This window comes from Taudactylus pleione, unplaced genomic scaffold (assembly GCF_031769625.1).
Source record: "Taudactylus pleione unplaced genomic scaffold, aTauple2 ptg000116l, whole genome shotgun sequence".
In the NCBI taxonomy this organism is placed as follows: domain Eukaryota; kingdom Metazoa; phylum Chordata; class Amphibia; order Anura; family Myobatrachidae; genus Taudactylus; species Taudactylus pleione.
In genome coordinates this window covers 6,761,442-6,905,620 of record NW_028284518.1, presented here as the reverse complement: position 1 = coordinate 6,905,620, position 144,179 = coordinate 6,761,442, and the positions used below count along the sequence as shown (strand labels likewise).

General features: G+C 44.3%; 1 protein-coding gene across 1 annotated transcript; it reads left to right on the top strand.

Annotated features, from left to right (window-relative positions):
- Positions 1-53,298: 53,298 nt before the first annotated feature.
- LOC148524745 (N-acetyllactosaminide beta-1,6-N-acetylglucosaminyl-transferase-like) lies at positions 53,299-121,022 on the top strand. The gene is made up of 3 exons (XM_088471769.1): positions 53,299-54,217; positions 105,438-105,527; positions 120,832-121,022. The coding sequence occupies exons 1-3, from the start codon at positions 53,299-53,301 to the stop codon at positions 121,020-121,022; spliced, it is 1,200 nt and encodes a 399-aa protein (XP_088327895.1).
- Positions 121,023-144,179: the final 23,157 nt, after the last annotated feature.

The window sequence follows — 144,179 nt, the reverse complement described above, 5'->3', positions numbered from 1 at the left end:
AGGCATGCAAGGCCCCAGATATTTCGAACACGTGTCACCCTTTTTGGAATGCCCGATGATGAGGTTTTAAGACGCTACCGTCTACCTCCCAAAATCATCATAGACACTCTCTCATTAATAGAAAGTGATCTTGAGCGGCAAATTGACAGTCCAACAGCAATACCACCACTTACGCAATTTATGGCGGTGTTACATTTCTGTGCCTCAGGATCGTTTCAAACAACGGTGGGAATAGTGGCGGGCATCTCCCAATCCTCCTTTTCCCGGATCCTGAGGGCAGTGATGGAGGCACTTTTCAAGCACCTCCATCATTTTATTCAAATGCCTTTGGATATGGGTGCCCTTAGTGTGGCCAAGGCCAATTTTAACCAAATAGCTGGCTTCCCACACATCATAGGGGTTGTGGATGGTACTCACATACCACTTCAGCCTCCAGCACGGCTGGAGGCCATATTTCGAAACAGGAAACACTATCACTCCCTGAATGTAATGGTGGTATGTGATGCCTCCCTCCAGATCCTGTCCCTGAATGCTAAATTACCCGGAAGTGCACATGACTCCTTCGTCATCCGGCAATCAGGGATATGGCACAAATTAATCAACCTACAAGCTGGTGATGCGTGGCTTCTGGGTAAGTGGAGACCTTTAGTACATAACAATGTTAAGCTTGATACACAGTGTTCCTGATATTGTCTATTCTTTTTCACAGGAGACAGTGGATATCCTTGCATGTCCTGGCTGCTCACTCCTTATTTGGCTCCCACACCAGGCCCACAAAGTGCGTATAATTCCGCACTTACAGCCACCAGGCAAGTGGTGGAGCGCTGTATCGGCCTTTTAAAAGGCCGATTCCGATGCCTCCACCGCTCTGGTGGCGAGCTCATGTATTTGCCGGATATGGTGTCGAAAATTGTGGTCCTGTGTGGGATATTTCACAACATCGCCATAAGGAGTGGTGTCCCAATGCAGCCAGAGGATGCCTTACCTGAGGATGGCCCCCCTGAGGTTGGTCGGAGGTCAGTATGTGGGGGGGCCATACGCGATGATGTGGTGGCCAGATTTTTTAGGTAAGTTTTTACAAAACAACAGTGTTTATACCTAATGTGTTTGGGTTTGTTTGCGAACCTCTAATTTTTTGTTGTTTTTTTCACCATCTTCTGTTTGTTCACATAATCTTTGGCACTCCAACGCTCACTACTTCCTGCTACCCTTGCCAAACCTGGATCTGGACATTTTGGGAATATATTATGGAACCCATATCGCAACGCCATGTTTGTGGAATCATGTTGGCATGGTCCTTCGTCAACCAGTTCTTGATTTGTTGTTTTTGGTTTGTTTTTGTTTGGTATGTGTTGTATTTGAGATTATCACTGTGTGTTTTTTTTGTGAGTGACCACTTTGATTTATCAGTTATGTTGTGAATAAATGTTTGTAGAGTGAAATGTTCTTCCTTTTTTTGGACGTTACCAGCAAGTGTAACCAGGTTCACACACGGTACATTTGACTAAGTACTGTCGCCAGTTGAGCTAAAATGAAATATGTTTTCAGGTTCAAAACCCACACCAAAAGGAAGCCTGTACAATCATTTGGCTTTGTAAGATTGGCCTAAGCAGCTTGCACACCAACTAGGAACCTGTAAAATGTAGAAATATCTAATTGACACTACACCCAAAAAGGGAAATGACATTGTGACTGTTATGTGTTTCTTGTGGCTGTTTTACATACAAATACAAAACACAATCTTACTTTAAAAAAATGGAAATCCTTGCAGGAACAGTCTACTTATGTCAGGGTAAACAATCTTTGGGTTTGAAAAAACAAATTAGCCGGAACGTATGTTTGAAAAATACAATTTATTTTGAAAAAAAACAACCAAAAATAAAACTATTGGCGAAGGATGCCAGACAGACGGTCAAGGGCCACGAGCACCCCAATTATATGTTGGCGCATCTGGGCCACACAGTCTTGTACTTCTTGACGACGCCTCTGTTCCTCTGTGGGTGAGAAAAGTGTGTGGATTAATACAACAATAGGGAAACCACATTAAAATTTTAAAAAAACAACGAAATCACTCCAAAAAAAAAAAAACCACAAAAAAAAAAAAAAATGGGGGCTGCAAAAAATACAAGGCCTATGTACAAATTCCCCCAGGTGTGATATGTGTATGTTGAAATCAGCAGGAACAGGTAAAGGCAATCTGCTAAATCCACAAAAGTCGACCCAAAAACCCCGAATAAAGGAACGACACATGATTACATACAAACAGTTTGTGCTTAAAAAAAAGGCGAAAGAAAAACATACCGGTTGACAAAACGGCAGCTCCGGAAGTCCCACCATCGTCCTCCTCGGAGGACCCTCCATTCCCCAAAGATCGGGGCGGGGTTATTACGGACTCCGGGGAGGGGGTAATTGGAAGAGGGGTGGTTGGAGGAGAGGGGGAAGTGGGACGGAGGGGAAGGAGGCCCGACATTTCCGGGAGAGGGTCTTGGAAGGCTGGGGAGGAGTGGGGAATAGGGGAATTATTGGGGGTGGAGTGTTGGCTGGGGGTTGGGGAGAGTGGGCGTGACCACCGTCTGGCCGGACGGTGACGGCGTAGTCTTGGCTGTCCCCCTAAAAGATGTCAAACAAATTGTGGTTAGTTTCAGCACAAATCCTGGCCAAAAAACAATTTAAAATCACCCCCCACCAACAAAAAACATGCAAATATGAGTAGAATTAATAATTATGAAATAGAGGGAAAACATGGCCATGCAAATATGAGGAGAAGGAATAATTATGAAATATAGGGAAAACATGGCCATGCAAATATGAGGAGAAGGAATAATTATGAAATAGAGGGAAAACATGGCCAGGCAAATATGAGGAGAATGAATAAATAGGACAGACATGAAAACATGCACACGCAGTTTGGGCCACAAAGACAAACATGAAAAACAAAATACATAAAACTTACTTTCTGAAATCTGCATGCGAAAGCATGCCAGCAAGCGGGGCATTCGCCGTTGCAGGTCCGACCACCTGCGCTCCAGCTGGCCGATGTTGCGGCGTGAGCCGAAGGAGCGCAGGCGGGCCCGTGCCTCCGCATATGCGGAACGCTTCTGCCGGTTGGTGATGGATGGAGGCTGGCTGGTGATACGCCTATCTATCACCTCCGTTAGCACCAGCAGCTCGCGCTTGGTGAATGCGGAGGCTCTCATGATGGCAATGGTGTTTTTCCTAAAATTCATTTTTGATAAAGTGGCCAAAAAATTTCTGATTGGCTAATGTATTTGGGAAATTAACAGGAGCAATTCTATTGGTTAGTGTATGAGTCATGTGTTCGACAGGGCCAGAAATCTCTGGAGAGTTATGATAGGCTTGATGCAGTGACATGCGTAAGCAAATTTAAATAAAGAAATGAACCCCGGGAAATATGCGGGGATCCAAAGCAATAGAACAATTGTTTAATTGTGGGTAACATGTTTTTTGAGCAATAAAAGCGAATGTTTAAGCCGTACGTATTCTGCGGGAAAACACAAACACGGACAAGAGTAAAGTTTCTTGCATTGTGTTGAAAAAAAAAAAACAATTAAGCTAATTGATACATTGATTGGCATGATACGATTGATGGAGGTAGGCAGAATAAAGGAGCAGGTAATCGACATCTGACAAGGCCACTTCCGGTTTATACTTATGCGTGCGTTCCCTTCAAGCCATTTTAGGGATGTACCCTCGCTATTTCGCACGCTCGTTAGTTAGAGGAGGGGTCGTCTGAGTTTGGGGAGGATTTTTAGATGCGTTCGAAAATACGAGCGAGCCCTTGAATTTAAATATTTTTGTACGTGCGCCTAACGTACGTTCGCCCGCTTGCGAGTGGGTCTGAATCAGGCCCAATGTTGCTTAAACCAGAAAATTTTATATCTGAGGCTCAAATACCTGTGTATGGGATACGTTTAGGAAGCCGCCGGCCGCAATCCCGACCGCCGGCTTCCCGACTGTCATATCCCGGCGAGGGTGAAATGCCGGGCGTCTAGATGTAGACGCCTGACATTTCCCCGGCGCCCGGCATCCCGATCAAAGGGATGCCGGGCGCGGCGAGCGGACAGCCACGGGGGGGAGGGGTAGGTTTAGGGCACCCGGGGGGGACTTAGGGTTAGGCACCCCCCCGGGAAGGTTAGGATTAGGCTAGGGGGAGGGAGGGTTAGGGTTAGGCACCCCCGGGGGGGGACTTAGGGTTAGGCACCCTCCCAGGGGACTTAAGTTTAGGCAGCATGGAAGGGGGGGTTAGGGTTAGGCACTTAGAGGGGGAGGTTAGGGTTAGGCACTTGGGGGGGGAGGTTAGGGTTAGGCACCCCTAAGGAGGGTTAGGGGGGTTGGTTAGGTTAGTTTTTACTTACCTTAGGAACGATCGGGATTTCCAGCGCTGTCGGGCTTCCGCTGCCGGGCTCTGCTGTTTTGTCGGGCTGCCGCTGCTGGGAATTGAACTGCCGGTCATGCGGCAGCCGGGATTCCATACCAAATGCCTGTGTATTCAGAACTATGCTTTACCAAGTATCCATCTAGGGAAGTTAACTGCTAAACTGTTCTCAATCCTTTTCTTTTAAATGTGTATTTTTATGCTGTATGTGCTTAATTATGTTTCTATTAATTTTTATGTGTATTTTTATTTTATATTTCAGAATATTGAGTTGCATATCAAACCAATTAACTGCTTTAGCGCCTGATAGTGCTTGTTTCTGGTAAGATAATTATTGGAGGGTCCAGTTTCCTCCATATTGATGGCTGCCGGCAGTATCCCAATGCGTTTCGTCAAGGGGAGACGAAACGCTGGAGACGAAACGCGTTGGAGGCCTGTACCCTGCTTGACTATATCTTCCTATATACCTGAACTAAGATAAGATATCCATTCATATGCACTTTTATCGAATCTCCATTGTACTTATTTCATCAACTATCCATTTTTATTTGTTCATTGTCATTATTACTGTATTTTTATCTATGTTTTTATGCTTGTTCATATTAAATATCTATTTTTTTATCATATATATTTCTGGTTATATTCTACTTTGCACTTTAAACCATAGTTTTATGTTTCTTAACTGGTAAACATCAGTCACTTATATTTATTTGATGCACTTTTAGCACTTTAAGACGCTCTGACCTGATCACCTTGTTTCCATATTGTTGTAGAAGTCTTTGACCTAGACTTATTCACGGATTAGGTTGAGCTGACACCCCGTTGCTGTGGGGGGGGGGGAGGCTACTTGATATTTGTGTGCTATACATATTTGATTTAAATTATTATCGCTAGGCACATCACTAATTACTGGCACTCTACAAACCTTATAAACGTATATATACATATATATATATATATATATATATATACAGTGTATATATATATATATATATATATATATAAAACATACAAAGGTGCAGCACTCAGGTGCAGCACTCAAGGCATAATAATAAAGAGACGACTCTTGGCTTGTATGATCATACAAGCCGAGAGTCATCTCTTTATTATTATGCCTTGAGTGCTGCACCTTTGTATGTTGTATTACTCACCTCTGTGAGGGCACTGGCAGCAGTTACATACAGTGTGCCATTTGGAGTGCCAGGCCTATCGTGATTGTGTATATATATATATATATATATATATATTCTGTACATTTGTATTTTTATACATTGGTTTCTTAGTTACCGCTACCAAGCTAAGAGAAGTCCAGCACCTATTTTGTGTCGTTTGTTAGGAGTGTTTATGCAATGTGTGTGATGGGTCATGAAGGCAGTGGGAAGGCAACTTTATATATACAATATATATATACAAATGCAGTGGCGTAACTAGGGTGGGTCGAGCAGGGCACGTCATGATGTCTCTTCCATAGCCGAGCGGGAGGATAGAGGAGCAGATGGCAGCGGGCGCAGAAGAGGGAATTCAGGTAAGGGTTGTTGTTTTTTTGTGTGTGTCTTTGTTCTATATATGTAAGGGGCACTGCATAGTGGGGACTACTACTGCGGGCGCTGCATAGGGGGATTACTACTGGGGCACTGTATAGGGGGGACTACTACTGTGGGCACTCCATAAGGGGATTACTACTGGGGCACTGTATAGGGGGGACTACTACTGTGGGAACTGCATAGGGGGGACTACTATTGTGGGCATTGCATAGGGGGGACTACTACTGGGGGCACAGCAAAGGGGGACTGCTACTGGGGGCACTGCATATGGGGGACTACTACAAGGGGCACTGCATAGGGGGGACTACTACTGGGGGTACTGTATAAGGGGCACTGCATGAGGGGACCACTATTAGGGGCACTGCATAGGGGGAGCACTACTGGGGGGCACTGTATAAGGGGCACTTCATAGGAGGGACCACTACTGGGGGCACTGTATAAGGTGTACTGCTGAGAGCATGAGAGCACTGCATAGAGGGTGCCACTACCAGGGGCACTACTGGGGGTACTGTATACGGGGCACTGTGTAAGTGACACTACTGGGGCACTGCATAAGAGGCACTGCTGGGGGCACTGTATAAGGGGCACTACTAGGGGCAATGCATAAGTGCCACTACTGGGGGCACTGCATAAGGGGCACTACTGGGGTACTGTATAAGGGTGCACTACTGGGGGCACTGTATAAGGGTCACTACTCGGGGCACTTCTGGAGCACTGTATAAGGGGTACTTCTAATGGGGGCACTGCATAAGGGGCACTGCTACTGAGGACATTGTATAAGGGGCACTACTACAATGGGCATTGCAAGAGGGACACTACTACTAGTGGCATTAAAGTGCACATGGAATGGAAAGGAATGTTCCCAGAGTGATGAGAAACAGTGGTGTGTCATGTTGACCCCATTTTTCAGTGGACACTCCCTTGTGGCATGTGACCATGCCCATTTTTTTGGGCAATCAGGTTAATGTCAGTTCTCCTACTGCAAGTCCTGCACATACACACACATATATATCGTACTTGTCTACTCTCCCGGTTAAATGAGAGAGACTCACGATTTTTCGGGTAGTCCTCCGAACCCCAGGAGGATTGGCCAGATCTCCCGCACCCCACCTACTTCCTAGTGAAGTGAGCAGGATGAAAGGATTATATTGTGAATCGCTGGTCTGTAGGGGGAAGCAGAGTTAAAATGACGTGAATCTCCTAATGACATGAAAGGCCAGCTCTGCACCCTAAATTGGTATGATGCATCTCCTCTCTGGGCTTCACCCGGAGCAGAGACTTTAAAAGTAGGCAAGTATGATAAATATTTATATCTATATCTAGACATATATACTGCAGTGCCAAAAGTCATGGGATAGCAGTATGTAAAGGTAATGTTAGGTAGAGTCACCATGCTGTGACAACTTGGAAATGCCCAGACCTGCATCAGTTGTAATCTGACATCTCATGAGTCAGTTTGAACATTGGCTAGGCTGCTCATGGCAAGGTGACATGAATTATCAAAGTTCAAATGGGGCATGATAGTGCGGGCCCGACAGATGGAACATTCCTTTTCCGAAGTTGTGCGGACATTCAACATTTGACAGCACAGTGGCCAACCATGAGTGCTTAATGATTGTGACCAGTTCCATCTGGCCAGAATTGTCTGTGGTAACAGACAAGCGGCACTCGATCAAATCAAATCCACATTCAATGCAGTAGGTACTAAAGCATGTCCAGCAGGTCAGTGGAGTGTTCTTTAGCTTCCATGGGAAATGGGAGCAGAAGACCCACCAGAGTGCACCTGTTAACACTACAACCCCCGGACACAGAACCTCACCGGACACTGGACACAGTGTGCCGTCACTAATTGGACGCTGGAGGATTGGCAACATATGTTGTGGTCCGATGAGTCATGCTTCCAGTTGTTTCAGGCTGATGGTAGGGTTCAAGCGTGGAGCAGACCCCATGAGGCCATGGATCCCATTTGTCAACAAGGCACGGTGCAGGCTGGTGGTGGTTTCATAATGGTGTGGGCTGCATGTTCACGTGGAATGGGTTAGGTCTGCTGGCCTGCCTGAACACGTCATTGACCAGTAACTGCTATGTTGCATTGCTTAATGATCATTTGCAGCCCTTCATGGACTTCATGTACCCCCACAACGATGGAATATTCCAGCAGGATAATGCCTTGTATCATTGGTCTCAAATTGTCCAGAATTGGTTTGAAGAGTATTCTGGAGAGTTCAGATTAATAATGTGGCCACCACATTTGCCTGACATGAACCCAATTGAGCATATTTATGGGACTTGGTGGAGAGGTCCATTTGCAGCCAACATTCTGAACCTACAAATATCAGGGAGCTGTGGGAAGCGGTCCAGACAACTTGGGAGAGAGAGAGAGAGAGAGAGGATAAAATATTAGAGATTGGACAGTGTTAATGGACATCACAAAACATTTAGCTGCCAGCGACTGGATACAGAGAAAACCAGGTGGATGTTATAAATAGGTTGGCTACAGTATGTCAGCGTTTGGGATCCCGAGGGTCAGACTCTCGATGCCGGCATCCCAACAGGGTTAGGATACCAACACCTGTCGGTAAGTATCCTAAGAATAACCATAACCCTCCCTCCCTGCACCCTAAACCTAACCTCTCCCTGGTGCCTAAACCTAACCCTCCACCACTAGCTGCAAAACACAAGAAGTAACCACTAGCTACTGAAGTCCTAATCAAAAATCATTGGACTTACCTGTGGATATTCATTTCCTGCCTAACTTTGTGCAATTGGTCCCTGAAGTGCTTGTAGGAACAGACTCTTAACAGGACTCAATATCAACCATCCATATATATGGACAGTTCCAAGGGTGAGGTTTTTACTCATATCATTAATATATGATCTTTCAAATATACATTGTATGTTATATCTCAATTACATTTTAACAATGTTTCTTATATAATGAATGTAGTATTAATGCATACAAATAACGAGATTAACTATTCTATGTTGTATATAGTGCTACTTCTTGTTCTTGTGTTTTGCAAATTGCATCTATCTCCAGGGGTCTGATTAACCCCTATTTAAGTAGATGCTTGGTTAAACATACCATATCAGCGCCTGCAAAGGAACCTTGCTTGGTATCTTTTATTTCCCTCCCCCCCTAGTGCCTAACCCTAATCCTCCCTCCCCCCTAGTGCCTAATCCTAACCCTCCCCCTAACCCCACTACTCACCGTCTGGATGCCGGTGCCAGGATTCTGACTGGTGTCAGGATACCAACGCCGGGACTCTGAGCACCAGCATCCCGCCAGCCGGGATTTAACGACCTCCCGTTATAAATGTGCAGGATGCCAATATACAGTCAGGTGCATAAATATTGAGACATTGACAGAATTTTCATATTTTGGCCTCAAAAGCTATTTCATGGACAGGTGTGGGCTATTCCCTCGCTATTTCATTGTCAATTAAGCAGGTAAAAGGCTATCTCTCTGATGGGTTTGTTTTGATTTTTCAGCCTAATGATGGCTTGCTTCACTGATAGTGACAGCTCTTTGGATCTCATATTGAGAGTCGACAGCAACTGATTCCAAATGCAAATGTCACACCTAGAATCAACTCCAGACCTTTTACCTGCTTTATTGATAATGAAATAGCGAGGGAATAGCCCACACCTGTCCATGAAATAGCTTTTGAGTTGATAGTCCCATTACTTTTGGCCCCTTAAAAAATGGGAGGCACATATAGAAACCGTTGTAATTCCTACACCGTTCACTTGATTTGGATGTAATTCCCCTCAAATTAAATCTGAAAGTCTGCAGTTAAAGCACATCTTGTTTGTTTCATTTCAAAGCCATTGTGGTGGTGAATAGAGGCCAAAATACGAAAATTCTGTCAATGTCCCAATATTTATGCACCTAGCTGTATGATTAACATTACCACACTGGCTGCAAACATGACATTAGACACGTACTGACATGTCCAACTACTATATATATGATCAAGTGCCCATGTGGCCTTTGTTACATCGGAAATATCATACGTTTATTTAAAGAGAGTATGCTCTCCATAGCTTGGCCATCGGGGCTGCCCTTATTGGTGAAGTGTCAGAGCAAGCAGTGGCTAGGTATTTTGCCGAGTTCAGGCACAGTCTATCTACCTTTAAGCATGTAATAACTGACCATGCCCCCCAGAGTATGAGAGGGGGTGACAGACATAAAAAATTGTTACAGTTGGAAACAAAATGGATTATTTTGGGCAGAATTAGACCCCATGGACTAAATGATAATTTGACTTTTAATGCTTATACAGTATGTGAAGTTTTTTCTGACCCCTTGCTATAATAACCATTAATGGTTTACTGTGTTATGGAGAATCATGCATTTTTTGTTTCCTTAGATGATTAATGCGGTGCTCTGGGTTTAGGGCAATTTATTACACTTAGGGGTAAATTTACTAAACTGAGAGTTTGGGAGAGTTTGCAAACTCTGGCGAGTTTGGGCATTTTTTCCCACTCTCAAATTTACTAATGTCAAACTCAGGAGAGAGATCTCCTTTGCTACGGGAAAATACTGGAGAGTTAGCAAACTCTCTTCAATTCACCATCAGCAAAACTTGAGAACCTTTTCACTGGTGAAGATAGGATTCTGGAATTTACCAAGAAGAGAGTTTCTAAACTCTCATGAGATGGGCAAACTCTCCTGTAAAAACTTGTGAAAAAAATACACCTGCCTGTGATCTGAGAGTTTGGTAGAAACATACACAGATTGTTGTGATCCATGTATGTTTCTGCCTGTAAATATAGAAAGTTAATTTAAATATCAGAAAAAAAATTACATAGGGCCCCCCCCTAAAGCTTAACCAGCCTCAGGCTTGCCAGCTTGTCCCGGTTTTCTAAGATTACGTGGAACAAAATGTGTAGGGTTTCCCCGTAATTTAGAAACCAACACCAGGCTGCAGGGCCAGTCCTGATTTTAAATATAGGGGGGAAAAAATTGCGCATGGTCCCCCATATATTTAAAACCAGCACCAGACCCAAAACGGCCCTTTCACCTGGGCTCCAGGTCCAAAACATTAGCAGGCAAAGCCGGCGTTGGGTACAGGGATAGTGAAGTGGGGAAATATAATTAAACTATTGTATTTTACAGTGGAACTACAGGCGCCAGCATGCTGTCCTTTGGCACTTGTGGAACTACAAGTGCCAGCAGACGGGCGGCACCTGTACCCCCACTGTATAAATAGTTAAATAAAGACAAAACACACACACCGTGCCAAGTATAACTTTATATAACTTTATTGCACACGCCTACCCATTCACACATACTTACCTATACCAGATGTTTCAGTCGCCTTCTCCAGTAGAATCCGTATTGACTGGCCCTGCAAAAAAAGATTTCATACTCACCTATATCCTGGCACTGGTCTCCCTGCAGTAATCCATGGACTTTTGAAAACAAAAAAACGTTCTTACCGAACCACGCACCGGGTATCAGTATGTGTGTTGCCACACATACTGATGCCAGCTGACGGGACTGCACGGGCTTTCCATGTCTCGTCAGCCAATCAGCGGCCACGCTGACTGTAGAGCAGCCGCTGATTGACTCCGGCTACTGACAGTTCCCACGTGCCTTGGCAACATATGCTGAAGGAGGACAACCAGGGACCAGAGGTAAGTCGAGGAGGGGGAGGGGTGGAGCCGCAGTGGGGGCGGGGGACCTATGGGACCCGTAGAAATTTTGCTGTGGTCTTGTTATGTCCAGTGGCGTCACAAGGGGGGTGTGAGGGGTGCGGGCCGCACCCAGGTGTCACCCGCCGAGAGTTGACACCAAGGTGCAGGCTTCCCCTCAGTGACAAGAGCTAGGTGCTGCACTGTAGAATTAAGTGCAGCACTCGGCTCCTGTCACAGTAAGAGAGCTTGCGGTGCCCGCACCTCCGGCACCCCCCACCACTCCATAGAGATACATGGGCCGGGGACCAGATTCGGTCGGCAAAGCCATGCCCCTTTCTGAAGCCACGCCCCCTTTCTGAAGCCATGCCCCTTCGCTGCGCACAAGGCATCCCTCCCTGCACCAGGTGTCATTGCGGGGAGGGATGCCACTGGTTACGCACCTGGTGCAAGGGGTGCAGCTGCTATGGGGCCCAAAGCTGAGAGTTGCCCATCTACCTTGTCAAAGTTACATGTGTTATATAAATTTTTCACCATTGGCTGGTACATAGGGGCCCTTTTGGTATGGTGCCTTCAAATACCTAGTTACGTCCCTGTTTGTATATCTATGGATTAGAATAGTGGTGAAGGTGTCTCACTGTCTGCTGGGAGTGTCCGGATGCCGAAACAATGGGGGCGTGGTCTGCTGACATTGACCCGGGTCCTAATAGGAAGAATTACGCAGGCTCTTTGGCTGATTGAAATCAGGTGAAATCCAGACTTGAAGGTAGCCAGCCACAGAACCTGTGTAATTCATATATCCCTGATTAAAAAGACATCAAGGCAAGCCTGTGTATATATATATATATATATATATATATATATATATATATATAATGTCAACTCTCCCTAAGATGGCCAAGGAAAGTCCTACTGCAGCTGAAAAATATCTTGATACTGAACTTAACCTCATCTTTCTCTTTAATAGAGTACAATTAAGGTCAGGTAACTATCAGGGTGCTTTCCTTTTCTATATTGTGTGGTACAGGGACGGACTGGGGCTGTATTTCAGCCCTGGCAGTCCTCCTTGTGAACGCAATCGCAATATGGGCGTGGTTAAGTTTCACGGGGTGTGGCACGAGTCACGGGGGGCCTGGCCTCGCAGCACTCCCCAATCTCTTAGTATTCCGGCCGAGCAGAGCATCAGGAGGCGGTGGTGCTCGACAAAGATTACCGGCTCATCATGTGCGCCGGGCGCTGCACTGCTGCCACCCCTTTCCTCCCCCTGAGCTCATACCATGAACTCCAGTGAGGGGATGGAGAGCGGGCACACCTCCTAAGTCCGGAAGGTGACTACCACCCTGTGCAGCGGCAGTCATACTCCTCGAGCCAGCCCTGAGGCCATCGCCCTTCTGGCATTTGCCAGAAGTGCCAGATAAACTGTGGATAAATGTGGACAAGATGATGTCAAATGTCATATTTCATTCTGACATCAAGTTGTCGATCGGCATGTCAACAGCATGCTTTAGCATTAATTTTGCATTTATCCTTAACCAGAACTGCAGCCTAACCCTGATGCTATAATCTGCAGTCGATATTCACAATGTCAACATTATGATAATGTCGACATTCTGTCACTGTCAACATTGTGAATGTCAAATGTTGACTTTCTGTCCATGTCAACAGTCTGGCCAGAACCTGTATTTCTCATCCACACTAAGGCCCTCATTCAGAGGCGCTCGCAAGAAGCGAGCGCTCATTCTGAATGAGGGCTGCCGCTTCTATTTTTTAGTGCGGCCTCCTGGTCGCTAGCTAAGCTGTGGGACCATCGGGGCTTGCGATGAGCCCCTAAGGTTGGGTCTCGGCAGCCGCAAGCCCCAGGGAGCTTCCTGCTCTGATCGAGCAGGAAGCTCCCCACTGACATCATTGCTGATGTCAGTGCAGCCACCCACAGAATGGCAAGTGTTCCGTCAGGAACGTCTCCATTTGTGTAGCCACCCCCATGCCCCGCCTACAAAACGGGGCGAGCTGTCGATCAACATCGACAGCCACCCCTTTTGTAGTGAGCTCCGGAGCGAGAGAGTTTCTCTCTTGCCGTTGGGTTTTCTAGACATTTTGTAGAATCTCATGGGAATAACTCACATGGACTATCTTTGGTAGGAATAGAATGGATCAAACATACTCCTCGGGGAGGTGATAGATTCAAACGATTGTGTACCAGGGAAAACTTCTGGATACATAAACTTAGGACCCTCGTTCCCGAGGGACTAAATGAATGTATAGAATTTGATCCCTAATATGCATTGTGGATTCGTCTTGATGTTTCCCTATATGGGATACCCTTTGGAATACAATGGATCTATGAGATAGATCATGTTTTACCATTATCATTCCATCTTCTTTTTTTCTTTCCTCCTTTTGGAGGTTAAGTTTCGACTCCTTTATATATAATTCTGGTTTAATGACAGGTCTTTTTAGATTTGCCTTCCTTTAAGTATATAGAGTTTTTGACTTACAAACATCTGATTAATTCTCTTTTTTTCTTCTTTCTTTTTTAAATACGTGTATTAAATTACATACCTCTACCTTACTAGATGAATATGAATATAGAATACTAAAAGTCAAGTATAATTGGGTTATGTGTACCAATTATTCTAATTACTGCTGGATATGTGAGATGTATATCATTGAATATCAATTGTATATATTTCTTCATTAATAAATTTTATCCGATTTAAATAGAAGCTTATGGCTATGACTACACTATGAATCTTTGACCATTTAAATAGATATGAAAAATTTATTTTTCCTTCCTCTCTTGAATGATATTATTATTATTTTTAATGATTTTATGCATCTATATTTATTTATATGTTTTTATATTTATTATTATTATTATTATTATTATTATTTATATTTAATTTTATTGATATTATTTCCATATTTTATTGTTTCTGCCACAATCAGTTAATCAATTTCTTTGACTGTAATACCAGGTTGTGAACTCTAATTGTGGAATCATTGGCATAGTTAGAGATAATCTATTTTGTCTTATGTCCCTTTACGAAGAAACTATACCATCTGCCTGATTAATTTTACACCTGTGAATATTGATTGGGATTACATATAAGGCACATCTGAAGCCACACGTTTTGAGAAAGTCACATGAGCGTGACGAAACGTGTTAAGGGCTTCTTCATTATTTGACTTCTATTCACACTGGAGCACCTGATTGTTAGTGCCACTTCTTGAACTCCGCCTGAGCCGTGGTGACGAGCGGAACATCTGGATCTCGCTTTGAGAGACTGCATCTCTCCGTTGCTGTTATCAGGCTACACACTCATCCAGTCTGGACTATTACTGCACTCCCATCCAGCCGCTCGTGCAGTCCAATCCCCGCTCAGCTTCGAGGATGCTTCACCTGAGCTGTGGAAGTGAGCGGAGCTCCTGGATCCCTGCTTTGAGAGACTGCATCTCTCCGTTGCTGTGTCAGGCTGCACACTTGTCCAGTCGGACCATTGCTACACTTCCTCACAGCCGGTCATACAGTCTGATTCCCGCTCAGCTCCGAGGACGCTCGGACGGATCAGGTACCTATCTGTGCACAGACATTTGATCTCCTATATGCTACCTATACAGCGCAGGTCGTATCAGTTCTCATTGAACACCAGGGATTAACGGACACACCGTGACCACCTACTGTGACTGCAAAGCATATAAATAGCGGGACTATCCAGTGTGTCAACTGAGCTATTTGCCCTATATAGGGATTACATTTTAAACCTTTCATAGACTCCGCCGTAAAAGGAGGCACACTATCTGTTTAACAGAACTACTGTAATTTTTAGCTATCAGCTGATCTTTTTCAGATAATGATACACTGTTATTTAACCAAGGTTAAATTTTGAAACATATTATCTCTTTATTTGTGTTATGTCAATTTGTTTAAATTTTTTTGCTCGTAATCTACACGTGTAGACTTCTATATTTCTATTATTTTTTATTTATTTTTTTGTTTTCTATATATGTGTTTTTATTGAGAATACTATACCTTGATATTCCATGTGGAATTTATTATTAAACGGTGATTAAGTCGCCAGCAGCGCAAGTCTTATACGTCTTTTTTTCTGGTTTTTCTGGAACCCCTGCAGTAGGTTCTCTTGGGCTTGCAGCACTGAGGTTATATATATCATGTGTGTATATTTACCATATATTTGGAACTTTTTAAAAAAGTGCCCTGTGTCCTATTTTTTCTGTTGTAATCTGCCCTGTTTCCCTGCAGGTTGAACGGCTATTGTTGTACCTCCATGTCAGAGAATTACTACTCTCAGGCAGAGGCGATGGTAGCAGACAGGCTGACAGCTATGGAGGGAGAGACATCTCCAGCGGCATTTCGAATTGTCACCGGACGCAAGCCAATAGGAGCCTGCGGACCGGCAGCCAATCGTGAGCTGTCGCTGTGGCCACGCCTGATTGGCTGCCAGTCTGCGAGCTCAGATTGTCTCGCATCCGCGCTGTCTCTCCATGGGTGACTGCTGATGCGGTAGCTTCAACCAGCTGCCAACCTGGTGCTAATCCACACCACAGCCAATCGGACCCCCTTCTCTCTCTGGGCCCGGGACTCCAGTCACGACAGTCCCCCCTGATGGCGGCCCTGCTCAGTACTCATTTCCATTCCTGGTTACAGGGCTTTCTATTTTGGCTGCACCTACACTGCAGAATGCCTCCAAACCTTTAAGCATGCACTGAAAACTCTGCTCTTCAGGCAAGCTTATAACATGCCTAAACACGGATATAGGCAGCATCCCAGCATGCGGGATGCTGACGGTCAAAGCACCAGCACTGGAATCCCAACAGCGTCAGGATCCCAGCTCCAGAATCCCGACCGCCAGCATCCCAAAGGTAAGTATCAGGGGTTAGGGGAAGGGTTAGGTTTAGGCACTAGGGGGGGAGGAGTTAGGCACTCTGGGGGGAGGGTTAGGTTTAGGGTGCGGGCTGGGGGATATTAGGTTTAGGCACTAGGGGGGGAGGTTAGGTTCAGGCACTGGGGAGGGAGGGTTATGGGTAACGGTTATGGAGCATACACATGGTCAGATTTTTTATCAGATTTGAACGATAACGATTTTAAAATCATTCAATCGTTCAAATCTGATGGAAAAATCGTTCATGAGTGCAACCATGAACGATGGACGATGAACGATGCGCGTACAGTACAATTACAATTACATACAGTACAATTGTATGCCTATCCAATTACCCCAGGGACATTACTTTGTTTTTTGTTTTAGGTTTTACAGCAATGTGATAGTTTTCTATCAGGAGATAGTGTATATACCTGTCAAAGGGTGTATGATTAGTGACATCAGCGACAACTATTAGCCTAGACTAAATTGTACTGTATGTGCTCTAATTTAATCATCAGTGGTATTATGATTATATGATATGTAAGCACTAATATCTAATCAGAAATTACAGCTGCTCAGACCTTTGATGTACTTGAATCAGTCTCATGAATATTTCTGTATCATACAAAGGTGATGTATCCACTCGGGTTCTCTGACAAATATTTGTTTATATGATTACATTACGGAACTTTGAGAGAATAATATTTTCGCCATAACTTCATAATATTGTATTATTTATGGAACTACATTTTTAATGATTGGTTACTGTTGGTGATCCCGGACAGTAAGGAGTGTATTTATTTCACACTTTAAGGATATATATTTTTATGATATCAAATTAAAGGTTAAGTATTATTATATGTAAAATTAAAAAATTTATTATTCAAGAGTGCACCAGAAAGACTCAATTTGTTCTTCTGCTTCTTCGCAAAACAGTTCAAATTTCTGGAACTGTACCAAGCCAATGAGTGTCTGTGGAATCTGAAATTGAACGAATACTTAGATCGGTGCTTGAAAAACAAGGCATACGCCAAGCTGCTGGAGTATTGCAGGCGCCTGAAGCAAGATGCTACCATTGACTGGGTAAAGCAGAAGATAAATAATTTCCGAACAACATTCATGCGGGAGCACACAAAATATGAGAGTGCCAAACGTTCGGGAGCAGGGGCAGATAATGTGAAGAAACCAACATTATGGTATTATGACATCCTGTCCTTCGGTCCGTTAGCTCACTGGATAAGGACGTGGAGGTGAATCCTCCTGTTGAAGTACCGGAGACTCAGGATTCCATAAGTAGATACACTATTATATGGTATTTTAATCATTTTTAGGACCAGTTAAATATAGTTTACAGATAGTATGTAGTGATGTAGGTACCACTTGAATTTTTTTTTACCGCAAACAACATTTTATCCTGCAAGTTTTTTTTTTTTTTTTTTTTAATTAGATAATAATTATTATTTTCTCTCCTAGCTTCATCCAACGGAGGAAGTGGATCCTGGACCTCCAACCAGTGAGCTAGCGGAACTTGAGGCGAGCATTGTTAAGGCGCCACCACCAACACCATACTCCCAGCCACCGGCCAAGAAACGGAGGTCGGCAGGCAAGGCGGCGCAAGCCTCAATTCCGGACCGGGTCGGGCTGAAAATGTTTTAACCCGTGCTGAGGAGGTTCTTCAGACAAGTTCGGATGATTTAACAGTTTTTGGTCTCAACGTGGGCAATGAGTTGAGGAAAATGAAGCCCCGAACCCAACATCTTTGTAGGCGGCTTATATATGGGGTTATCTAACGTGGTATGGCAGATGAGGTGGATGAAACCACAATGATAAGCCCATACATACCCCTGCAAAATGCACCCACGGAAACCAGTACAAGTCACCGACCAGTACAAGTCATGCGCTGATTCCCCTAAATCCTCCTCCGCAAATGTCTCCCTGTTCTGCGTCGGGATCCCCTACATCACCATCCAACCTTCCTGGGCCTTCCTCAATTGGCCTTCACTCTGCTGTTGGGAGTGCATTGGCCACCCTATCTCGATTTTTTGGAGACCTAATTTTTTTAGACACGTTTTTTGATGGCATGTCTGTTAAATATTTTTTAGCCCGATTTCTCCTTCTCTTTCGCCAGGATGTTGGACACTTGCTTCAGAATGTTTGGCATTTCATATTTTGTGTTGACTTCCGCTGACATTGGCCCTCATTCAGAGCCGCTCGTTAGCGGCAGTACGCTCGTTCCAAGCGATGTTCGCACATCTGCGCATGCGTATGGTTTTTAGTACGCATGCGCAAACCAGTTAGTGCGGCCGAAAATCGTTTGTACGCTATATAGCGAGTGCCTGCTATTTTGAGTGACAGAATGAGGCGTATGTGGGTGGTAACAGGGGAAGGTGCTTGAAAACGGGGGAGTTTAATTCGAACGCAGGCGTGCTTAAAGGTCAAAACGGGCGTTTTAAGGGTGTGCATAATTAATCCAGCAGCGTCATTGACCACGTCACTTGGTTTTTTTAAACTCAGAACTGCTCGCAAAATAGCGGTTGAAAAAACCAACCACAAGAATAGCGAGCAGTTCATACGCTGTACGATGTACTCGATTAATCAAATAAATAGCGGACATGACGTATGGTGCGAGCGGCCAGGGGGCGTTTTTATCAAATAAACGAGCGTATGTTTTGCTCGCTCGTTCAGACTTAGAGGTGTGAACAGACTGCATTTGCGAACGGATCATTTGAATAGCCACCCCTTGTTTTTGAACGAACGACCGCAAATAGCGAACGGCTCTGAATGAGGGCCATTGTTCGGAATATTATTGTATCTTCTGCTTTACCCAGTTATGGGTGCATTTGTTTATTGGCCCCTGCAATACTTCAGCAGCAGCTGATGAAGCCTTGTTGCCCCGATCTGAGTATTCTTTTTTTTCAAGGCACTCATTGGCTTGGCAAACCCAGAAGATCCTGTCCAGTATTCCAGGGCTATTTTATTTATAAGAAAAATTATAAAGTTTTTCATTTGAAATAAAAAAAAATTGTCTTTATTTTTTAACATATTTTACATAAATGTTTTTATGCAAACTATTAATGTATTTGGATTTGAAAAAATAAAACATGTTTGAAATCATTGACCAGACAGTGGGCCTGATTCAGACCCGCTCATGAGCGCACACCGCTTGCAAGTAGGTTGATGTTCCCCCACTGCGCATGTGCATGCCGGTGACGGGCACTCCGTTGCTCTGGGTCTCGCACCAAAACGGGGCGGCTGTCGTTGTTGATCGACAGTTTGCACCATTTTGGAGGTGTGCAGGGGGGTGGCTGTCCAAACGGAGGCATTCCTGAAGGAACGCTGGACATTTGGGGGTGGCTACACTGACATCACGAGTGATGTCAGTGGCGAACTTCTGGCTCTATTTGAGCCGAAAGCTCACTGCGTCTTGCGGGAACGAGACCCTACCACAAAAGTTTTGTTGCAAGCCCCGATGGTCGCAATGGTCTCCACCATTATCCTGGCCGCTCGCTAAAGCTGCTGGGTGGTCACCCAGAGGTTAACGAGCGGCCAGGAGGCCGGTTTAAAAAAAAATATGCCGTCCTGATTCAGAGCGAGCGCTCTGAAAGAGCATCCATCTCTAAATCAAGGCCAGTGTCTCTGCATGTTCAGGATAGTATATCAAGGAGTTAATGTTGCATTTTGCAATGCAATCAGGGGCTTTACTGGCATGCCCTGATTGCATTTCCCAAACAATTATTTTGAAAAAATGGAGCTCCAAAGTAACATATTGGGTGGTAATGGACTGTGCTCCTGTATCTCTCCCCCTCAGTACAGAGGACATTGGGTCACAGGAACACACCTCTCTCGGGACCTATCCAAATTCATAAATCTCCATGGTGCGTATATGCATTGTACAGAATTGATGTTGAACCCACAGACAGCGGTATTTTGTACTTCCCCCGAGACATTTTCTTGCTAGCAGAGTTCACGCTGCAGTAGTTTTTTTTTTTCCAAGTCAGTATCATCCAGTGGCGTAAGTTCATCCCAGACGCCCAGAGGCAAGTTATAATTTGGTGCCCCCCCTAACAAAAAAGGGAAAATAAATATGGTGCATATCTATCTATCTGTCTATCACATATGCACAAACACTAATATAAAATAGCGCTAAGTGGGGTGAATATATTGTGGGCAATGGAGTAGGTGCCCCTTCAGTGCTGGTGTCTGGCGACAGGCGCCTCCATTGTCTCGCATAGTTCTGCCCCTGGTATCATCTCTGTTTCCAATCCCTCACTATTTTATAAAGAATTATATAGAACACAATGCCTCCTCGGGGACACAGACCTTTTTATTGAATTGTCCATTTGATATCTGTGTGTATTTTTCATTAGCATACTTCAAATAGTAGGCCGCAAACACAAATTGGGATATTTACAGTTTTAAAAGCATTCACAAAGCAAATTGGTATACCCCAAAATAAAAAATTTGAATTTGTGGGTGATAAAAAAACAATGTTGGTGGACAAAGTTAAAAACTAGCCAACTTGACTCTGGGGGGTTGCCGAAATATGGCCCTGGTTTTTTTTATAATTGCATCTGTTTGCGGCAGGGGGGTTTTCCACACTTTTTTCTAATGACTTTAGCAACTTAAAAATATACTGATCCCTAATTTCAAGTTCCCCAAATATGATGGGCATAGTTATTTTTCCCTTAATAAAATTAAAAATGTTTTTCTGCTTCACCTACTTCAAAGCTACATTTATGCACCTGGCGCGGCTATTAGAAACCCCGTCTTCCTTCAAGAGATAAACACGGGGGTACCCTTAGTAATCCTCTATGTCTACACATCTTTAGGGGGTCCCTGCAATATCTCACCAAAATTCCTGATTAACCAGCAACAAAATCAGAATAAAACGTTATAAATATTTAAACAACATAGGGTCCACCCCCCCCCAAAAAAAAAAAATAATAGCGTATTTTGTCCTTATTTAACTATTTATTTTACAGTGAAGTTACAGGTGCTGCATGTCTGCTGACACTTGTAGTTCCACAAGTGCAAAATGGCAGGCATGCTGGCACTTGCAGTTCCACTGTAATATACAATAGATTTAGATTATTTTCCCACCCCATTACCCCCATACACACCGCTCTAAGGGATAAGGGGAAGAGTCCTAGGCTTCAGCGTAATCCAGGGGTGTACGGGGGGGACCCTTCTTTGGGGGGTTCCCCACTCCCCCGGGATACCCGGCTTACGCTAACTGATTTAGGGTGGTAATGCTTTGGACCTAGAGCCCAGGAGTTTGGGTCTCTAAAGCTTTGGCATTACACCCTGGTCTATTGAATTTGGTAATGTACAAGAACTAAATAGAGACATGAATTCAAAGCCAACACAGGAAAACATATAACAAAGCAGTGTTTAATTTACTGTTCCTTGTAATTTCAAATTAATGACAGTTTTACTGATAATAGTTTACAAACTTTTAGGCACGGTCTGCCTGCCAAGGAACGGCACCTTCAGCATTAAAATAAGACAGGTATCGGGGGCGTGGCCTGACTAGCAAGTGGAGAGGCTGTGTTTCTCCGGAGCACCCCAGAAAGCTGCCTCAAATCACCCCAATACTGCTGCCCCGGCTGTCCCAGTGGTTCTCCTCACACCTCCTGACCTCCTACTACCTCATACTACCCCTCTGAACTCTTACCTGCGCTCCGGGAGTGTTATCCGGCTCCAGCAGCATCGCGGCCTACTCCTCCTCCAGAAGCCGGGGGCTCAATTTTGGAGCTCCGCAGGTCGGCGGCACCGCGACTAGCTCCAACCACCAGCGCTACCTTCCGGCCGTCTCCCTGGACTCCCCTGGCGGTGCGGGGATATGTGGAGGGGTGATATATAGCCCGGAGGTCCCCTATCAGTAACCCCGGCCGCATCTCAGACCACACCAGTCTGCTCCCAACCTCTCCTGATCACTTTTTCCCTGCTGTGCTGCCTCCCTCCTGTCGGATCAGCCTCTCTGCCCTGCCCTGCAGCGTGTGGGCCCCCAGGTGACTCACCTTCCTTGCTGGACCCTTCCTCCACTGTAATCCTCTCCCCTTCTGTGTTAATCACCTTGGATTGACAATCCTTACAACACTGGCAGACCCTTTTACAACCTGCGGTTCACCAACTACATCAACGTGCACAGTGTTCTAACATCACGGGTCTCCCCCACCCCGGTTACATTGCTTGGTTACCTGCTACTAATCAGAAGGGTGAGTGTATTCACGATAAACTGAACATTTGATTATATAAAAAGGGATTTTGTGGGGGAGGTGGCTTGGCAGGCAAGCTAAGCAGACATGGATAAGTGCAGATTCTGATTTGTCCACACTTTATATCACACAGACTGCACCTCTTCTTATAAAATCCGCACCTGCTAGATGTCCCTAAACTTTTTCATTCTCCATCACCATTGGCTGGGCTGAAAAGTAGCTCTGACGCGAACATGCACATCCGACTCCAGTAGAGCTTCACTGCCGCCTATAAACCGCTTTATGATACTGAAATAACTGTGTTTACAACTTGAAGCAATGACCCCCTGAGAGTGTTGGAGCAGTGCCCTCCTGTGGTTCTTTTCTAGACAAAGGCCGCACAATTACACTTTGTGCATATCTGCAGATGTCCACTATCTCGGGTCCTCTGTCGCTGATAAACCAGGCCCACAGAGTCCTTTCAGTCACCATACCTACCCCTAACTACCTCCCTCCTCACCGCCATTATGAACAGGTCAAATACTAATACCAGAAAACGAGTGGGGGGTGATATCTCCCAACATTTCTCTAAAGGTGACAAGTCATCGGCGGCTGTCGACCCTCCTTCCCCCAGTCCTCCCCATATAGAGGATACACCTTCTTCAGCTCTATCCACAAAAGAGGACATTATGGCACTGCGATCCCTTATTACAGATTTTAAAGAATCTCTAGAGTCCAAGTTGGATAAAGCAGTTTCCTCGATCAAATCAGACCTATCCTCACTTTCTACAAGAACCTCTAAATTAGAATCACGCCAAGACACCCTTCAAAATTCCAGAATGAGACTCATAGGGACATTGATCACATTGTCCAGGATCTCGCTGATCTCCGTACCAAGAATGAGGATCTGGAGAATCGAGAAAGACGAAACCATCTCCGCATACGAAACATTCCAGAATCGGTGTCTCCGGATAACTTAGAGACTTATCTCCATAACATGTTCTCCTCCATTCTCCCTGACTTAACCCCCCATCAGCTACCCCTTGAAAGAGCCCATCGAGCCCTGAGACCTAAACCAAGAGAAGGTGAACCCCCAAGAGATGTAGTCATACACTTCCTAAGCTTTAAGGACAAAGAAAAAGTCTTGGCCCCGACACATGGAAAACCCCATATTCTCTATGACAACATCAAATTACAATTCTTCCAAGATCTAGCCCCCATTACAATTTTGAAACGCAGAGAACTTCAAGATTTAACGAGAGCACTAATAGCACGGGGGATCTCCCAACATTTCCCTAAAGGTGACAAGTCATCGGCGGCTGTCGACCCTCCTTCCCCCAGTCCTCCCCATATAGAGGGAGAGGATACACCTTCTTCAGCTCTATCCACAAAAGAGGACATTATGGCACTGCGATCCCTTATTACAGATTTTAAAGAATCTCTAGAGTCCAAGTTGGATAAAGCAGTTTCCTCGATCAAATCAGACCTATCCTCACTTTCTACAAGAACCTCTAAATTAGAATCACGCCAAGACACCCTTCAAAATTCCAGAATGAGACTCATAGGGACATTGATCACATTGTCCAGGATCTCGCTGATCTCCGTACCAAGAATGAGGATCTGGAGAATCGAGAAAGACGAAACCATCTCCGCATACGAAACATTCCAGAATCGGTGTCTCCGGATAACTTAGAGACTTATCTCCATAACATGTTCTCCTCCATTCTCCCTGACTTAACCCCCCATCAGCTACCCCTTGAAAGAGCCCATCGAGCCCTGAGACCTAAACCAAGAGAAGGTGAACCCCCAAGAGATGTAGTCATACACTTCCTAAGCTTTAAGGACAAAGAAAAAGTCTTGGCCCCGACACATGGAAAACCCCATATTCTCTATGACAACATCAAATTACAATTCTTCCAAGATCTAGCCCCCATTACAATTTTGAAACGCAGAGAACTTCAAGATTTAACGAGAGCACTAATAGCACGGGGGATCCGTTATCGATGGGGTTTCCCCTTCAAACTAATAGTTGACTTCAACGGTAAAATAATTATCATCAGAAACCCTACAGAAGGCAAAGACTTTCTTTTCCATCTGGAAGACTCCGGCCCCTCTCCAATCGCTTCAGAGGACATATAATATGACTAAAGTTACATGTTGTTTCTTTTTCCCATTTGGGTTCACTCATGATACCTGGACACTTCTGAGAAACATACTACTACTGGGCGGAGACTACCCTCCTCCGCCATGGGATCCTAATCTTGGTCCTAAATCTCTACACAGACGGCCATCTCATATCCTTTTTCTTAAGTCATATTACTATGTGTTAAGATATTTGTAGTTGTTTTACCTGTTCTATTGATTCATAGTAGAATGTTTTGGCTATATGTCAACTTTATTTCTTGTAGTTGTATCTTTAGTAGTTTACCACTTCATCAGAGCTACTGGAACGCTCTGCTCATCAGGACTTCGCATGCAGGTCCCACGCGAGTAATATTATCCTATTCTTTCTTTGTTTCTAGGAATATCTGACTAACATATTTGAAATGTTTATGTATGTTTTATATGCAGTTATAATTGACTTTGTAATTGATAAGTATACCCTTATCTGGGCTTTTCTACTGTATGCTTTCTCTCCCCCCCCTCTGACAACTCACATTGACTTCTCTTCAATCGTCACAAGGTCTTCATTTACCTTTACTACACAACCACAAATGGAGGGCCAAGGCTCTCTGTCACCCTCATTTCTCTCCTCTATACATACTCAGCATTCTTCAGTACATATAATTATTTGTTTTCTAACCTATCTTAATTAGTTACCTAAAGGTAGTTCGGATTCCCCTCCCTACTACCTTCCTGGACTACTTAGTCCTACTCTCCGAGTGTGTTTTCCCCTGCTGGACACAGGGAATTCCCATCCGGTTCTCTCCCCTTTGTCTTCCGCACTTTTAACCCCTCTCCATTTCTCATTTCTTTATTTTTCTTTTTCTATTCCCCCTCTGTCTTTATTTTCTTTTTCCTTCAACCTCTCAACGAATCAGGAATATTCCACATACATTATCCATATTGAGTATTACACTCCAGCCAAATGCCGCTAACTCAGAAGCGCTCATCGGTCTTTCGAACTAACCGAGATCTCAAGGCTGGGGTTAATCTGATCCAGGAAACCCACTTTAAAGCACAGTCACATCCCTCACTACACACTAAAAGTTTCCCCACCGCATACTATTCTTCTAGTCGATCTAAACACAATGGAGTAGCGATATTGATTAATAGCAAAATCCCCTTCTCTTTACACACAGTATATACAGACTCAGACGGGAGGTATATTATTTTGACAGGCAAATTAGGCAGTTTAGAATGCACAATTGCTAATATATATGCTCCCAACTCAGATCAATCATCATTCTTCAAGTCTGTTTTCTCTAAAATAAACAAAATAGGATAGGTAGCCTCATTGTCGTAAGAGACTTCAACGCAGTTCTTAGCCACGAGCTTGATAAAGGTACTACCCCTACCAGAACATGACCCTGCCCAGCAACTCGCTCTCTAAACAACCACCTCCGTGAATCGGGTCTATTTGATACATGGCGGGCCCTCAATCCCTCATCCAAGGATTTTACTTTCTTCTCGATACCCCACCAGTCCTACTCGAGAATAGATCTTATTTTATGTAGTACATCAGCCAGTGAACACCTTGTTGACTCCTCTATTTTGTCTAACGCTTGGTCAGACCACTCCATCGTCACCGCGTCCTTCGATTTTTATGATGTTCCACCCTCACGACCCCCGTGGCGTTTAAATGAAACTCTGCTTACCATTCCAAAATTTCAGGAAAAGGTGAAGTCCGCTCTTGAGGACTATTGTTCTTTAAACAATGATCCTACTTGCACCCCTTTGGTATAAAGAACATAGGTCCAAAATAAAATCCCTGACCACAGAGGTTCAACGTCTTGAAACCCCTCATAAATGTACTCCCTCTAATTCACTATACGCCCAATTGACCTCCTCCAGGACTGCCCTTAATGCTGAAAAGACTGAACAGGCCCTACGCTGGCTCAACCAAAAATTTTATGAAAAGAGCAACAAAGCTGATTCCCTATTGGCCAATAGATTGAAGGCTTGGAAGGCCAGGACTGCTATCCCAGCATTAAATGACGACCGCAGCACCAGCCACTATAGTCCATCCACCATCAATTCCTTATTTAAAAATTATTACGAACGCCTTTACAATCTCCCCCCAACAAATGACACTAACGCTGACACCTCAACCGCGGACTATTTGGCCTCTTGTAATCTCCCTTGAATCGATACCGCCACCTCTTCTGCGCTAAACGACCCTATCTCTGCAGAAGAAATTGTTTCAGCTCTCAAAACACAAAAATCTTCGAAGGCGCCCGGTCCCGATGGACTTCCAATGTCCTATTATAAAACTTTTCAAACTTCCTTGATACCTCACCTTACTGTGGCTTTCAACTGTATTTTAGAAGGTTCCTCATTCCACCCGCACACGACTAGAGCTACTATAACCGTCATCCCGAAGCCTAATAAGGACCCCCTTTTAGTGATTAATTACCGTCCCATCTCACTACTTAATACTGATCTAAAGCTCGTTGCCAAGGTAATTGCAAATAGACTCAACCCCCTCCTTCCCTCATTAATCCATCCCGATCAGGTGGGCTTTGTCCCATCCAGACAAGCATTGGACAATACTAGACGCACAATCGATCTAGTTCACTATATTAATACTCACAAACTCCCCTCTCTGGTGCTTGCTCTGGACGCGGAGAAAGCCTTCGACAGGGTCTCCTGGCCTTTTCTTTTCCAAACATTGCGCCAATTCGGATTCTGAGGACAGTTTTTACAAGCCATTCAAGCCCTCTACTCCAATCCCTCTGCTACGGTCTCAGCAGGAGGCCTGCTCTCCGACTCCTTCTCAATAACAAATGGGACCAGACAGGGATGCCCTTTATCGCCACTCATATTTGCCCTTATTATTGAACCACTCGCCTCTCGTGTACGGGCCAATCCCAATATTACTGGAGTCAAGGTTAAACATTCTCAATATACCCTATCTCTATTCGCAGACGATATACTTTTTACGCTAACAAAACCACTCACCTCTCTTCCCAATCTGTTTCGAGAACTCTCTATGTATGGCTCCCTGTCTGGTTACAAAGTTAACCATACCAAATCCGAAGCCCTCCCTATACATCTACCCGGCAATATGAAGTCATTATTGCAATCAAATTTTAATTTCATATGGAAAAAAGATTCCCTCAAATATCTAGGAGTATTCATTACTAAATCCTATGAATCTCTATGTAAAGCCAACTACCCCCCCCCCCCCCTCATCAGCTCAATCCAGAGAGACCTACAACAATGGCACACACACTTTCTCTCCTGGGTAGGTCGTATCAACGCCGTGAAAATGAACATTCTCCCCAAACTATTATACCTATTCCAAACTCTCCCTATTCCTATTCCCTCCCACACCCTCAACACACTTCAAACTGCACTCTGTAAATTCATCTGGAACTACCGCAAACCCCGAATTCATCGAGATATACTCACTAAGCGTTCCTGGGATGGAGGCTTGGGGTTACCCTCACAACACCGCTACTATAATGCAACCCGATTAAGTCAGTTGGCGGCCTGGCACTCAACCCGCCATGTTAAGAGATGGGTTGATCTGGAGAGCGACTTAGTGGATGTACACTCAGTCTCTTATCTACCCTGGATGCCCCGTAAACATAGACCTAGATCCGCTCTTCTATTCCCCACTATAGCACTGACACTTAATAACTGGGACTCCCTTAATAAAAAACTGGATCTTTCTCCACACCCTTCCCCTCTAATCCCCATTTGGAACAACCCTGCATTCCCCCCTGGTCAATCTCAAACAGTGGCTTCCCCCTGGATTTCAGCAGGCATTACTAGGCTTCACCATATAGTTGAAGTATCCTCACCTAGATCTTTCCCGGACATTCAAGACAAACATAAAATTCCCAATAAACTTCACTATCAATATTTACAAATCCGCCACTTTGCTAGCTCAAATCCCTCCACTCGCTCCCCTCCTAACCCCACACCTATAGAGAGACTATGCATGTATAGACCTAATGACAAAGGAGCTATTTCGCACCTATACCACTTCATACTGGCGTTGAAGCCTCCCCCGCTCGAACCACACAAGCAGGCTTGGGAATCGGATCTGGGCCTTTCTCTTGGGGAAGAAGCATGCGACACTATACGCTTGACTATTTCTAAATGCTCCATCAGTGTGGCCATCCGCGAGAACTCATACAAGGTATATACCAGATGGAACTTAGGACCTCATTCAGAGCTGGTCGCACAGAGCGTGCGGTCGGTTTGAATGAGGGGAGGACCTCTTGAATTTTCAAGACGTTCTCCTTTGCGGTCGTAAGACTGTGGGTTAACACCCACAGCCTTACGACCGCAAAAGGTGATGGTCGCGATGGTCAAGACCATCGCGACCATCGGGGCTTACGACGAGACCCTAGGGTAGGGTCTCCCTTGTCGTAAGCCCCGGAGAGCTTCTGGCTCTGTCTGAGCCGGAAGCTCTCCACTGACATCACTAGTGATATCAGTGGGGCCGCCCCCAAATGGTAGGCGTTCCTATGGGAACGCCCCCGTTGGGGCTGCCACCCCCCCGGCCCGCCTTCCAAATGGGGCGAGCTGTCAATCAACATCGACAGCTCGCCCCCTTTGGATCAAGACCCACTACGACCGGCGCTGTCGGTCGTAGCAGGTCTCACGCATGTGCACAACGGCGCAGGCACCATCGTGCGCATGCTCTGTGGGGGGGCCATCGACCCGGTCCGAGCACATCAGCGCTAACAACCGGGTCTGAATGACCCCCTTAGTGCCAGAACATCTACATCAGATCTATCCCAGCACCTCTAATCTCTGCTGGAGAGGGTGCGGTCAACTCGGAACTTATTTTCATACGTGGTGGTCATGCCCCCTGATTGTCCCATTCTGGAACATGGTTCGTACCCTACTTTCCCAAATTGTTACCATTCCGATCTCTCTTACCCCAGCTACTCTTCTACTCTGCACTCCAATCGATTCCATCCCCAACACTACAAATAAACTAATCCTTCATATTTCCTGCGCAGCCAAATTTCAAATCGCTCGTAATTGGAAAGTTCAACACACTCCCAGCCGCCAGGAGTTAATGAACAGAATTTGGTTTATAGCAAATATGGAATATATCACCAGTCTACAAAACAATGCTGTTCGGAAATTTCATACCGTATGGAATCCCTGGTATACCTCTCAAAATTCACCTCTCCCAGGCCTTGGTTAGTTTTGTCCCAACGCTTCTCATATAACTATACGTGAATACACTATTTACTTGTGGCTTATTCTCTTACACCTCTCCCCCCATTTTTTTTTTTTTTGTTCCCTCCCTCCCCCTCATATAAATTCATCCTCATCCTACCCTCTATCCTACCCTCTACTAATTCCTTTTCTACTCCACCATACTCACATTATAAATGGTTTTTGATTGTTAATTACTCATATATTCTGTGGCAAATGTCGTTACCTGTCTATTGTTGATATACTATTGAATAATTTTGTTCAACACGTCATTTGTACAAATTACTGTGCCACCATTTATATTCAATAAATGAATAAAAAAAAAAAAATAAGACAGGTATCGCTCCCTTATTTGCTTTGCCCCTGCTGTGCCACCTTGGGTAAGCAAAGGAGGATTGACAGAGGGCCAGTTTTGAAGTGCAGGTTCACTGGAAACTCCAGTTGTCAAACTGAGTTGTCCTCGGGTTTTACGCAGCAATAGATTATGTAATACACAAGCTGCCAGAACCACCCAATTTATCTTGTCAACATGGAGATTTATAGGCGTGTGGCAGGGGCGGAACTAGCGGCGGTGCACCCGGTGCCTTTGCACCGGGGCCCGCTGTGGTGCAGGGGCCCATGGCCGCCTACATCCGACAGCGCCGCTGCCCGCCGACCTGGTCCCCATTAACAAAAATTGCCTGTCAATTGTCTGTCATATTGGAGCAGGAGCGGCCGAAGCGGGCACGTTCCGGCCGCTCCGTCTCCAATATGACAGATACCTGCAACGGCTCGGCCCCTTGTTAAAACACGGTGCATGTGACGTCATGATGTCACGGGCGCCATGTCATAACAAGGGGCCGGGCTGCTGGAGAGGATCGAGAGGAGCCGCAGATCGAGAAGAGCAGAAGAGGAAGGATATCAGGTAAGTAAGTTTCGGTAGTATGGAGGAGAAAGCACACGCTGGGGCTGGGGAAGAAAAGAGGCTTGTAAATTAGGGGTGTGCACCGGCCACTTTTCGTGTTTTGTGTTTTGGTTTTGGATCTGGATATTTCTTCGTGTTTTGGATCTGGATTGGTTTTGCCAAAACCACCCTTCCGTGTTTTGGGTTCTGGGTTTTGTGTTTTGGATCTGTATTTTTTTGAAAAAAAGCATAAAAACAGCTAAAATCACAGAATTTGTAGGTTTTTCTGCTCCTATGCTATTATTAACCTCAATAACCTTAATTTCCACTCATTTCCAGTCTATTCTGAACACCTCACACCTCACAATAGTGTTTTTATGTCCAAAAGGTTGCACCGAGGTAGCTGGATGACTATGCTAAGTGACACGAGTGGGAGGCACAAACACGTGACCCATCTAGGCGTGATACTGCAGTGGCAGACAGGATGGCAGTTTGAAAAACTAGGCCCCAAACTGTACATAATGCAAATAAAAAAAAGAGGTGCAAGATGGAATTGTCCTTGGGCCCTCCCACCCACCCTTATGTTGTATAAACAGGACATGCACACTTTAACAAACCAATCATTTCAGCGCCAGGGTCTGCCACACAACTGTGGCTGAAATGATTGGTTCGTTTGGGCCCCCACAAAACAAGCTGGCAATTAATCTGTCCCTGCACAAACTGGCTCTACGGAGGCAAGATGTCATCCTCATCCACCGATTCCTCACCCTCTTCAGTGTGTACATCCTCATCCTCACAAAGTATTAACTCGTCCCCACTTGAATCCACCACCACAGGTCCCTCTGTATGTTCTGGAGGCTGGTCTCCCTGGAAGAGCTGATAATTCATTTTGATGAACATCATCTTCTCCACATTCTGTGGAAGCAACCTCCTACGCCTTTTGCTGACAAGGTTCCCGGCTGCACTAAACACTCTTTCGGAGTACACACTGGAGTGGGGGCAACTCAGGTAAAATAGAGCCAGTTTGTACAGGGGCCTCCAAATTGCCTCTTTTTCCTGCCAGTACAGGTATGGACAGTCTGACATGCCTACTTGGATGCTGTCACCGATGTAATCCTCCATGATTCTGTCAATGGTGACAGTATCATATGCAGTGACAGTAGACATGTCAGAAATTGTTGCCAGGTCCTTCAGTCCGGACCAGATGTCCAAACTTGGTCCTGCCTGCCCTGCATCACCGCCAGCGGGTTGCTTAGGATACCTAAGTTTTTTCCTGGCAGCCCCAGTTGCGGGAGAAAATGAAGAAGGAGCTGTTGACGTGTCACGTTCCGCTTCAGCTGACAGTGTGTTCACCAGCAGGTCTTTGCACCTCTGCAGGCTTGTGTCAGCCGGAAAGAGAGACACCACATAGGCTTTAAACCTAGGATCGAGCACAGTGGCCAAAATGTAGTGGTCTGATTTCAACAGATTGACCACCCTGGAATCCTGGCAAAGCGAATGAAGGGCTTCATCCACAAGTCCCACATGCCGAGCGGAATCGCTCCGTCTTAGCTCCTCCTTCACTTTCTCCAGCTGCTTCTGCAAAAGCCTGATGAGGGGAATGACCTGACTCAAGCTGGCAGTGTCTGAACTGACTTCACGTGTGGCAAGTTTGAAGGGCTGGAGAACCTTGCACAACACGGAAATCATTCTCCACTGCGCTTGAGTCAGGTGCATACCCCCTCCTTTGCCTATGTCATAGGTGGATGTATAGGCTTGTATGGCCTTTTGCTGCTCCTCCATCCTCTGAAGCATATAGAGGGTTGAGTTCCACCGCGTCACAACCTCTTGCTTCTGGTGATGGCGGGGCAGGTTCAAGAGTGTTTGCTGGCGCTCCAGTCTTCGGCATGCAGTCGCTGAATGGCGAAAGTGGCCAGAAATTTTTCGGGCCACCCAAAGCGTTTCCTGCACGCCCCTGTCGCTTTTCAGAAAATTCTGCACTACCAAGTTTATTGTGTGAGCAAAACATGGGACGTGCTGGAATTTGCCCAGATGTAATGCCCGCACAATATTGGTGACGTTGTCAGATATCACAAATCCCCAGGAGAGTCTAAGTGGGGTAAGCCACTGGGCGATGATTTCCCTCAGTTTCTCTAAGAGGTTGTCGGCGGTGTGCCTCTTACTGAAACCGGTGATACACAGCGTAGCCTGCCTTGGAACGAGCTGGCGTTTCTGAGATGCTGCTACTTGTGACGCTGCTGCTGTTGCTGCGTAAGGTGATACATCTACCCAGTGGGCTGTCACAGTCATATAGTCCTTAGTCTGCCCTGTTCCACTTGTCCACATGTCCGTGGTTAAGTGGACATTGTGTACAACGGCATTTTTCAGGACACTGAGGACACTTTTTCTGACGTTTCTGTACAGTCTCGGTATCGCCTGCCTAGTGAAGTGGAATCTAGACGGGATTTGGAACCGGGGGCACACCACCTCCATCAGTTGTCTAAATCCCACTGCACTAATGGCGGATACCGGACGCACATTGTACTTCATCCTCCTCGCTAAGGACTGTTGGAGGGTCAATTGTTTAGTAAAAGTAGTGGTGTTCCTACTTCCTCTCTGGGATGATGAACGACTCCCAGCAGCAGCAACAGCAGCAGCGGCAGCGACAGCAGTAGGCGTAGCAATGCAGGATCCTCCGGAGGAATCCTGGATAGGAGAGTCAGTCATGCCAGTGACATGGCCTGCAGGACTACTTCCGATCCTGACTAAGGAGGAAATTGACGAGGAGGGAGTTGACGGTGTGGTTTGCAGGTGCTTGGATACAACAGGACAACGGGATTTAGGTGTCCCTGGACTGCTTACGGTCTTAGCCAAAGTTTCTGAACTTGACAGTAACTTTTTATGAACGCGCTGCAGGTGCCGTATAAGGGAGGATGTTCCTAGGTGGTTGACGTCCCTTCCCCTACTTATTTCACCTTTACATATGGTACATATGGCAAGACAGTTGTTGTCCGGATTTGGATAGAAATATTGCCAGACCAAAGAGGTGGAATGTTTGGTCTTCTGCCCAGGCATGACCGTGATGGGCTTTTTCATCCCACAGACAACAACTGTCTCCCCCGGAGCCTGATTTAAGCAAACCACATCACCATCAGAATCCTCCTCGCCAACTTCCTCCTCAGCGCCATCTACACCAGTATCCTCATCCTGTTGTACTTCAACAGTGACATCTTCAATTTGCATATCAGCAAGTGGACTGTGGGTGCTCCTTTCAGCACTTGCAGGGGGCGTGCAAATGGTGGAAAGAGCCACCTCTTCCCGTCCAGTGCTGGGAAGGTCAGGCATCGCAACCACCACCACACCTGGACTCTCCTTGGGGATTTGTGATATCTTCTTAGAAAGCACAGTTCTTCGCTGTGCTTTTGCCAGCTTAACTCTTTTGATTTTTTAGTGGGAGGAGGGCTTCCATCGTCATGTGAAGCTGAACCACTAGTCATGAACATAGTAGGGATCGACCTTAGCCGATCCTTGCCACTCCGTGTCGTAAATGGCATATTGGCAAGTTTACGTTTCTCTTCAGCTGATTTAAATGTTTTTTTCAAGGTCATTTTCCTGAACTTTGTCATTTGGGATTGTATGTGCCCTCTATTATGACATTGGGCATCGGCCTTGGCAGACGACGTTGATGGCATGTTATCGTCTATGTCATGACTAGTGGCAGCAGCTTCAGCACTAGGAGGAAGTGGTTCTTGATCTTTCTCTATTTTATTTTTATCGGAGAAAGTTTGGTCCTCCATTTATGTTATATCGATTTGATATATACATGCGGCTAAACACAGAAAATATTTTTTTATTTTTGCTGGAGAGTAGTGCACTTTGTGGGTTACACCAGCCTTTAAGAAATGAGCCAGCCGGCTCTTTACTTATGGGACACAGGCGCACGCTTGGCGCTGCTCCTTTGTTGATGCACGTGCGGCTACTGCGCACACAATTCACAAACACAGAAATTAATTTTTTTTTTGGTTTGGACTGGAGTGTACTTTGGGGGTTACAGCACCCTTTAACGGTCAAGCCAGCCGGCCCTTTACTTATGACACAGGCGCACGCTTGGCACTACTTTGTTGATGCACGTGCGGCTACTGCGCACACAATTCACAAACACAGAAAATTATTTTTTTTTTGGTTTGGACTGGAGTGTACTTTGGGGGTTACAGCACCCTTTAACGGTCAAGCCAGCCGGCCCTTTACTTATGACACAGGCGCACACTTGGCACTACTTTGTTGATGCACGTGCGGCTACTGCGCACACAATTCACAAACACAGAAAATTATTTTTTTTTTGGTTTGGACTGGAGTGTACTTTGGGGGTTACAGCACCCTTTAACGGTCAAGCCAGCCGGCCCTTTACTTATGACACAGGCGCACGCTTGGCACTACTTTGTTGATGCACGTGCGGCTACTGCGCACACAATTCACAAACACAGAAAATTATTTTTTTTTTGGTTTGGACTGGAGTGTACTTTGGGGGTTACAGCACCCTTTAACGGTCAAGCCAGCCGGCCCTTTACTTATGACACAGGTGCACGCTTGGCACTACTTTGTTGATGCACGTGCGGCTACTGCGCACACAATTCACAAACACAGAAAATTATTTTTTTTTTTGGTTTAGACTGGAGTGTACTTTGGGGGTTACAGCACCCTTTAACGGTCAAGCCAGCCGGCCCTTTACTTATGACACAGGCGCACGCTTGGCACTACTTTGTTGATGCACGTGCGGCTACTGCGCACACAATTCTCAAACACAGAAAATAATTTTTTTTTTGGTTTGGACTGGAGTGTACTTTGGGGGTTACAGCACCCTTTAACGGTCAAGCCAGCCGGCCCATTACTTATGACACAGGCGCACGCTTGGTACTACTTTGTTGATGCACGTGCGGCTACTGCGCACACAATTCACAAACACAGAAAATATTTTTTTTGTTGGTTTGGACTGGAGTGTACTTTGGGGGTTACAGCACCCTTTAACGGTCAAGCCAGCCGGCCCTTTACTTATGACACAGGCGCACGCTTGGCGCTGCTCCTTTGTTGATGCACGTGCGGCTACTGCGCACACAATTCACAAACACAGAAAATATATTATTTTTTTAGCACTTGGGGGGAGCACCCCTGATGGACAGAGCACCCCCTGGACAACACTACAGCACCCCTTTAGGACTGGGACTCTGCACAGGACTTTGGAGTGGACACAGCCCCTATGGACAACTGACTGCACAACACAGTCCAGCCAGCCCCTATGGACTTTGAAGTAGTGGACACAGCCCCTATTAACAACAGCAGCACAGCACAACACAGCCAGCCCCTATGGACTTTGAAGTAGTGGACAACAGCAGCACTACACTACACTACACTACACAGCCCAGCCAGCCCTAACTCCCACCCTCGCTCTTCACTGTCCACAGCCGAGTGAGAAAATGGCGCCGACGCGGGTACCTTATATAGGATCCAAAACCCGCGAGACTCGGAAGGCGGGATGATGACGTTTTGCCTCGATTTCAGATCCGAGTCAGGCGGGAAAAGTCGAGCCTGACTCGGATCGGACTCGGATCGGGGGGGCTTGGGGGGGTTCGGATTTCAGAAATCCGAACCCGCTCACCCCTACTTGTAATAGAAAAATACGGTGGAGAGATATTGCGCACTGGACTCAAACTAACTGATGAGGGTGAGCTGCACTTATAGAAGGGTGTCTGCCCTCCTAGAATGAGACCAATTAGCTAATCTATAAACACAGATTAAATGCGCTCTAAACCCTTATCACAATGGTATATAGCAAATGCCAATGTATGGCTAATGGCAAATATATGCGTGTATATAAGTGATGAGATCAAGCTAAATGTAATAAAGAAATGTAATGAATAAAGCAGAGTTATACAAAGACTTGGAGTAGTGACCATCCACTGAATAGACTAATGGCAGTCAAGTTCATATACTATACAGTACTGACTGTTAAACAGTGTTCAATGGCTATTCATATATAATGCTGAAAAAAAAGAAACTGTAGAAAAAATCCACAAATAGAAAAACGAAATATTAAAAATCAATAAGGGGAATTCAAGGTCTGAATTTGTATGTGGGAGCAAGGACCGGAGACCCTGGAGCTCCTGATCGGAGGTGGCAAGTATCGTGGAAGTGTCAATGTTGGTGCGGCGTCCCGCACTTTAGCTTTAGTTAATTGTTGCTGGATTGCAACGGGTGCTGATGATGACAGTGGTGTTCTCGGGGTAAGTAGTACGGAGAGCTGCCTGAGTGTATGGAGGTGTGGTGCCAAGCCCGTGTGTAACCGTGGGAGCGCGTGACGGAGCTTAGCCCGGGGTCACCAGGCAACCTCCGGCGCGTCTCGTCGGCCCACAACTGGGTGTGCAGAAGTAGGGGGAGAAACGGTTGTGGTGCTGTGCACCAGATGCTGTACTCCTTTCCTCGACTGTGGACTCACCTCCCAGGGACTCGGCAGAGTCCGCTCTTCCTCTAGCCGGCTTGTTGCAGTCGCTCCCTTCCTCTCGTCGTCACTTTCTTCCGGAACCGGATAGTTCACCCTGCGACCATCTGACTCACAGCACCTAACGAGCACCTGACGAGCCGCTTCATCTGCCGAAGGACCCGGAAGAAAGTGACGACGAGAGGAAGGGAGCGACTGCAACAAGCCGGCTAGGGGAAGAGCGGACTCTGCCTAGTCCCTGGGAGGTGAGTCCACAGTCGGGGAAGGGAGTACGGCGTCTGGTGCACAGCACCACAACCGTTCCTCCCCCTCCTTCTGTACACCCAGCTGTGGGCCGACGAGACGCGCCGGAGGTTGCCTGGTGACCCCAGCTTAAGCTCCATCAAGCGCTCCCACGGTTACACACGGGCTTGGCACCACACCTCCATACACTCAGGCCGCTCTCCGTACTACTTACCCCGAGAACACCACTGTCATCATCGGCACCCGTTGCAATCCAGCAGCAATTACCTAAAGCTAAAGTGCGGGACGCCGCACCAACATTGACACTTCCACAATACTTGCCACCTCCTATCAGGAGCTCCAGAGTCTCCGGTCCTTGCTCCCACATACAAATTCAGACCTTGATTTCCCCTTATTGATTTTTAATTTTTTGTTTTTCTATTTGTGGATTTTTTCTACAGTCTCTTTTTTTCAGCATTCTATATGAATAGCCATTGAACACTGTTTAACAGTCAGTACTGTATAGTATATGAACTTTGACTGCCATTAGTCTATTCAGTGGACGGTCACTACTCCAAGTCTTTGTATAACTCTGCTTTATTCATTAAATTTCTTTATTACATTTAGCTTGATCTCATCACTTATATACACGCATATATTTGCCATTAGCCATATATTGGCATTTGCTCTATACCATTGTTATAAAGGTTTAGAGTGCATTTAATCTGTGTTTATAGATTAGCTAATTGAAGAAAAGAGGCTGACACAAACGCTGGGGCGGGGGAAGAAAAGAGGCTGACACACACGCTGGGGCTGGGGAAGAAAAGAGGCTGACACACACACTGGGGCTGGGGGGGGATTGGCTGACACACACTGGGGCTGGGGGGGGGAGAGGCTGACATGCTGGGGCTAGGGGAAGAGGCTGACTCACGCTGGGGCTGGGGGGGAGAGGCTGACACTCACTGGGGCTGGGGGTAAGAGGCTGACACACACTGGGGCTGGGCGGGGGAAGAGGCTGACACACGCTGGGGCTGGGGGGGAGAGGCTGACACACTCTGAGGCTGGGGGTAAGAGGCTGACACACGCTGGGGCTGGGGGGAGGGAAGAGGCTGACACACACTGGGGCTGGGGGGGGGCTGACACACACACTGAGGTGGGTGGGGGAAGATGCTGACACACATGCTGGGGGGGAGAGGCTGACACACATGCTGTTGCTGGGGGGGGGAAGAGGCTGACACACTGGGGCTGGGGGGGAAGAGGCTGACACACTCTGGGGGAATGAGGCTGACACACGCTGGGGCTTGGACCGGGGGAGAGAATGAGGCTGATACCCTGGGGCTGGGTCACACGCTGGGGCTGGGGGGGAGAATGAGGCTGACACACTGGGCTGGGGGAGGAATGAGACTGACACGCTGGGGGGTAGAATGAGGCTGACACGCTGGGGCTGGGGGGGTAATGAGGTTGACACACTGGGGCTGGGGGGGGGAATGAGGCTGAGATGCTGGGGCTGGGGGGGAGAATGAGGATGACATGCTGGGGCTTAGGGGGAAGAATGAGGCTGACACCCTAGGGCTGGGGGGAATGAGTCGCTGGAGCTGGGGGAGAGAATGTGGCTGACACAGTGGGGCTGGACAGACTGGATTTACAGACTAGCTGGGCAGTGAGGGGTGGTGAAAAAACAGGGCTGGACAGCAGGGCAGACACTGGATCTAATTACGGGATGGGGGGTGGTGAAAAAATGTTGGGGTGCGGGGTGCCAGGAATGGACAGGGGGGGCCCAAAGCATATTCTTGCACCTGGGCCCACCACTCTCTAGTTCCGCCACTGGCGTGTGGAAAACTCTAAATCTATTACTCAGAATCCCAAAGGCGTTCTCCACTATTCTTCGGGCTCGGGATAGCCGATAGTTAAAAATACACCTTTCTGGCGTCAGTGTCCATTGGGCAAATGGTTTAAGGACATGTTCGTGCAAGGCAAATGCCTTGTCCACAACAAAAACAAATGATAAACTATGGGAACAATCATTAGCAGTAAGAAGATTTAAAGTCTTGTCCATCCTGTCATAAAATGTAGTTTTATAGTACTTTAGTAATGTAGTAATTTTTAAATGATCCACCATCGGAGGCTCGACCATTCTTTCCAACATCAATGAAGAGAAATTCATACTTGGCTGAAACTATCGCCATTAGCACAATACTGAAATAGCCCTTGTAATTAAAGTACAAGGTGCCACTGTTGCTGGGTTGGGTAATCCTGATGTGTTTGCCATCAATGGCACAACCGCAGTTTGGAAAGTCCCATCTCCTCTCAAAATCCGCAGCAATGCTCTGCCAATCAGCAACACTAGCAGGGAACTGAAATTAAAAACAGAAAATATGTGTCAGCAAATTAATTATTAATTTTATGACAAAAAAATGACTATTTAAAAGGGTCTATTTACTACGCAGTGTTTTCAGAGACAGAATGAAAAAACAATAAGGTGCCAGCCAATTGGTGTGTTTGTAAAATGACTGTGGGAAACTGTTTGAATGCCATTCTTACATATGATAAAACTTTGTGGCCAAAATAGTGCATCGTAAAAAAAACACTTAGCAAGGCCGGATTAATGGGGGGGGGTAAGAGGAGTGGTTATACATGGGCCCACAAACACAGAGGTTCCCCAAAATAGCGGCCCATGTCTGCACCTGCCGCTAGTGTCCCCTCCGCTTGTGTAGTGTAGACCGCGGGGAGCGCAGGCCCCACAAAAAAAAATGACATACACCCAGCCACCAGCTGCCTCACAATCCAGCTTCTCCAGGAAACGGCTAATGGGAAAGACGTCATGACATTTCACCCGTACTGTAGTGCAAGAGTTGAGTCTCAGAGTGGTCATTTATGTTTGTGTCAGGTGCGGGAATTGAGGTAAGTTTTTGTTAAGTTTTTTTGATGCGTGTGATAGAGGTCACTGTCACTACATTAGGGGGGGGGTGCAAAAACACACATCACAGTACAGGGTGGCCACTATAGGGCTGACTGTATAGGAGTTCCACTTAATGGGGGCACAGTATAGGAGGGGGGAAAAACTACTGTGGGCACTGCATAGGGGGGACTACTACTGGGGGCACTGCATAGAGGGGACCACTACTGGGGGCACTGCATAAGGATCACTACTACTGGGGGCAATGCATACGGTGGATTACTACTGGGGGTACTATATAGGGGTGGAATACTACTGTGGGCACTGCATAAGGGGTACTAATAAAAAAGGCACTACTTATTAGGGTGAACCATGACTAGGGAAATTGCAAAAAAAGGGCCACATGTACTGTTGTCTTTACTACTGGAGTTATTCAGGTGATTTGAAATACAACATATTTCGTTTGCGGGTCTGGGCTGCATGGGGTTCCCTAACATTTCTAACCCCCAAACACAAATACAGCACTTTTTGCATAACTCCATTGATACGCAAAGGAATTAATGCAATTTCTTTGCAAAGATTTACCTCACCACATAATTATCTAAAGAAATTAATATGTGGATACATTTTGGCAGTGAAAAATAAGATCACCGATTATAGTTTACCACACAAAAAAAATAAAAAAAACAATAGTTTGTAAAAAATCATCCACAGTGTGTCATTACATGCAATTAACTCAGTACAAAAAGTACTAATTTAAATTACCTTTAAGTACTGGGACTTGAGGGCCTGGTATATGGCCTTGCACATCTCCGGTATGATGACGCCCAAAGCCTGTGGTGAAATGAGGGAACCAAATTTCAGGTCAGCCAAGGATCTGCCAAATATCGTAAGGTAACCACCAGCCTCTCCTCAGCCGATATGGCCCTCCTCATATTCGTATCCTGTCACTGGATAACAGGAGTCACAAGCTGCAGCAACTCCTGAAAGACCACGTCGTCTATCGCCAAGAAATTCCGGTAGTCATCCAGATTATTCTCACGGATTTCCATCAACAAAGGCATATGGGACATGGTATCCCTCCGCAGTAGCCACTCCTTTGTCTAGCAAGAGCGAGGCCTCCTCCTCCTGCTCCTCTCAGCCCTCTCCCTCTCAGACAAAATTGCGACTCCTGCGTAGGCGACCATCATTCACTGACGAATGGGTTCCATGTCACAATAGCAAAATAAACACACTTTGTAAAAGGCAAGCCAAAAACAAAGCGGAGCAAATTAGCAATGCAACGACGTTTAGCTGGTATAAACTAGCCAAACTAGCCACAGAGCAAGAAATGCAAAGTTTTAAAATGGCCCCCACCTTTTTATTCCCTCAGGATAGCCACACCCACCATATCACACACACATACACCTGTCAATCATTGTTTGGACCAATCATTCTCATTTTGATTTTAAATACTGTCAGATTTGTCCAATATCGTTCAAATCGTTCATCGTTCATAAAAGTCGTTCAAATCGTTGACAAAATCATTGACAAAATCGTTCATCGTTGAACGATATCGTTCATCTGACAAATCTGACCGTGTGTATGCTCCATTAGTGTTAGGATACTTACCTATTGGTGTCAGGATTCTAACTGTCAGGATGCCGCTATCAGTATTCTGACCGGCAGCATCCCAACCACCAGGATCCCATAGCCAACCCTGAACCATCTCCTTACCCATCAGAGGCTAATCTACTAGATTATACCACCCCAATCTGGACCTCATTCAGACCCGCTCGCAAGCGGGTCGATGGTGGGGTACTGCGCATGCACCGCTCGTGCGCAAGCCCCGTAGCGAGTGAGAAATTCACTCGCTCCAGGGCTCGCTACAAACGGGGCGGCTGTCGATGTTGATCACCAGCTCGCCCCGTTTTGTAGGTGGGGAGGAGGGTGGCTGGACAAACGGAGGCATTCCTGAAGGAACGCCTGCCATTTGTGGGCGGCTCTACTGACAATCACTCGTGATGTCAGTAGTGAGCTTCCTGCTCTATTTGAGCAGGAAGCTCACTGGGGCTTGCGGAAGACGAGACCCTACCACAAGGGTCTCGTCGCAAACCCGATGGTCGCAATAATCGCGACTATCACCTGGCCGCTCGCAAAAGCTGTGGGTGGTCACCCACAGCTTAGTGAGAGGCCAGGAGGCCGGTTTAAAAAAAAAAAGCGGCTGCCCTCATTCAGAGCGAGCGCTCGCTTTTTGCGAGCGTCTCTGAATGAGGTCCTCTGTCCTCAGTGGACAAGTCTTTCCCAATCAACAGTTAGCTGGTGTCATGTGGACCTGTTAATGGTGTACACTCCACCTGGAAGAAGAGGACTTGCCGAAGGGGCAGCTTGCGAGTGCTAGGCATTTGCCTTGGGGGTGCTCAAATCCTCATTTTGATGCAGCTATACCTTATTCCTATTTCTGGTTCAGAAATAATACAGTTATGCAAAATGCACTCATGTATGAAACTCAAATTTACCTTTAAGTTTGTACTTTGTAAACATGAAAATGGCACTCTTATTTCTTTGTGTGTCTGGTAACACCGGTGTTGTAATACTACTGTGTTTGTCCTCAATTGTACAGCACTGAGGTATATGTTGGAGCTATATAAAAAAGGTAAATAAATAAAATCTGCAGTCTATTGTAACCATTTTTCTAATATACAGATTGGTTGTTAATGTTAATGCTACTCTTAAACTGAAAGAATGAATTAAGTGCCTGATTCACTACCGCATGCAACTGCGAATACGTACACAATCGGCCAATTGTTTTGCACTGCGTATGCATACACATCTCAGTGCGCATGTGCAAACCGGCCGCTGCGATGGAGAGTAAGGTCAGAGCTTGTGCAAGTGTGAGTGAGGCTGCGATGGTACTTAAGTGTACCGATGGTTTTGCCATTCTGCTAAGTATTACAGATTTGTGCAATGTAAAGTGGGCGTCCTTATGTAGTGCTGAGTTTGCATTGCGATCGCAATGGATTAGCAAGCTATTACAGTTGAACTGTGTGCCTAATTGCAATTGCATACGCAGTAGCGATCCGTAGTGAATCAGGCCCAGGGTCCTCTAACAGTACAGAGAAGAGGTTTGAGGCCTGTGTGAAACTGATGCGGGAAGATTGTGTCATCATACGTACATCTGTTTGCAATCCAAATTGTATTATTTTTGGACAAATATTTTTAACCATGTCATGTATATACACTGACTTATTCTATTAATATTTTGAGTTAACCATCTAATAGAATTTTTTTAACACATTAGTTGCTACTACTGATCTCCTGAGACAGTACCAGTATACAAAATAGTATATGGAAATGGGTGTGGTATATGAGGTTGAGAATGTTGATATGCAGCATGCCGACATGCTTAGCCTAATACTAATGTCGACATTCTGAGAATGACAGTATTTGACATGTTGACATTATGAGGGTGCCGATATGTTGCCTGTTGACATTTCAACAATGTTGACATCATATCAGTCGACATTGTCATGTCAACATTATGAATGTCAACCTTGTAAACGTCGATTTTATAGTCGACCTAGTGCCTAGCCCTAACCCTCCATTTCCGCAGTCTAACTCTAACCCTCCCACCACACAGCGTAATCCTAATGTCGACATTCTGAGAATGTACATGTCACATGTTGATAGTTTGCAGATGTCGACGTGTGAAATGTCAACAACATGCCTGTCGACATTGGGCTGTGAACATTATGAATGTCAAAATTGTGAACGTTGGCCTTATGACTGCATCCCTATGGAAATATACCTTTAAACGAGATACGTTCAGTATCCCGGCACAGGGGATGCCGGTGCTTAGAATAGGATTATGCATTAGGGGGGAGGGTTAGGTTTAGGGTGTGGGGAGGGGGAGGGGGAGGTTAGATTTAGGCACTAGGGAGGGAGGCTAGGTTTAGGCACCAGAGAGAGAGGGGTAGGGGTAAGGAGAGGGGGAGGGTCAGGATACCTACCGACAGGTGTCGGTATACTAACCCTGTTGGGATGCTGGCTTTGGGAATTTTACCGCCGGGAACCCGAGTGCCGGCATCATGTACCCATCCCCCTTTAAACTGTATGGCACAAAGCAACATCAGTCATGCTTTAAAAATGAACAATACATTGTACTCATTGTAATAGGCTATGCCTTCAATTCTTTTTACATACAGTATTAACATTTATTACAAGTGTAATTAACCACCTCTTGGTTCTTCATGGAACACAGAAGAAATGTACAAAGAGGATTAAAAACTCCTCCATTATCTAAACACATTGGGCCTAAATCATTATAGATGGCTATTGTGATTATGCAGGCAGACGGACAATTGTTGCGTATTGCGCATGTGTAAGCAGCGCAGTGAGCGTGCTCGAATGCTCCACTATGATCGTACTGCGATCACAGAGACTATGCAGACCCATCACAGAGTGATTGACAGAAAGTGAGCGTTTGGGGGTGATGACAGGGGTCAGCGAAACGTAGGCGTGTCAGTACGTTTGAACACCCTTACAAAGGCGTGCATAAATTAGTCAATGCGACGCCATACGCAGCTTGAGTACTCACTGCATGCGACGAGGTAATCAATTTCTGAGTAAGGTCAAACTTGTTGTAATCGTGTGTGAGGGGCCGATGTTACTTGATGTTCCCGATGTATACGCAGGATTGCAAAGTATTATGGATGTGCGAAAGCGGTAGTGGGCGTTTCGGTGCTGGCTGTGTGACGGCTTTGTGATTGCAGGCGTTATTTTCGCAGCAGACCTGCGTGCGTAATCGCAGCTGCGATTGCAATAGCGACACATAATGAATCAGGCCCCCAAGATGGTTCTATGAAAAATGAAGTAATAAAAGCCATTGAACAAATAAAAGTGACTAACGTTTTTATATTCTGTTTACCAGGAAGCCTGTAGAATTTACTGCTGTAGGACACTTATGCCCTATGGGTTGAATGATATGGTAGCATTGAATAATATATAATTATCCTTTACAGATTATTATGTTTATTATTTATTTATTTAAAATATATATATTTATAGTATGTATTATTTGTAGGGGTGAGCGGGTTCGGATTTCTGAAATCCGAACCCCCCCGAGCCCCCCCCCAATCCGAGGCAGATCCAAGACAGGCTCGACTTTTCCCGCCTGACTCGGATCTGAAATCGAGGCAAAACGTCATCATCCCGCCTTCCGGGTCTCGCGGGATTTGGATCCTATATAAGGTACCCGCATCGGCGCCATTTTCTCACTTGGCTGTGGACAGGGAAGAGGGATGGTGGGAGTTAGGGCTGGCTGGGCTGTGTAGTGTAGTGTAGTGCAGTGTAGTGTTGTGCTGTGCTGTGCTGCGCTGTGCTGCTGTTGTCCATAAGGGCTGTGTCCACTCCTCCAAAGTCCATAGGGGCTGGCTGGACTGTGTTGTGCAGTCAGTTGTCCATAGGGGCTGTGTCCACTCCAAAGTCCTGTGCAGAGTCCCAGTCCTAAAGGGGTGCTGTAGTGTTGTCCAGGGGGTGCTCTGTCCATCAGGGGTGCTCCCTCCAAGTGCAAAAAAAAATAAAATATTTTCTGTGTTTGTGAATTGTGTGCGCAGTAGCCGCACGTGCATCAACAAAGTAGTTCCAAGCGTGCGCCTGTGTCATAAGTAAAGGGCCGGCTGGCTTGACCGTTAAAGGGTGCTGTGACCCCCAAAGTACACTCCTAACAAAATAAAAAAATATTTTCTGTGTTTGTGAATTGTGTGCGCAGTAGCAGTACGTGCATCAACAAAGTAGTGCCAAGCGTGCGCCTGTGTCCCATAAATAAAGGGCCAGCTGGATTGACCGCTAAAGGGTGCTGTAACCCCCAAAGGGCACTCCAAACAAAATAAAAAAAAATATTTTTTTGTGTTTGTGAATTGTGTGCGCAGTAGCCGCACGTGCATCAACAAAGTAGTGCCAAGCGTGCGCCTGTGTCCCATAAATAAAGGGCCGGCTGGATTGACCGCTAAAGGGTGTTGTAACCCCCAAAGGGAACTCCAAACAAAATGTAAAAAAAAATTCTGTGTTTGTGAATTGTGTGCACTGTGGCTGCACGTGCATCAACGAAGGAGCAGCGCCAAGCATGCGCCTGTGTCCCATAAGTAAAAGGCCGGCTAGCTTGTCCGTTAAAGGGTGCTGTAACCCCCAAAGGGCACTCCAAACAAAATAAAAATATATATTTTTTTGTGTTTGTGAATTGTGTGCGCAGTAGCCGCACGTGCATCAACAAAGTAGTGCCAAGCGTGCGCCTGTGTCCCATAAATAAAGGGCTGGCTTGATTGACCGCTAAAGGGTGCTGTAACCCCCAAAGGGCACTCCAAACAAAATTAAAAAAAAATTTCTGTGTTTGTGAATTGTGTGCACTGTGGCTGTACGTGCATCAACAAGGGAGCAGCGCCAAGCGTGCGCCTGTGTCCCATAAGTAAAAGTCCGGCTGGCTTGTCCATTAAAGGGTGCTGTAACCCCCAAAGGGCACTCCCAACAAAATAAAAAAATATATTTTTTTGTGTTTGTGAATTGTGTGCGCAGTAGCCGCACGTGCATCAACAAAGGAGCAGAGCCAAGCGTGCGCCTGTGTCCCATAAGTAAAGGGCCGGCTGGCTCATTTCTTAAAGGGTGGTGTAACCCACAAAGTGCACTAGTCTCCAACAAAAATAAAAAAATATTTTCTGTGTTTGTGTGCGCCTTAGCCGCACGTATATATCAATATAACATAAATGGAGGACCAAACTTTCTCCGATAAAAATAAAATAGGGAAAGATCAAGAACCACTTCCTCCTAGTGCTGAAGCTGCTGCCACTAGTCATGACATAGACGATAACATGCCATCAACGTCGTCTGCCAAGGCCGATGCCCAATGTCATAGTAGAGGGCACATACATTCCAAAATGACAAAGTTCAGGAAAATTACCTTGAAAAAAACATTTAAATCATCTGAAGAGAAACGTAAACTTGCCACTATGCCATTTACGACACGGAGTGGAAAGGAACGGCTAAGGTCTTTCCCTATGTTCATAACTAGTGGTTCAGCTTCACATGACGATGGAAGCCCTCCTCCCGCTAAAAAAAACAAACGAGTTAAGCTGGCAAAAGCACAGCAAAGAACTGTGCGTTCTAAGAAGATATCACAAATCCCCAAGGAGAGTCCAAGTGTGGTGGCGGTTGCGATGCCTGACCTTCCCAGCACTGGATGGGAAGAGGTGGCTCTTTCCACCATTTGCACGCCCCCTGCAAGTGCTGAAAGGAGCACCCACAGTCCACTTGCTGATATGCAAATTGAAGATGTCACTGTTGAAGTACAACAGGATGAGGATACTGGTGTAGCTGGCACTGAGGAGGAAGTTGGCGAGGAGGATTCTGATGGTGATGTGGTTTGTTTAAATCAGTCTCCGGGGGAGACAGTTGTTGTCCGTGGGATGAAAAAGCCCATCACGGTCATGCCTGGGCAGAAGACCAAACATTCCACCTCTTTGGTCTGGCAATATTTCTATCCAAATCCGGACAACAACTGTCTTGCCATATGTACCATATGTAAAGGTGAAATAAGTAGGGGTAGGGACGTTAACCACCTAGGAACATCCTCCCTTATACGGCACCTGCAGCGCGTTCATAAAAAGTTACTGTCAAGTTCAGAAACTTTGGCTAAGACCGTAAGCAGTCCAGGGACACCTAAATCCCTTTTTCCTGTTTTATCCAAGGAATCAGTGGATGAGGAGGATGAGGACGACATCTTGCCTCCGTAGAGCCAGTTTGTGCAGGGGCACATTAATTGCCAGCTTGTTTTGTGGGGGCCCAAACGAACCAATCATTTCAGCCACAGTCATGTGGCAGACCCTGGCGCTGAAATGATTGGTTTGTTAAAGTGTGCATGTCCTATTTATACAACATAAGGGTGGGTGGGAGGGCCCAAGGATAATTCCATCTTGCACCTCTTTTTTTTCTTTGCAGTATGTACTGTTTGAGGCCTAGTTTTTCAAACTGCCATCCTGTCTGCCACTGCAGTGTCACTCCTAGATGGGCCACGTGTTTGTGCCGCCCACTCGTGTCGCTTAGCATAGTCATCCAGCTACCTCGGTGCAATCTTTTGGCCATAAAAACAATATTGTGAGGTGTGAGGTGTTCAGAATAGACTGGAAATGAGTGGAAATGAAGGTTATTGAGGTTAATAATAGCATAGGAGCAGAAAAAACCACAAATTCTGTGATTTAAGCTGTTTTTATGCTTTTTTTAAAAAAAATACAGATCCAAAACACAAAACCCAGAACCCAAAACACGGAAGGGTGGTTTTGGCAAAACCAATCCAGATCCAAAACACGAAGAAAGATCCAGATCCAAAACCAAAACACAAAACACGAAAAGTGGCCGGTGCACACCCCTAATTATTTGTATGTTATCTTGGGTGATAAGATTTAATTTAGAATTAAACAGTATTATGCTATGTAAATTAAAACATATTATGCTTTAGGATATTAATGATAATATAATTTCATAAGATAGGTGGTAGTATTTCAATTAATGATGACATCATATAATATAGGTTTATGTTTGTATGGACAAACCCTCTAACTGAACTTCTATGTACAGTATGTTCCCTTTTATAAAGAAAAAGGAAAAGATGTGTACCTCAAACTGAAATGTTTTCACTGTTGATTATTGAAATTTGAATTACCCATTGCTTATTTGTAAGTATTATTATATTGTTGGAATTAGTCAGTTATTTTATTGAGTTAACGCTTTCTCTTCTCTGTTGGGGGGGGGGGGGGGGAGTACTAAGCCTTGAAGAGAGATAAAGTGGAGTGAGATAAAGTACCAACCACTCAGCTTGTGACTGTCATATTATAGGCTGTGTTTGAAAAATGACAGGAGCTGGTTGGTTGGCACTTTATCTCTCTCCACATTATTTCTCTCCAAGGCTTAGTACACCTACCTTTTATTGTATTTGCAATACTTTATTGTCTTGTACTTTATTTTTGTGTGTACTGTAATGCCTCAATAAAATTTTAATAAAATATATATATATATATAGGTCTGTTATTATTCATAGGGGTGAATATGTAATAATTTTTAAGTATAATTTTATAAATGTATTTAGATGTAGGCTATGAGAAAGAGCCTGGACGACGAATTGATATCTTCTGAGGAAGCCGCTGACAGTTGGAAGGTGGAGAAACACGTAAAGCACCCCAGACCTCACAACGTCAGTCCAGTGTCTGAAATATAGGTTCTCCGCAGGTATTGTATAATATTCCACTATGTGAGACACTATAAAACAAATCCTCCTACAGGCTGCATTATTGGAAGTCTCAGCAGGTGGGAGGTAAGAAACTTCCATTATTTACACAGTACAAGAACCTTATGGCTACATATGTGAGTTTAACTAATAGAAACCAATTTTTATATATATTTTTGGATGGCCATGAATATGTGTTACTAACTGTATTCCTGGACTATTGGAGCTTCTTTCTTGGATAGACATTACTTTTGACTTATGTGCAATAATGTGCAGCACTCAGCAGTGGCAAAAATACGAACAGCCTGCATACTAACTGTCACACATCAGGGTTTGGGACCCCGTTACTGGTGGTGTCATTGTACTGCCATCTTTGTCCCTGCTGGACGCCTGCGGCATCTCTGAGACATGTGGTCATTCATCTGTAAACATGCAGTTCCTGGTGTTCTGCTTCATGGGCGCCACCATCTTGTACAGTATCACATGATCTGTCCTGACAAACCAGTCTCCAGCAACTCTAGTCACATGACTTATCCAGCCAGTCAGTAGGGATGGCCATCGGTGGTGTTACCATCGATGGTTAACATTGATAGCAAAATAGAAATAGCAAGTAGCTATCGATGGCTACAAACTATTCAGTGGATGACCATTGATGGTTTTACAAACTGATGGTCATCCCTGTTTTGTGACTGACTGGCCCGTGGGCCAATCAGAACCTGGGGACAGGGCTTTGCGGGTGCCTGGGGCGGAGCTATGCTCTTCCTGGTCCCGGCACCTTGTAAAAAATATTTTTAAAAAAGACCATTCGGTTATGCTTAGACATCTATGGAAGGAAACCATCTGGTTCTCCCTCATCAATGGCAAAAGCATTAGACATCGGCCATAAACCATCGATGATCATGAATCATCGATGGTCAAATGCCATCCCTACCCAGTTTTAAGGGTGTCCTATTTAGACTAGGAACTGCTGACTGCTCATTGCCAGAACTTCTTTCCCTACAGATCAGTACTTTTGCTCCTGGTCACATCCAGCGGTGGCTCCTACCCTCTTAGATAACGGGGGTTGAAGAAACACACACCGCCTCCCAATCAGGTCCTGGCACCTGCGCAATGGATCTGACAGGTGCCTGGACCAACACATGCGCAGTAGCGGCGGGGCACCACACATGCACATGTCACCGGAAGCATGCTCTCTGCAAATAGCAACCCAGACTGGCAGTCCGAGGGGGAGGAGACACCTCCCCCTGAGGCTACCTGTTGTGTATGTGACTGGCAGGTAGCGCTTCAAATAGGAAGCCACTGCCAGTCACAGTGTAGCCAGTGCAGTCACGGACTGCACTGACTCACTGAGGTAGCAGATTTTACTGAGGGTTCTGCAGCCCCTAGGTAAAATCCACCACTGGTCACATCACACAATTTACCATGATCCCTCACTGGTAATGGCCTCTCGCACATGGGTAGTCTGATGACCGTGCATTTGAAGTAGCATCCCGGAGGTCCTGCAGCACAAAGTAAAGTGATGGCATCAGTGATTACTTCAGTTTATATTTCGCTGTGACGGTCTCTGATATCAGAGCCCCTGTCCCTGGATCATACTTACCTACTTTTGAAAAAGCATTTCAGGAAGATTGTGAAAGCTACATGAGCACAGCAGTAAAGTGGCATGTATTGCTACGTCTGAGAGGCGTGCCATAAAATTTACTTACATCCAAATGTAAATGAACCCAATAGCAGTTAGTGAGTTCTATTTGTTCATGAAAACACACTGATACTTTTCAGAAAATGCATAGGGATCATAGGCCCTCATTCAGAGCCGCTCGTTAGCGGCAGTACGCTCGTTCCGAGCGATGTTTGCACATCTGCGCATGCGTACGCTTTTTAGTACGCATGCGCGAACCAGTCAGTGCGGCCGAAAATCGTTTGTACGCTATATAGCGAGTGCCTGCTATTTTGAGTGACAGAATGAGGTGTATGTGGGTGGTAACAGGGGAAGGTGCTTGAAAATGGGGAGTGGAGATCCGAACGCAGGCGTGCTTAAAGGTCAAAACGGGCGTTTTATGGGTGTGTATATTTAAAACAGCAGCGTCAATGACCACGTCACTGGGTTATTTTATAGCCAGAACTGCTCGCAAATTTGTGGTAGCAAACACCAACCACAAGAATAGCGAGCAGTTCATACGCTGGTCGATGTACTCGATTAATCTAATAAATAGCGGACCTGACGTATGGTGCGAGCGGCCAGGGGTTTTTTTTTTTAACAAATAAACGAGCGTATGTTTTGCTCGTTCGTTCAGGCTTAGAGGTGTGAACAGACTGCAATGTGCGTACGGATCATTTGAATAGCCACCCCTTGTTTTTAAACGAACGACCGCAAATAGCGAACGGCTCTGAATGAGGGCCATTGTGCCTTATAACCAATGCAGGGAATTGATACTAATATTTCAGGGAGTCTCCCTGATAATAAGGGAGAGTTGGCAAGTATGCCCTGGATGTGTTTCTTGATACACCCAGGCAGAACATAATTTCTTATTGTTGCAAATAAAGGTGATTAGAAATTATAATTATCAAGTCTAAAACCCATCCACCTTGTTCCTTTCAGTGACTTTGTCTCTGGGTCTTTTCTCTTTGATGGGAACAGGTTCACTGAGTGACTTCCCTTTCCAATGACTCACCTCCACTTGCCTGTCAAGAAACAGTGGGGTCGATCATATTAGCCGCTATGATCTCGCCAGGCGTGAGTCATCGCGGCAATGGCCGCACTTTACGGGAGCCTGGATTCGTTGAATTTTATTTGCAGTCCCATAAGGGCTCAGAGCGGGGCGTGAAGGGTGCGAGGTTGTGGTCTGGTGCCGACGTTTTAACGCAGTTGCAACGGCAACTTGCACCCCTCGCGGCTAATTGGATTGACCCCAGTGAGTCCCCATCCCTCATTCTCTAGTCCACAGCCCACCAAGTTTGCTTTATTGCCCGGTATTGTCCAACAATATGTCATTGTACATTTACTGTACATTGATCTGCCATGTTTTACTCTTACTGTGTATATACCCTGTACGACGCATCATAAATATGACTTATTATCATTATTATTAATAATATCATTATTATTATTATTACTATTATTATTATTATTATTACTATTATTATTATTATTTGCTGCTAATCTATTGCTACTATTATATTTCCTAATAAAGTTGAGTCAGTAGGGTTGTGTAAGGAAGCACAGAGTAGAAGCAGTTAGTGACATGCTGGTGGTTGTTGAAGCATTAACCAATCACTGTACTCAATGGTTCATATGCAAATTATAAAGTGAAGAGAAGGTCGTCACAGCCTCATGTAACAGCAGCTCTCAGATTCATATGAAGAAGAAAGGGAGAGATCACACAAGCTGTGGCTGCCTGGTGCTGCTGCAGAACACGGAGATGACAAAACACACATTACCAGAAAGGCTACAAACAGGGTTTTATCAGCACAAAGAAAACACCATGCACTTTTCAGGTACCTGGGAGTGTGCAGTGGGCGAAACAAGCATCTGATTGGAAGTATATTTGTAAATATTTTGATTTATTTAATGATGAATACTTGGATGCGTTGTTTGTTTCATATCCCTATACTGAGTGTAACGCTTTTGCTGCTATACTACAACAGCAGCCTGATAAAGTGGAAAGCTTTCCATAGGTATAACGCAACGGAAGAGAGAATTCTGCTGCTGGAAGCATGTGATGCGTTTCTACATGGGAGAAAACCTTCCTATGAAGCTACACTGCCCAGTTCCTTTCACAGATCTAACTGTCCAGAGAATGTAAAGCAGAACCACTACATCACCGCTCCCCTCTCGGAGGAAGAAGCTGATTTTCCTATAGCTTACATGATGGCAGTGCACAAGGAATTTGACACATTTGAGAGGTTGTTTAGAGCGATCTACATGCCTCAGAATATATACTGTATCCATGTGGATGAGAAGGCGAGCGCTGGTTACTTGCAGGCAGTAGATGATTTAATAAGCTGTTTCCCTAATGCTTTTCTCGCCTCAAAAATGGAGCCTGTGGTGTATGCTGGAATATCCAGACTCCTGGCTGATCTGAACTGCATGAGAGACCTGCTGGAATCAGAGGTACAGTGGAAATATGTGATCAATACTTGTGGGCAGGATTTTCCCTTAAAGACAAACAAGGAGATTATACAGCATTTGAAAAACTTTAAAGGGAAAAACATCACCCCTGGAGTGCTACCTCCAGACCATGCCATTCCCCGGACCAAATATGTTCATCGTGAGGATATAGTCAATTCCAATGTGCTAAGGACCAATGTATTAAAGCCTCCCCCTCCGCATAATATCACCATCTACTTTGGGTCAGCATACGTTGCACTCACAAGGGATTTTACTGCATTTGTTCTGAAAGACCAGAGAGCAGTGGATCTACTGAAATGGTCTAAGGATACTTATAGTCCAGATGAACATTACTGGGTGACACTGAACAGAATAGCAGGTATGTAATATTCCTTAGGAGAACAGATGCCGGTGTTCAGCTCTCTGTGGGTTACAATGTTAGGGAAAAATACAAAAACAAAAATTAAAACAAAAAGTAAGAAAAATTATCTGTTTCTGTAGTATGTATCATGTGCTTGCTGTTTAGTGGATATTATGTAATGTTTAAGTGTATGATAAATATATATCTGAAGTAAAAACTATCATTTGTAAGTTTATGTTCTTTGTATGAGGAGGAAAGCTATCTATCTTTCTAGGGGGGGGGCGCGGGTACTAATTGACCGGCCTCCTGGAGGGGTCCAGCGGGGGCCCAGGTCTGGCGCCGCACCCCCCTTCCTCTTCATTCACAGCAACCCAGCACATGCTGCTTTGTGCTGGGCTGCAGTGGGAGACACAGCAGTCTCTATGCTTGTGAGGGGGGGTGTTCACACTGATCGCGCCGTCCCCTGGCTTTGAGCCGGGATGAGGGGGTCACAGCGCACCCCTCTCTGGCGGCGCTGCAAAAATGAAGGGGGCGTGGCCACATCTCCCGCAATAAGGCCACGTCCCTTCCACCTGGGCCCGACGATTCTGTCAGCGCCTCTGCAAATCCCTACACTGGCTCCTTGACATTCATAATGTCGTCATGAGAATGTCAACATGGTCGTAATATCAACAGCATGGTAACATTGACCATTTCAATATTCCATCTTGTTGACACATATGAAATGTTGACATGATTAGAATTACGACAAAACAGTACTGACTGACCTACTATCCGTCCTCCTGGGCTCCGGCAGTGTCTTATGGGTCCAGCGATGTGATGGTGAGCTCCAACTATCATCCGGCGGTGAATAATGCCTCTAACCCTCCCAGTACTTGCCCTAATCCTCTTCTCCCTCAGCCTAACTCTAACCCTCCCTCTTGTTCCTAATCCTAACCCTCCCATCCCACAGCCTAATTCTTCCCTCCACAGTCTAACCCTCCTATCCCGTAGTCTAACCCTAACCCTCCTATCCCGTAGTCTAACCCTAACCCTCCTATCCCGCAGCCTAAACCTAACCCTCCCCTTCCACAACCTTATCCTAACCCTTCCCTTGTGCCTAATCCTAACCCACCCCTCCCCCTTGTGCCTAACCCTCCCCTCCCCCTTGTGCCTAATCCTAACCCTCCCCTCCCACAGCCTAATCCTAACCCTCCTATCGCAGCCTAATCCTAACACTCCTATCCCACTACCTAACCCCCCCCACCCCACAGCCTAACCCTAACCTCCCTCTACTGCCTAACCCTCCCATACCACAACCTAATTCTTCCCTCCCACAGCCTAATCCTAACCCTCCCATCCCACAACCTAATCCTAACCCTCCCATCCCACAGCCTAATCCTAACCCTCCCATCCCACAGCCTAATCCTAACCCTCCCATCCCACAGCCTAATCCTAACCCTCCCATCCCACAGCCTAATCCTAACCCTCCCATCCCACAGCCTAATCCTAATGTCAACATTCTGAGAATTTCGGGATTTCACATGTTGATGTTTTGCAGATGTCGATATGTGAAATGTCGACATATCAACAATGTTGGCATCATAACTGTCAACATTGTGGTGTCGACATTATGACTGTCTAAATGGTGACTGCATCCCTGCTAGATCTGGTTGCATCAAGTGGGGCTAATCTAAAAGTGGACAATCTCTTTAATTTTGTAGTCGAGTACTCTGCACCGTAATGATAGTGAGATATATGTGCTGTATTCAAGTACTGTTAGATTCCTGCATGTGAGCAAGAATAAGTTTTGTTTGTACCTGCCCCATCAGACAGGTCGGGATCCCGGCACTAGTATCTCGATCGCCGGCATCCCGAAGTTAAGTATCAGGGTGTTAGGGGGAGAATAGGGTTAGGTAGTGGGGTTAGGCATTAGGGGGAGAGTTAGGGTTAGGCATCGGGGAGGGAGTGTTAGGATTAGGGTGCGGGGAGGGGGAGGTTAGGTTTAGGCTCCGGGGGGGGGCGGGACATAGGTTTACGGTACAGGAAGGGGGAGGTTAGGCTTAGGCACTAGGGGGGGGGGGGGTAGGGTTAGGCACCAGGGAGGGAGGGTGAGGGTAGGGATTAGGAAAATACTTACATGCATTCCTAAGGGTGTCGGGATTCTGGCTGTCGGGATTCTGATCAGCGGCATCCCGACAGCTGGGATTTCATACCCAACCCCCATGAAACAGGAAACAGATCACAATCAGGGCATCAGTATTTTTTCTCATGGTTCTGACAAACATACAGAATAGAAATACAGTGTTAGTACCATGTGTATCGTGACTACATAGTGTTGTAGAGCTCAGATACCTGACATTGCAAGATTCACTTTTCATCTAAGTATTCTCCCAGGTCCACTTCTTGTGTATGGTGTCATACAGTTACCATATATTAACGTCCTAAGAAGGAAAAATACACCTAGAAATGGAAGCCAAGCATGTGTGAGTTGAAATTGCAGCTAGTGTACAGGAATGTATTAGCAAGATTTTGTGGGGAATTTACATTTTCACACTGCTTCAACCTGTTGCAGTAGCTTCTGTTGTACTTAAATGTTTTACTTTAGTCGCTCACAGTAAAACTGCTTGGAATGTGATATCTGTGAAGAGAATATTCTCCAGAGTGAAGCTTGTTTGGAAACTGCATTTAACTGTTGCTGTACTACAACTGAAAATAGTGCATTGTTAATCAGTAAAAACTAGATATTAGTAAAGTGTTTATTAAAAAGGGTTTATTTATATTTTCAAAGAGTTAACAAATGGTCAAATTTGTAATACCTTATGTGTGTAATCACTGTCTATTAACATGAAAAGGATATTTTCCTATTTTAAGCACTCCTCCCTTCCTCTAACTTACAGAACAGTAGAGGACCCCTATTGTGACTGTAACAAAACTATATTTTAGGTTGCACATTCTAAAACGCTGGCTTCCTGTTCTCTTCGCCTCTTGTGTGTGAAAATAGCTGTATAGGTGTGCTGAATAGGAGCTAGTTTTATTGATGCTCCTGATCAGGTGCTCTTTGTGGTATGTTTTCATGTTGTCTCTATTTATACCTGCTCAGACACTAACTGGTGCCTGAGCACTTTGTACTTTCCATGTTATTCTGTTTGTTCACTGTGTACGAACCTGGCTTGCTTGCATTTGACCTTGACCTTTGTTTTGTTACTTCTTTATGGACCTGTGCGGCCTGCCTGGACCCTAGCGTTGTATAATATATTTTATTTGAAACAGCAAATGACCCTGACCTCTATACGCTCATTGATTTGTTTAGTCAGCATTTGCTTAGTAAGAATAAACTGGGAGCTATGGCCTGTTGTTACTCAGTATATCACACTTGTAGAGGATCCGTCCATGGGGTCTCCATAAGACTTTGTGCCTTAGTTTAGCCTGATTTTAATGATAGCATCATACTGTATGTGGTGCTTTTTGTTACTAGAGCTTCCAGCCTACAGCACATAATAATCAGAAAGCTGCCTTGTTGGTTAAAGCCATGTAGCTAGGCAGCTTTCCAATAACTGAACCTTTTCCTGACATTCTTCTGAAGAATTCAACATCCAGGAATGTACATCATTGGCGCAATAGGGGTCCCCAGAATGTCCAAGAAATCTTTTGTCCAAAACTTACTGTGAATAAACAAAAAAGCACTGTATAATGTTTCATAATAACTAGGTCACTGTTCACCTGGAGCCTGGGAATTATTGTTCATTACATTTAGTAAAGCAAAAAGTAATTGAACTTTCACAAGAAATAATAATTAAAAAAAATCAGTTCACCTTTAAATATTATTTTTTTTCCATTTAGGGGTTGAAAAATAACATTTAAATTTATTATAATCATCCATTAGAGATTAAACAGGGGGTTGGTTAAAACGCTTTGGGTTTACTCTTTGTGGGTCTAGACCAAAGGGGATATGTAAAGTTATTATACAGTAGTTATATACACAAAAATGTGTTGATCACTTGACAAATATTGTAAAAACTATTACAAAAAAATAGTGATGAGCAAAAACAGAGGAGGGCTAGATATTGATACACCTCAAATGACAATTAAAAGAGGTAAATGAAATTACAGAAATTGTATAAAAATCTTGGGAAATATATTGCATTCAAAATTCCTGATTCATTTAATCACAATCCAGCATCTAAGTTTACAGGTTTTTGCTGTTTTTAATACTGAATTGTGCTCGTTTGTGAGCACCATAATATTACCTTTGCCAGCTGTTGTGGAGAGCTGCAAGTCCCAACGTGTCAACAGCAAGGCATGCTGGGAAGTAGTGGCAGGTTTATAACAGGTTTTGGTACTCTTGATAGCTAAAATGACAGGTTACAGATGTGTCCTTATCAATGGCAGATTTTACCTAGGGGCTGCAACGCTGCAGCCCCCCCCCCACCCCCATAAAATCAGCCACTTAAGTGAGTGCACTGGCTACACTGTGACTGGAGGTTGCTTCCCATTGGAAGCACCACCTGCCAGTCACACACAGGACAGGCAGCCCCACAGGGAGGTGTCTCCTCCCCCTGGGGCTGCCTTGTCCGGGCTGCGATTAGCAGAGAGCGGCTTCCATTGGAAGCCGCTGCTCTGCCTTTCCGGCAGCCCTACAGGGCCTCTCGGGGCTGAAAACAATGCAGTCCACAGTAGCCAGTGGTATGTGCATGCGCTGGTCCCGACGCCTGCCAGATTCATTGTGCAGGCGCTGGGACCTAGCCGGTCACAGACAGACTAGCAGCAGCAGCCCTCAGGTAAGAGGGCAGGAGCCACTGCTGGTCCTTATACAACAAGGTATATCTGTGTGCGATCTGTATAATTAGCACAACAGAACTTTGGTGCGAAAATGCTGTGGCAGCTGCACACAGATATATAAGTGTTGCATAAGAAAATTAATCAGTTCAGTCTCGTGAAGCAGTTTGGCGCATCCAATTGCGACGAAGATGCATTTTTGGTGCACGGAGAGGAGCTGTTTTGCTTGACTGCAGCAATAGTGCATGAGAACACATCTGTATATGTTCTTCCTGTCTCTGTGGGTTTCCTCTAAGTGCTCTTGTTTCATCATATTGATGTGTAACTAAATTGGCCCTCGTGTGTTCTTTTATGTTCCTGTGGTAGGGAAGTTAGATTGTAAGCTCCATTGGGACAGTGTGTGATGTGAAAGAGTACACAGTGCAGCATAATGCAGTATGTTGTCATTATATAAACAAAGAGTATTCATAATAACTTACTGCTTACTATATTCCCTCTGCTCTGTAACGAGTTTGGGCTAAAAATAACTGTTCTTTCTCTTGTGTAAGCGATCTTTGATTGATGAAATGTTGCAGACAAAACTGCAATCTGGAACATTTCATCAGGTAACACATACAGAGTCTCAAATGGCCTATTTATTACCACTCTGCAGAACTCTCACAACATATTAAGCAAAGTGGGCATTAGAGTATCACTCATTCAATAGGTTTCAGGATATTGGCAAAAGCTGCTACGATATGGTGACAGAGCAATAACTAGGGGTGTGGGATTGGTGTACTGCCCAGGGCACAAGACACCTGTCTCCGGCTTGTGGATGACTGAAAAGGGCACACCCTGGTCTACTCTTCTGTGACTTCACATGTGCTGGTGGTGGCGGGGGCCCCTGGCCAGGGTGCGGAAGTGCCCTGATATGTAGCTGTGTGGTGCAATATTGCTAACCCAGGCAAAAAGGATATGCAGCTTCATATCAGCCTGATCCTGTTCATAATTTCTGCCACATCTTCATCACAAGTATGGCAACATCATGGTCTGTCTTACCAAAAGAAAATGTGCTAGTATATATTGTGTAGTTGATATAAAAAAAACAGTATTTTGTGAGAGATTGCTTCAGCTGCAGCTATATTTCCCTTACAAATTAAACAATCATTGTTACATTTTATAAACACTTTCAAAATATGCAAACACATACAAATGACATAAGCAGGCCCTTATTTCCACGCTAATTAAAAGACCATTGCCGAGTGAGTGACCCCATACATTATCCTGTCTAACCATTTCATATTATAAGTTAATGTGACAAACTTAACTCATCATTACCATACACACTGTCCTTTATTAACATCAGTTGTGTCCTATAGTTCGAGCCAGAGAGCATATAAACGAAGGGGGGAATTCAATTGCCCACGATAATTTTTTGTACGGTAAAAACGGGACTTTACTGCAATTTTGTTTTTCGGGCAATTCAAATACCCTCCGTTTTTATGCACGAAAAATGACCCGTTTTCGGGCGAAAACACACACGATCCGGAATAAGTTCCAAGAACCATGTGTGTTCGCGATTGCGGTCGAAAAAATGGCAGTTATCAGGGTTTTTGTTTCACCTGCCTACGGGGAGATGAGAAAGAATCCCAATGGTGCCGGCTTCTCATCAGCAGCCTAACACACGAACTCTCCTCTGCGGGGGCGGGGGGTGCAAACATACTGATTGTGCCCTCCCCCCAGATCTACCACTGGCTGTGGGGCTCACAATTACAATTTGGCCATCACCCCTGGCCGCTAAGCCTATATCTAGTAATCATGTGTTATTTTTTAAATAAAAGAACACTCTCTGAACTTGTGGCTAAAGCAGCTGAGAAGGTTAGGACAGGTTATATATTCCAAGTACTAGAATACTGTGAATTAATAGCGCTGGAAAGGAAAGAATTCTGATTAAGCGATGGTAAAATATGTCTTCAGTTAGCCCTGATGATAAAAAGGAAAGAACTGAAGCTAATGGCAGATGGTGGCTGATGCAAGGCCTTCTTCATACGAGGGCTGATTGAAAAGTAATGAGACTGATTTTTTTATTCAGAATCAGATAAAAGCACAGGATCAGAACATTTTTTTTTTTCAAAGTAGCGTTCTTCACATTCAAAAAATTTTTTGCAGCATTTCAACGATTCAAAGAAGTGCAGTAGACTGTTTTGTGACATCACTTTTAGGGGCCCATTTATCAATGATCGCTTTTGCAATGCGATCAGCAGGGGTGTTTCTAGAGAGGATATATAAGTCTCCAACACGGGCCCCCTCCTCTCCACCCGGCGGCCGGCAGTGCACTGAGCTGTGCGCGGCCAGCGCCGAGTTATAGACTCTGGGCACTAGAATGTGCCCAAAGTCTATAGTGTATGCACAGGTAACCGGAAAAATGGCCGCGGTGGCCATTTTCCCTGTACTGCGCATGCGCAAACGACAGGAAAATGGCCGCCGCGGCCAGTCGTTTACAGCGCCGGACGCCCCCAGGCCGACGTGGGACTCCGGAGAGGTAAGTATTATTATGGGTGCAGGGTGTGTGGTGTGGGGCCCCCCTGGACCCAGGGGCCCGTGTTCCCCACACACCCTGCACCCATGGGAAGCTAAGCAGTGTGATACATGTCAGTGCTCTGGATGGGTGGCTCCTAAAAATAATTTCAAATAGTCTTGAATATCTCCATTACCTCTCCTTTCTAAAATATGCAGCCCCTTGCTAGCTAAGTCCCCATATTCAATGCCCACTGTAGTAGTGCCCCTTATCAGGGCCGTAGCTAGGGTAGTGCGGCCGGTGCCATCGCACAGGGCACCACAGGTCAGGGGGTGCTGTTTGGGCCTGTCAAATTTCTGTTTATTTTCATTCTCACTTATAACTTCCTCTTATTTCATCCCCAGCATCTCCTGGCCTCCCCTATCTCTTCCCTGGCCCTTCCCCATGAGGTCATTCCCCTTTTTTGGGTGCATCATGTCATTTTGAAAAATAAGGGGGGCGCCAATGCTCTTTCTTGTACAGGGCACCAAAAAGTCTTGCTACGGCACTGCTCTACAGTACTATCAAAAGCAGCTATTGTGTCAATTTATCCTGATCCTTTTTCCTGCCTTCCTTAGAGAACGAATGATATAACTCACATGCCCCTATATTCAGGCTAGGTGATGCTGGCAGTCTGCATGTGATGCTTCTTTTTGCACCCCGCAACTATGCTGTCAGTCCACTGGTGCTCAACTGATCACTGGAGCAATGCTGAAGATTTTATTCCTTGTCGCCAGTGTTAAGTCTGTAACTTATACTTCAATAAGGTTTTCTTATTAACCTGGGCACAGTGAGTGTTGCATGCTTCTTTTTGACATTTCTGTTCGGAAATGTATGATTTAGACCCTGAAATACCCTGAACAACAAATAAAGGACCAGCAGCATCAGCTATTTTAAAACTGAATTTGCCTTACCATTGAGTCCATGAGGTTACTTTGAGACCTGTTATTCTCATGTGAACATAAAGAAGAGTCAACTTCAGGGCAAATAGTGCGGGTGCAACTGGGAGCCATGTATAACTTTTTAAAACCCATTTGTCATCTTTGATTAGAGATGCTCTACAGTAGGGGTGGGCAATAAGCGGCTCCCCAGCTGCTGCTGAACCACACAACCCACAAGCCCCACCACACCCTTAGCATGCCCTGATAGCAAAACTGAGGCAGGGCATGCTGGGTTACGCAATCCTACAGGAACCAGAGGGCCACCCACTGCTGCTCTACAGACTAGCTGCTCAAACTTGTATACCTCATATATCTCACTGTGCTTACAATGTGAGGTATATCATTTGGTGGAAGGTCTTACCTGCTAGTGCCACGCTGGCCATCTGTATGTCGCTATACTTGCCTCTGAGGACCTAGTCATCTCTTCTGACTCACAATCCACTGAAGAGGTACTTGTTGGACATGGTGGACATACATAATCAGGAGAGTTTAATAGTGGAGCATTGTGTTAGGACCCTTCTGTCTTAAATGAGTGTCCTAATGGTGCCAGCATCAGGCAGAGGTACTGTGCAAGCTATGGGCAGGAGAAATGTGTCTGGTGTGGACACTGGTGCTTTGCCACTTTCAGGCAATTTCAGGGAAGAATCCATATGTGCCTGAACATGCATCCTGTGTGAATTTTCCTCCACATTCACTTTTGCACCTCATGCTTTGCTGCCTTGGGGCAATTTCAGTGAAGGATCCATTGTTGTCAGGGAAGAGTCTATTTTTGCCTGAACAGGCATGTGAATAAAAAATGCATTTCACTTAATTGACAGAATAATATATATTTTTTTAATCATAATTAACAGCTTAAATCACTGCTAGCAGGTAGAGACAACTTTATTTCTATATCTTGAACAGAGGAGAGAGGTTACTTTTGGCAGTGACTTTCATCTCAGACTCTGAGGTAGAAAGAAAAAAAAATATTACACTCTCCTGACTTTTTAAATAACAGTTTATTTGATAAAGAATCACTGCCAGCACTGCTTGCTGGCTCTCCTGTTACATTATGGCAAGGGAATGGGGAACAGCTGTAAGTATTCTGTCAGAGAAACAGACCCAGCTTCCTCCCATGTCTGCGCTGTAGAAAAATGCACCTGAGAGCAGGTGCTAGCGTTCACATGACCATTAGTTCAGAGAGCAGATGCTTTGGCCCCGCCCTCCTGTGTAGGGACAAGGTGGTGTATAGATTTCCTTCTGTATTTGTACCTGGAAGTGACATGGAGAGAAGGCGGAAGTGCTGTTCCATGCCCATAAAGGCCACCAAAAGAAGAAACGTGCCACGTTTCGGGCACAGTGGCTCACTTTGCCAGCCACAGGATTATATTCCCCCTATATGTCCACGTGGATAGTAGGTAATGACGTTGGACAGTAACTGTTGACGTCAGGGTACATCTACGGAAGGGGATCTATCCACTACCGTAGGGACAAGCTACAGAAGTAAAAAAAAATCACTTTACCTTGTTCCAGTGGCGTCAGAAGGGGGGTGCGGGGGGTGCGGCCCACATCGGGTGTCACCCTTCAAGGGGGTGACACCAAAAACAGCAGCATACAGACCCGCGGGCCGCACCTGCTGCCAGCACACCCCCTTTCTCTCCACCGAGGTCCTGCACTCCGCCGCCGCCGGGAGTGACTTAGTTCTCTCTCCGCGGCCGGCGTCCAGAGCCACACACAGGCACAGAGCATTTCTATGTGCCTGTGTGTGGCTCTGGACGCCGGCCGCGGTGACGTCATCACTCGCGCGGCATGAGGAAGAAGGAGGTGCGCGCCCGGAACCCTCCTGGTGGAAGCCAGCCTGGAGTGGACATCCTGAAGATAGGTAAGTAGTATTGCACAGGGGAGGGGGCACAGCATAAGGGGCATTACTGGGGGTGTTCTGGGGGCACTACTGGGGGTACTGTATAGGGGGCACAGTATAAGGGCATTATAGAAGGCACAGCATATGGGGCACTACTGTCTGGGGGCACTGCATAAGGGGAGCTCCTGCGGGGTACTGTATAAGGGCACTACTGGGGTACTGTATAAGGGTACTATAGGGGGCACTGTATAAGGGCACTATAGGGGGCACTGTATAAGGGGTGCTACTGGGGTACTGTATAAGGGCACTCTAGGGGGCACTGTATAAGGGGTGCTACTGGGGGTACTGTGTAAGGGCACTACTGGGGTACTGTATAAGGGCACTATAGGGGGCACTGTATAAGGGGTGCTACTGGGGGTACTGTATAAGGGCACTACTGGGGTACTGTATAAGGGCACTATAGGGGGCACTGCATAAGGGGAGCTACTGGGGGCACAGCATCAGGGGCTCTAATACAGGAAGCATTGCATAATGGGCTTTAATATAGGAGGCATTGCATAATGGGTTCTAATACAGGAAGCACTGCATATTGGGCACAACTACAGGGGGCATTGCATAAAGGGGTATTACTAAAGGGGAAATTGCATAATGGACACTATTACTGGGGGCATTGAATAAGGGGCACTACTACTGTGGGCATTGTGTATAAGTGTCAATAACGTGGTCATTGTGTGAAATGGGCACTACTGTGAGTCAGAACATAAATAAGGGACACTACTTTATGGTGTAATGTGAATCTCTAGAACTATGTGCGGTGTAATGTGGATAAGATTGTGCTACTGTGTGGCGTAATTTGAATTAGGGATAGTATTGTATGGCCATGTCCCTTTCTTTCAAGATCACGCCCTTTTTTTTGCACTACACGCCTTAGGCGCACGCTGTCCTTTTATTGATAAATCGCCGGGGGAGGGGGGGGTCGTTCCACCACATCTCTAGGACCACTTTAAGCATTGCTACCCAGAATATCGGGCGTGGCATCGACACGCCTGCCGGGTGCGCCTGGCATTCTGTGAGGAGTACAGTGTGACTGCTGGACTGGTAAGGGGGAAGAGTTCGCGGAGCTGCGCTTCATGGTCCCGATTTTGTTTTGTGGGGGGGGGGGGTGTCACCGTGCATTACAGTACCGGGTGACACCAACCCTAGTGACGCCTCTGCCTTGTTCCAACGGTATTTGGGAGACTTGCTCATCCACCCACCAGCTGTTGCTAGTCACTGATCACTATGCACATCTATCACTGATATCACACCCCAATCATAAAGTTCACACTAATATCACACCTGATACTCCTTGATACCTATGGACAGTTTAAATCGACAAAAGTCCAGGAATGATGATGTTCGTCCATGTAAGATGACGTTTTGCCTCTTTCTGAGTTCCGTTTTTTTGGAGGGAAAAATCCGAACTCTACGTGTAAACTCGAACCTATCCGAGCCTGCACATCCCTATATTGAAGTATAACTTACAGACTTAACACTGACGAGAAGGTTTCAAATCTTCTTCAGCATTGCTCCAGTGATCAGTGGAGCGCCAGTGGACTGACAGCATAGTTGTGAGGTGCAAAAAGGAGCAGCACATGTAGACTACCAGCATCACCCAGCCTGAATAAAGGGGCACATGAGTTGTATCATTCTTTCTCTAAGGAAGAGAGGAAAAAGGACATAAAGGCAAAATGTCAAGATATATTGGCACAATAGCTGCTTTTGATAGTACTATAGAGGACTGGGCTACATATATTGAGAGAGTGGAACTTTACTGTAATGCTAACAGTGTATAGGAAACCAAGAAGTTAGCTGTGTTGCTCAGTGTAATGGGTGCCAAAACATACAGTTTGCTGAGGAGTTAATCAACACCTGAGCAGCCAGCCAGCAAGTCATACACTGACATTGTGGACATTTTACAAAAGCATTTAAATCCTAAAGCATTAGTGTTTGCTGAAAGATTTAGGTTTTTTAGAAATAAAAGTGAAAGTGTGTCTGCTGAAGTGAGAAAGTTATCTGAACACTGAGTTTGGAGCAGGGTTACCAGATGCCCTAAGAGACCGTTTAGATTGTGGGATGACAAGTGCAAGTATACAAAAGAAATTGCTGGCTGAGCCTGAACTGACCTTAGAGTGAGCACTATACATATTTATTTAAATGGAGACTGCAACCAGGGATGCAGCAGAATTACAACAAAAGAGACAAAAATGTACTACTAATCCAATTCATTGGAGTCAGAGTCAGTCCTGTGTCTGCTGTGGGAAGTCCTCACATGATGCTAGTCAGGGCTGGTTTAAAGACAAAGGGCGGTATCCAATTAGCCCCGAACATTGTTCGGGCGCTAATTGATGCCCACGGTCGGTGAAAAACTTGGATTTTTTGCCGATTATCCCTACTTTTCGCAGATGTGTTTTTCACTCTATCCTATTATTTCGAACGAAATAATAGGATATATCTCACGAAAACACATAGGGTCCACAATAAGCTCGCAGACCTATGTGTTTTCACCTTTTTTGGGGTGAAAAAACAGCACTTATCGTGGATTATTTTTCGGGACACATCAGGTATTCTCCCCTGATTTGATTCTGTCTTGGGTAAAGGCTCCTATATCTAAGATACAACGGAGAAGGGATCACAGAGACTGGCTTGCTCGTGACGTTTTGTTGAGACAAAAAGTTATTTTCCCTTAATACTACTGCTCACAATGTGCCTGTAAATGCTGATGTTCCTGCTCATGTCAATGTATCTGATACTTCTGATAACCTGTCATTACTAATGTGCCTATGCATGCTGATGTCCATGGTAATGCTGAGAGTTCTAGGAACATTGATGTGTCTAGCAGCCCGCCTAATCCTCCTGGTGCGGGGAATAAAACTAAGGTTCAATTAAGTAGTATTAATTAAGAGGTCTTAACACTTCCCCTTGTGCCTCAGACAGATTTAAGAAAGGCCCAACGGGAAGATCCTGCTTTAAAAAGGGCCTTTGAATAGGTTCTTTCAGTAGATGGTGTCCTGTTGTCACATGTAAGTAACAGAAGTAAAATATCCCCATTTTGTATTGCTTAGAGGTTTTATATCGACTACACAAGCACAAACAAACGGGGGAGGTGATACTTCAGTTAGTGGTTCCGGCGCCCTTTCTGAAAGCAGGTTCTGGTTTTGGCCCATGCAGTTCCTTGGGGTGGTCATTTGGGACGGGATAAGACGGCAGAGAGGATAGCCTTCCGTTTTTTTGGCCAGGTGTTTATGCTGAAGTCTCATGGTTCTGTTCCTTTTGTTCAGAGCGTCAAAAGACAACAGTAAACCGACCGACTCCTGCCCCGCTGATCCCTCTCCCAATTGTAGGGGTCCTCTTTGAAAAAATAGGGGTTAATTTAGTGGGTCAGATTGAACCACCGTCTAAGGGCTATAAATTCATTTTAGTTGTGGTATGACTATGACTTTATGTCTAAGTTAATGCAGGGGGCATTAAAGTTGTTATGCCCAAACGGATGGCTTAGTCAAAAAATTCAACTGTACACTAAAGTCTATGTGAAAGAAGTTTATAGACACAGAAAAAAGATGAGATGAGCTTCTACCCTACTTGTTATTTGCAGAGAAGTGCCCCAGGCTTCTACTGGCTTTGCCCCTTTTGAGCTTCTGTATGGGAGGAAGCCACGGGGTGTTCTCGACCTTCTGCCGGAAGCATGGGAAGAACAATCAATAGAGGGTGAAAGCATCCTTCAATTGGCCTGGTAAAATTTGGTAAATGCACAGGAGGCTCAAAGATTTCTTTATAACCGTAATGCTCGAACTTGAGTTTTTTCACCTGGAGATAAAGGGCCTGATTCTGCAAGGATCATAATTGCAAAGCTGCATGCAGGTTATAGATATATGATGTCAGCTTTGCAATTGCGACCCTTGCAGATATGGTAATGCAGCAGTAGGCATCATACCTCCTGTGTATTACTTATGTGAGCTGCATTGTTCAACGCACCATCAGATAAGCTGCGTACCATTGGTCACCGCAGTTTACAGGAAGAGGCCAGGAAATCTCCGTCAATCGACGGAGATCCTGGCTTCTTCCCTCCCCCGCAACGGCGGCGTCACGCCTCAGTTTCGGGAAACGTAGGGCATTGCAGCCCCCTCCCCCACCCACAAACGGCAACAGACTGTCAATCACTGACAGTCTGCGTGTGTGTTAGCAGGCTCCATTCTGCACACTCACAGAATGGGTCCTGCACTTGCGCAGATTCCCAAACACTGGCGTGCCCTGCTGCATCAGGCTCACAGTCCTTTTCAGGGAAGCAAATTACTAGCAAAGTTCCAAGGGCCATTTGAAGTAATTAGAAAGGTTGGCGAAGTAAATTATGAAGACTCTCAACCTGACTCCCTTAGAGGTAGGCAGATTATTACACAAAAAAGAGAAAAAAGAAATGTCGCTGGTCGATCCACAATATTTAAAACATAACCTTTATTATTTCAATCCTAACAAATATTGAGGTCAAAACAGTGAAGTATTAGAATTATAGTATGTGTTGATAAAGAAAGAAAATTATGTATATTAAAAATAATCCCGCCCGCTCGGGGCTCCTCTCTAGACCTAAATTACTGCGTATTTTCAGTGATAAGAGTATTATCAATGTCCCACAAATAATGAATAATCATAAGAATGTCACCCAGTTGTGTTTGGATATTTCTCTCTCCAGATACTGTATATGCACTACAATTGTGCAATTGGTGTATATAATATTATCTAAAGATACATCATCTTATTAAGGAGATTTTGTTGTTTTTTCAAAATCATGAAAAGTGTCTATTATCTAGCCCAGTGGTTCCCAAACTTTTTTGAATCACGACACCCTAGTGCATCAGAATTGTTTTCATGGCACCCCTAGGCCTAAAGTTTGTTATTGAGAAATTCAGAAAAAAATGCAGTGACGTAGTAAAGTGAATTAAATTATGCTTATCTGCCATCCTTACCCTATTTGGTTATATAGTGGTGGACAGGTTTGTGCTTCTGTTTGTGCACATATTTACATTACATTGACCATAAAGAATTTGATTTGGTGCTGGACCACCAACCTGAGGCACCCATGCAAGTGTCCCAATGCACCCCAGGGTGCTGCGGCGCACAGTTTGAGAACCACTGATCTAGAGGGTTTATACATAGTATCTCTTGTTAGAAAGTTTAAAAAAATAAAAAGAAACATTCAGTGACTTATTATTGAATTGAGTCGTCTGCTTAGTTTGCTATTGAATTGGCCTCTGTTCACCACCACAATGGCTTTGAAATGAAACAAACAAGATGTGTTTTAACTGCAGACTTTCAGATGCAGATGGACAATGACCCGAAGCATACTGCAAAAGCAACCAAAGAGTTTTATAAGGCTAAAAAGTGGAATGTTATGCAATGGCCAAGTCAATCCCCTGACCTGAATCCGATTGAGCATGCATTTCACTTGATGAAGACAAAACTGAAGGGAAAATGCCCCAAGAACAAGCAGGAACTGAAGACATTTGCAGTAGAGGCCTGGCAGAGCATCACCAGGGATGAAACCCAGCGTCTGGTGATGTCTATGCGTTCCAGACTTCAGGCTGTAATTGCCTGCAAAGTATTTGCAACAAAGTATTAAAAAGTAAAAGTTAGATTTAGGATTGTTTAGTTTGTCCCATTACTTTTGGCCCCTTAATAAGTGGGAGGCACATATAGAAACCGTCGTAATTCCTACACCGTTCACCTGATTTGGATGTAATTATACTCAAATTAAATCTGAAAGTCTGCAGTTAAAGCACATCTCCTTTGTCTCATTTCAAAGCCATTGTGGTGGTGAATAGAGGCCAAAATATGAAAATTCTGTCAATGTCCCAATATTTATGCACCTGACTGTATTTCTACCCTTGATCTTACGAATTGATTTTGGCAAATTGAGCTGACAGAGGAAACTAGGCAGAAAACTGCTTTTTCTACTCCGTCGAGCCTCTTTCAGTGGAAAACCATGCCATTTGGCTTGCATGGTGCCCCGGCCTATTTTCAGAGGGTAATGGACCGGGTGCTTCATCCTCATCAGATATATGCTGCAGCATACTTAGACGATATTGTCATATATAGTCAGCATTGGAATGTTATTTTAATAGGCTTAGTGCTGTTCTTAAATCTTTGAGAGAGGCAGGTTTAACTGCTAACTTTGAGAAATGTGTTCTAGGTAAAAATGAAACCAAGTACTTAGGGTATGTGGTGGGCAGTGGGTGTCTTGTGAGTAAGGTACAGGCACTAGTCGATGCCCCAGTTCCGACTACCAAGAAACAGTTAAGGTCCTTCTTGGGTTTAGCAGGCTATTACAGGAAGTTTTTGCCTCAATTTTCTACCTTGGTGGCTCCCTTAACAGATCGTTTGAAAAGTTCTGCTCCAAATAAACGAGTAGTCTAGGGACTGTCAGTCTGCGTTCACCAAAATTAAACATCTCTTGTGTAAAGGCCCGGTTTTAAAGTCTCCAGATTTTACCAAGCCTTTTGTTGGACAAACAGACACCTCAGATGTGGGCTTTGGTGCAGTTTTGTGTCAGGAGTTTGATGGTATTGAACACCCTATTCTATATCTTAGTAGAAAGTTGTTCCCACGTGAGACTAGGTGTTCTGTGATAGAAAAAGAATGCCTCACTATAAAATGGGCTCTTTAGTCATTGAGATATTATCTTTGTGGGGCCTTGTTTACTGTGGTTACTGATCATGCACCATTAAAATGGTTACAGTCTATGAAAAATTCTAACGCAAGACTGACAAAGTGGTACCGGGCTCTCCAGCCTTTTTCTTTTGAAGTCCGGCACAGACCGGGACATCTACATATGAATGCAGATTTTTTTTTTGTCCTGAAATTGGCTGGAGAGTCGGGCTTCCACTGCGGGCGATTTAGGTTCGCCCTTTAACAGGGGAGGTATGTGACAGAGTGGGTCTCTCCCACATTCTGAGGAAAGAGTTAACCTCCCTGTTTGCCAAGGAGGAATCACAACCTTACCTCAAGACCAGCTAAGGTATAAAAACCTGGTAAGTTTAGTTAGTCAGTGGAAATGTGAGGGAGAGGTTGCACCTTTAGCAGCTCTCTCTATGCTGGACAATCCGAACCATGACTGGCTGGGAATACTCTGCTCGTTTGAACTGCTGTCTCATGTAAGCTGAATTATTATTCCTGAACTGTGTTTGCCTTACGTAAGAAGTCATTACACTTACTGCCTTTACAAGCCTGGAATAAAAAGCTTATCTGTTTGCATCATCTCAGTCTCCCATTGGTCGTCTGAACTTACCTGCAACAATAGTATATTTTAGCTTGTTTATATCTAAACATGTCTTAATTAGAAATGTATTGATCATTCATTTAGACCTACATACTCACCCTGTAATAAGGCAGGTATCTTAGTATTACAATATGTATGCTCACACATATGTATGCATCTTTAAATTCCTTATATGCAGTGACGTGCAGTGAGGTCAATGACTGGGGAGGCACACATGGGGATGGGTCTCAGTGCAGTGCAGGGAGCCTGTCTCACCCCCTACTTACTGTAACTCTCCCCTCACCGCACTAAGCTTCAGTGTCCACTGATTGTCCTACCTGCATTACTGTGTCTTCTCTTGCTTCTGCTGACTGAGCTCCGACCTCTAAACACTGCAGTGCACTTCCTGGTCACGTGACACATCCAAGGTGTCCATCAGTTCTCAAGGCACACCCCACCATACTCAGAGGCAAGCCTCTATTAGCTCTCTTTCTGTGCAGCTTACTGCCTGTGGTGTGGTCCCACCCCCAGCTCTGCAAGAAGTGTTTGACTATACAGAAGCGAGGCTGTGCTGTAGCTGCCTCATCTCTTGTCTCCCTACAGTCCCAGGGACCTCGACAAAGCTGGTGAGTGTTAACTATAAAAATGATTACAGTAAACAAAGAAGATATTTATAAAGGTGGGTACACACTGCACAGAAATATCTGCAGATCGATTTATCTGCAGATGATGATTGTTCATACCCACCTTGAACGACCATCATCTGCTTCTGGCCACGGGTCCCGCTGCCTCTGCTGCATGTGTACACACTTCCCGATAGACTTCAAATGAACTAAAAAAAAGTATGTCAATAATATCTGAGAACCCCAATAATATATATCTGAAAGCCACAAATAGCTGGCAGGGTGCTCCCAATGAGTTATTGAAGCAGTTCAGTCAGAGGAAAAAAGAAAACTGGGTACACCTAGCTAAAAAAAATATTAAAAAATAACTTTTATTACTGTTTATTAAAAATTACTGGGGTAAAGTAACCAAATGAAAATATAAATAATAAAGTAATAGCATAATGGTCCTTGAAAAAAAGATTGTGTGACACAATAAGCAAAATATAATAATTACCCTAGAACCGCTGTTAGTGATTCTAGTTCAAAGGTCCAAGTCTATATCCATATCATCATGCAGCCTTATTCTATGAACACAATGGTATATGCTAAAGGGTTGCAAATTAGCTAATCTAAACCCAAAGTTAACAGCAGTAAGTATAAAGTGCTGATGCTAATAAATAAAGAGATAATTAGTAGTTGATACAATGTAAAACAGCAATCCACTCTGCAGGAAACATACAATTCATTGAAAATACATAAATAAACAGTAGCTCCATATAATAACAATATAAAGTGACAAGTGCAAAAATGAATCCATAAGAATATAAGAATAATAAAAAAAAACAATATTTGTGCATTATTCATTGAAAACTCATGAACAGTAGGTCACTATATTATCAATATAAAGTGACAAGTGCAAAAAATGAAGCTATGAATAAAAATAAATAAATATAAAGACAAATGCAAAAAATCAATAATTGTGCTTAATGGGTGTCCATAAAGTTAAATCCAAAGAGGCTGCATAAATAAGTCCCTACCCGACCTGATTTCCCTCAGGGGAAAATCTCCAATAAAGGAGATTGAAACGTCAGCTTATATTTGGACTTAGTTTTCCCTTTTTTTTCTTGTGAACCTGAAAGTCCTGTGAGTGCCACCGCAAAACCTATATCTATATATATATAAATATATATATATATATATATATACATTAATGTAATCATCTGATAAATATGTATAAATGATTCAAATATAATAGATAAATCAATATAATGAAAAAACACCAAGAACTCCACAGTCCTATATGTAAAGAAAAGGTCCCTCAATGTTCAGGAATAATAGTAAATAAACCCCTAGTGAAATAGAGACAGATTGCAGTAGAGCCTGTCTACTTAGCAGTGGCAAACGCAGGATTTTGAAAGGGGGGTTTTCTAATCTTTGGTACCGAAGCAATGAAAAACATCTAGCCACAAATATATGGGAAGCAATCGGGAAGCCGACTGCCTAAATACCGGCAGCCGGCTTCCCGACTGTCATATCCCAGGAAGGGTGAAATGCCGGGCGTCTAGATGTAGACGCCCGCGTTTCCCCGACGCCAGGAGACCGGCGCCCGGCATCCCGATCGTAGTGATGTTGGGCACCGCGAGCGGACAGCCGCGGGGGGGGAGGGTTAGGTTTAGGGCTCCCGGGGGGGACTTAGGGTTAGGCACCCCCCCGGAAGGGTTAGGGTCAGGCTATGGGGAGGGAGAGTTACGGTTAGGCACCCCCGGGGGGGACTTAGGGTTAGGCACCCCCCCCGGGGGACTTAGGTTTCGGCAGCGGGGAAGGGGGTGGTTAGGGTTAGGCACTTAGAGGGGGGAATAGTGTTAGGCACTTGGGGGGGAAGTTAGGGTTAGGCACACCTAAGGAGGGTTAGGGGGGTTAGGTTAGTAGATACCTATCCACGATCGGGATTTCCAGCGCTGTCGGGCTTCCACTGCTCGGAACTCTGCTGATGTCGGCCTGCCGCTGACGTGAATCCAACCGCCGGCCATGCGGCCGGCGGTATTTCATACCCATTCCCAAATATATATATATATATATATATATACATAGAAACAGCTTACACAGGATGTAGGACCACTACAGTAAAATATACCACTCAGCCTATGATGGGATACACACACACACTGACTGACACACACCTCTATCACTAAAAAATATGAATGCAGCAGGCAAGTAAATACAGCCAGCATGATTTATTAAAGACTCCCCTTCCCCCAGTAGTACCCCTTATACAGTACCCCCAGTAGTTGTCCCCCTATGCAGTGCCCCCACTAGTACACCCCCTATGCAGTGCCTCTTATACAGTGCCCCCAGTAGTGGTCCCTCTATGCAGTGCCCCCAGTAGTGGTCCCCCTATGCAGTGCATCTTATACAGTGGCCCCTCTATGCAGTGTTCCCAGTAGTGCCCATTATACAGTGCCCCCAGTAGTGGTCCCTCTATGCAGTACCCACAATAGTGCCCCTTATACAGTGCCCCCAGTAGTGGTTCCCCTATGCAGTGCCTCTTATACAGTGCCCCCAGTAGTGCCCCTTATGTAGTGCCCCCAGTAGTGGTCCCCTATGCAGTGCCCCCTGTAGTGATCCCCCTATGTAGTGCCTCTTATACAGTGCCCCCAGTAGGGTCCCCCTCTGCAGTACCCCCATACATACACACACACACTGACAGACACACTCATACACACAGACACATACACAGACACACACGCCGCATAGCAGCCAGCGCTTACCTAAAAACATGAATGCAGATTTAGCCAAATGAATGCTTCAGTCTGGCACCACCCCCTCCCGCCCATCCATTCGCTCCCCCGGCCCTTCCACCTACAGAATGCGGCTCCAGGACTCGAGAGCGCTGGCAGTAGTGGAATACAGTGTCACCCGGCTGCAGGCGTGCTAATCCTCTCACATGCCGGTCATGATGGTGCCCCTATGCGAACGAACTGACTGGGAGGTGCTTGCACGCTGAGGTCCTCGTACAGCCAGCCCAGGCAGTATAACAGGGACTCTTGAAAAAAAAAAAGAAAGTTTAATTGTTCAGCTGCTCGGGCCAGCGCCGATGGAGCAACTGGCTGGGGGGTTTCTAGGTACTCGGAACCCCCCCCCTGCGTGCGCGTGTGCTTAGTAGTACAGAGATCTGCTTTTACCGGTCATACAATTGTATAGGACTGGTAATGAGAGTCCCTGCACCACGGCACAGTAAAAGAACTAAAAGTACTTTCTCTGCTAATTATCTCCCCTGTGTCAGGGGTTGGTTTTTTTGTGGACCCGGAGTGGATACAGGAGGGGACACAGAATCAGAACTGTAGAAAAACTTGGGTTGTTTAATGAATGGAATGGTAGACATGAAAGAACCAAGTTCAGGGCAAAAGTGGAGATGGGACAGGGTCACATAATAAGTCCAGCAGCAAATAATGAAATCCGGAATGAAGGTAACAGGAGTGGATTGATAATGGTTAGGTATGTCCAGAAGGAAACAAACTGTAGACTGGTCGATGCGGTAAGCAGGTAGTCTGGCTGGTGAGTGGGAATACAACAGTAGCGGGAGGAGGAGTTGCTGGTAGGTGCTGGCAATCCTGAGGCTACCTGAAATCGGCAGGGAGCTAGGCAGAACCGAAGTCAGCTGCGTAGAGGAACTCAGATAAATGTGAACAGACTCGGCTGATACACGTTGCACTGGCAAAGTAAGGGAGATCTGAACTCCCCTAAATCCCCAACAGCAGAGCACGATTGGCCGGACAGAACAGCTGACCTTTAGGGGATTGGTCCCCTTGATCACATGGCCCAATGCAAGATGGCGGCACCCATAGAACCGCAGTGTGGAAACGTTGCACAACACTCCCATGCTGGCACGGCCTACCAACAAGGAACCACCTGATGCACCCTTTGCCAGTCTCCATACTCCAGCACCACCACCGGAAGGCCCACGCCAGAGCGTCCTAATGGGCAAAGACCACGAACTTACCGGTAAGGAACCCCTGGTCGTGACACCCTGATATCTCAGCATTGCATGGTGAGTATGTAGAAGCGACGGCTGATGAGAGGATAGTGAGGGAGATGAAACAAAGATACCTGTCAGCACAATGGAGTATTCCTGACTAGACCGGAGGTCTGTGGTGTGGGTAGTCTCTGTGCGCACAGAGACTCCCATTGAGATGGATGTGCATTTTGCCCTGAGGCATCCTTAAAAAAGCCCCAGGGCGAAACGCGCATCCATCTCCACGGGAGTCTCTGTGCGCACAGGGACTACCCACACCATGGAATAGGTAATGAATTTGTCTCTTCTCTCTTTGTGTCTCGTTTAACGTTGCACACATAGAACATCAATGTGGAGAAGTGCACAGCACATAAATTTATAAATGTATGAAGAAACAAAATGAGAGAGCCAGCACATCCAATATAATGCAAATATATTTACCTATTATAAATATTAAAAAATAGCAACAAATGATAAAGTGCATGTCTAATCCAAAGCAGCAGTTGGAGGTCTGGCAGCATAAATGCAGTAAGCAGTACTTATCAGCATAGTGTCAGGGTAGAGCTTAGCCAGTCATCCTTCTGTTATCAACAGCCCAACAGCCATTTCGGTGCTAAGCTTATAGACTTTTTTGCTAGACCTAAACAAACTTCTGTAAAAAAGTGAGTATTAAACCTAAAAGCACTTTTGCTCAACCAGGAGTTAATCCCTTTTAATAGACTTCTCAAACGAGATACATTATCTTTTATTGACAAACAGAAAATATCTTATTCTAATCTAACTTATGCTGGGTAAATCACTGACAGATACATTGGCCAATCCATTGATCGGCCACTATATCTGCTGCCCGTCGACCAGTGTGTATCCTCAATTTGTCGGTTCACCAACATATTGCATTGGCTGTGCTGCACAGCCGAAGGACAGATATGTCTGCAGACATATCTGTCCATTGGCAGGTCCGCCCGTACACACACAGCAGCAGTCACGAGGAGGGGGTTGCCCCTCAGCCACCAGGACCCGTGGGCACAACAGATGATGGCTGTTCAGTGTGTATGAACGACCATCATCTGCAGATACAGCTGTCAGGTGTGTACACACCTTAAGGAAGAAAATCAGGCCCTAGATGCCTTGAAGAATAACACTCATATACCCATCCATCCTTTGGACCAGGGGGTGGTATTGTTCTCTATATACAAGAAATTAAGAGACAACTATTGGATGATAACTGCTATAAGATGCTCACACATGACTCCACAGACGTCTATAAGAAAGAAATAGATGCTGTCATCAATTTAGGCATTATAAATGGCAGGATTGACAAACCCACCTCACAATTCCTTACCCAAAAGCATCCCAGGGTTCCCTTGATATATGTATTGGCCAAGATACATACGATGTTAGTTAAGCCAGATGGGAGACCCATAATTTCCTCTTGTGGCACCCTTTATCAACCTGTGTTGCAATACATACACTTTTGGTTACAACCAGAGATTCAAAACACTTGTTACCTAAAGGACACTTCTGATTTTATTAATAAATTAAATGCCTTTGTACTCAAACTGAAAGCCAGTTTGCTTGTAACACTTGACGTCACGAACTTATAGTGTATACCAATATTAATCATGTTGATGGGCTTGATTTGGACAGGAGTCTTATTGCCAACAGTCCACACTATAATGGTCCAAGAGTAGAGTTTTTGTTATTACTTATTCAGATTGTTTTACGTAAAAATTGTTCTTTTTTGAGAATGCTTTCTGTTTGCAGCTTAGAGGGACATAACGATGGGGTCAAATATAGCCCCATCATATGCAAACCTCTTTATGAATATGCATGAAAAACATAACATCATAGCTCATCCTTTGTTTTCTCAGTTTATACATTTTTACGTTCAGTACAAAGATTACCTATTGTGTGGACTGGGAGCGTTGGACTCCTTACTGAATTCATAGATGTTCTCAATTCTTTGGACACCACTATAATGTTTACTTTATCATATAGTAGACTGTAATTAACTATTTAGTTGTCTGTGGTCAATAATGCAAAAGGACTCTCCACTAAAATATATAGAAAGGTGACTGACAAAAATACTCTACTTAAGGCAGATAGTTTCCATCCTTCACCTTTGAAGTGGGGTTTGCCTTTCTCACAACTGCTAAGGAAAGTGCGGATAACCTCTGATCATGCTGAATTGCCAAAAGCTTTGCAAGAAATGGAGGCCAGATTTGTTTGCAGAGGATACCAAGAACTAGAGATAAAGAAATCCATTTCCAAATGTCTCTACTTGACATATCTCAACGACAATCTATAGGTGGCCACTGTATAGTTGGGCTGATTCCAACTGTACAAGCTTTCTGATGTTAAGTACCTATAAATATGCCCATGATGAGACCAGTCCCAGTGGCATACACATATAAAAAAGGAAATACATGAAGTGGTCGCGTAGTCTTTTATGCATAATACGCGTTTCACCAAGGCTATTTGGTAAAGCCTCTACGAAATGCATGTCAGACTCTAAACTACAGTACAGAACAGAGACACTGTGGAGGAGAGGGAGTTTCTTTAAACTATAGATAGTTTATTTTTTTTATCTTGGTACAATATCCATTATTTCAGTCCTTATAAATATTGTTTCACATAAGCATGATTAAAGGTGTCACAGCATGACACTAAATACAGATGATTTTGCAGACTTATTGAAAATTCAGTCTTAGAAAGACCTTTACTCTCTTTATTCTTTTAGTTGTACATTAACCAGCTGAGGCCAGTAGTGAAAATAGTAACATGTATGACTTACTCTGGGGTTAGTAAAAAATGTATCCAAGTGTTCATTTCTCACCCTATCTAGCCATGGACATATCCTTAAACTACACAATCTGAGCTAAGATTTTCACATTTGTGAAAACCACATAATGTTCTGTGCAATTGATGTTATGCATTGACTTCTTATTTCAGTGTGCGAAATGTTTGGCAGTATGTATATTTTGTACATTATATTATCATTCACAAGTCATGTTAATTACTTTATGAATTATTTGTACATTTGCTGCATGAAGAAGCAGGGGAAGCCTCCCTGAAATGATGTGCACCATGTATTAAAACTCCAAATCATTAAATGAACAATTGAAATGCCCCCTAATTGCCGAAATATGGTAACAAACCCACAATTCACATTTGGTCTTTCCTTTGCTAGGTTTACCATAAGGGTAAATAAGTCCCTAAATAATCATTGTGCTTCAATTGATGAATGATTTAAACATAAATTGTGTTTGCACATTCACTGCAACATCAATATACATACAGGGATGCCGACACTTACAATACCAGTGCAGGAATACCGGCGCTGGTCAGAATCCCGGCGCCAGCCAGAGTCCTGGCACCAACATCCTGGCCGCCGTGATGCCGAAGGTAAGTAGTGGAGTTGGCGGGAGGGTTAGGCACTAAGGGGGGAGGGTTAGGTTTAGGGTGCGGGGAGGGGGAGGTTAGGTTCAGGCACTAGGGGGGAGGTTAGGGTTAGGCACCAAAGAGATAGGGTCAGGGTAGGGAGAGGGGGAGGGTTAGCATACCGACCAACAAGTGTTGGTATGTTAACCCTGTCGGGATCCCAGCATCAGGATTCTGACCGCCAGAATCTCGACTGTCAGTATTTCATACTGAAACCTTCATACCATGCTAAGGACCCTTTAACCAACAATGGATATTTAAACTGATTAGTTATCATTATCCACCCAGATTTGGAGCCCTGTGGCTGACCAGACTGAGTGAGTCACCCACATATTAGTGCATATTACAAACAATTGGAAGTAATCCCAATATTTTTCAAGCTGACATATCAAGATCTCGCAATGCAAACCTTGCAGGTTCCATATAGAGATGTGTACAATTTTCAAAACTGTTTTGCTAAATATTTGTCACATTCCATATTTTTTGGCAATTATTTTGCCTGTTTCTTCAGCATACTTTGGCCCTAAATACTCCCAGGCCTCAATTCATAAATAATCAAGTCTCTGAAATGCAAATTTATAAATACATTGCAGCAAGGGATTTTACATAATGCCAAAGCAAGAACTGCTTGTTCCACTATGAAACCCTGATTCTCACACAGTGTTGCCTCAGCTTCTTTTTACTCCCAAATTCTGTTGACTCATTGTCCTGCACTATCTAACCTACCATGCAGACACGTGTAGAATTTTGCATGTTCAGACCCATAACCATGCTACACAATTGTCATCAAAAGAAAAACAATTGAGAATAAGGAGAAAATATGTCATGTCTACAATTAACTAACTACCATCTTTAGTCCATGTTTTTCCAGACAAAATTAAATTACTTTAATGCCAACATCCTGAGAAAAGACTCCATGTCCAAGTCAACTAAACATCCCCAACAAACCATCTAATTAGACCACGTTGGCCCAAGATATCAATATAAAGTCGGATGATCCAGGCTTCTGTTATCTATAGATGCTGTAAAATTTCACCTACATACTGTAATCATTCACATTTCTAACAATGCCCTTTGATCTAATGACTCACCAAAGGGAACATAGCTTTTTTAATATAGCACAGACAAACCCTTGCGCTGTCCTTGACACTACCACTGTATAGAGGTAATAAATCCAAACTAAATATGAAACATTCCTGTTATTCACTAATATAACGTGAGCCAATAGCCCTTAAAAAATGATCACTAGTGTTTAATTAGTTTGAAAAATGTTTATTTTCTACTTTACAACTTTAGTATAAATCTAAAAACACAGTCCTATGTCCTGAAGGGAATCGGTATGAAAGACCGCCGGATCTAAGCCTGTTGAATGAAATCCCGACGCCGGAAGGCCGGCAGATGAAGATACCAACTAGGGTAAGTACCCTAACCCTCCACTCTCCCTCCCCCCTCTAACTGTAACCCTCCCTTAGTAGTACCTAACCCTAACCTCCCCCCTAGTGCCTAACCTACCCCCCCCTTCCCACAGCCTAAACCTAACCCTCCCGGGGGGGTGCCTAACCCTAACCTTTCCCCCCCGGTGGTGTCTAGCCCCTCTTTCCCCTACCCTAACCCTCCAGGGGGAGCACGTAACCCTGACTTCCCCCGGGAGTCCATAAACCTCCCCCCCACCCTCCCGTGGCTAAGAGCTCCCGACACCCGGATTGCCTATGTTTGGTAAGCTGGACGTCAGGATTTCAGTATGGGGCGAATTCTACGAGTCGTTATTTAGACGTCTTATCTTTAGTCCCATGCCTGGCTTTCACTGTCGGGATTTCGGCAGTTGGCATTTCGACCGCTGGCTTCTTGACTACATCCCGTCCTGGAGTGAAGACCCCTATTTCATAGGCAAAGGCAAATTTACAGCATGTGTTACAGAATCAGTGTTATGTCCTTGAGAAATAGCTTCTAATATTAGCAAACAAACTAAGTAATACATTTTATGTTCTGACAATGTAACAAATAAAATTCAGTATCAAAATAATTCCAATATCACAAAATGGAATATAAATTTAGATGAGATTAATTCAGCAAACATTTTAACATAAAGGCATTTAAAATGAGCACCACACATTATGGGGTATATTTAATAAAGTGCGGATTTTTAGAAGTGGAGATATTGGCTACAACAACCAATCACATTCTAGCTATTATCTTCTAAAAGGTGCTAAATAAATGATAAATAGAATCTGATTGGTTGCTATAGCCAACACCTCCACTTTTAAAAACACTCACTTTAGTAAATATCCCTCTAAAAATCCCTTTTTAGTTTAAAATTTTGATTTTATTCATTTAAAATTTTGATTTTATTCATTTAAAATTTTGATTTTATTCATTTTAAATTTTGATTTTATTTATTTATGTAGTTTTTATCTTTATGCAATTTTTTAAATGTAACTTTATGTGTGTTTTTTAACTTTGTCATATGTACACTACAGTGGTTTGACAGACTGGTCAAGATGTCACCACATATTATTTAAACTATCCCTTTTTCAATCTCACTCCAGCAATCTGTTTGGTCCCTATAAGCTTAAAGACACATGTCTATACATCTGTGTTTAACTTTCAACTCACTTAAGAATCTCTTGCTGCCTTGCTCCTGCTGTACCTTGACTGCATATTTAATTAAGTTATCTGCCATCCTCAGCCCATATAAATGGGTACTCCGCACTCAGACTTCACCTGCCTGAAGAAGCGGATGTAACAGTCCGGGAATCGAGTTGCATTTGGACTGTGTTAAAAGTGAGACCTTTCTCTGTTTTTACCTTTCATTTTATGTTTTTTTATGCTTTTGTCATTTCTAAGTTTCACTTTTTTAAGTGTTTAAATGCCTATATGTTATTATGTTTATTGAAGTGTTTTTAAATGACATTTTGCCATATTAGAATTTCATATTTGTTACAATATTACCAGAAAGAAAATGTATTACTTTAGAAGTTATTTCCTGTTTACATGAGAAATTATTATTTCTCCAAGATACAATAGCATTGATTCTTTTTTAATTCTTCTTTATATGACTGACACACTGTAAATTGTACCTTTGTCTATGAAATATGAGTCTTTAATCCAGGACATAGGACTGTGTTGTTATTTTTATATTAATATTGTGAAATAAAATTAAAAACTTTTTCGAACTAACTAAAGACTAGTAAACATTTTTTACTGCCAATCAGATCACTTTATATGAGAGATTAACAGAAATATTAATTTGGATTTATTACCACTATCCAGTGGTAGTGTGAGAGACAGCATCGGGATTTGTCTGTCCTATTTGACCCTCTGGAGCACTTTGGTATGCTCCTTCCAAGTCTATGACCAACCTTTCTCCTCTAGGAGGTGCCATCCGGAAACAATTTCTGATACACTATGACTCTCAATGGGGGGAATACAATTGTGTGCAATCACGGCTAATGCCGGACGCCCAACAGAGCAATTCAATTGTTGCTCAGTTCGGACGCGTACAGCCACAAGAGCACACAATTCTGCTTACAGTCCCCAGGGCAGGTGAGCAAAATGCGTGATAAAGAGTTTGGGCGCCCAAAGCAGGACTTTAGACAGGTTTAGCTGTTTTACGCTGCGAAAACCTAACTATTTGGCCGCAACATGCACAATATGCATGGGCACCCAAAAACAATTGAATATCACACCCCCATTTCCTGTCACTTCAGACTGGAGATAGGTTGCAATAAAACAATTGAATTGCCCCATAATGGTTGTCAGTATCTTGTATTGCTCTATCACTCATTTTAATATTTTACTCCATTATTTTAAAAAGTGCCTGTACATGGTGATACAGAGATATTGTAGACACACAAATTAATTTAGGTTTTATCAATGCAAGTAATGTAAATTTGGCATCTGATGTTATATCACCCTCACCTGCATTATAATGGCTGTACAGTGTTTCCAGTTGTTGTTGTTGGAAAAGCAATTGCAAATTATGCTGAAACATCAACAATTTTATATTATTATCATGCATTCGTTGAAAAGCATCTCCTAAAGAGGTGCAGAACCCTGACAGTTTCAAACTCATTTCCCTTAATTCAGTACTTTGCATGGGTGAGTAAAATATAAGGTTAATAATACTGTTGGATGCTGTGGTTTCTATAGTAATTAAATCATACTTGCCAACTTTTGAAAACTGGTTTCAGGGAGATTACATTTGTTAGTAAAATGCACTGCGCGGTGCGCCATTTTGGGGACCTGTCATGCTCCGCCCTAAGGGCGTAGATCCGCCTATGGGCATATATATTTCCACTCAGGGGTGTGTCCTGTAGTGGCAGGAAAAACTGTAGTACTAAGATCAGTATGGGCAGGGTAGAGGGGTATAAAGGAGCAGTAGAATGCTGATAGCTGATCTTAGTAGTATTGCAGTGTAATAGTTTAAAATGGGCACCAGCAATTATAGTGCCAGCAATGACTCTTGCAGGGTGAGGTGACTCTGGCATTGGTGGGGAGGGAGGCATAGGGGGTGTAGAAGGGAGCTGGCAGCTGACCCCCATATAGTAGGATGTAATAGGTGTAACATGAGCAGAAGCAGAATAATAATCACTGCTTTCTGCTGGGTGAGGTCACCATGGCATGGAGGGGGTGTATGTAGGATGCTGGCCCTCAGTGTTATTGGGGGTTTAAGAGTGAGACATGGGCACCAAAAGAATAATTATTACAGCTGCTAGCAATGCCTGCTGCTTTGCAGGGTGAGAGGACCCCTAGCATTGGGGGAGGGGGGGGCAGTCACACACTTCCACACACATACACTCACACACATACATACAGTCACACACATACACACACTTATACACAGTGTCCCCCCTCCCTGTTACTACCTTACACTGTGTACCGTGAGTGCAGTGCTCCTCTGAGTCCTCTCCCTCATGCTGCTTGAGTCAGCCTGCTGCACAGTGCCGTGGAGCTCCGCCCCCCAACCCCTGCACGGACTTCTCCCTCTTCCTTTCAGTTTTAGTTTCTGATAATAATTCTGTATAATCCAAGGCTGGGGGGGAGCCCAATAGAGGGGATACATAGAGCACTTACCTCCTCTGGTCTGTCCTCTCCCCTCCCCAAATCTGGCTCTGTTATTGCTGTAATATTGCTCTCCTGCATTCCTTTCCATCCCTCCGCCGCCCGGTTATCTCTCTGTCCTCAACACAGCTCCCATCACAGGTCACTCCCTCCCGCCTGCACTACATTATGACTATCAGTAACTATTACTTACTTGCAGAGGAAGAAGGAGTTGTAGCCGCTGCTGTCTGTCCCCGCTAAAGCAGGAGAGAACGGACATCTCTGCCTGTACTGACAAGTCACCCAGAAGGCTCTGCTTGCTGGGGGAGGCGGCCAATGTTACCCACAACCCCGCGGTGCGTGGCCAGGCATACTGCTGTCATGTCCTTCCCCTGTCACATCCGGACCTGCGAATGCGCTGTCCAGGATTTCAGACGGAGCTGTGGAGAATGCGAGGTATTCAATAGTTTTGCGGGGCAGCGGGAGGCTTGTCAAAAAAACGGGAGCCTCCTGCAAGATGCGGGAGGGTTGGCAAGCATGAATTAAATACAGTACAGATAGAGTACACGCCAAATAACTCCAACACTATAAATGCCAACATGTACATGTGGGTGCGTAGCCAAACCTTTGTGGGACCCATAGCAACATTTTGGAGGGGACCCTACCCCTTCTAGAAAGACCTCTCTCCACAGCAGTTGTTCATTGTATGCCCCATAGTAATGCCCTGGGTAAATGTATGAATGATAGTGGTGTCCTAGTTCATATTATACCCCATAGTAGTGCCCTATTTTACATTATTCCATACAGTGCACCCAGTTCATATTATAGTGCCCCAAGTTCACATTATACCACACAGTGCTTAGCAGGTAATTCCGGGAACCTAGTAGACAAGTTCAGGGGCGCCGAGAGGGGGGGGGGAGCGGGTACAGATTACCCGGGCCCGGGCTTCCTGAGGGGCACGGCAGGGGGCCCGGGTCCGGCGCCGCTCCCCCTCCCTCACAGCAGCCCAGCACACAGCGTGTGCTGAGCTGCAGTGGAGACTGCTCGTGGCTGCTGAGCAGCAGCCACAGCAGTCTCCTAAGCCTGTGGGGGGAGCGATCACACTGATCGCGCCCCCCTGGCTTTGCGCCGGGCTGAGGGGGCTCAGAGCGACCCCCTCCCCAGCGCACAGTGCCGCTTCGCGGCGCTGCATATCTTTTTTTTTTCGGGCAGGGGGCGTGGCCACGCCTCCCGCGATTAGGCCACGCCCCCTATTACCAGGGCCCGCCGCAGCTCTCAGCGGGCCTGGACAAGTTTATGACTTGGGTGAAGTTGGGTCAGGCCCCAGAGGTGGGCCCGCTAAGCCTCTGGGCCCTGTAGCAATGGCACGTCCTGCACTCACTATAGCTATGTCCATGAATTACAGTATAGTTGTGTTTACAGTAAGTCTGTTTATTCTTAACATTTGTTTTCTTTTTAATTTGTGCTTTTTTTTCCCCCATGTCACCAGATCTTCTTAAAAAGTACCTGTTAGATTCACTACCTGAATCACTCCCAGAAGTAGAGTAATCAATAGATCTGGGAGCACCACTTCTAGATTTGTTTATTATTTTTTGAGTTTTCATATTGGTAAAACAAATAAGTTGTCTAAAAATCAATTACATCACATGGTGTTTATATAGATTAAAAAAAATAAGTTTGTTGGTTAGCTCAGTTTCTTGTTTTAAAGGGGAAGTTAAAACACATGATGCTGTTACTATGACAACAAAGCAAATTGTCTATATGTGTACGTATATATCTATGTAAATGAGATTCATAGCTCTTACTAATACTTTTACAATCCCTCTTTATTAGGTAAATGTGCTCATTAATGCAAATATCTAATCACCCAATCATGTGCCAGCAATGCATTGCATTAAAACAGTCAGATATAGTCAAGAGGTTGATTTGTTGTTCAAACTAAACACCAAAATGGGGAAGAAATGTTATTTAAGTGACTTTGACTATGAAATGATTGTTAGTGCTAGAAGGGGTGGTTTGAATAGCTCATGAACTGCTGCTCTCAAGATAATCCATGTTTGGTGCTCCTTTTGAAGATTCATTTCACCATCAGTTTTGCATCAAACCCTAGATATACTGTTCTAACCCATTCCAATAACTGAAGAAGTAGCTGGCAGAAAAATACCTCCCAACTTACAGTATTTGCTGTAATTTACACCAGTTATGTTTGAGCTATCATTTTGAGCTTTCTTTATACAGTATATTAGAGCAAGAATATTTATACACTATATAAATAATCAGTGGCGGATCTTACCTACAGGGGTGCGAGGCTGCAGCCCCCCCCCCCAGTAAAATCCTCCACTGTTCAGTGAGCCAGTGCAGTCCGTGACTGCATTGGCTTCACTGTGACTGGAGGTGGCTTCCTATTGCCACCTACAGTCACGCTGAAGACAGACAACCAGGGGGAGGTGTCTCCTCCCCCTGGGACTGCCAGTCTGGACTGCTAGTGGAAGCCGCTGCTCTGCCTTTTGGGCAGTCCTACAGGACTTCTCGGGGCTGTAAACAATGCAGCCCCAAGAAGCTGGTGTTAAGCGTGCGCATGCGCTGCGCCACCCCCACTCATGCGCATGCGCCAGCCCCATTGAGCAGGAGCCTGGACCCAGGCCAGCAGCGGCAGCCCCCCTCAGGTAACATGGCAGGAGCCGTTGTAAATAACTTAATAAATAATAAAATGTATGCACTGATGATAATTATGATGATCAGAAGCATTTATACCCACTTGTGATTGATTGATTGATTGATTGATTGATTGATTGATTGAATGCATCTTGAATCTCCCCACTTAATTCATTAGTGTGACTGCTATATTATAGAAAGTCTTGCTGGTTTATTTGTATTACTTAATTAAGATTTCCATTGGACTTCGTCATTCGCGTTGCATATGATAAATGGTGCTCTAGCCAATCAGCTCCCAACTGTCATCTGTTTGAAAAATGATAGATGGGAGCTGATTGGCTGGAGCGCCATTTATCATACACAACAAGTTTTCTCACTTGTTGTGAGTGATAAAACTCATTGATAAATGAGGCCCAATAACTTTTATACATTCTGTTAATAAAATCTTAATCCCTGTTTATTTACCTGGCTCAGGGGCGTATCTATAATGGGTGCAGGGTGTGCGGGGAACACGGGCTCCTGGGTCCAGGGGGGCCCCGCACCGCACACCCTGCACCCATAATATTACTTAGCTCTCCGAAGTCCCACATCGGCGCGGGGGTCCGGTACTGTGAAACGACTGGAAAATAGCAGCAGCAGCCATTTTCCCGTCGTTTGCGCATGCGCAGTACAGGGAAAAATGGCCGTCGCAGCTATTTTTCCGGTGACCTGTGCATACATTATAGACTCTGGGCACACTCTAGTGCCCAGAGTCTATAACTCCAGCGCTGGCCGCGCACAGCTCAGTGTGCTGCCAGCCGCCGGGCGGAGAGGAGGGGGCCCGTGTCGGAGACTGCTCACGGGCCCCCTCCTCTCTAGAATGGCCCCTGGCCTGACTTGTTCTGACCCTGTTTGTTTGTAATCCTGAACTTGATTTCTGATCTGTTTATGAATCTATGCTGCCTCCTTCAATTTGGGACTTGTATTTGGACTTAAACCAGAGTTGACATTCCCAAATTTGATCTGTACCTGACCACCCTTCTGTTAGTCACCATCTGCTTACAAAGACTAGTTTTGTGGCAAAGACCTGCTGATTTTTCATGGGTGAATCTAGAATGTGTGTAGGGTGTGTAGTGCACACCTCTACTTGGAACACATCCTACACCCATACATTATATATACTTACCTCTCTGTAGACCGGCTTAGGCACTGCAAAAACTATCGGGAAAATAGTGGATGCGCATGAGCAGTAGAAAAAACACTGGAAACATGGTGCAAGTGTCATGTTCCTGGAGACCTGCGCATGCCAGAGTGTATATAGCAGCTGCATTAGTGAGAAGGGGGGGACAGTGCCTGAGTCTATATAGCAAGGGGGGAGGGCCTGTGACTACACGGCAGCTGCAGCAACAAGAGTCCCTCTCCTCTCTTAAACAGCCCCTAGGGCTCTCCATGGTAAAGACCATCATTCTCCTGCAGGTGTACCTGGCTTCAGTGCTCAGGTTGGCCATTGCAAATCTCTAGCATGAATCCCATCTGCTAATTTATTGTTAATGGCAGTAATGTACTAATTTATATAGTCCTGTTTTTGGTCTGCTTGTCACAATTATTGAGCTCTGTGTGCTTCTGCTTTAGCTATTATTTTACTTTTATTTTAAATGTAGATATTATAAACAATTCTAACACTATGAAAAATACATATATCTAGGAGTAAATTAATGCTAAATGACAATTATCATGAACCATAAAAATATGTAATATATAAATAAAGTCCCAGAATTGCTGCCCATGTGCAGTGGAAACGCCCAAGAACTTCTCCAATAGAAATGTCTGACGAAGTAACACCTCACTGTCAATTAGGAGCACCCCCCTCGTGCCAGGATCTTACCACTGATCATGGATTTCTGTACGCAGCTCTGTGTGGCTGTAAACAAAAATCTGCAAATCTGGTGGTACCGTCAGTGGGGCATATATCAGCAGTTACTCACAAACATGTCTAATTGATTGACCCCCTGGAGTGAAATTATTGTGGCAAAAACGACTTCTCTAAATTCATACAAAGAAAGACATCACAGTGTTATGTGACTGCATTCCACTCTTACAACTGCATTTTGAAGAGATAAAAATCCTCTTCCTAGGATTTACAGGAAGATATTCCAGAGGTCCTTAACCCCACCATGACTAGAATGGGGACGTGACACAGTCACCCCTTTCAATTGCACCTTCAGCGCCATTTTTCTTTTGGTAGAATGTTTTAGTCTTATAACTAGTTCCGGAAACAGGATAAAATCAATAGTGAGTAAAAAAAAGTCTGCTAAGAGATGTCCAGCGTATGGAAGCTGTTATAAATATTGTATTAACCTGTAACAGCAGGTGAGTTCTGTTACCTTTTTTTTCTGCATAGTGGTACCTTTTTTCCATAGGATTAAAATCACTGTATATATTGTAACCATTCTCTGAAATAATATTATTCTATCTGTAGACTGCAAAGCAGTTTAAGCAAGAAATTAATGGAACTAAATCTCAACCTCTACATTGCACATTTCCTTAAAATGCTGATAGAAAACCAATCTCAGCTTGCAAACGTATTATAGAAGAACAGAGTTTCCTCAGATGCTACAACTGTAATAGGGCACAATTCTGTATACATAAGCCAGCTCGCAACCACCATTTCCTTTACGAAGTACTTGTATCTAGACATATAAAAAAAAAAAATATATATATATATGACAATTTTTTGCTTAAGCACTCATTTCCTCTGTCTTTTCTTATCAGTCATTTATATATTACTATGCATTATTGCGGGACATGTGAGAAGCATATGTTGCTATTTATGGTTATGACACTAACACGCATTGATTGCTTGTGTTACTTAAAACTAGCTTAGTCTGATGAATAATGCAATTTATTTTTTACAAATAAGGGATAGCTTGAGGCACATTTTCATGAGCATAACTGTCCAGTTCACAATGTTTATGAGAGAGCGGTAATATGTTTTTTTAAAGCAAAATCATTTTTAGGACACCCTAGTAATTTGTAGCTTTATGTTCCTACTTGATCCATTATCAGACCCCAAATGTAGTGTTGTTGTAAAAATATTTAGCATTGTTTGTCATTTTTCTTAAAACATTTTAAATAGAATTTAGAAATCAGATTTTAGAGAGCTGCCTGTCAGAATGAGTTTATATCAGGGAGCCAATCCTGTTTTTAGAGGCAGAGCAATTGGAGCGTTGCATCGCAGCATTTTGATACAATGCAAATGAATTCTCCAAAAGAAAGTCACTTGCAGTATTGCTTCCAATGGATATAATTTTTTATTACAAACATTCAAGCGGTGTTGAACTTTTTTATATGAAATTCTCAGAAATAATGCTGTCAGGATGTCAACCCTGTAAGACTCCCTGCCAATTACCCTGGGTATATGGCTGTCCACAGATACAGTAATGAGCAATGTGAAGAGGATTTGCTTGCGTTTCAAGAGAAGCGGTAGAAGTAGATTGTGAACTTTATTAAATACTTAAATATTAAATACTTAAAAGAAATTTATCACACAAATTTATCACACAAACAAAATTATATAATAAATAATAATAAAAAAACAAGACACCTCACCAGACATCTTATCATATAATGGTACAATTATAATAAACTATTTAAGTACAATAATAAATGTACCCAATTAATTATTTAAATATATGTCAGCTTCTAATATATTATGTATACATATCGGGGTATATTCAATTAGGTGTGAGTTTACAAAAACATCTAATAGCTTTAGGCATTTTCATGTGGGTGCGAGATTTTTGGTATTCAGTTGGTGCGGGTTTTGATTTTTTTTTTTCTTGAGTGTTCAAGTTTTATTTTTAAGCAACTCCAGAGGAGGTCTAATTTATTCTTAAATCCTTGTTTTAAGGAAAAATTGTCTGGTCTTGCTTCTGGACCCCTGCGGCATCCTCCCTAATGACTAAGCAACTGGAAGTTTCCAATTAGCTCAATTAGTCCTTAATTACTCACCTACTCTAGAGCTGTCCTCCTTCTCCAGCTTCCAGAATTGCAGACAGCTTACATGAACCGCCCATGCACAGGACAGGTATTACCTCCAACACTGCACCCCACTTTCCCTAACTCTGCACCCCACTACCCCTAACATTGCTCCCACTCTGCACACACTACACTACTCTACTGCTGTTAACTCTGCGCCTGCTCCCCGCACACACTACACTACACTACCGCCGTTAACCCTGCACCCCACACACACTACACTGCACCCGCTCCCCCGCACACAGCCTCGGCAGCTGTCCACAGGCTGCAGGCTTTAAAAGCGTTACATTTCCCCTCCCGCAAGATTTTGCCCGCAAAAAAACTTGCAACCAAATTTTTTTCTGAATGGATACCGCAGGTATCTGGAACGCACATAGCCACAGTAATCCAAAATTGGTCACAAAGTCCACATAATTTTTTTATAGCAAAACCTTGCAGCCAATTGGATCATGTTTTCCTGTTCGCTTTAACCATCTTGCCACAACTATTAACTCTAGCACCAACAACTAATATATTATTGATTCAAACTGTAAACAAGAAGTGTTTGACAATGTCCTTCAGAAAAAAATTCTAAAGCTGGGTACACACCTAAATATTTTCTGTCCAACCATCCAACTAGTTGGAAAGAAAATTTGGTAACGTTTGGGAGTAAATGATAATCAGCAATTTGCTCCTAATTGCCAGAAAACATGAAAATGGTCGTCAGATAAGTTTGTTAAATGTTTGATTTATACAATTTGTTCAAACAACAGTTTTTGTCCATTTTCTGGCATGTAGGAGCAAATTGCTGATCATCAGTTACTCCCATATCTTACCAGACTTTTATTCCAACCAATCAACTAGTTGGATGGTTGGACAGAAAATCTTTAGGTGTGTTCTCAGCTTTATTAGTCTTTGGAAGTGCAAAGCCTAAGTGAGAGAAGGGCTTACCTCAAATCAATAAAAGGAATCTGGAGTATCAAACATGAGGCAGGTCTGCCATTCCATTTTTTTTTTTTTTTTTTAAGAACCTGAATATTTGTCATATTACCCAGAATATTATGTACAACTACCTGTGACGTGAGGGGTTTTTGTTTTGTAGAAAAAAAATGAACAAATGCAATTGTAATGTATTGTATTGTATTGTATTAGTTAACCATCTTAATTATCCACAAAGTTAAGCATGTTAATTCAGTCAAGAAAAATAAGAGATACCTAAAGGATGAGATAATTGTATACTTGTACTGTATGTGAACAATCCATGAGAAAGTGGTTAATAGATTCCCTTTTTTCCCTCACAGTGCTTTTGAGGACCGTTATGGTCATTGATCCAGTTTTGGATGTTCCCATGAACATTGAGAAAGACTATGGCCCTCATTCAGAGCCACTCGCTAGCGGCAGTACGCTCGTTCCGAGCGATGTTCGCACATCTGCGCATGCGTACGGTTTTTATTACGCATGCGCGAACCAGTCAGTGCGGCCGAAAATCATTTGTACGCAATATAGCGAGTGCCTACTATTTTGAGTGACAGAATGAGGCGTATGTGGGTGGTAACAGGGGAAGGTGCTTGAAAACGGGGGAGTGGAGATCCGTTCGCAGGCGTGCTTAAAGGTCAAAACGGGCGTTTTATGGGTGTGCATAATTAATATAGCAGCGTCAATGACCACGTCACTTGTTTTTTTTTAACTCAGAACTGCTCGCAAAATAGCGGTTGAAAAAACCAACCACAAGAATAGCGAGCAATTCATATCCTGTTCGATGTACTCAATTAATCTAATAAATAGCGGACATGACGTATGGTGCGAGCGGCCAGGGGGCGTTTTTAAGAAAAAAAAGAGCGTATGTTTTGCTCGCTCGTTCAGACTTAGAGGTGTGAACAGACTGCAATGTGCGAACGGATCATTTGCATAGCCACCCCTTGTTTTTGAACAAACGAACGCAAATAGCGAACGACTCTGAATCAGGCCCTATATCCCTCATATTTAAGGAATTATATTGGAGCTGATTAATGAGTCTTGTTCAAATTACCAAGCCTGTTAAACAGGGACATGCGTTGAGGTCAATGGATGGGGAGGCACTGGCTAGTATCAGAGCCAGATTCACACTTGCATAGATCCTTCTCACACATATCTCCCACTAGCACAGAAGATCCCCCCCCTAGCACAAAAGATTTCCCACATGCACACACAGATAATCCCCCTAGCTCCGGACCCTCCTAACCTTTTTCTCATTTGTGTGTTTCCTCTGTATGCATATTCCAATTTCCTTCTCTCCAGTACTGCTGCTGAGCTCCAATACCTGAGTACTTCCTGGACTGGCCACCTGATCTATGAGTTGTCCATCAGAGCTCAAGGCACGTCCCCTCAGTGAGTCATGCCTCCATTAGCTTTTTTTCTCTGTTTTATTGGCTGCTTCGTGGCCCAGCCCCCAGCTCCAGGCAGTGTCTGAGCTATCAGAGGTGAGGCTGAGCTCTTACTGCCTCATCTCTCGTCTCTCCCTGTGTTTCCAGGGAGTGCTGCAATTTTGGTGAGCTTTGCCTATAAAAACGACCATAATAATACAAAGAAGATATTTATAAGTTATAAATATTTTCTTTATATTAGTATAATAATTTTTATAGTCAAAACTCTGCAGTCTGACAGGGAGTATGACAGGGGAGGCTCTGAAAGTGGAAGTCTAAGATTTTCTTAATCAACAATTTCCTGGGTACAAATTCAGTCACTCACTAAGGATGACCATTACCTCTCAGGATTAGGGCAGCAATAACTGGAGAAAATGAAATACTCTTCTATAAAAATAAGTTACTAAGGGGTGTGGGGTGAGACTGCTGAAGCTGGCGGTTACACCGAAGCACTGCTCTGCATGTTATTAGCAAAAGTTTCCTGCCCTGGAGATCTGCGGTGAAGCTGAAACTATGCAATCGTACCATCATTTTGATTATGCCGTTGACATAGGTCAGGTAAGGCATGGCCATGCTTGAGTTCACATGTGATGAATCACAATTCCTTGTTAGTCATGACTTAAGCTATTGTTGATCTACCTGATAGTATTAAGTTTGGTTTGATACACTTAGAACCAGAAATGCATGTTGTCCAAACAAAATATCCAGCCTTGAAGTAAGTCAGCGACTTGTTTGATACTAGCAGCATTGGCAAGCTACCAGTGGTTTACCACATGCGGCTAGATGAGTCAGTGATCTCCACATGTTGTGTCCCGAGATGCATTCCAGTAGCCAGATACAGTCATCACAGAAAAAATTGACCACACCCCTGTAGAAGAAGTGACACAATGAGTTTCCGCCATGATGTCCAAACATGCATTGATCTATTTTATCTCAATGATATATGATTAACTTAGTGTAGTTAAAGCTCTTTCGGCATCATCACCTTCTCAGGACTTTAGAACAAGTAATCATTGAAATACCAGGGGCTAAGGTTTCCAGTACCCTTCATGCTGCGTTATTGGTGAATTTCCACTGATGCTGAATTATCCAGGTTCACTACCTTAATGATGACCATCGGTAGATAAGTATTCCTACATATGCATTATGGCCTAACCACAGACAGTGCAGTGTTCAGTGCAGCATGGGACAGCTCTCTGCTGGCTTCCCATGTGAGATTATAGCTTAGATTGGGGCCATAACACACAGGAACATAATGAACCTCTATACCAAGTCATGTAGAGGGTACATACAATATACCCTAAAACTCGATGCAGACAAATGTCACTTCAGGCGTTAGAAGCCCTTTGCATCATCATCTCTTAACCAACACTGCAGCCATATGGGAAATGCCACCACAAGAGGAAAAGCTTAGACTAAGGTGATTCTTAGGTAGGGGCCGCTTACTGACCACCCCTGTTCATAGGTATGACCAATTATCTGTCAAAATGTAGTGTATCTTTCATTACAGTGAAGTAACAGCATTTGCTACATTAAAATGTAAAATAGTGTTGGCAGAATCATCATAGTGCAAGGATCGCACCACTTAAAAACATGTTAACAATCTCCCCTGTTCTACAATACTTCATTGTACAGCAACCATTTATATTATTTGCATATGCTCCACAACACTGGCTAGGTGCTGTGTGTCTTCAACAAAGCAGTTTGCATCCACAGCTCTGAATCCAGGTGTGCTCAGATAAAGAAAGAACTGTTATGTGGATTTGTTTCTTACAAGAGCTCATAGGAACTAATACTACAGACTCAGCAAGGCATGCAGGGGTCATGGTGCATCATAGGTGGGCGGTGAGGAGTGCGTGATGGCGCGATCGCATCATCGTGGCTCCGCCCATCGCTATATAATGCCGAGATTACCGACATTGTAAAGCGGGGGTGTGGCTACGATACCGCAGTTCCTTACAGATCATGTCATCGGCCTGTCCGGACCACCCACTTTGTTTGGGAAGTAGGCGGCAGCGGGGCGGACGCAGTGCAGCTCTGGGAGACTTGAATGCTCTTCGAGATTCATGAGCCTTCTGGCCATGCCAGGAGAGTGGGCAAGTATTCTACAGTGAATATCATGATCTTCCAATGCACTCCGAGGTAAATGCCAATAGATTGGTATTTGGAAACGTTAAACCAGATGGGCAAACTCCAAACTGGGTTTGCTTGGACGAAGAAAAATCTCCATTTGTCACCTGCTATTATATTTAGCCTAATTTATCTAAAATGAATCATGAGAATGAGGACACACCAGGGCAGTCTACATTAGATGTGACTCTTAGTGTAGTTAACGCTTTTTCTTTCTGGATATGTGGTGCAAAATCCAATGCCAATTAAGTAGAGGAGGAGACCCCATCTTCACCAGTCCTTTTGCATGGTGGAGATGGCTTTTTTGCAATTAGAAGACCACAATCTTCACCCTTTTAAAGGTATATTTTGTTATAATCTTTTTTCTAATAAAGTGCCTGCATAAGAGCAAACAAATGGTGCACCTTTAAGTAATGTATTTGGAAAAACATGAAGAAGGAAATGAAATACAAACAATATGTGTGAGAACAGAATATCGCCTGTGTATCCAATATCGCCTGTGTATCCAATATCACCTGTGTATCCACTATCATATTTACTGACTGCCCGTCATGCAAGAAAAGGTTTTGTATTAAGAAAATGGAACGATGAACTAATGTACACAAATGATGAGATAATAGTAAATTGATATTTTAAATCTGTAATGATTCATAGCAGCTCAGATGCTACTTATGTTTCCTGACAATTAGAGAACATAAGCACATCCAGTGTTCCACCATAAGTATTTGAAAACAATGTTAGAAAAATAAAATGAGTATCAAATAAAATAGAAAGATATTTTTGATACATTAAGGGCATTTAACTTATGGCTGGGTTAGTTTTTCTGATAGCTGGGGAACCCCATACTCATTTTCCCCTTTTAGGGCCATATTCAATTAGCTGTTTTCTGCGATAAAGTATCGCTAGTGACGTCATTTCGCCATGCGAAAAGTTTCCTCCGTATTCAATTCCAGAGACTTTTCACCGGTGTGGAAACTCAATGCATTGGAACCTGCGAAAAAGTTTTGCCTATGAATAGATGTCGAAAAAAAGTGCAGAATTGGAGTTTTAGGGTGCAAACCTCGGAAAAAAAACCTGCACCCTTGGGACAGTCTCCCAAACGTAAACTGCATCAAAAAAACTTAAAAAACTTTAGATCATCCCAAAAAAGTACTTTTTATTTTGGGGGTGAAAAAGTCCAAAGTTGGGGGACAAACTTAAAAACTAACGAAATAGACTCCAGGGGGCCCCCCAAGTGTGCCCCAGGTGTTTTTCAGTTTGCAGGTGGTTGCGGCAGGTGGATTTTTAATGTTTTTTAAAGGTTTTATTTTAGCAACTTTAAAATAAGCTAGCACCCATTTTCATGTACTCCAAATTTGCTGGGACAACTTATTTTCACCCAAAAAAACTGCCAAATGCTATTCTTCACCACTTATGCAAAGACGCTAAATAGCAGCTATTGAGATCACTTAAGGACCACAAATATCTACAGCAGTCCTATTGGGGAGTATTTATAATGATCCCCAATGTCAGTGCATCTTTTGGGGGGTGTCAGGCCGATTTCCCCAAATCTGACTTTTCGCATGTTAGTTTCGCCGTGTCCCGTTTTTGCTGATTGCTAATTGAATACGGGGATAAGTGGGGACGAGCGCGATACTTTACACTGAAAACCAGCGATGTCGTTGAAAATTCCGGCATGCGAAAAGTACGGGACTTTTCGCGTCTAATTGAATATGCCCCTTAGTGGGAACCAGTCCAGGCTCCTTAGTGGTAGGAATGGTAGCCAAATTTAGGGGGCATATGTGGCAAGTTTTATTATTACTGGAACTTCCTATTAATTGCAATACTGTAGCTCATTTATTTCAATGAGATTTCTGCATGTAGCACATGTTGGAAACTATATTTATAATTACAGGGCCATTGAATTGATAGAGGTATTTATTGATTTTCACATGTGATTTGCACTTGAATTATTTTGAATAAAAATGTGTGTATGTGTCCTTGTATAAAGTAATTGAATTTGATTTTCTATTCAAGCATTCCAAATGCAACATAGCTACTTTATAACATCCTCTGTAGTAAAACAGGTATAATTGGTATAAGTTGAATCGCTTTATAATTGGTCCCTACGTTTATCTACAAGTTATAAAATCAGAGGGTCTGATTCAGCAGCGTTCACAAATGCAACTACGTACGCAGATCAAGTGATTGTTAGCCATTGCGCATTCGTATAAGCCGCACTGCACATGCGCTGCGATCGCACAGAGGCATCCATCGCAGAGTGAGTGACAGGCTGTGATCGTTTTAGGGTGATGACGGGGGAGTGGTCGGGTAAACGCAGGCGTGCCTGTCCATTTGAACTCCATTGCTTAGTCGTGCATAAATTAGCCACTACGGTTACATACACAGCTTTAGAGCCCACAGTGTGCGAAGAGACTTGCAATATCTGCGGCAGGTGTTAATGCTACGTTAGTGGTCGATGTGCGTCAATGGTACTGAAGTTACACAGAAGAGCGACAGCGGACAGATATGAGAAACCAGCAGTGGGCTTCTTTATGTCGGCGGTGCTTTTGCAAGCATTAGCATATTTTCGCAGCTGCGTTCCGTGCGAATTTGCAGCTGCGAACACAATAGCGATCCTTACTGAATAATGCCCGAAATCTTTACGCAGTCCTCATCATTCTCTTATAGGGCTTTTCATAATTATTCACTGTAATTTTGCAGTTCAGTGCACGGAATTGAAATATGATTTCTGATATGGTTAAATAAAACAAAACTTGTTTCCATTACATTAAATGTACCAAGATATAGGGAGGAATTCAATTAAGGGTGAAACTGGTCGCCCCGGCCGATTCTACTCAGCTGTCGCTGCCACGCTTTACAGCAGCAGGATCTCGCAAAAATGTGTTCATCACCCCATAGGGTAGCGAGCACTTTTGTGCGAATCGAGCATTCAGCCGGCTGGGCGAAGGGTGTGAGACCGGATACCGTTGCCAGCATTTAAATGTCGTGGCAAAGGCATTTTGCACCGTTCGCTGGCAATTGAATTACCCCCCGTAGACCTAGATTTGTTGTTACCTCCCAGTCAGCAGTGAGATAAAACCTAACAATGAAGCTCTTGGGTTTGATTTGGCTAGATTGGAATCTCTGATTAGTCAAATGGATGAAACAATTGTAACTGCCGACACTGAAATGTAATAATGCTATTGGTCTCTGTCATAGTGACTATAAAGTACTGTCATTTTATGACACAGATGAAGTAGACTATGAAATGTGCAACACGGAAATTAATGATTTTAATTTTGGTTCATTTATTTTAAGTGTTTGGCTACAAAATATTTTATTTCATCATTCCACTTTCCATTTCTGGGAATGACAATCCGCATTAGATTTCAGGAGGCCCTACAAGCTTTTTTTTATCTCCACTAAAGGAATTGTAACACTGGGTAAAGATTTAACAAATATCTCAAGTATTTAGCATTGTTTGGGTGGTCTCCAAAGCGTCAGATTTATTAACATTAAAATCGCCAGATAATAGCAGCAATTGCTCCATTTTCAAACCCGACACGCTACAATTTACCTGTTTTTTTACACATTAAAAATACAATTTGTCACATATATTAAGCTGCATTTTCACAAGCCACAAGAAAACGCTCCAAAGTAATTGCAAGAAAAATGAAGTGGTTATGTCTGGAATACTGCAAGCATATTAAGCTATCAGCATGTGTTTATAAAAAAATACCCCTTTCCTACTCCCCTTCAATAATGAGCTAATATGAGGTTAATAAACTAAACAGTTGGAGGTGTGATGTTTTTGCTCAGGACAAGCAGATTAACTTTACCACAACTTGGTTTAATTGGTTCAAATTTCAAGAAACTACAAGTTATACGGCAATAACTGACTCACAAACAGGGGGGTGGGGGGAATGACTAAGCCTCATTATGACTGCTTTAAACACAAGGGTGATGGTCGCACAATTTTAGGGGCATGGTTATGCTTTCCCTGAACTACAAAACCTCAGTGCATACCACACCCCACCCAGTTGTGTGGCCACTTGCAGGGGATTGCAGAAGTTTGCATCTCTAATGGGAGAAGATGGGTTGATTGATGAAGATATGTGCTGTAAATGAGCTCCAGAGGTTGGGGAGGACAAGCAACACCTATAGCAGCATTGTTGAGTACACCTCATTTTCATACAGACCTGGTTGAAAGCAGCCAATTGTGAACAGATATTTATTGGGAATACTGATCATTTGTACACAAGCAGCAATTTGGATGGCTCTTGTCTTGTTTTTTTATATTAGCTTAATATAATAACTTTAGGAGTCATAAAATACACCGTTTTACTGGCACATAACTCTGTTTGACAGGAATCATTTATACTGCAGAACAGAAGAACATAGTTTTCTTCCACAAAAGCTGAATAGAACCTGTCATGCAAAGTTTTAGTTGTTTATAAATATACCCCACTATGCAAAAATGAATGCTAAACAAATTACTTTTTCATGGTAATTTGGAGCACAAGTCCTTGCACTGGCTCCTTTTCAGAGCTCAGGGAATTTTGTCTGTACAATGCCAATTTATAATTTCACTAAACATATTCTAGTGGACATTGGATTAATGGTGCATACAAACGGTCAGATCTCTTGGTCGATTGAAACGATACCGATATTGTTTGATCGTTTAAATCGACCTTTTTTTGCCCCCTCAAACGATCAAACGATGCGCGGGCACGGATGGTCGATATCGACCATCGCCCGTGCATGCAGGCCACCCTGGTCGATATTGACCAGGTTAGCCTGGTTACTATAGAGACCCACCATCATTGATCAAGGGTCGTTATAGTAGTTGGGGGAATGGAGCAGGTGCTGGATGTTCGATAAGGATCATCCAGCACATGCTGGTCGATCAGACAATGATATCTGAATGTTGTCTGATCTGACCGTGTGTCCATTAATCTAATTTTCATTTATTTTATTTAATGCTCAACCTTACATTTTCCGGTCATGTTTGTACTGCATTGTGTAAATACCTTCTAGAGTGAACTTCTGTTATATTCTGATGTCATTTAAAAAATGAATGCAAAAAGAAAAGGAGAGATCACTCATGTCGGGCATCTCGTTTGGTAGCAAAAAAAAATAAGGATGAGCAGTTCGGATTCTGTGGAATCCAAACCATTCCGAACATGTGGAATCCGAATCCACCCGAGCCGCCACTCGGGTGTTCCCGTCTGACTCGGATTCCACTGTGAGGCCGGACATCATCCTCCCGATGTCGGATTCTCGCGAGACCTGGTTCAATATGAGGCGCCGCTACCAGGACTTGGCGTCATTTGTTAGTCGGCACGCACACTGCGCACAGCTCTGCATTAAGTTCTCCAGACTCCGGACTAGTGGCTGTGCTGTTAAGTGAGGGGGCACACTGCATGCGGTGCTACTCTGCTAACTAAAGTGGCTGTGTCCAGACTTACAAGTGGCTGTGCTGGCAAAGTGACTTTGTATAGGGGGCATGCTGATGTATGCTGCACTATACTCTGCTGATTAAAGTGTCTGTGTATACAAGCACTGTGACTCCTTGGGCAATAGCCCTCTGTGTGTATAAGCACCGTGACTCCTTGGGCAGTAGCCCTCTGTGTGGGTAAGCACCGTGACTCCTTGGGCAATAGCCCTCTTTGTGTATAAGCACTGTGACTCCTTGGGCAATAGCCCTCTGTGTGTATAGGCACCGTGACACCTTGGGCAAGAGCCCTCTGTGTGTATAATCACCATGACTCAATTGAGCAATAGCTCTCTGTGTGTATAAGCACTGTGACTCAATTGGGCAATAGCCCCTGTGTGTATAAGTACCATGATTCAATTGGGCAATAGCCCTCTATGTGTATAAGCACCGTGACTCAATTAAGCAATAGCCCTCTGTGTGTATAAGCACCGTGACTTCTTGGGCAATAGTCCTCTGTGTGTATAAACACCATGACTCTTTGGGCAATAGCCCTCTGTGTGTATAAGCACCGTGACTTCTTGGGCAATAGCCCTCTGTGTGTATAAGCATCGTGACTCCTTGGCCAATAGCCATCTGTGTGTATAAGCACCGTGACTTCTTGGGCAGTAGCCCTCTGTGTGTATAAGCACCGTGACTTCTTGGGCAGTAGCTCTCTGTGTGTATAAGCACCGTGACTCTTTTGGCAATAGCCCTCTGTGTGTATAAGCACCGTGACTCCTTGGGCCATAGCCCTCTGTGTGTCCATAACACACAAGTACTGTGACTCAGTAGTGAGTGGCAGTGAGTGGTAATGTTTCCTAGATGTGCATTAAACTGCGGTGCCGCTGCTCTGTCGTTTAGTAACCAGCCAGCTCATACAGCCTTTGGCCAATAATGGTGAAAACAATACTGTGAGCTGTGAAGTGGTGTAAATTGAATGTAAATGAGTGGAAATTAATGTTATTGGGGTTAATAATACTCTAGGAACAACAATTAGCCCAAATTATGTGATTTTAGCTTTTTTGTAAATTTAACAAAAAAAATCCAAATCACCAGTCACGAAAGGTTTGGCAAATCCAATACCGGATGACAAATTAGAACCAAATCCAAATCCAGCAAGAATGGTTCGGCGCACAGCCCTAAAAAAAAAAAAAAAACATTGAAAATGAAAAATTTTAAATATAATTTTTAATGAACCGGAAATTTTTTTTTATAAAATAGAGCACACCCAATATCATATGGAGAAGATTCCTTAGAACATGAACAGGTAATTAAAATATAGCAAATTGGCATTATACCAATGTATCCAATCTTTCTGTGTGAGTAGAATTATCTTAATCTGAGTGAATTTCACTTTCACCTCTACATACTTCTCTGTATAGTTCGCCTTTTTATGTGGATTTCCAAAACACTGCCACACTAGCAATTTTCTACTTCATCTTGTTAGCTATATTTTAATTATGGGTTAAAGTTCTAAGGAACCTTTTCCTTATGATATTCAATGTTTTTTTGCTACAAGCCAGAGTGCCCAACTTAAGCTGGGTACACACTTGTCTATATATTGATCGACGATCGACATTACGCGAGTGCTTCGGTTGGTGTGTACACTAGATATGTCTGTGAATTACGTAATTCACAGAAATATCAGGTCAGCCATGCAGCACTGCCGATGCTGATAAATCTTGCAGATATATCGGTACATCTGGCTGTGCATACAGGTTGGGTATGGGATGCCGGCACTCAGGATCCCGGCAGTCAGAATCCAGATGCCAGCATCCCGACCAGGTTAGAATGCCAATGCCCCCAGGTAAGTAATCCTAACCTAACCCTACCCCTATCCCTCCCCCCCAGTACCTAAACCTAAGCCTCTCTCCCCACAGCCTAAACCTAACCTCCCCCTGAAGCCTAACCCTCCTCCTAGTGCTTAACCCTCCCTCTAACCCCAGTACTTACCTTCGGGATTCCGGCGGTCAGGATGCCGGCACCGGTATTCTGATAAGTGTCGGGATTCCAGCGGTCAGCATTCTGACCACATCCTGTGCGCATGGGCGACCTGCCAACCACCAGTACAATGGCTGCAGGGAACGCTGACATCCCAACTGGACGGGCAAATTGAAATGCCCACCTAGATGCGATGTCTGGCCAAACATATTGAACAGACGATTGGTAAGTGTGTGCAAATTGGCCGATTGGACAGTGGATCGATCTGCTGACCGATCCGTCGTTAAAGTGTGTATCCAGCATTAGGGAGTACTTTATCCCCTTTTTCTCATATTCATGAATTACACTCACAGAGAAGTTTTTGTGAACCGTATAGAGGGGAGTTAATCAGAATAATTACAGATGATAAGTGGATGGTTAAGCACTTGGCTTAAGAGACGTACATAAAACAGGGGTATAAAAGGAAGACAGAGTAATTGCTATAAACAGAGGCTTGTGGGAACCCAAAAATATAATGGGGGTTGAGGGGAGTATGTGCCAAAGTTAGAGACACTAAAATCGTGTTTGTGAAGTAGAAGGCCAGTGGAGTGAAGAGTGCAGAAGGTTGATAAACAGTTTTGAATCCAGAAGAGTGCTCCAGGAACATGAGCTTTGAGAAGTGACTCTCATCAGTGAGTTTCAGGAGAGTCTGGACAATGTTTAAAAAAGGCGATCAGTTAAAAGGCAAAACCAGGTTGTTTTTGGCCCCTTCAAAACATCAGCCAGACTCACCGGAAACTTGCAGATGCCTGCACCACGGAGGCTATTACATCTACCCCTTAGACTTTGGTGTAAGCATATAATCGATCACTTTTGTGAGTACAGGTTCAGCATAACGTGGGAGGCGTCAGCTTGGTTGCAGAGAATCCTTGTTGGAGTGAGAGTCAAAATAGTGAGACATGTAGTTGTACACAAGTCTGCCAAGTAATTTGGAAGCACAGGGAAAAGTAATGCAGTTGTTGGTGAGAGGCTGGGTTACAAGATGGTTTCTTTAGCACTAGTGAGATTTGTGCATGTTTAAATGAGGATGGTTATAGGGGCCTTGTCAGAATGAACATGGTGTAGCAAGTATGCTTACAAGCTCTCCAATTTAGGCATCCAGCTCCACAATCCACATCCTGCCTTGATACAATCCACAGTTTGGGGCTTATTGTTTGGTGACTGACACCTCACATACACTGCTGTGCTTGCTCCTGGCTGGGTCTTTACTGGGGAGACATTTTGTGTCTGTTCTTGTCCTGGGCCTAGATTCCTGACATCAACGATCTCCTGAGATCCCGACTCCTGTCTGTGACTATTGAGGTGGCCTCCTGTCTCAGCAAGTCCTGCTTTGCTCCCTTGTTGTGCGTCATTATTCAGTGCCTGGCTGATTGTTTTTTTCCTGCTGGAGCATTGTGATGGCTGCTATTGCGGTGGACATTCTTTCTTTGGCTCAATCTGCTGCGGGCTGGCAGCTTTCTCCTGACGGATGGAGCTTTTGTAGTAGCCTGCTTACAGGTGTCCAGTGACTGTGATTCTTGGCTCCATCTGCTCCCTTTGCATGGCCTCCCAGGCTGTCTCTCCCTGCACAGTACCCCTACAGAGGGATTATAGATATTCCCTCCTGCCCCCCTAGTTTTATTTCTATCTGGATGGCTGCATGATTGTAGGCACTTACCAGCCTTTCTTGGTGGGGTTTGTTACCTACTTACTATATGTGTTTTGCTAATTATCACTTTACTGTCACAATATCTATTTAGTTTATATTATACAAATGTGTCCACATACATCTATCCTCTGTGTGCTACAAGTCGCATTACACAACGCATGAGCTCAGTGCCACTCAGTAGTGCCGAGCATCTTTTTGTGTGACCTTTTACATTAAAATGCATCTTATTCGCAAAATGATGCGAATAGGATGCACAAGCAGCTTCTGCTGATTTAAATGACATGTGGCATGCCTATATTCTGTGTGCGGCTGCAGTCATATCTGCATGCAAAATGCTATACTCATCTCATTAAGACATTTTCATGTTTTAATGAGATGAGTACCATTTTGCACATTTACTATATATTACATGGCATTAGAAAATCAAACTTCCCCCATTTCCCCACTATGCTACCAACCTTCTGAAAATCTGATAGATCTTATTTAATGTTTTTCTCTTTTATTGTAGATGTACCGGGATCAATGCCAGATGCGCAATGGGAAGGTGACCTCAGAGCAATTAAGTGGAGAGACATGAACAATCACGGTGGTTGCCATGGTAAAGACATTTCAATTATCCTTGTAACGTCAAAATCTAAAACATCAAAGTAGGCATGATAATATTAACATTTCCAATTGAAAAATAAATATACTATTAAAACCATATCATATTAGTCAATTTCTATTTTTATCATGGTTTCCTGGGTTGTTATATGAAAAAGAAAAGTAGTCAGACGGAAGGCAAGGTTTGGCTGTGTTAGGATGTGTGGTCTGACTCTCACTCTTTTCGTGTGTATGATTATCATATACTGACAGGGCGGTATGCCTCTGAAATTCTTAGAAATATTGCCCATAAGTTTAGAAATAACTTCTGGGCAATATATCTTCCAGCATCTCTATAAGTCAGAGCTGTGCATGCACAAGTTGCCAGCAGCTTTTAACCATTTCAGGCAGTATAAAAATGGTCAGACTTGGCGTTCAGTGCTAGGTGATTTCTAGTGCTTGCTCTGACTTGCTACTACACTTCCTATTGCTCTACTATTGATGATTCATCACTACTCTCTTGGCTACTCCCTTGTACTGCTGATATTACTATGTATCATACTTTGCTATGTTTACTAGATAATGCCATTGCCTGATCATTGTTTCCTGCCCATACTAGGTATCAGATCTTGGAATGAGACTGCGCTGTCTGCTCCCTCAGTTATTTCCCACCATAGAATGGGATAGACCACACTATTGCCTGACCCCTTGCCTGTTGTTACCTTGCTCGCACGTTTATGGAAGCCAGGACTGTCCAGACTAAGAGCTAACCTTCTCCATAGAACACCTACTAATAAGGTTACTTCCTCCATATATAAAACATTACCAGTGCTATATACATTTCCATTATTGTACATATACATTTCTAGTTGCCTCCTTGCTGTTGCTATATTCCTGCCTGATAGAGGTCACCTGGATGCGGTGGGCAGGCCCATAATTATGGCCATTATTATACTAAGAACCGCTTTGATGCAATATAGCAATATTATTATTAGGTTTAGCATGGTTCAGGGCCGTAGCTAGGGTAGTGCGGCCGGTGCCATTGCACAGGGCACCACAGGTCAGGGGGCGCTGTTTGGGCCTGTCAAATTTCTGTTTATTATCATTCTCACTTGTAGCTTCCTCTTATTTCATCCCCAGCATCTTCTGGCCTCCCCTATCTCTTCCCTGGCCCTTCCCCATGAAGCCATGGCCCTTTTTTGGATGCATTATGTACCTTTGAAAAATGAGGGGGCGCCAATGCTCCTTCTGGCACAGGGCACCAAAAAGTCTAGTTACGGCTCTGGCATGGTTAGAGTGTGCACTTGCATTTTTTCTCTTTTTCTGCTTGTAGCACTACTAGTCTCAGCAGGTAGCAGCACCTCACATTGTGCTTAGGGTGTGCAGTCTAGGGCCCCTCCCCCTATGCATGTTACTATATTCCCAAAGCTGCTGCTAACTGTATGAATGAATGAATGAATGAATGGTTGGTTGGCAGAGAAAATTCCAGCTTTCCTTAGAATAATACTTATTTTTCCTTTGTGCAGAGAGTTTACAGGGCTAGCGTGTCTGATGTACTGGCATTGGTATGTTATTGGTTGTATGTAATCTGGATTGTGATTTTAAGATTTGAAGTAACTGCATAATACCCAATCTATATAAACATCTAATATTGTGAAGCCATAATAACATCCTAAATTTGGACATAATGGGGCTGATTCAGAGTCGCATGCCACTGCGACTACTTCTTCCCCTTATGTAGAAGCCTGCGTCTGGCTGTGCAGAGACTGAGACATCCACTTTGAGTGTATTTAGATTCTGAAATACAGCCTGGTGCACCCTTAGATGCAAACATCAGTAGCACCGTCAAAACTTGCACCTGCCCATGCTAGGTGCGGAATCTCCGCCAGAGTATGGCTGCCAATGTGTCTGAGTTGGCAACCACTTCAGGGACATGCCTGCGACACTCCCATAAGACGGACCATCTTTGTGTGTTTGAATAGTCACCGCCCAGGAACGCCGCAGAACATTTCCTATACACTTTACATTCTGTGTGTCTCATTCACATCTGCTCCTCTGTGTGTACAACCATGGGACACATGCGCTGTGCCACTTTAAGCTACTTAGACATATGCACAGTTGAAAAACATTGACCATTTGGGCGAATATCGGCATTGCTTACAACTCAGAATCAGCTCCAATGTGCCTTAATCATAGATACTGTAGTATAGGGCCTGATTCAGAAGCGCACAAAACAGCATCTTAACGGCGGTCACTCATCTGCAACTGTATGCAAATGCTGACACATACTCCTTCTCTCACCCGAGCAGACAAATGTGCAAGGACTGAGACGCCCACTTTCAGCATCTATACACACAGTAATACTGATGGGTGCGTCCCTATGCACCACCATCGGTCACACTTACACCAGCCCTGTGGCATGTGCAGTTTCTCCATCTGTCTATGGCCTCCTGTGCATGCGTCTGATTGTGTCTGTGGGCCTTATTCAAAGATGGATGTAATGTTGATGTTTACGCAGTTGAGTGATTATCGGTAAGGTATGTGCATGTATATAAGTCACTGCGCATACGTCAAGTTTCATATTAGTTGTCGCTCGTATTGCGGATTGAATTGCAAAGTGATTGACGGGAAGGGGCCGTTTGTGGGTGGCAACAAGATGATGTGACAAGCGTGTCATTAATTTTTATTGCGGCGTGTCTCAGCCTGTAACTGCATCTCAGCCATTAATCTGCGCAACCATAGGGTTACTCAGAAGACCAATAATCGACTGATATGCTACTGATGTTGCATCTTTGTACGCAGTTGCATGAATATGAAAGCAGCCAGTGGGCGTCTCAATATAAATGCAGGCAGCAGCGACATTTGCATATTTTCGCACAGCTGCTGCATACAGATTCGCAGCACGGTGGCTTTAGCGTCCATCTGGCCATAATTCCTGACCCCATTCACTGACAATAACAGGGATTTTTTTTTGTAGTGATTTTCAAATAACTATCACGGAGATACAGTATATATATATGTATGTTCAGAGTTCAGCACTCACAGCACATCTTTATCCAACCATGCGGAGCGGCCCTAGGCATAGGCATTATAAGCAAATGCCTAGGGTGACTGAAATGCCATGGGGCATTCCTGGGCTCTCTGACGCTGCCCCCCCACCTACCTCTGCTTAACCGCCCCCCCCCCTGCTGCCGCGATCGGAACTCAGCTCCAATTGGGTAGCGCAACAATTGGCCAGTCACGTGACTGTCAGAATGAGCTTCTGTCCAGATGCTCATTCTAACTACAGAACTTAGGAGACAAGAGGGCCGCGAGAGGGCATGCTGCGCATGCTCAGATGCGGCCACTCCTCCTGTGGGCCTTTGCGGAGTAAATCCGTGACAACTCACGGCTCCCTTCTAGCCACCCAGCATCGGACCAGGTGGCATTAGCTGTACTTGCAACAAAGTATTAAAAAGTGAAAGTTAGATTTAGGATTGTTTAGTTTGTCCCATTACTTTTGGCCCCTTAAAAAGTGGGAGGCACATATAGAAACCGTTGTAATTCCTACACCTGATTTGGATGTAATTACCCTCAAATTAAATCTGAAAGTCTGCAGTTAAAGCACATCTTGCTTGTTTCATTTCAAAGCCATTGTGGTGGTGAATAGAGGCCAAAATATGAAAATTCTGTCAATGTCCCAATATTTATGCACCTGACTGTATATGGCAGACCCCTAAGGAAGGTGCATTTGCACGTTATCTGTATCACTGCATTTGTTGCACATTTTTTTTGCTGCTTCATTAAAATGCATTAAGAGTTGACTGTTTAATTATGGAGTGCGGATCTACCATTCCTTATATCTCAACATGTTGAGTTGGAATAGAGACACTATTATTCACCATTGAGATCTGGCACCCGCTTTACAGAAATAATTTTTGAAGTATGTGTGATATATATATACAGTATATTGTGACACAGTCGGGATAGGGGTCCCCCTCCTGGGGTAGACGGACTCCCTCTTTACACACACCGCAGCCGGAGAAACAGGACACAATTCTGGGGTTCTCGTACAAGCTGGTTGGAGCCAGTCTTTTTGAGCCACCCTCATACTAGAACAAGGGAACATCTCTGACTCGGCTACTACGCCAGTAACCATCTCAATAGTCAGGGCGATTTACATCTGTGCAAAATCGGCTTTTCCACAACTTCCAGAAGTGAGCAAAGTCTCTCCCCAATATGGCATTATACATTAAGCCATGTACCAAACCCACAGAGACTATCGCTGAACAACATGATGTCTCGATGTTCACTTCTGCAGTAATATAATAGCGAGTGTCCCCATGTATGCAGGTCACACCAACAGTTTTCCTTTTATGCTTCAAGGGGTTCACCAGCTCCGCTTTCACAAGTGTCACCAGGCTACCAGAATCTAATAGAGCCTCTACAGTAAGTACACACATGTGCTTATCAGTCTCAGACTGCCGGTCGGCAGTACAGGCTGACTGTGCAATGAAAGACCCCCTGCGGTATACAAATGCAGTATCACATTGTATAGGTTCAGAGGTTAGTGGACAATTAGCTGCAATATGGCCGAAGCCACCACATTGGAAACACTGAATCACAATATAATCTAGTCTTTTACGGGGAAGGAACCTTCCTGGCCTGGCTGGCCTGTCTCCAGGTTCCTCACCCCCAGTCTAAGGTACATTCCATCGCCCAGCACCCTTCTCCCCTGGAACAGTCTTACCAGTGCCGATGGGAGTTCGCCATTGTGCCATCGGGGCCCGGTGGGGCAGACTAAACAGCTCCTCAGCTGCCACGTACCTCTCCACCAGTTCTACTAGCTGGTCTGCGGACTTAGGGTCTGCATGGTTCACCCACTTGCGCAGAGATGCAGGTAGCGATCGCAGATACCAGTCCATCACAACTCTTTCCACAATCTTTGGTCCTGTCAGCGTCTCAGGCTGTAGCCATTTTGTGGTTAGATGGACGAGGTCGTGCATCTGTGAGCGTGGAGGTTTTTCCATTTGGAACTCCCAGCGTTGGACTTGTTGGGCCTGAACAAATGACTGCCAAGCGGGTTAGGATCTCCCGTTTTAACTTTGCATAGTCCTTGGCATCATCCAGGCATAAATCATAGTAGGCCTTTTGTGTTTGTCCAGACAGGAAGGGTGCTACAAGACTTGCCCACTGGTCCTTGGTCCAACTCTCCCTTTCCGCAGTTCTCTCAAATGCCGTAAGATACGCTTCCATGTCATCACTCAGGGTCATCTTCTGCAAAAAATGACTGGCTCGTGTAGAGCGAGTGTGGGTTGGAAGGTCAGTGGAAGCATCTCCAGTTCGGGCTACCAAGTGTTATACTACCTCTTTTAAGGCCTGGTGGGTTTCCTTGATGGCGACTTGTTGTTGCCTCTGGGCTGTCTCCAAGGCCAACAGTTGCACATTGGTGGATTCCTGCTGAGCTCTGGTAGCTTCCTACTGCAGTTTGTTTGTTTCCTGCTGAGTTGCCATAGCTTGGAGCAAGGCTTTAACAATGTACTCCATTTTGTCCTGGGGTGTAGGTTGGAAGCAGAATCTGGCTTCCCTAAGCATCTGCGGACGCCACGTCTATGGACTTCAAAGGACACAAATTTATATCCACACTGACAAATTGGTGTCTGTCCCTTTAAATTTTAAATGAAAATTTTTCCTTGCTGCAATTTCAGTGTGTGATTGCCCGCATTCTCCACCACTTGTGACACAGTCGGGATAGGGACCCACTCCTGGGGTAGACGGACTCCCTCTTTACACACACCACAGCCAGAGAAACAGGACTTAATTCTGGGGTTCTCATACAAGCGGGTCGGAGCCAGTCATTATTGTGCCAGGTACATAAATAACACAAAACATAAACAAAATCCTAACCCGCCTGGGTTCTAACTAGACAGTAAGTTCCCTCACTATCAAAACACTAAACAAAATCCCCATCCACAGTGCCTTCTGATTTACAGACAAGAGTGTCTAAGAGCAAGTTAACGTGTGGCCTGCTCTCCCAGGTATGAGACACTCGGCTACAACTGAACACAGCTTAAATCAGCCAGTTCCAGGTGTAAGCCCTAATGAGCCTGCTACCAGGCTGAAAGGCCCAAAACCTGGAGTGGCCTGTGGATGGAGCCCTCCCTCTCATCACATCCATACCCCCAGGACCCAAACAGGCTTTTCCAAAAGCCGATACTCTGGTCTGTTTACAAAACAGACTTCTCCTGGGGGTTTTTAGAACACATAGGACAAATACCTGCCTTTGGCCACTTCACCAGTGCTTCTATCACTAATATATATATATATATATATATATATATATACATTTAAATGTATAGATAGGGGGGCACGAGCCAAAATCTTGCCTAGGGCACCAAATTGGCTCGGGCCGGCTCTGCAACCATGGGGTGCACAAAAGCCAGGATGCATATTTTCCACCATGCTATAGCATATAGAAGTAGAAATTGAATGAAGACACTCACCAGTGAATACATATATGGATTTTTATTTGCTTGCATTAGGCTTGTCAAACTGCAACATTTCAGTCATTTACCAGACCTTTTTAAAGCAGCATAATATATTCACAGCTTGTCACAAACAGCATAGGTACAAATCCAGCTCTCAATACATAACTATGGGCGATGATGAGTAGTACACAGCTCGGGGCCTTATTCAGGTTGGATCGCACGGCTGCGTTTGCACTCAGCTTTTCGATGTTTGTGCTCTGCACATGCGTATACATTGCAGTACGTGTGCGCGCTGCGATCGGGAAGCGATCGCAGTGAGCACGTACAAACAAAATTGAGCATGTAGTCCAATCGCCTAGTGATTGACATGAAGTGACCATTTGGGGTGGGTCTACGGAACGCAGGCGTGCCTGTGCATTTCAACGCCGTTACAGGGGTGTGCATAATTAAGCCCCTGCGATTGTGTACGTTGGCAGAGGTCTAGATGGCAACAGGAAGTTTAGCAGTTTGTGAGGTAGGGTCATGTCATCCACAACTGTGCAAATGGTTCCGATGTTACCAATGTTTTTGCTGACTTGTGGATACATGTCATGGGAAGTGGGCGGCTTTATACAGTGATGGGTGTCTTGGTATAGAGCTGTGGTTGCCGTGCAATTGCATTCATTACCCTATTTTCACAGCTAGAGGGTCCGTGCGAACGCAGCTGTGTGATCTGTGCTGAATCAGGCTATAAGTTGCATCTCCACTTAAGACTGAAGGGGTAAAATGGATGGTAATGAGGGTTGGCATGTAGATTACATTGATGTTTACATTTAACAAAACAAGTCTATAACATAAGAGTTTCCTTTTAGCAGGACTTCGGCATTGCGGAGAATTCACACTCTTCCCAATTTATTTTTGACAGCCACCTACTGTACTATAGCTGTAAGCAGACCAGAATTATACTACAATATAAATAAGGAAAAACCTTTTGTGATCTGTGTTTTCTCTGTTGTATTTCCATAGCTTCCATAGCAATTTAAACATCAAAGGAATAATCAAGCGTTCCTTTGTGTGAGACATTATGGATTTGTTTAAATTATGCAATCGCCTGGGGATACAGTACTTGCAAGAATCACTTCAAGCAGCCGTACATTTATCTTAGAACAGTACCAAGAAAAGTGTCCACAGCTAAAAAGTCACATGAAGAGCATCCGTAGCATTATCCGTTCTCTAACCACACAAAACATATCCTAAAAAAGAGAAATCAGGACAAAGATAGCAACTGGTGTCACAGATTTTCATTCAGAATTATAGGAAGCTATACACAAAATGGAGGTTATTCAAATCATTTTATGATTGAAACAGGTGCTAGAAAGGGAAGGATTTTCTAGAAAAGAAAAACAGAAAATATTTCCCCAGCACTCTGCAGTAAACCAGTAAATAGCTGTCACTCACAGGCCCTGGGCATAACAGCGTTTATTAACTTCGTATGCATAAATAAAAATGCAAAGGACAGCTCTTCCGATGAGATTTGACATTTTCGTTGTGAGGACCGCCGGGTTTATGATCCAGGAGTCCTACTGTGCATGCGCGGCCGCCAGCCTGCGCATGTGCAAACCGCGGGGGCTTCCCTTTCAGAGGAACTCTGTGTTAAGAAGCCTGTAGGCTTCTATAGGCAACACCATCTATAGAATCGATAGTATAGATGGTGGTGCCTATCCAGAACAAGCTTTGAAAAGTTTAACTTTCTGGATTTTGATGCATACCGACACATTGCAGGGTATACGTTCAGGAAGCCGGCCGTCGTAATGCCGACAGCCGGCTTCCAAACTACTTAATCCCGGCGAGGGTTAAATGGCAGGCGTCTAGATCTAGACGCCTGTCATTTTACCGACGCCGGGAGACCAATGCCCGGCATCCCGATCGAAGTGTTGCTGGGCACCGGGCGCGGACAGCCGCGGGGGGGAGGGTTAGGATAGGGGCTCCCGGGGGGGGGACTTCGGGTTAGGCACCCCTCCGGGAGGTTAGGGTTAGTCTAGGGGGGGAGGGTTAGGGTTAGGCACCCCCGGGGGAGGCTAGGGTTAGGCACCCCCGGGGGACTTAGGTTTAGGCGGCGGGGAAGGGGGAGTTAGGTTTAGGCACTTAGAGGGGGGATTAGGGTTAGGCACAGGGGGCGGAGGATAGGGTTAGGCACCCTAAAGGAGGGTTAGGGGGTTGAATTAGATTAGTTTATACTTACCTTTAGGACGATCAGGATTTCCTCCTCTGTCGGGCTGACGTTGACGGGATTTGAACTGCCGACCATGCGGTGAATTATACTGAATGCCATTGCAGCTCCATCGCATTGTATGGGGACTATAGTGCCGACCACATCTATGTATATGGGGTTAGCGCCAAATCTCTGAAAACTGCTGTTTGACCGCATTTTAAGTTGATACATCCTGTCCCCTAACTCTAAACAATGAGAGACCCTAAATTGGGTTATGCTTGTTGGAAAATGTGTGTACAGGTGGTGGTACATAGGGTATGTACACTCCAGCGGCTGCCCTGAGTCTATGAACAGCCCAGTTCTTATCCAGTGGGATTGTTTTATTCAGCAGTAATGTGAAGTGTACAGTCATACTCACAGGTATGCAAATAAAAAATATAGTGGTCGCTCACATCAGCTTAATGATATTGCACAGGTGCTTGTAAAGGGCGGGGTTTACTCTGAACCACAGAAGAAAAAGGTATTCCCTCCAGCACACTGCAACAATATCAGCAAAAAATACTTGATATGATATGATAATAGAAATTCATAGGTATTAGTTGCATACATTTGCAAATATATGGTTTTGTCGAACTGCACTCTACTGCACTCTACTACATGCAGGTGGTGTGGGTGTGTGGGATGTAGGTAATGTGGGATGCTGCACCTTCCACATGAGTACCGGGTCCCGTTTTAGAAACTGAGCAGTGGGGGGGGAAGGTGCGCTCTCCCTGTGGGTGTGGTGGTGTGTGGTTGTGGTGGAGTGAGTATGTGGTTGCTTGTGGGTAGGGTGTGGTGTGGTTGGTGGAAAGAATATACAGACAAGGATGAGGGGTCCAAATTGTTTATTTGGAGTAGTCACAATGCTACTAGGAGTGGTCCCTGGCAAGTGGGGGTGGTGTGGTCGTGGGAGAGACTAGGGAGGTGAGTAGACCCTTCAGGGGGCTCCTTGCCGTGCGGTTCAATAGACTGGCATGTTACCCCTGCTAGACCTTTGGTCGACAGTCTTACAGAGTCTCAGGTGGTGGAGGGATGAGGTGGGGCAGCAGCAGGGGGAGCGGGTGTGGGTGTGCACCCTGGCGGCGTCCTGCGGGGTGTGGAGAGTCTCGGAGTCAGATACCTACCGGTAGGGTTTGTTATGTCTGTGGTGCGGCCGAGATGGTTAGACCGTTGCTGCAGATGATGTATGCCGAGATAGTGCTGCTGCAGTTGTAGAGGCACGCGGCTGTCGGTGGTGGGGGTCGCCGGGCCTGTGGAAGTCAGCGACCATAGATGTGCGTGGGATGCTGTACCCCTGGGCTGTGGGTGCTGGTGCTGCTGCCGGGTCACTTGTGGCATGTGGCTGTGGATGCTGCTGCTGTCGGCCACTTGAGCGGCTGGGTGTACCGCTGTGGGAGCCGATATCGGTGGTGTGGATGGGGACCACCCTTGTGGTAGGGGGTGGTCGTCTGCCCGTGACGGGCTGATATAGGCACACTATGGGGAGGCTGGCTAGCGGTGGGGCTGGACACTGGTGGTGTGACCGGCGATTGGTCAGCGAGTGTGAGAGCAATGGGCTGGAAGTAGGGAGTGGCTGGAAGCGCCGGCGGTCCCCGTGTGTCAGGGTTCAGCCTAGGATCGGCTATCTCTTACCTCCGTGCCGGCTTCCCCTGACTTCCTTGTGGTCAGACGCCTGGTGCAGTGAGGCGTGAGATGCTGAGTATTCTACCTTAGGTGCTTTTGCGGACTTCCATGGTCGGCTCTGTGTTTTGGGGATCGGAGTTCCCATCATGGGCGACGCCATGACAGTTCCTCTCATGTGACAGTCCTCCTAACCAATGGTAGCATGATCTCAGTCAGCTGACGCTGTGCTCCAATAATCTGCTACCCCTGTGTATAAATCCGCCCCCAGAACTTCAGGTAGATGCTGTTCAACTTTGTTATTCCAAGTGCCTGTGTTACTCCCACTGTTGCTCTGTGCTAAATCCTTCAGCGTGTTGCTTCAGCCTGCTCACAGTTTCCCAGTTTCCTGTATTAGCTTCCATGCTAAAACTTACTTTGAGACTTTAGCTTTCTCACAGTACTTCAGTGTTTCATGTCCCTTCCCTGTGTGTCTTTGTATATGTGCTGCTAATTCTATTGCAGCTTTCCTGTGGCTATTACCCTGTATCACTGAAGTGTCAGATTACCTGCTGGTATTAATTAGCTCACAGCTGGACCCCCCAGCACATGTCTGTGTCAATCTGCTCTGTGTCTTGTCAGTGCAAATCTGCACTTGCAGTTAGCACTCTCCCAGTGTATGCCTATCTTCTCTATATGTCTTGTCTGTGCAATCTACACCTACATATATTATTATTCCCAGTATTTTGCCTTTGCCCAGTACCAGCATTTCTAGCTCTCCCAGTATTTGGCCTTTGTCCAGTACCACATTTCTAGCATTCCCAATATATTCCTTGAGTCCACTCTACTCTTGTATGTGCAATCCCCACTATATGTTTGTGTTTTCCTGCATATTTAGCAAACTCCAGTACCTGCCTGTGTCCACATCTCCCTGAGCTGCTGAACTAATCAGCTCCTGGATTTCTTAGTGATTCTTAGTACATTCTCAGTAATCTCATGCAAGCCGGTGATCAGGATTTCTAATTGTGTTCCAGTGTATCTCCAGTGTTCTAGCAATAACTTAACGTAATATAGTTTCCGGTCTTCTGCCATTCCCAGGTACCTGTCCAGAGGGCCGCGACCTGCTCACTTGGTGCAGCGGAAAACCAAATCCCAATTGGAGGGGTCACTGGAGAAAACCACCAAGTGAGTTAGACTCCGCGCCTCTGGGCAGGTCTAGCCAAACCTGGGTTCGGCCGCAAATAGGAGACCTAGCCACAGTTACTCCGATAGTCACCTGAACCCCCCGGCTCACCGTCCTCCACAGAGGATCACTTTCACCGGATTGTGACACCGTGGGGATGGGGAGCGTCAGTGGAGGAGCCTTGACGCTGGCCCGGTGCTTAATCATATAGTTGCAAATGTATGCAACTAATACCTCTGAATTTCTATTATCATGTAGGGTTCAAGTATTTTTTGCTGATATTGTTGCAGTGTGCTGGAGGGAATACCCTTTTCTTCTCTGATACTCACAGGTATGCTTACACAGACTCTTATGCATGGAGCAGAGTATATAGGTCACAAGCCGGTGACTGTATCAAGTTAGCTGTGCAGTTACAAGTGGCAATAGTGGCCCTGGCAGAATGGATCAGCGCAAGGCTGTAACTAGGAATGTGTGAGCGTAGGAATGTGTAAGCGGTACAGCTGCACAGAGCGCAATGCTCTGTGGGTGGCACCGCCGCTCACCCACAGCTCCTGCATCTGGCTAGCAGGGTGCCTGTAACGGCACCCTGCTGCCAGAATCTCTGCAGCAGTGCCGCCTGGAGCGTCCTTATGACGCTCCAGACGGTCACAATGCTGCTCTTAATCACCCGCTCCTAGCGCCGGGTGCATGTCACGACCCATCTATGTGACATCATGTGGAGGGGCTTGGCCTGCATCGGGCGCTGGAAGCTCTAGCTACAGCACTGTATCAGCTGCAATCTTAGGGTCTCCCTGGAGCTAAGTGGAAGACTTCTGTTTCTCACTGTGGCGTGCTAATACAGTGACAAGATGGCACCGTGCATGCACAAAAGTATGGTCAGTGTCCATCTTGGTTAGGGATTTGAAGCCTCCCTGTAGAAACCTAAACATGGAGTATGTGCAGTAGCTCTCTCCAACCTCAACAATGCAGTCATGTTTTTGCAGGTGCTAGAAAGGGTCTTGGCAGAAGCCCCGCGAAGTGGCAGGTAGTTTGTATTTCCACGTGCACATACAGTATGCATTGCAGCACAGCAGTGGTAGATGCACAGAGCAATTTCTGCCTGTTAGGACAGAGGGACTGATTCAGAGGTAAGTAGGCAGCATTAACACTAAACATAGCCCTATTTTCTGCTGTAGTTTTGTTTGTGTTCTGTTAAATAGGATTCACTCATTTGTTACCACTCTTTGCATACATCATTTTGCATGTTATGTTGACGAAAATTGTTGGAGGCATTGGAGGAAATTTTGCCAAAAAAGTTTTGAAGTTGCACTTTTCCTGTAATTGATAGTATGTATCATGCCTAAAATCTTCTAAACAAAATTTTAAAATGCTTGCTCATCACTACTTACTGTTTGTGTGTAAGGAGCATGGATTCCGGGTTAAGTGCCCATAGCTATGGGTTAACTGCATGTGGACAGCCGCAGTAATTGCCAAAAGCCCTACTTAATGCTATTTCTGTGAACACCTCTGGAGGATGCAAACAGAGGGCCTGATTCACTACGGTATGCAATATTGCATACGCACGCAGTTCAACTGCGATAGCATGCTAATCCATTGCGATCGCAATGCAATCTCAGCACAACAAAGGACGCCCACTTTACCTTACACACATCTGTAATGTTTAGCAGGACTGCAAAAACATTGGTACAATCGAGTACCATCGCAGCCTCACACACACTTGCACAAGCCCTGACCTTACTCAGAAATTGCTAAAAAGCATACACGCTATCAGGCCTCAGGCTGCGTATGGCTTCGCAGTGGATAATTTATGCACGCCCCTGCAACGACATTGAATCGCAGTGGCACGCCTGCGTTCGCTCGACCACTCCCCCGTTACCACCCACAATTGGCACTTCCTATCAATCACTCTGCGAAGGGTCTGCGTAGTCATTGTGATCGCAGTCCCAATCGCAATGGCTAGTTCGCGCACTGGGATGCATACACATGCAACGATTGCGTGCGTATTAGCAACTGCGTTCCTTGCTGAATCAGGCCCAGAATTCTGTGTTACGTGCAGCCTGCAGGCAGTAGTTGAATTGTCTTGAGCACTTGATCCGGGAGATCCAAGTCCACGGTAAGTTCCGCGGCTAATTGAATATGCCCCATATCCTTTACCTTAGGATTGCTGAGCAGTAATTATGAATTATGGGTGTTACATAGGCATGCATGGCCTACCGGTAAAGGAGAGGCATCTATCACAAAAGGGCTTGGCATGACTGGACTAAACATTTTCTATTTGGGAGATATGCTCATGAGTAGAAATGTGTGAACTGGTCGCTTATTTCACAAACCAATTTGTGGAATTGTCTCAAAAATTTTAAAAATCGGACAGAATTTGTAAAAATTTTAGTTGATTAAAAAAACTGAGCTCAGGCTTGACCAGCTCAAACACATTTAAGCTTAAATTGATACGTCAGTGGTTTTTCTTTGTGAATGAACAAATGACGCATTTCTTAATTTGAACATAGGGCCTGATTCAGAGCCGCTCGTAAGCGACCGCTCGTTCACTCTGAGCGATGTTCGCACAACTGCGCATGCATATGGGTCGTAATGCGCATGCGCAAAACAGTCATTGCGGTCGGAAACGAGCGCTCGTAAAACTGCGAGGGGCTGCTAATTTGATTGACAGAATGTACCGTTTGTGGGTGGTAACAGGGGAAGGTGCTTGAAAACGGGGGAGTGGAGATCTGAACGCAGGCATGCCTAACAGTCAAAAGGGAGTGCATAATTAGTAAAGGAGTGTCATCGACCACGTCACTTGGTTGTCTTTTAGTCGGAACTGCTCGCAGTGATAGCGGTAGGAAAAAGTTACCACAAGCACTGAGAGCAGTTCAGATGCCTTTCGATGTACCCGATTAATCTAATAAATACCAGAGATGACGTGTGATGCGAACGGCAAAGGGGCGTCTTTACAAAATAGCGAGCGCATTTTTCGTTCGCTCACTCAGACATAGAGGCGTCAACACACCGCAAAGAGCAAGCGCTCAATTTAAATATCCGGCCCCTTTTTTAGAACGAGTGTCCGCTAATAACGTCCGGTTCTGAATCAGGCCCATAGTTCGTAGTTCAAATGAAAACATTTTTAAAATACTTCAATCTCTAAAAAAATTATTTAAATAATGTTTTACAAAGTTTAACGTGAAGCTCGCACGCAAAAGGTGAATCTGGAATGTGATTGGTGAACTGCTAAAGTGAATGCTATGCATGATTTTCAACCACAAATACAAATCAGTTGATACTGTAATTTACCACAAGCAAATACAAATCAGTTGATACTGTAATTTACCACAAGCACAGTCGTGGCCATCAAGGCATCAACATGATCAAATTCCAAACTGGTTCAAAATATTCATGTATATAAACCCACTGAGTTTCCAAATTAAGCAATTGTTTTATGCTATATACCAAATGAGTTTCCTAACTGAGCAATTGTTTTATGCTGTACAGGGCGAAGTTAAGAAAGCAGCTAAATAAGATGTAGCTATTGGTCAATCCTCAGTAAACCGGACCACCTATGAAGAAGCATAGGCCCTTATGTAATAGGTTAAATCTATAGGTTTAACAGGATATTACATAAGGGCCATAGACTGTAAGGAAGCCAGATAAACGCTTTTAATTAATTGCTGGGATTCAAAACTGAATCACATTTATTGTAAAACGATATTGCATGCTATTGTGATTAAAGATCAACTGAAACAAAATCTGAAAACTCTAAAGTACAAATCCCTAAGTGTTTGCATTTTTTTTTTATTTAGAGGGAATTAAAAAATAAATAAATCACTTATTACATTTTATTTCCTAGGTCATTATACACGGGATATCTGCATCTATGGAACAGAGGACTTGCAGTGGCTGATAAATTCCAATAGTATTTTTGCTAACAAGTTTGAATTGAAATCTTACCCACCAACAGTGGAATGTCTAGAAAGGAAGATCAGAGAGCGAGCACTAAATCAGAGTGAGGTCTCTGTCCTCCCTGACTGGTACTTGTAAGCAGTACACTCTGCTCGGAAAAACAGAATGAAGAATTGATAGAAGTGAAAAGTAAACATGTGTCTCTTAAGAACTGTCCTTAAAAGGCAATTTGAGGCCAAGAAGAAGATATCATCAAGCAACTTCCTCTACTCCAGGCATCAGTGAAACTTAAATTAATTATTCACCATACAGTACATAAACAACGTCTTTTCTACTGGTATTTACAATCTGTGCTGCTACTGTAACTAGATGCATTTCTTCTGAAACAAATTGCATCAAAACAACTTATGAGATAGGTTTGAAAAAGGACATGTCCATCAAATCCAATCAAATAATAGCATATAGTAAAAACATACATACTGATATGTATGTCACATTCACAAAACATAGAGACATTTATAATAGCTTACATCATTGATCGGAAAATACATGGTAACGTATATGCTGAGTGCACTGAATATGTAACTTATGCCCATCAAGTGGTTAGGCTACTTTTAACAAGTAAACTGTAAAAGTGAACATACTATATTTAGTAGTCTAAAGCTGGATACACAGTGAACAGATATATCTGCAGATGATGGTTGTCCATATACACTGAACGACTATCAGTTGTCTCTGGCCGCAGGTCCCGCCCCCATCTCTGCAGCCTCTGCTGCGTGTGTACGGGCGGACTGCAGATATCTGCCATCGGCTGGGCAGCAGAGCCGTCGCGATATGTCTGTGAACGACGTCGTTCACAGACATATTGCTGGTACACACTGGCCATCGGGCACCCGATTTATCTGTCTGTGTACCCAGCTTAAGGATACATATTTATGAAGGTGAGTTAATTGCTTGTCAGTAATGATCAGCAGATTACACTGAGAATCATTGATAGAATATTTCTGGCAGTCTTGAACAGACCTTGGGTGCTGCTTGCTGTGATTCTGTGCTCCCCTGGGGTTTGTTTTAAAAAAACTGCCATGAGTATTTTTACAGCAATTATCAGAGTGATTAATTAATTTCTGTTTTAAAAAAGTGTTCTAATACAAGGCAACGTACCAGACGTTAACATCTGATGAGTGCATACTGTAACCTATGACTTAGGAAATAGAGTAGATTTTTAACACTGAATTGATGGATTAGGAATTCACTATTCCAAGTTAAAAAAGAAATTGCAGTGTTGAATATATTTCATTAGTTATAGAAAACCTTAAAGCTGCATTGCTAACTGGAGCTAATTAGTAGCTCCTTGGTCTCTGGGCCTGATTCAGACCCGGTCGCAAGCGCTAAGCCGGCTCCGTCGTGTGCATGCGCGAGACCCGGATAGCGACAGGCAATCCGTCGCTCCGGGTCTCGTACCAAAGGGGGCGTGCTGTCGATGTTGAGTGACAGCACGCCCCCTTTGGTGGGCGGGCCAGAGGAGTGGCTGCCCAAATGGAGGCGTTCCCATGTGAACGCCTCCGTTTGGGGCCGGCCCCACTGACATCACGAGTGATGTCAGAGGGAGAGATTTCGGCTCTGTTTGAGCCGAAATCTCTCTGGGGCTTGCGGCAACGAGACCCTACCACAAGGGTCTCGTCGCAAGCCCGATGGTCGCGATGGTCTTGACCATCACGACCATCTTCCTGGCCACTCGCTATAGCTGTGGGTGGACACCCACAGCTATGCGAGCGGGCAGGAGGCCGTTCTAAAAAAAAAAAAGACCGGCCCTGATTCAGAGCGAGCGCTCTGTCAGAGCGACCGGCTCTGAATTAGGGCCTCAGTGCAGACGGTTTTCCTGTAGCTCCCTGGCTCAGTGCGGACGGTTTTCCTGTAGCTCCTGTGGAGTGGGGGGACCAGTCAGAAGCCATAATCACAGACATTGTGGGACATCTGATTGGTCCGTCCTCTCATAACCCTCTTAAAAGTAATGAATGAAAATGTAGTGTTCAACATGCATAACACAAACACTGAAAATAGCGCTGAGTGGCTCAGACTTTTTAAAAGTTTTGACAGCTGATACACATGTACATGACCTATAATTCGTATATCAAAAAATATAGTCATTATTATCTTATTATTTGGTAATGTTCTTAACAAGTGACAAATCAATGTGGACCCATTTACAGTCCAATTTTCAATAGGATCTTAAGGCATCATCTTGTGCCTCACGCCTCATTAAGGGGTCTGGATATGCAAATTCCACAATCGCACTTTATGGTGTAAGGACGCCCTCTATGTCTTAGAGAGCGACGGCAGAGTGAGCGCACGCCGGTATAAAGACGCCCACTTTTCTTTTTTAACACACGTCATCTCCAGGAAGTGTATGATTAATCAGAACCATCAATAGCCATCAGAGCTGCACGCAGCGCTTGAGGTAGACCCTACCCCGCCGCAAGTACTGCGATCACTGCAGGCTGAAATACAACCAGGTGACGTGTACAATGACGCTTCCATGCTAATTATGCACACCCATAAAACTCCATTTTGACGGGTAGACACGCCTGCATTCGCAGCACCACTCCCCCATTCACAAGCACCTTCTCCTGTTACCACCCACAAACGGCGCTGACACTCAAAATAGCGCTCAGTCTTTGTGCTAAGAGCGCACGATTCCCGATTGCAATGACTGCTTTGTGCACTGCGATGCATACGCATGCACAGACAGGCGACAATCGCCCATAGCGTGCATCCGCGGCTTAGCGTCCGGGTCTGAATAGGCCCCTAAGTTCCTTAGCTCCTGGTAAATTGGTAAGTTCAATTTTCAATTCAGAGTCGCATGCAAACCGGTCTCATCTGCGGCCGCATTGTGTGCCTGAAAATAGATGCTGATTTCCACCTGTACTCAGAGAAGCTGGATCTTTGCGGCTGCCCCGTCCCAATACATCTGCTTGTAAGAGCAGCTATCATTGCTGTCATCACATATTTGCAGCAGCCCTATTTTGGGTGCAAGAGATTGGTAGTAAATTGTCAGAACTTCACGTACTCTTACGGCTGGTAGGCAACAGATCCATGTACATGCCCACAGCAAACTTATGTTAGGTGTGAACGAACACCCTATTGTCAGTTACACCCATTAAACTGTAAATGGAGAACCAGCTGACTTCTGGGCTACTCTGATGTCAGATTTGCACAGATGCTTAACTTCGTCTCGTTCAGCATTGTGAGCAGGCGCATTGCAAAAAACTGCAGATGTGGCCGCTTTGAATGTGACTATGAATCAGGCCCTATATATTTATTAATAAAACATTTCAAGACATAAACATGTATTATAAACTATACAGAAAACCATTATAATCACTTTTTTAGACAAAGGGGTAGATTTACTAACCGGAAGGTTTTCAAAGCCACCGATGATAGGTGACTTTGACAAATGGTTTTAAAATGCAACTATAATAAATGCTAAATCAGGCATGTTTAGTATTTACTACAGTTGTTGTATAAATCCAGTGGTCAAAGCCGCCAATCATCGGAGGCTTAGAAAACCCGACGAAGAGTAAATCTACCCCAAAATCGTTTTAGTGAAAATGTAGGATCCTATAAGTCTTTTCAATGTGGATGATACAACGTCCTTACGAAACTAAAGAAAATTATATCTAAGTCCTAGGTCCTAGATGATACAACGTCCTTATTGAAACTACTGAACATGTTAAACAAAAAGTACAAAATATGCGGCTAAAATATGCAGCAGTTTACACACCTACATATCCTAAAATCGATCCATAAGCACCAATGCAGGTAATAGCACCAGAAGGCAAATTTAGTATTTTGTAAACCATAGCAAATGAATTGACTATAATTATTGTTATTATATAAATCCAATTGTGTTTTGTTGTTGTTCTTGTTAGTTAATTAATTTGTTTGTTTGTTTTCTTAAAAACCCAGCAACACATAATACTTATTATCTGTTTTCCATCACCATGGGTGGTGTCACACTGGCGCTTATGAACACAGCATGCAACGAAATTTGAAATGAACATTCATCATTCACCGCATGATTTTATCGCTATGAACGCTAGTGCTTTTCTAGCTGGGTAAGCTCTAGTATGCAAGGCACCAAAGTGACATCACCCATATACTTGCACTGATACAGGAACTCGTGGATAGTTAGTTAGCACAATAATTATATAACCTGTATACCTTAATAACTTTGTAAACCTATTTATTTGTGATGATAGATTTTACAATTGTGCTAAATAGTGAACTACTGTATGCGTGATACTACTGCCGAAGGTCACATAATTCTTTCTGTAATTTCAGAGAAATACTTATTATTACTTTGGTGAAGTAGCCTAAAACAATGCTCCTCATTTTGTAGTATGGTCACTGACAAAAAAAAGTAAATTTAGGTACTTAAATTATTTTAAGACCATTCTTGGTCCAAGTGTTCAGAAGCAGAAGCAGTTTACAGGGCAGTGTTCAGAAGTAGTTTGTAATTAGAACTGTGAAAATGACTATTTGAAGGCATAGAATTAAAATAGTTTTATCAAAACTTACTTGCATATGGATTATATGAAACCCAAGGCCTCTGAATGTAACTGTATATCAGTGTGGTCTTGCTCTTCTACAGTAGATCAGTTCTCTGCTGAAATTTTTAGCAATTTTTCATCCATCCACCGAGGTCTGCGCTATGCAAGATATATTATGGGTTCTGGAACCCATTTATGATGTCAGGCTTCACTGCCATCACATTAGCTGTTATGAATACAATTAAAACATGGTTATATTGGTATCAGTAGTGAAATAAAAAAATCTAATACAGTGGTTTTCAACACCAGTTGTCATTTACCCCCAACAGGTCTTGTGTTTGGGATTTCTCTCTGTAGAAAGCTGTAATGATTACTGAACAAGCAAAATAGATAAACTCACCTGTGCATTTTTAAAGAAATCCTGAAAACATGACCTGTTGTGGGTACTTGAGGATTGGGGTTGAAACCCCCTAACGTAATGTAAACAGTTCCCCACTGAAAACTATATACTCTTTTCTGCTGCAGTTGGCCAAAAAAATAAAACTTAGAATTTGAAATGCATTGTTTCCAAAACAAATCTAAATGCCTGCATAGTAATAATAACTTTACTATGCGTTTGTATGCTCTGGTGTATCAATCCTATTACAAATGTGTTTATAACTGAACTCATCTAAACCCGCTCTACACACTCTGGACCACGCACTAGAATCCAGTCTCTCTAGTATTTGTCTCATTATTGCACTGACTGAGTAACTAAGCACTGTAGCATGAAGAAAGACTCTTCCCTAAGCATGCTTCTCTATACTGTATTAAAGTTTAATTATTTTATGATGGCATTAGTATTGTTTTATATAAATATACAGACACAATATAATCTGAGTCTATAAGATGTAAAAGATTTAAATTGTAATGTTAAAAAAGTATACATGTTCTGAAAGAAATGTAATTATGTAAATGTGAAAATACTACAGTATATCTTTAAATATATTTCTATACTCTAGAAAAATAAATAACACCTTTAGTTTTTAAATGTTGATAATTGACAACAAAATAAGATAACCAACCATGCTTGCTAAAATGTTGCCCCTAAAGAAACATAGTGGTTAAGTGTTGATAAACCACAGTAATTTGCTGATTTTCAGGTTAACATTTATTCTGTATAAAAGAGATCAAACCTATATTACAATGGTGTCATCTTGAATTAGGGGTATTTGAGGATCAAATTCTTAATTGTATGTCAGTGACGTGTTTTACATTCCCAATTTCTGCTTATTGGGAGCTTCAACTGGCTGGCCCAGGAAATTATTCTGAAGATGGCCTGTTGTTGTAGGTGGAGCCAAATATGGATGACAGCATCAATTAGGCCTTTGTAGTGGCAGCACTCATGGAATGGAGTGTGGGCATTAATAGTAGACACTGTTATGCCACCTTCAATCCTTTGCTTTTCAAACAATAACAATGGCCCCTGCACAATTTTGAGATACACGTGGCTCCTTCTTCAAGCACAGAGCACTCGTGGAAGATGGCACTGGACCCACATGTGCTGAAGGATGGATGGGAGCTGGCCTATGCAGAGGGGCGGAAAAGTAAAATAGATGGAGAGGGGAGGGTTGAGCCAAACCGACCATTAGGCAGGAAGATCAGATCGGTTCACTCCCATGAGTCGCTGGCTGAGTACAATGTCTGGCAGCCCAAGTATCTGGGCCCTCCTCCACATGCCAGTAAGAAAAAAAAATATAGGAATCAAATGAAATCGGCCCAATTATATCACGGGGACTATTGGTGTGCCAGAAAAATCCCCTGTGGGGCCAATGGCCAGTCTGCCTATTCCAGCTAGATATCGCCCCTCTTTATCTACAGTATATCTCCATTTTAAGATACATTTGTCATGATATTTATCTGTATAAAGATGCCACAGACTGTGAAGTCTTGAAGGACATATATGACTGTGGTCCTGAAACATTTCATCTATTAATTCTAGGAAAGTAAAGTACTGACAAGCACAGAAATGTCATAGAGATCAGGGGACTGCAACACTTTCTCAAACAAAAACTCTTTATATATGCATAGTATACATATAATACAAAAAACAAATACAGTACCAAGCATTATATATATTTATATTATATTAAAATAGGTTAGAGCTTTGGTTTACCCTTGGTATGTTAATAATAAAGTAATGGCATTGTTTGGCTACTGCATGTAGTGCCACCCGTTACCCTACTCCACCTTCCACATCTGCATGTGTGAGTAGCACCACTAGGGGCCAAATGTAATGGCCTAAAGTTGTGGCAAGTCAGAGATGCCAGCGATTTAACCACTATTACAGCACAATCTTTTTTAAGGCTAAACCAGGTTGGTTGCGCCATTAGAAAAAAGTTGCTTTAAATCTAGCAGCTAAATTGCCAAAATCTCAGCTCATCTTGCAGCTCTCAAACCAATTGGCAACTTGCATTTTAAGTTTAGTTGTCTTTTAAATCAACAATATCTTAGTTAATAGTTCTTATGTAGAGGTCAAAGGGGCCATAAACTTATGTAATGGATTCAGATAGGAAGAGCTACTTAGCATGAAGATAAAACATTACATTTTATTAATGATTAAAATACATACGTGGAATAGCATGTCAGAATGTGTGCAGCCTTCACTTATCACTATTGAAAATGACAGCTAAGTTTTTTGTCTTGTGTGTTATGGTAACAGGTTGTCCCAGCAATGAAGAAACACATACAAGCTTGAGCAGAAACTATTTAAAACCTTCTTTTAAAATGATTCAATAACTGTCATTTTTAATAGTGATAAGTGAAGGCTGCTCACATGTCTTACAAACGGAAGCAAATTAATCTACAAATCAGCCTGCATTGCTCAGTGTACATTTTTAGATTACATCTTGTAATTTTAACATGCTATTGTTAATTTGATATATGAATTATTGCATATCCATAATTTCATATATCACCTTTTAGTGACTCTGGGTTTAATTAATATATGTCTAATGAAAACACAGATTTATATCCTTTGACTTTGGTGTTATGGTAACAGGGTATCCCAATAGTGAAACAAGACATACAAGCTTGTGCAGAAACTAATCGAAACCTTCTTTTGAATAGATGCATTGGAACCCTTATTCCTTGTCTAAGAAAACATAAACCTTACCTCTGTGTACATGTTTGAAAGTCATACTATATTACAGACATGTGTAGTCTTTACACATGGAACTGAGGAGCTCATTCAGACCCGCTTGCTAGATGCATTAATTCGCACCCAGCATATGCAAATCCGGCACACACCCAGCAAGGCAGGCAATCGCACGGCAAGGCATAAGCACGCTCACTATGTCTTGGCGTGCGATCACTTTGAGTATGCAGACACCCACCAGCCTGTTATAAGACGCCCACTTGCGCCCGTCATCTCCAGGAAGTGTATGAAACCATTGGTACATCGAGAACCATCGGATGCGATCGCAGCGCTTGAGGTTGACTATACCCTGCCGCAAGTACTGCGATAACTTCAGTGTGAAATACAACCAGGTGACGTGTACAATGGCGCTGCCTGTTAATTATGCACGCCTTTGAAACGGCGTTAAGATGCTCACGCACACCTGCGTTCGCACCTCCACTCCCCCGTCGTTAATAGCCAGCCCCTGTCACCACCCACAAACGGCTTCTCCTGTCACTCACTCTGCTGGGCTGTCTATGCTGAGCGAGCGAACGCTTCACGATCTCTCGCACTGGTTCACACATGTGCACTGCGATGCATACACATGTGCAGATTGCAAAATCGCCCAGCTACGAGCGAACGCATCCTATCGAGCGTGTCTGAATCAGCTCCTAAGACTATATGCAGCTGGCAGAACTAATATGAAATGCTCAATGGAAATAAACATTTAATACATTTGTCTTAGCCAAAAGTATTTATTTATAAATGTCACCTTTTTTAGTTTGCACTATATAGAAAATAGAGATTTATTAAAACATAAATTCCTGAAGCAACTTGTAAATCAGATTAATATGTACTTGATTCTTAATTTGTATGTCATTTTGTCTGAATATATTTTTATGATTTTATTGTTTTAGATATTTAAAGTGTCATTTGTGTTTATGAAAATAAATCTTGTTTTTTTTATTGATCTCTATTTTGCAAATAATTCAAATTATCACAGAATATTGAATTCCTGGACAGTTTTAATGGTAAAATGTAAAGATCAGTGATTAAGTTCATTTATTCAGTTGTGTTGTCCACCAGAAAGCTCTTTTCACATACAGTAATGCTCATTAATGACCATGCAAATGTGTAAATATTAAATACACAGTACAAATGGCAGTAGGGACCATCAGTGGTCAAATTACAACTTAGTAGAGGCAAACAATTTTTACAAACATGCCAGCTAATGTTCTGTTCAAAATCATAGATATCTGTTATAGGCATACCTCCCAACACTGGTCAAATCGGGACATTGGGTGCCATAATACGACAGTTGAGAAGTATATTATTAGCCTGCTTGCAAGCAATACATACTGCAGTGTCCCTCCGTATATGGTCAGCATAATACTTTTACCTCATTTATAGTTAAAGGCAAATCCAGCTGGATGGTGCACATATGCACCTATACAAGTTATGTAATGCAAGTGTAATACCCCACTATGGGAGATTTTATATCTGACATTGTACATTGCATGTGTATGTCACTGCTCAGACAGACCACAATTCCAGCAGTCTCTGCAGCAGCTCAGGAGGAGGTCACATGAACAGTGTCATGTGGTCAGAGATGTGACAGTTGAAGCCACCAGTTGGTCGTGAGGTAGCGGCTGTACAGGAGAGCATCGTGCTGGCTAATGACCTGTGTCACGGTGTGCGGTCAGCGGGAGTCCGGAGAGCAGGAAGCGGAGACTGTAAGTCGGGACAGCGCTTCAAGGAGCCGAGAGAGTGCTTCCATTGTCTTCTTAGAGGAAGACCCAGCAGCCAATGCGTCAGAAGGAGGCGCAGCCGGGGTGGAGCCATACTGAGGGGCCGGGGGCTAAGTGAGAAGCCTGATCGGGAGAAGTCCCTAGGGAAATATAGGGTCAACACCGCTTAGTAACACGTTGATTTAAGGAGTGAAGCACAGAAATGCCCATCTCACCTCTTATGCACGATACCTCTTACTGCATCCAGATAATACATAGGGACAACGCAGTCTAGTTAATAACATACCTATGGGTCTATTTACTAAGCAGTGTTAGGAGACAGAGTGAAAAGTGATAAGTCTGTGATAAGGTGCCAGCCAATCAGCTCCCAACTGTCATTTTTCAAACACAGCCTGTGAGATGATAGTTGGGAGCTGATTGGCTGGTACCTTATCACTTTTCACTCTGTCTCCTAACACTGCTTAGTAAATAGACCCCATAATCTATAAAATTGGTTCACTACTCCATTAAATAGACAGCGTACCCTGAGGAGTCAGAGTTACAGACCAAGAAGACTTCCGTTCAGTTACAGCTACAGTATAGCAACATAAACTTCAGTCAAGTGTAGTCAATATCCTTCAATGATACTGTATAGTGACTAATGGACACATGGTTGTCTTACAAGAGCTACCTTGAGCTTTATTATTGAAACCGCTGTTGTGAATAACAAAGTAACTAAGAAACGAGAAGTCTGCTAGTATTAATTGACACCGCAGTTTATTCAAGAGAGGAATCGAGTTTCAAATAAATAATTGCTAAAGGGACTATATAGGAAGCTTGTTAACAGGCAAAATACAAGACTATTATTTCTGGACCTCATCAACCCGGGCAATGTTAATTACACTGTCAGTGTGAGTTATTATAAACTGAAAAAGACGTCATGTTAAGTTAGTTAAAACTGGCCAGTTAGAACCTACTAAATAACCCTGGGTTATGTTATTAGAAAATATGTTACCGGTAATAATTAATTGTAAGTGTAAATTGTTGTAATATATTGCTGTTGTTAACCACTTACCTTTCACAGAGCTCCAGTTGGTCCCATCGATCTTCGTGGAGAGTGGGTTCCTGAAAGATATAAATAAAGAGAGTGTTAGTGTAGTGTCAATTAATATTGTTGTCGTATAATATTGAAATTGTATCATATTGCATCATATCGTCATTGCTGTTCTGAAGAATTGTTAGTGTCTTTTACTGACGAAAGTTTGGTGTTAAATAAAAATACATTTGTTACTCCTCTTTTTGTAAGACAATATAGTTATACCCTTAGGTTATAACACAAGCAGCAGAAATTAGATTTTCATTAAGGTAAAATACTGTCTTTCTGTATACAGCACATGAAATACTGTCTTTCTGTATATAGCACATGAATACTGGACAGCTTGATGTTAGCACAGACTTGTCTCGGAAGCACCAGCCTCTCAACTATATTTTTTTCAACACGTTTTAAGTTTGACAACCACCCTGCCTACTCTCCACGGACTGCCGGGAGCCTCCTGAAAATCAGGTGCCGCTTCCGGCACCCCGCGAGGGTAGGCAAGTCGCTCCCCCTCCCCCGCGACTCCCTGCACTTGCATGTTAAAGTGGGTGGTTTGGGGGAGGGGCATTGACGCGATTTGTGCTGAAACGCATCATCATAGCCCTGCCCCCTGCAATACAATTTAATATCGGCATTATAAAGCTGGGGGCGGGGCTGCAATCACGCCTCCTCGCTCCGCCCACTTCAGCCGCCCCCACCCTTCCTGCTGCACCGAGGGAGGGCTGCCAGAATGTAGGTAAGTATGCCCCAATCAGCCACACCAAACCTTAAAGCTCCACAGCACATATGTGAAAGACAAGAGAGAGAATAGCAACCAGGGCGACCTAGGCTTGATTACTGAGTGACATAGCCTGTGAGGTTAATGATATTAAAATCTTCTTAGATTTTCCATGGTTTACCCTACAGCACTGCAGATCACTTAAGTCTGTCTTGGAGGCTCTGAGTGAGCATACATTAATATGTAAATAGGATTTCCCAGTTAAGTTACAATTTATGTTTGAATAACAAACAACCATCTTACACTGGCTGACCTGCAGGAATTTTGTACTGATTTGTATCTATCAAAGCTGGTGGCCTCGGAGTGGTCTTCAGCATTTTAAGCTCTTATCCCCTGCTCTATTACAACAAAAGATCTGATAGCAAACTGCTCTAACGTACAAAAAGATTAGTGTAACCTAAGGCTATAATACATAGTTACTTCTACTGGTTATCTGCTGATTATTTGTTACATGTTACCGCTGAGAAGGACAACATGATGTTCCAGCACCACCCACTGTCTATTTTTTACCATTGGGCCGGATTCAGAGTGATACTAAAACCCTATGGTTTATGTACAGCTACAATGGCTGCCGATCTGCGCATGCGCAGGATCTGTACTGCGCATGTGCTTATCTGTGTCGGCGACAACAGTTGCAGTGCCCCTAAGCCGATTGACATGCTGCGGCCATATGGGGATGGGAAAGGGGCGGTGATGCCCAGCATCCCAGAAACTGGAGGCATGCCTTGACATTAAGGGCCCACTGGAACATGTAGTCTACCTGTTTAAAAATAAAATAAAAACAGTGCACACACCGTATGTTGTAGTCACTTATCAGATAAACATCCCCCTACACATCCCTCTTAGACAATTTGTTGCTTACAAATTCTGGGATCAGGTACATTTCATTCCATGTAGCATCCACTGTCTTTGCAAAACAAAGAAATTACTCTTTGCACAGCCCTGTTGCGAGTGAGAGTCACTCTCCATTGAAATCAATGGAGATGCGCTGATTGGCTGAGAGCGGCAGTTCCTACACTGTGACCAATCAGCGCATCCCCATTCTTTCTTGTGGAGAGTACCCCTGAGTGACATCTCATTTTGGATGAGGCTCCTTGAGGAGCAGTAGCAATGTTTTTTAGTTTTGCTAAGAGTCGGGATGGTACATGGGCCGAAGAGGATATGACCCTGTCATATTGTAAGTAATAAATTGGAGAAAGAGTGATGTGTGTGTGTGTGTGTGTGGGGGGGTTGTTTAAGGAAATACTTCCACATTCGGTGCCTGTGTCATGTATTTTGTTTTTTTAAAGCAGATTGCCACTCCCCCTCCCCAGAGGTTAAGTCTTGGGTTGTGAATGATATAGTAATTTGTTGGAACTGCAGCTTCCAAAATAGAAGCTGCATTTTCATCTAGCCAAGTCTCTATAATACAGGCAAGATATGAAGATTCAATAAGGTCAGCAGTTGTACCAGTCTTGTTTCTTATAGTTCTGGCATTACAAAGGACGGACCTGATTGGGCATACCAAAGGGCCTGTAGTTTTCTTTATATTGAATGTGGGGGCTCTGGGGATGTCAGTCACATAGCGAGAGTTTACAGGTCTGTTCTTCCAAGCACAGGGCCATTTGATAGGTACCACTTCTATTTGTCTCCTATATGAAACTGGTGAACCTGAAGGCAAGGAACTTACGTGGTTACAGCGCATAAGAGACTTTCGTCCTCGTTTCCCACGACTGCCCCGTTGAGTTTTTCTGAAAGTGCCAAGGGATTTAAGAATGGAAGCTTGTGCTGGATCAATAGGAACTGCTGCTCGTGGTGGGCGGAGTGAAAGCATAAAGCTGGAAGTGTAAAAATACATTGGGTCATCGATGAGAGAGCATGAATTGCATTTGATGATGAGAGAAGATCAAGCAGTTTTTATTTTTCTGCTTTCTCAACTCTGTGTGTGATCCAGAAGTTATAATGGAATTCATGAGCAGTCTAATTTAATTTGGCTATTGCTATGTCCAGTTGCTTCTCTCTTGTACAAAAGGTATATTTTGAATAAGGAGTATCTAAATAAGCCAACTTGTCTTTTCAGTTGATGATTTAGTCACACAAATTATTCCAGGGCATAGCAGGCTTGTGGAAAGGTGCCATTCCTATTGTATAGGTCTGAAAATCCCAGTGTGAGAATCCTTTTCAAGTGCTGTGCAAGGGTAAAGATAACATGTCTCCAGGGGGAAAAAAATGGGATCCTGTGTTTAAAATTACCAGACCTCCAGATTTCAGAGACTGGGGATACTGTAATTTAGATTATTAATGCAAGAAATCAGAGTTATTTTCTGAGAAGAGAACAGAGGTGAATGATGTCTTGGGGGGAGCCAGAGCCAAATATAGTTTGTATTCCACAGTACCTTGCTCTGAGGTGTCCACTGCAGAGGTAATGCCAGTCTGAGTTCTAGTGGAGAAGGTATCAATCCAATCCAATGTGAATCTCAGTGCAGGAATGCAATCCGTTGATTTTGGAGAGATGTCCATGTAGTTCAGTACAAGTTAAAGGTAACTCCTTGGATATTTCTTGTGCTTCTGATGTCACTTTTGTAGAATTTAAGCTGTTTTATGGAGATGTTCAGGAGCCTGTAAAAGGTAAGGCAGCCATCTTTGGCACCTGAAGTGTGTACTGCTTTAAAAAAGAACTTAACCTTAGGGTCTACCTAATGGAAATTACTCATTTGAGTGCATTGCTGCTTGGAGTTCTAAAGACTTAGGATTCAGAGTACTTCTCATTTACCGCCCCCCTGGAGATGGAAAGATTTCTACAAGAATTTGTAGATATTGTTGCTGGACTAGTTCTGGAGCATCAAAGATGGCTGATCCTTGGGGATTTCAATGCATGGGTAGATGATGAGCTCTCTCACCTTGGCCAAGATCTCCTGTGCACAATGAATGCTCTGGGCCTCACACAAGTCATTCCTTCAGCTACTCATATAAGTGGTCACACTCTTGATCTTGTCTTCCAGATTGGATTAGAAGTCTCTGACCTAAATATAAAGCCAGTCATGTGGTCAGACCACCACTCAATTCGCTTCTCAGTTGCAACCCCTCTTAATAGAACTTTACCCATGGAGTTGACAAGGTATCGTCCAAGGAAGGGGATGACCCCTCAGTCTCTTGCAGCAAACCTGGATCTTTCTGTGGTAATGGGGGCCTGTGAAGATCCTTGTACATTACTACTGTATAACAGAGATGTGACAGCTGCAATGGATATTATCGCCCCTGTGCGTATACGACCCCGCATACCACACCATCAAGCCCCTTGGTTTGACAATAGTGTTAATGAACTCAAGAAAAGGGGGCGTAGACTTGAAAGACGATGGAGAAAGACTAACCTGGTAAACGATAAGTTAGCACTAATCAAACATATTGGAGAATATCAATCAACAATAACCCGTAAGAAAACAGAGTTCCTTTCAAATGAGATCAAGGCAGCAAACAATAGGCCAGCTCAGCTTTTCCGTACAGTGGAGATGCTTTGCAAACCAGCATGCCTGCAGCTTGATGAAACCCTCTCACAGTCAAGATGCAATGAGTTTGCAAAATTCTTTGCAGATAAAGTTTCCTCCATCCGGGCTGGAATCCACACAGTGCCGTCAAAGGATTGCCAAACTACCAAGCCTTTCAAGGTAAGCCACCTGTCTCCCTGGAACAGCTTTGACATAATGGATGTAAAAGACATTGGCAAAATTATCAGAATGTTGCGACCCACCACCGGTGATCTGGACCCTGCCTCAACTAAGTTTCTCATAGGGTGTATGGACATGATTGGCCCTGTAATTGCAAAAATAGCTCAATGCTCTTTGCAAACAGGCAATTTTCCAGAACCACTAAAGGAAGCAATTGTTAGACCACTTCTTCTTTTACAGATGGATTAGAGTTGCCAGCGGACTTTTAATGTCCAGGCTTGCTGTCACTTGTAGTTCAACAAGTGCCATCATTCTAGGGCAGGCTTTCTGGGACCTGTAGGCCACCTGTAAAATAAAAATATTATTTCTTTATTATTACTATTACCTCCCTACGCCAATGAAGAGGGGGGACCCCATTTTTTTTTTACTTTCAGAAACAGGTAGTAGCAACAGGATGAAACAAATAAAGACATTTAGAACCTAAAGCTACAAATAACTAATTTTTAAACATCATGCCGACCTAGATTCAGGAGAAATGTTGAGAGGAAACCATTAATACAGCACAACTCAGGACAGTAAAATAAACCAAATAGAAGGAGATGGAGGGAGGATGACTAAAACTGGTATGAGTCATTAAGATAGATTTAGTCAGGGTTATTTTTTAGATCATGAGAGGAGGTACAAACCTTCTAATTGAACTATAAAAAAATTGAGGTAAATAAGGTGAGAAGAGGAAGCATAAATAGAAACAGAAACAAATATAAGCTTCTAAAGAAGCAATGAAAAAGATATAAAAATAAAGGATGAGGGAAAAAGTGAAAATATTCAACCTTAGTTCACATATATTAGAAGAAATAACTTTATTAGAAAAGGGGCTTAAATACGCACCCTCATTAAATATGGATACTTTTGATATATTCATAGACCTGCAGAAATTTCTACGAAAATTAACAATTTAAAAATACTTTTTATAGAAGGACTCCTCTACAGATAATGGGATTTTGGAGAAGGTACTCACCACTCATTTTAAACCCAAATTTGTATTTTACCTTACCCATATAAAGGGAAACTTTCTGGAGACTTTAATTCACTGAAGATGGAATATCTAAAGAAAGTACCAAATTATTAAATTTACCCACGAAGAGAGGAATGCTTTAAAAAAAAACCTTAACGCATATCCAGAGGCAATAATAAAACCTGATGACAAAGGCGGCGTGGGAGGGTAGTTACAATATACTGAATAAGTGTGACTATGAAAAAGAGGTGCTAAAACAGCTGGATGATAAAAATACGCACACAAAAAGAAACAATTACAGAAAATGAGTCTAAATTTATCATAAAATAACAATCACTCTTTCCTGTACTAGATATGTTAATCAAGATAAACAAGGACCCCTTATGCCCCACAGGGAGACCTATCGTTTCATGGGTAGAATCAGTTACGACAAACCTCTACCAATTTATAGGCTTTTTTCTACGGCTACTACTGACACAAAATCAGTCCCATTTAAAGGATACAAGAGATGAGCTAATTTTAGTGAGTTCTCTTAAATGGGAAGATGACCTCATATTGGTAACCGCAGATGTATTCCTTTAATATACAATTATAGAGATTACACATGGCATCCATGCAGTTAAGGAATATCTAAAAAGAATGCATTTGACCCCCGATTTGCAAGAATTTATTTTAAAAGGTATCTCTTGTATACTGTATAATAAATATTTTTTATTCAGGGATATTTTTTATCTGCAGAAGTAAGGCACAGCCATGCACACTAGTTTCGCTAATATATTTATTGGACAATGGGAGGAGAAGAGGATGTGGTATAATGATCCAAATCAGGCGTTCAGTTCTCTATATAGTGAGACCAGTGTCCTGGTCTCACTATATAGAGAACATTGGGGGAGATGTATTATACCGGCGCAGATAATGCCACTATAACTGTTCCTCCTTCACCTCTTTACCGAGGCGAAGCAGGAAACACTAACAATGAGATGTATGAACATCTCATATGCCGTAGTAGGGGAGTGAAAACTCCCCCCTTTAATGATCCCTGCCTGAGTACACAGCACATCAGCCTAGTGCTGATGCGCTGTGTCTCGATCCCGGTCAGCTCCACTGGGCATGCTCGGGATCTCGCAAGGTCCCACGTGCAGGCCCTGGAGCCAGCATCAACCGCAGCAGGGACAGTGCTGTCCCTGCTATGGTGGTAGGGCAACGATAGCCAACCAATCAGCTCCTAACTGTTTACAGGCTGTGTTTGAAAAATGACAGAAGCTGATTGGTTTATACTTAATCTCTTTCTAAGGTTTGATTCATCTCCCTCTTTATCTCTCTCCAAGGCTTAGTACATCTCCCCCTCAGCCACACACAGGTATACAAATGTCATATATTTAATTATTCAGTACAGTCTTATGAAGATGCAAAATAGACACTCTGAGCTAGCCGAGTCACACAATGCCTGGCATGCCAAGAAGCGATGTTTGGCACAATTTTCAGCAATATGAGGACACATCTGTACATAAAATGACTCGTGTACAGTTGGATGTAAGGTATACTTAGAAGCACAGAATATGCTTTTCGTTACTGTACATGTTCAGTAAAAGTACATATGCACTTAGATGTATCAGTTCATAGTGCCTCTACTCTCAGAAGCAGGTTCATGCACTTTACTTACCATTTAGGAAGTAGACCTGTGGCTGCTGTTTCCAGTATGGTGCAATCTCTATGCTGAACATCAGTAGCATTGACGTCACACTGTCTGAAGAAATAAGTATATTAATAAATTAAAAACTTCCCCCCTTCCCCCCATAATTAGGAAAACCATCTATAATGCTGCTAGGCTAAACTGATATTGGCAAAATTGGGGGACCCAAACAGTGTTGGGTCCCTCTGATAATGTAAATCCCAACATTGGGCTATGCAAGCCAGGGCTGTGCCACTATAGCAGGTGGACTGGCAGTTTAAATGTATTACCTATCCAATTCCTTTAGGTTCAAGGGGTCCTCTTCAGTGTAGTCATCCACTGGTTTAAAATAAAAAAAAACCTTAACAGATGATGGTAGCTGTAAATGAGATTCCACAGCTACCATCCATTCCGGTGTTTGGTCTGTATCTGGTCCTGTCATCTCAGAGTGCTCCCAGACTACAGAGAAAACCCAGTTCGAGCCTGGTAAATACTTCTGCCAAGACCTACCACTCAAGTGTCCTGGACTACAGAACCAAGTAAGAAGAGTGCTTGTATTATTATCAAGTAACAACCCAGTTCAGCCTGGTTAATCTACTGCTACTCTCTTCTCTGCTACATACATCATCCCATCTACAACACCGACGTCCCTGGTCGTCTAGTGGGTACGACCCGGCATCTCTCTGCCGAGACCTGGGTTCGATTCCCGGTCAGGGAAGCATCTATTCACATGTCAAGAGGTCTCCTCGGGCCTGCCAACTTTGCTTACACACCTCCCAGTTCTCAAACAGACATCTACCCGACCTCGGTTCCACAAACAAACACAAGCGTGACAAAAGAGCTATGATGCAGCCTTGAAACTAGCCTTTAAAACTAATTCTTGTGCAGTTAAAGTCGCACCCCAACATCTCTAGTACACTGTGAGAGGCATTTTGCTGCGCCTGCCATGCGAATAAGAAGCAATATTTTAAGTAAGAGACAGTACGCTACACCTCTCAGAGTGCTTCAGTCATGCCGGACATCTTATACATCTAGCGCCTTTATGCACTACAGTATGACGACACATCTGCAGTGGCATCATGAGGGGGGTGTGAGCCACACCCGGGTGCCACCCTCAGATGGGGTGACACCAAAATTCCGGCTCCTCTGCAGTGACAGGAGCCGAATGCTGCAGTGTGACATTCTCCTGCAACACCTGGCTCCTGTCATAGAAGAGGAGTCGACAGTGTAGACTACCCAGTCTCCGGAGGCAACCCAACATCCCCTGGGCTGATCCTGTAGTGATGTTGTCGGGATTCCCTGCAAGTTGACACACGGTGGTATCCAGAGTGTGCATCAAGTGTCACCAGACCTGGTGACGCCTCTGCACATCTGTATTACTTCTGTTTTTTTTTCTCAGAAACATTCATCTTACTGCTTGCAGCTGTGCATCACACATCCATTCCTCATTTTCCCCTGTATCCCCTTCTGATGGCATGCATGCCAGGTGGTGCATGTATCTGTAGCTAGAAAGAGAGGTAGATGGAAGAGCCTATGAGAGGGGGTGTCACCTCAAAGGAGGCGGCATGGCCTAGCAGGAAATGTCACCCACAAGCCACGCCCCCAGTTTTCCTCAAGCTTGGGGCATGCCCAGCGCTCCGGGAGCTGCTGGGCTACCCCCTGTTCCTCTCTCAAATGAATAAGCAGAGCAGCGGGTGAGTGGGAGCCAGGGCCGGCCCTAGCCCAAATTTTTTGGTAAGCAAGTATATTTTTTGGCGCCCCCTATGCAGTGCCCCTTTTACAGTGCCACCGGTAGTGGTCCCCCCTGTGCAGTGCCCCTTGTGCCCCCAGTAGTATTCCCCTTATATAGTGCCCCCAGTAGTAGTCCCCCTATGCAGTGCCCCCAGTAGTGGTACCCCCTATGTAGTGCCCCTTTTACAGTGCCACCGGTAGTGGTCCCCCCTGTGCAGTGCCCCTTGTGCCCCCAGTAGTATTCCCCTTATATAGTGCCCCCAGTAGTAGTCCCCCTATGCAGTGCCCCCAGTAGTGGTACCCACTATGCAGTGCCCTTTATATAGTGCCCCCAGTAGTGGTCCCCCCCTTGTAGTGCCCCTAGTAGTAATCCCCCCCTTGTAGTGCCCCCAATAGAATTACCCCCTGTAGTGTCCCCAGTAGTATTCCCCCCTAGTAATCCCCCCTTCTAGTGCCCCCGCAGTAGAGACGTAATGAAAATTAAAAAAAAACACCTGAAACCCGCTCCTGCTCCTGGTCCCGCTGCCGATGCCAGCTCCTCCGTCTGCCGCTTTGCATTATGGGAGTGATGTCACGCCATGACGTCACTCCCATTACCCACTGCGGGAGCCGGAAGATGTCCGGCTCTGGCAGTGGGAGCAGCAGCAGCCAATGAGAGTCTGTCTGACTCTCATCAGCTGCTAAAGCAAACACACAGCTGCCAGGAGCCGGCGGCTGTGTGTTTGTGCTGTGTAACGCTGACCGAACTTCATCCGGTCAGCGCTACACATGCGGTGCAGCTGTGTCACAGAGACACAGTCTGCACCACGGCCCGCATGGTACACAGCTGAGGCGCCCTTCACTATGTGGCGCCTTACGCAGCTGCATACCATGCGTAACGGGAGAACCGGCCCTGGTGGGAGCATCCCAACTCCCCCCCACCGAGGGATACTGCAGCTGATGGGTGGGACAGCACCTGAAAAGCGGGACTGTCCCGACAAAATTGGAACGATTGGGAGGCATGATTTTACTAAGGTTACTCATTACATTGAGAGACACTAGTCTACATATGAAAGCTATTGTAAGTGTAATGCATTTTACATTATTTGTTAAATGTAAAATGAGCAAACTATTGATTTAACAGTGGGACAGTTTGAGGGGTTGAGGGGGGCTAGAATGTTCACTCATTATTATTTTTTTCATTATTACCAGTTATTTATATAGCGCACACATATTCCGCAGCGCTTTACAGAAAATATTTAGCTAGTCATCTCTGTCTCTACCCCAGTGGAGTTTACAATCAATGTACCCTACACACACACACACACACAGGTTCATTTTTTTAGTTGTTGGGAGCCAATTAACCTACCAGTATATTTTTGAAGTGTGGGAGGAACCTGGAGTACCCGGGAAAACCCACGCCAACACAGGGAGAAAATGCAAACTCCACACACACATTTTGGGCCATGGGCACCAACTTGTAGGTGGAGTAGGTACAAAGTACTTGAGTCTGGGCATGTCTGGGGACTTGGGCCCACTGAATATGAAAGTAAACATTATGGGGGTGCTACAAGTACTTTGTCACAACCGTGGGATTTAGGAGCTGTGTTCCCGGACTGGGCCTTGGATCTGTATTACTTGGCGCAGACGCTCGCTGGAGGAGACTTGGCTTAATGAAGTTTCTCCGCATGAGAGGGTGCAGCGAACTGACAGGAGTTTGAGGAATGCGACAGTAGCGTGGTAACTAGGAAGCTACGAGGAGCGGCTGGGTAGCCGTGGGTAGATGTTGGTAGCTGAGTGACTACGTAGAGCAGCTGGATAGCCGTGGGTAGACGTTGGTAGCTGGGAAGCTACGTGGAGCGGCTGGATAGCCGGTGGTAGACATTGGTAGCTGAGTGGCTACGTGGAGCGGCTGGATAGCCGTGGGTAGACGTTGGTAGCTGAGTGGCTACGTGGAGCGGCTGGATAGCCGTGGGTAGACGTTGGTAGCTGGGTGGCTACTTGGAGCGGCTGGATAGCCGTGGGTAGACGTTGGTAGCTGAGTGGCTACGTGGAGCGGCTGGATAGCCGTGGGTAGACGCTGGTAGCTGAGTGGCTATGTAGAGCGGCTGGAGCGCAGTGGGAAGGCTTGCTTAGTTAAACTAAGAAACTAGTTGCACTGGTAACTTGTGTGAGCATTGGGGATCCTTTTATAGTGGACACTGGGACCTGACAGGCTGAGAGAGAAGGAGAAGACTCCTCATTGGTGGTAGTGGGGTCACATGGGCAATCCAAGATGGCCGCACCCATGGACAGTGCTTCCTGGAGGTAGTCAGCGGGGACCAGCGGTCAGCAGGAGCCGGCGTGGGAACAGCACAGCAGCGGGACCCTCCAGAGGACAACAGCGGAAACTGCCTTGAGAGATGAGGAAGGAGCGTACAGCGCGGGAGCCAGAAGACAGCGCGGGTCAGCGCCCGCACAGGTAAACGAAAAGGGGTCTGATTCTGGGGTCTCCAGGCCAGCGTGTGACAGTACCCCCTTCTTCAAGAGTGGCCACCGGACACTTCCTTGGTTTATGAGGAAATTTCATATGGAACGCTTTGACCAGACAGGGTGCATGGACATCGGAGGCATTTATCCAGATTCGTTCCTCCGGACCATAATTCTTCCAGTCGATGAGGTATTGAAGACGGTTGTATCGACAACGGGAATCTAAGATTCTGTCAACTTCGAACTCCTCTCCCTGCTGTGTTTGAACACTAGAAGCTTTAGGAAGGACCTTCTGAAATCGGTTTAAGACCAGTGGTTTTAAAAGAGAAATATGGAAAGAACTTGGAATGCGAAGAAATGGAGGAAGCTTTAACTTGTAAGCCACAGGATTCAAGACTTTGATGATTGGGAATGGACCAATGAATCGCGGAGCAAATTTCATTGAGGGTACTCGGAGTCTTAGGTTTCGGGTAGAGAGCCAGACCATATCCCCAGGTTGGAAATTTGGAACCGCTCGTCTTTGGCGGTCAGCAAATCTCTTGTACCGGGCTGACGTTTTAGTCAGAGAGGAACGAACCTTTTCCCAGATGTTGGAGAACCGTTGAAGGGACATCTTGGCCGCAGGCACATCTAATGTTGGAAGAAGAGGGAAATCTGGCACTCGAGGATGATGACCAAAAACTGGTGGTTGAGCTGGTGGACGTGTGATAATGATTATTGTGAGCAAATTCAGCCCAAGGAAGAAGTTCAATCCAGTCATCTTGGGAGGATGAGACAAAAAAGCGCAGGAACTGTTCCAGGTCTTGATTGACCCTTTCGGTCTGACCGTTGGTCTGGGGATGATAAGTGGTAGAAAATGTGAGTTTTACTTGAAGGGCTGAGCAGAGTGACCTCCAGAACTTCGCTACGAACTGTATTCCCCTGTCGGAGATGTTCTCTTGAGGAAGGCCGTGGAGCTTGAAGATCTCTTTTATAAAGCTCTGGGCGAGTAGAGGTGCAGACGGAGGCCCTGTAAGTGGTACGAAATGAGCCATTTTAGAAAAGCGATCCACGATAACCCTAATTATGTTGTGGCCCCGAGATGGAGGAAGATCAGAGATGAAATCCATAGATAGGTGAGTCCATGGCTTAAATGGAATTGCAAGAGGCTGGAGTTGACTGTGTGGAACCCGCCGAGGTATTTTGTGTTGGGCACATTTGATGCATGATGACACATAAGACCTGACGTCCTTTTTCATCGAAGACCACCAATAGGACCGCTGGATGAATTCTAGGGTTTTATCCATACCCAAGTGACCAGAGAACCAGGAAGCATGAGCCCAATGCAGTAACCTCTTGCGGAGTTCCGGAGCGACGAAAGTCTTCCCAACCGGGGGTATAGAAGATAATTTGGTAGAGGCAAAGAAAGCTGAATTCAGGATTGGTTGGGGCTGTTCCATGGGTAGATCAGGGTCGCTCGTCATGGAACGGGAGAGTG

Excerpts from the sequence above, each read along its gene's own strand:
- LOC148524745 (XM_088471769.1), top strand. The coding sequence starts at position 53,299 with ATGATGAATACTTGGATGCGTTGTTTGTTTCATATCCCTATACTGAGT. Across the intron at positions 54,218-105,437 it reads GACACTGAACAGAATAGCAG|ATGTACCGGGATCAATGCCA; the intron begins GTATGTAATATT and ends CTTTTATTGTAG. Across the intron at positions 105,528-120,831 it reads CAATCACGGTGGTTGCCATG|GTCATTATACACGGGATATC; the intron begins GTAAAGACATTT and ends TTTATTTCCTAG.